Source organism: Elaeis guineensis, chromosome 8 (genome assembly GCF_000442705.2).
Source record: "Elaeis guineensis isolate ETL-2024a chromosome 8, EG11, whole genome shotgun sequence".
Taxonomy (NCBI): Eukaryota; Viridiplantae; Streptophyta; class Magnoliopsida; order Arecales; family Arecaceae; genus Elaeis; species Elaeis guineensis.
The window spans coordinates 103,176,804-103,320,982 of record NC_026000.2 but is presented as its reverse complement, the minus strand read 5'-3'; the positions used below and the strand labels follow the sequence as shown (position 1 = coordinate 103,320,982).

The window sequence follows — 144,179 nt, the reverse complement described above, 5'->3', positions numbered from 1 at the left end:
CAAATTCAATACAAAAATTGTAATTGAAAGATTCACTCAGTGTTAGTGAATTATAGGAGGATCAATTAGCAACTAGATTACTGTCTGGTTCAATCTAATTAAGCTATGAGATTCAAATCAAATCTAATTGAATTAGATTTAATTTAGATTAGTTCAGATTTGATTAGATCAAGCTTAATTGGTTTATGAGATAACCTAATTGCATAAGGAGAATAATTTCTACTTTGACTAGGATTTGATTGAATCAATTTTCTAATTTGATTAGGATTTAATCCAAATTTAATTGAGTTTCTAATTAGACTAAGAATTAACTTAATTTGGTTTCTAACTAATTCTAAATTGATTAAGATTAAATTAGATTTAAATCAGCAAATAAATAAATCCTAGTTGGACAAGGATTTCTCCTTGGTGCCATCTCTCTTTTTGTGCCACCTAAGCCCAACACCAAATCTGATTTGACATGTGGTTAGACCAATCTAAGCATCTCCACACCACCTCTCTTATGTCTATTTTTATTTGAAATTAAATTTGATTTGATCTGGCTTTGATTGGATCAAAACAGGACTCCCAGTTTGATTAGGTTTGATCCTATCAAACCTAGTCTTACACAATCTCTAGCCTTATCACCCTTGGACATCTTCTATTTAAATAGAGGGGCTTTGAAATGTAGAGAAGCATCTAAAAGCCTTCTTTTGGGTCTGGGTTCTCTTTGGGTGCATTGGAAAATTCTAAGGAGAAAGAGAGAAAGGTTCTCCCCTCTCCAAGTCTTCTTCCTCCTACACCTTATCTTCTTCTTTCTTGAGATTGTCTTAGAGATTGAAGGAGATCTTGTTCAACCATTAAGAAAGTATTCTCCACAAGAGAGCTAATACCTCTAGGAGGACAGAGCCTTTGATCAGATCAAACCTTATGTGGATACCCGTAGAGGCCAGACATGTGCGTGGCTACATCAAAATCTAAAGGCATTAACAGATCCTGATTTGAGGAGTTCTACTATTTAGATATGTGATTCCATCATAAATAAATTTTTAATCTCTAAAATTAGATACTTTATATCTTATTTATCATCATATGAACTAGATCAATAGATATAATATTTCGATCTATACATACATAAGATTAAAACTATTTTAATCTTGACTTCCAATGCTTAAATTTAAAATTATTTAAAATCTACATGCAAAATACCTAAAATTCATCCATGGTATCAGAGCCATGGGTTCATATGCATAAAAATAAGATGAGATCTAATTTCTACATTAGATCTAAAATTAATCTGATATAGATCCGACATCAATATGAAACAAGATTGTCCTGGCATAAGGTTTATCTCTTATGTTAAAAGGTTGTCCTATATCGATGTTGGATGTTTCAAAAAATATTTTTAAAATTTTAGATTTGATTTTATTCATGTATGAGTTGTATGAATATTTTTAGATCTGATATATCATGATTTGTTCGACATTGATATGAAACAAAACTATCTTAGCAAAGAGTTTACCTCTTATATTGAAAAGGTTGTCCTATATCAATGCTGAATATTTTTAGATCTAATTTTAAATTATGTATGAGATATATGATTGTCAAGTTAGATTTTAAAAAATTAATTTTTAAATCTGATTATTTATCATATATGAGATATATGAGTAGTGGCTTAGATCTGAAATTATTTCATACATCTAGAAATCAAAAACTATTTTCGATACCATAACATGCATGATTTGAAAAGGATTTTTAAAATCTAGTTTTTGATACATACATGAGATATATGGTTTTATGTTTAGATCTGAAAAGAGTTTCAAGATCTGAATTTGATTCATATATATATGATATATGAAAACATGCTTAGGTCTGAAATTAGTTTCTATGATTTGAATTTTATTCATACATGTGATATATGATTGTATGCATGATCTAATAATTATTTTGAGATCTAAAACTTTTCATGCAAAGAATTTAGATCTAAAAATTTAGATTTAAGATCTAAAATTTGTGCTTGTACATGAGGAATTGGTCATGGGTAGATCAAATTAGGTCATGTAATTGGATTACACCTAGGTTCTTTGATTTGAACATAATAAGTCTAAATCGATTTAGTAGTTGATCAAACTAAGTCAAATATTGAATAAGATTAGGTCAATAAAGCTTAAGATTATACAATCATTATTGATTGAATCGATTAATACTCATATATAGAATCAATTAACCTAAGGACCTAATTCGGTACTGTGACTCGAGTCTGATTCGCCTAAGCTAACATATTTGGACCAATTGACCAATTGGTATCTAAGCCAAGTAATTGAGAAGTGATTACTTAATTAGGACCCTGGATCTATCAAGGGGGAGCCTCCCATCGATTTCAACTTACCTGGCCAATTTGGAAGATTGAGTCTTGAATTTGGTTGCTTGATGGTTTGATTTAGTACATGCCAATTAGATTAGTCATATGATAACTGATTAGAAGAGATCTGAATCCATTCTTCTCATAAATATTAAGTCTAGTGGTCTTCTACCATTGTGGATATACATGCATGCTACTGATATTGATTGTTCTCAGCTAGTCATAATGGTTCAGTTGCATCGAAAACACGCAACCACTCTGTTAGTAAAGAGTTGCTTCGGGATAAAGATGGGATTAGATTCAATAACTGTTAGATGAGAGACCCAATGACAGCTTTGCATCTGCTTATGAACGGTGGGTCTGACTTAACTAAGGAGTGTGGTCAATAACTGTTAGGTGAGCCCATATAACTTAGAAATTAAGTCGCTGTAACATACTTAGAGAAGTATCTGGATAAAGAGTTGTCCATGCATCGATGTACGTGTTATCAATAACTGTTAGATAAAGTGCATGACATCGATGGGACCACAACACCCATTAGAAACCCAATTGTTGCATTAGAATTTTTGTTTCTCTATCGAAAAGTGTGAGAGATCCGAAAAAATAGTGGGAGCCTATTTACATCTAAAAATCTCTAAAGTAAATTAAAAATTAAATATAAATATCTAATTAGAATCTTTACTCTCTATGATTTATTGTGTCAACTTTCAATCCTCTAGCTCGAATTCTAGATATCAACCAGTTAATCAAAATCAATTACATAGACTAGCTCAGAAACCTAAGAATCATTCTTAGTTTTTAGAATATTAAACCATGTTCTCGATCAAGATATCCTTGTGTTATTAGCTTGTCCAATCCAAAGTCAATAAGCTATACTTGATAAGTGGATGGACAATGATAATAAAGGTAGGTGTTTTATGTTGGTGTCCATATCAGATAAACTCCAACACATGCATGAGGATATGTAAACTATCAAGGATATACTGACTCATCTACAAGTATTGTAAGATGATCAGAGTCGCATAATGCATAAGATACGTGATGGGCAGTCTGTCATGATCAATGTTTGATATGATTAAGGATATTGAGGAGCTTGAGAAGCTTGACATGACCATGCACAAGAAATTGCTAGTAGATTTGATTCTGCGATCACTTCTTAATTTATATAGATAGTTTATAGTAAACTACCATATGAATAACTTTTGTAGCACCTTATCTAAATTGATCAATACGTTGGTAATTATCATAGGGACCTTGAAAAGTTTAAGGGATACATACCTGGAGAGCCTAAAGGATGCACCTTGAGAAGGCATGTTGGAATTACTCAAAATTGATCTTATAGTTTTCTCTTCTCCCAGTTGAGTATTAGACTTTAATACCTATTTATATACTTCATTGAAGGGTCTAAGAAAAGGTAGAGGGCTGAGAGAAGGTGAATTAATCCTTCGAGTCGACAATAGGATAAGAATTATTATTGTGGTCGTGGGCATCTATCCTCTATGACTAACATCTAGATTTAGTTCTTAGAGATAGTCTCTATCATTTGCATAATGTGATGCATCTGTGAACTTATTTAAGCAAGTCGTGAATGCCATTGAGTCTGAGAGATCCAAAGTTAAGATAAACCTGAAGTATATGTGGCATCTTAGGCTAGATCATATCGGAGAAGAAATAATTAACAGACTGAAAAAATATGAGCTTTTGGGCTCATTGACTATTGAGTCATATCTAGTCTATATATGATCTCTTCGAAAAAAAATGATCAAGCTACTTTTGTGGGATAAGAAAAAAGAATCACTGATATACTTATTCTGGTACACATTTGATGTGTACGGTCCATTTGATGCATCAGTCAAGGAAGGTTGTCTATACTTCATTATCTTTATCTATGATTAGTCATGGTATAGATATGTGTATGAGATACAAATTTGAGATCTTTGAAAGTTCAAAGAATTCAAATATAAAGTAAAAAAGTATATCAAAAAAATCTTAAAGATACTTCGATCAGATCGAGGATGTAATACCAAAGTAAAAAATTTCTCGATTATCTCATGAAAAAGACATAGTGGACCCCTCCTAGTATCCCTCATCTCAATGGAGATCTAAGAGAAGGATTAGGATTGTATAAGATATGGATCGATCCATGATGAATTTTATTAATTTATCTTATTTCTTTGGGGACATACTTTATTTTTGAAATTTATTTATTGAATAAAATTTTCTCTAAATTTATTCCTATCATACTATATAAGATATGGAATAGTAAGAAATCGAGTCTTGATCATCTCAAGATTTGGAGATGTCCAATCTATATCAAGCGACAGTAAGTGGATATGTTAGAAGATAGATCTATGAGAGCTTATTTTATATGGTATCCTAAAGAGTTTGGGATACTACTTTTGTTGAAAATTATGTTCCAAAACCAATCATCAGTCTGTTGATGGTTGAACTTATTATTATAATTATATATAAATTATTAAATTAATAAATATTATTTAATTTTGATTACTATATATATCTTATTTTGAACTTCTATTATGTGATGAAGTCTTTAGGACTATTTGATTCGATATAAGAGGATATATCATTTAGTCCTTAAATCTTAAGTTCACGACCAAATGATATACTATATTAAGATGATAACTATATCAAGTATAGGACGTTGTATGCCATGTACGTTGGTTGTCCTCTTAACCAAGGAGTGTGGAGATATTGGCATGGCATGCAAGTGAGATGTAGCAGTACATCTCACTGAATGTGACTAACTGCTGAGCACTCTACTGTCAAAAGTAGCTCATGAAGGATATGGGTATAAGTATCCCTCCGATCTGAGATCACCACGGTGACTTGCAAGCAACTCACTGTGCTTTGGTGATGGACTATCTAAATTTTTAATTCAATGATGAAAGATTTTTAGACACAATCAAGTACTTGAGAAGTCGGTGTGTGAGTCAAGATAGAATTGACCTCTTTGAATAAGTAGGAGTTAATATATCAGTGTGTTTCAATTCAGTAAAATCTCAATCAAGATAATCTATGTGATGAATTTTGAAAATTAAAATATAATATGGATGATCATATCAGAATTGATAGTTAAATCCGAGATCACCTTGAGCATTTGGATCAAAAAGATAAATTATACGGTAACCATATGCCAATAGGTCTTGTTGGTGCAGAAATCTGTTCGCGCCGGGGAAGCTGGAGTCGGAGAAGCCGCGGTCGCCGCCGCCGGGACCTGCAAGGGAAGTCTAAACCGGAGGTGGGGTTGCTCCAGCAAGACCCTTCGACGCTCAAGTCAGTACTCTGCCTCAACAAGAATGGAGTGCTCAAACAGAGAATTTAGCAGAGTTTTGAGATAGAAAAGAGGGCTTAAGAATAACGTATCTGGATCCCCTTTTATAAGCAGAGAAGGCAACGGATTGATGGTGACACCTGCAACCGTCTGGTAGTGGGCCGCCCACGGTCAGGGAAATTAATTGCGGGGAGTGGTGGGGTAGACTCGTGGCTATTGTCATAGTCTGCCACGTATGGCCTGTTGCGGATAGTGGGGCGACGTCCGTTGCCGCTAGCTGTCAGCGAGTAGTGGGATCGTGCAGCACCTGCCGCAGGGAGCGGGACAGGATCGTGGCCGTTTGGTACAGCCTGTCAGGGAGTAATGGGTCCGCTGCTGGAGCCGCGCAGAATCCGCTGTAGGACCTGGAACAGGATCATGATTGTTGTCGCGACCTGCCGAGGGGGTGCGGATCTGTCGATTGAGGTTCGACCGCGGTTGGAGTCCGGCCGCCGTAGGAGCCCGGGCAGAACCGCTCTGATGTCGAAGGTGGAGCCCGGCTCTCGTAGGAGTCCGGGCGGAGCCGTTCTGATGGCGAAGGTGGAGCCCGGCTCCCGTAGGAGTCTGGGCGGAGCCATTCTGATGTCGGAGGTGGAGCCCGGCTCCCGTAGGAGTCCGGGCGGAGCCTTTCTGATGTCGGAGGTGGAGCCCGGCTCTCGTAGGAGTCCGGGCGGAGCCGTTCTGATGTCGAGGTGGAGCCCGGCTCTTGTAGGAGTCCGGGCGGAGCCGTTCTGATGTCGGAGGTGGAGCCCGGCTCCCGTAGGAGTCCGGGCAGAGCCTTTCTGATGTCGGAGGTGGAGCCCGGCTCCCGTAGGAGTCCGGGCGGAGCCGTTCTGATGTCGGAGGTGGAGCCTGGCTCCCGTAGGAGTCCGGGCGGAGCCGTTCTGATGGCGAAGGTGGAGCCCGGCTCCCGTAGGAGTTCGGGCGGAGCCGTTCTGATGTCGGAGGTGGAGCCCGGCTCCCGTAGGAGTCCGGGCGGAGCCTTTCTGATGTCGGAGGTGGAGCCCGGCTCTCGTAGGAGTCCGGGCGGAGCCGTTCTGATGTCGGAGGTGGAGCCCGGCTCCCGTAGGAGTCCGGGCGGAGCCATTCTGATGTCGGAGGTGGAGCCCGGCTCCCGTAGGAGTCTGGGCGGAGCCTTTCTGATGTCGGAGGTGGAGCCCGGCTCCCGTAGGAGTCCGGGCGGAGCCGTTCTGATGTCGGAGGTGGAGCCCGGCTCCCGTAGGAGTCCGGGCGGAGCCGTTCTGATGTCGGAGGTGGAGCCCGGCTCTCGTAGGAGTCCGGGCGGAGCCGTTCTGATGTCGGAGGTGGAGCCCGGCTCCCGTAGGAGTCCGGGCGGAGCCTTTCTGATGTCGGAGGTGGAGCCCGGCTCCCGTAGGAGTCCGGGCGGAGCCGTTCTGATGTCGGAGGTGGAGCCCGGCTCCCGTAGGAGTCCGGGCGGAGCCGTTCTGATGGCGAAGGTGGAGCCCGGCTCCCGTAGGAGTCCGGGCGGAGCCGTTCTGATGTCGGAGGTGGAGCCCGGCTCCCGTAGGAGTCCGGGCGGAGCCTTTCTGATGTCGGAGGTGGAGCCCGACTCTCGTAGGAGTCCGGGCGGAGCCGTTCTGATGTCGGAGGTGGAGCCCGGCTCCCGTAGGAGTCCGGGCGGAGCCGTTCTGATGTCAGAGGTGGAGCCCGGCTCCCGTAGGAGTCCGGGCGGAGCCGTTCTGATGGCGAAGGTGGAGCCCGGCTCCTGTAGGAGTCCGGGCGGAGCCGTTCTGATGGCGAAGGTGGAGCCCGACTCCCGTAGGAGTCCGGGCGGAGCCGTTCTGATGTCGGAGGTGGAGCCCGGCTCCCGTAGGAGTCCGGGCGGAGCCTTTCTGATGGGAATTTCGGCCGTGGGTATTTTATACCCAACACCAGTCCCCCTACTTCCAAGTTTGAATTTCAAGCGAAGGAAGTACACAGAGAGAGAGATGCGCAGCCAAAATTGCCCCCTCGATCCCTGTGCGCAGCTGCCCCCACTTGATGCGCGCGTGTCAGAATCCGTTTTTTGGCAAAGGCGACTTGAAAAGTCTTTTCGGAATCCCCGTTGAAATGCGATCCCAGGCGTCGCTCTGTGGAAATCTGTGAGCGGTCAACCCTCGATAGCAACGAAGCGGATAAGCGCGACACGCGGCACACGCCATCTGGCCCAGGAATTCTCGCCGTCATAACTGCGCCAGGATCCGCCGGCTATTTAAACCCTTCAACCCATTCACTATCTCATCCTGGCGCTCTTCTTTTCCCCTGAGAGTCTTGCTCCCCTCGCACCAATTCTTGCCGCCTTTCGCCATTCAATCCTTCTCTGAGGGTTTCCACACCATGTCCTCAACTCTGGAGGCTGTTCTTGAGGGGATTGTTAGGGCTCGGAGGAAGGTGAGGAGGAGGACGACGGTCGGTGAGAATCTCTGTCATCTCAGAGGGGGCCCAAGGAAGAATTCTTTCAGCAACAGGGGTTTAACATCGGGGGCTGTTGTAGAAGTTATTCTGCCTGCGAATTTCGGAGCAGTAAGGCGGGACAATACCGGTCAAGAGGGCAGAATAGACGTCACAAGTCATGACGGGATCCTTGACACCGTCGGGGCCAAGGGACCAGAGACGGTCGACGGTGGGGCAGTAGAACTTGTTGTGGAGACGGTGGAAGTAGCGCATGCCGACCTTGCCGGAGCGTCTCAGGTGGCGGCCGTCATGGCTACGGTTCTTCTTGAAACAGATCTTCGCTACTGCCGTCGTTACCCCCACCGCCTTCGGAGATCAATCCCACCCCTTTCTCGCTAAGGTCGGGACTTTGGGAACAGAATAAAGAGAGATAGGGCGAGAGCTGTTACACGCACTGGAGAACGCGACTGAGAAGAACAGAGACGGGAAGAGGAATTTGCAACTTGGATCGGCCTCCGGTTCATCCTGCCCGAACCGTGCTTTGCGAGACATGTATTTTCTTTTTCTCTTTTTCCTGACCCGCCGGATCCTATAACGTGTGCTTCTATCAAATAAAATAGTGATTTCAGTACCTTGTTTACCTCTCGTGTCGAATAATTGTCTGCCGAACTTCTTTCCTTCTCTTTGCCTGTGTCATGCCGTTCCAAGACCGTCGGCGACCTTTTCAGTTCATGTGTGGTCGTCCCTCGCCGGGCTTCTTTTCGGTTTTTCCTATCGTTAGGAGATATCCACTTGTTAGGTTTGCTGGGATCTTTTTCCGCTGGAATTGGGGCTAGGTTCGAAGAAGCTCCTGGAAGTTGAAGTAGCATAGTTTTCATAAGAAGTAGGGCAAAGTCTTTCTGTAATCAAAGTCATAAGTCCAGCTTCCGTAGAAGTTCGGGCGGAGCCGTTCTGATGTCGAAGGTGGAGCCCGGCTCCCGTAGGAGTCCGGGCGGGACAGTTCTGATGCCGGAGGTGGAGCCCGGCTCCCGTAAGAGTCCGGGCGGAGCCTTTCTGATGTCGGAGGTGGAGCCCGGCTCCCGTAGGAGTCCGGGCGGAGCCGCTCTGATGTTGGAGGTGGAGCCCGGCTCCCGTAGGAGTCCGGGCGGAGCCTTTCTGATGTCGGAGGTGGAGCCCGGCTCCCGTAGGAGTCCAGGCGGAGCCTTTCTGATGTCGGAGGTGGAGCCCGGCTCCCGTAGGAGTCCGGGCGGAGCCTTTTGTCGGTGGCGGTGTGGAACCCGGACCTCCCGTAGGAGTCCGGGCGAAACCTTTGGTGGCGGAACCCGCTCCCGTAGGAGTCCGGGCCTTACTCCCCGCTCATGTCAGGACGAGGTTCTCCTCCTGTTCCTGACAGGGCTGTGGGGGCACATATGGGCGTTGTGAGGCCTCTCCCCCCGTCCGGTCTAAAGGAACCGGGCCTTCGACTTTGCTCAAGTTAGGGCGAGGTTCTCCTCCTGTCCCTAACAGGGCTGTGGGGGCACATATGGGCGTTGTGAGGCCTCTCCCCCCGTCCGGTCTAAAGGAACCGGGCCTTCAACTTTGCTCAAGTTAGGGCGAGGTTCTCCTCCTGTCCCTAACAGGGCTGTGGGGGCACATATGGGCGTTGTGAGGCCTCTCCCCCCATCCGGTCTAAAGGAACCGGGCCTTCGACTTTGCTCAAGTTAGGGCGAGGTTCTCCTCCTGTCCCTAACAGGGCTGTGGGGGCACATATGGGCGTTGTGAGGCCTCTCCCCCCGTCCGGTCTAAAGGAACCGGGCCTTCGACTTTGCTCAAGTTAGGGCGAGGTTCTCCTCCTGTCCCTAACAGGGCTGTGGGGGCACATATGGGCGTTGTGAGGCCTCTCCCCCCGTCCGGTCTAAAGGAACCGGGCCTTCGACTTTTGTAAGATTGCGTTCTCGTTTTTGATACCGTCTGCTTGAATTGTCCCTATACAAGTGGGCACACATTTTTCGATTAGGATGAAATCACTGGTAGTATACCCGTAAGTTTTCTGAGTTCCATGGTCGCGGGAGGTCGGCCCCTCCGAGCTCCTTAAGATAATAAGTCCCAGGTCGGACTACTTCTTTGATCTCATAAGGTCCTTCCCAATTTGGGGCTAGCTTCCCCTGGGCCTGCGGCTGTGAGACAGCAGCTCGTCGGAGTACAAGATCCCCCGCTCTAAATGTCCTGTTCTTGACTCGGGCGTTATAATATCGGGCAACCTTCTGTCTGTAGGCCGCCATTCGGACTTGAGCGATCTCCCGCCTTTCTTCCAGTAGGTCGAGGTTGGCCCTGAGATTTTGTGCATTCTGGGGTTCATTGAACGCCACGACTCGTGCCGACGGGAGTTTAAGTTCGATCGGGATGACGGCTTCTGTACCAAAGGCTAGAGCAAAGGGAGTCTCTCCTGTAGGCAACCTCTGGGTAGTTCGGTACGCCCATAGCACATCGTAAAGCTCGTCCGCCCAAGTTCCTTTCGCTTTTTCAAGCCTTGTCTTGATTCCCTGCAAAAGGGTTCTGTTCGTTACCTCGGCTTCGCCGTTTGCCTGGGGATGGGCCACTGATGTGAACTTATGGGAGATGTTTAGGTCTTCACAGAATTCAGCAAATCTGGCTCCCGCGAATTGCCGTCCATTATCAGTGATCAGTGTTCGAGGTAAACCGAACCTGCACACTATTGATTTTCAGACGAAATCCTGTACTTTCGCTTCTGTGATTTTGGCTAGTGGTTCAGCCTCGACCCATTTGGTGAAGTAGTCGATTGCTACAAGGAGAAATTTCCTTTGACCGGACGCCATGGGAAAGGGGCCAAGAATATCCATCCTCCATTGTGCAAAAGGCCATGGGGCACTCAGGGGTGTGAGCTCGATAGCAGGTTGTCTCTGGACGTTGGCGTACCTTTGGCATCGATCGCATTTTTTGACATATTCGATTGAATCATGATGCATTGTTGGCCAGTAGTACCCTTGGCGGAGTAGTTTGTGGGATAGAGACCTGGCACCCAAATGGCTTCCGCAAACTCCCTCGTGCACTTCCCATAGAGCGTAGTCGGCTTCTGAGGGTCGGAGACATCTCAAGAGAGGCAAGGAGTACGATCTCTTGTACAATTTGCCCTCATAGAGGATGTACCGGGATGCTTGATTTCGGAGTTTTCGGGCCTCTTTCGCATCTTGGGGGAGAATCCCATCTCTAAGATAGGTTATCAGTGGGTCGACCCAGCTGGGCTCGTGGTCAATATCCATTACGAGCTGCGATTCTTCCGTACTTGGGTGTTTTAAAACTTCAAAGAGGATGCCTTTGGGCAATTCGACCGGAGCCGATGTTGCTAGCTTGGAGAGAAGATCGGCTCTGGCATTCTCCGATCTTGGAATTTGCTTGATGTCGAAATTGTTGAAGGCGGGGGTGAATTCCTTCACCTTCTCAAGATATTTGGCCATACTGTCCTCCCGCGCTTCAAAGCTCCCGCTGACTTGTCCCACTACAAGTTGGGAATCGCTGTGCACCCAGAGTTGGTCTATTCCAAGCTCCTTAGCGACCTTCAATCCTGCGATCAGAGCTTCATATTCTGCTCCATTGTTTGTTGCGGGGAATCGAAACGCAGAGCGTACTCCGCGACGACTCCCTCCGGGCTGGTCAAGATCAGGCCTGCACCAGCGCCCGTCATGTTGGAAGATCCGTCCACGTGGAGGGTCCAAAAGCCATCGAAGGAACTGGCTTCTTCGTCGGAGGAGTCCGGTTGAGTCTTCAGGTCGTCAATTTTGCTTTGCTCAGGTTCGGCCTCCTCAGGGACGGTGCATTCTACTATGAAATCCGCCAATACCTGGGCCTTTATTGCCGGCCTAGGATGGTAGTTGATGTCGAATTCTGTGAGCTCGATTGCCCATTTCGCCATTCTCCCAGAAATATCAGCTCGGTGCAAAACCGCTTTGATCGGTTGGTCAGTGAGCAACGTCACCGTGTGCCCTTGAAAGTAAGGCCGGAGTCTCCGAGCTGCAATCAACAAAGCGTAGGTCAGTTTCTCTAATTTAGTATACCTGGTCTCGGCGTCCCTCAGCACGCGGCTAATGTAGTAGACCGGCCGCTGGATTTTTATTTCTTCTTTGACAAGGACTGCCGCGAGGGATGTGGGAGAGACTGCCAGGTACAAAAATAACTCCTCCCCAGGTTCGGGCTTTGCCAGTAGTGGAGGTGAGCTAAGGTAGCTCCTTAATTCCTCGAATGCCTGTTGGCATTCAGGGGTCCAACAGAAGTTCTTCGGCTGTTTGAGGATTTGGAAGAAGGGCAAATATCGCTCAGCCGACCTCGCGACAAAGCGATTAAGAGCTGCAATCCTCCCAGTGAGGCACTGAACCTCCTTGATCGACCGCGGAGCGGCCATCTCCTGGATGGCACGAATTTTCTCTGGATTGGCCTCAATCCCACGCCCCGACACCATGAAGCCCAGGAACTTTCCTGAGGTTACCCCAAAAGCACATTTGGTCGGGTTCAGCTTCATTCTGTATTTTCGAAGAGCGCCAAAAGCTTCCTCGAGGTCGGCAACATGATTTTCGGAAGATCTACTTTTCACGAGCATATCGTCCACGTACACCTCCATGTTTCGACCGATTTGTTCTTTGAAGATTTTATTTACCAACCGCTAATAGGTTGCGCCTGCGTTCTTGAGGCCGAACGGCATAACCCTATAGCAGTAAAGGCCGCGATTAGTGATAAAAGCAGTCTTCTCTTCATCTTCCGATGCCATTCTAATCTGGTTATAGCCGGAGAACGCGTCCATAAAAGTGAGAAGCTCATGGCCCGAGGTAGCATCCACCAGTTGATCGATCCTGGGGAGGGGGTAACTGTCCTTTGGGCAAGCCTTATTTAGCTTTTTGAAATCGATACACATCCTCCACTTGCCGTTCGCTTTCTTGACCAAGACGACATTGGAGATCCATTCTGGATAATTGACCTCCTTGATAAATCCGGCCTCGAGAAGTTTATCCACTTCGTCGGCTATTGCCTTCTGCCTCTCCGGGGCATGACTACGGATTTTTTCTTTTGTTGGCCGATGTTTAGGGTCGACCGCCAGATGATGCTCCATGACTTTTGTGTCGATCCCCGGCATATCCGCCGGGACCCATGCGAAAATGTCCGCATTCCTTCGGAGGAAATCCACAAGACGCACCCGCACCCCCTCCTCCTGGTTGGAGCCGATTGACACAACATGCTCCACATTCCCATCGTTCAAAGGAATCGATATTAGATCTTCGATTGGACCACCCCTCTCTTCAGTAAGGTCATCGCGCGCGTCCAATCCGTCGACCGGACAGAGGTCCACTTGGCCGTTCTTTTGCAAGGCAATGTTGTAGCAATGCCTGGCCAGCGCTTGGTCTCCCCGAACTTCTCCAATCCCCTTGCCGGTGGGGAACTTCAACTTCAAATGGTAGGTTGAAACGACGGCCCTGAGGGCATTGAGGCCGGGACGGCCAAGAATTGCATTGTAGGCAGATGGCGCCTTTACCACCAGGAAATTCACCAGAGCCCTGGATTGCTTTGGATGCTGACCCACGGTCATAGTTAGAGCTATCGTTCCTTCCGTCAGAACGGCGTCACCAGTAAACCCTATCAAGGGGGAGCACATCGGCCTTAGATGATCGCCAAGAGTGGTCATTCTTGAAAAGGCGTTGTAGAACAAGATGTCAGCCGAACTTTCATTGTCGACGAGAACGCGACGGACATCATAATTTGCTATGTTCAAGGAAACTACGACCGCGTCGTTGTGAGGGAATTGGACTCCCTGGGCGTCTTCTTCAGTGAAGGCTATGGGTTCCTCAATTTTTTGTCGCTTGGGAGGTGCAGCTGATTTGCCGATCGCCTCCTGCTAGGATTCCCCCGAGATGACATTAACGGAATCCAGCGGAGACTGGTCGCCCGACCACCCTTTATCGGCGGTCATAGCCAGAGGTAGTTGTGCAGAAACCCCGCGAGAAGGCATCGGACAGGGAAAGGAGGCTTGGGTGCCGGAAAAGATGGCCGGAAGCGGATCCGTTGAGCGCTCTTTTAAGAACAAGGGTGCTGCGAAGATTCGCGCCCTTCCTCTAGCGCCAATCCTGTTGGTGCAGAAATCTGTTCGCGCCGGGGAAGCTGGAGTCGGAGAAGCCGCGGTCGCCGCCGCCGGGACCTGCAAGGGAAGTCTAAACCGGAGGTGGGGTTGCTCCAGCAAGACCCTTCGACGCTCAAGTCAGTACTCTGCCTCAACAAGAATGGAGTGCTCAAACAGAGAATTTAGCAGAGTTTTGAGATAGAAAAGAGGGCTTAGAGAATAACGTATCTGGATCCCCTTTTATAAGCAGAGAAGGCAACGGATTGATGGTGACACCTGCAACCGTCTGGTAGTGGGCCGCCCACGGTCAGGGAAATTAATTGCGGGGAGTGGTGGGGTAGACTCGTGGCTATTGTCATAGTCTGCCACGTATGGCCTGTTGCGGATAGTGGGGCGGCGTCCGTTGCCGCTAGCTGTCAGCGAGTAGTGGGATCGTGCAGCACCTGCCGCAGGGAGCGGGACAGGATCGTGGCCGTTTGGTACAGCCTGTCAGGGAGTAATGGGTCCGCTGCTGGAGCCGCGCAGAATCCGCTGTAGGACCTGGAACAGGATCATGATTGTTGTCGCGACCTGCCGAGGGGGTGCGGATCTGTCGATTGAGGTTCGACCGCGGTTGGAGTCCGGCTGCCGTAGGAGCCCGGGCAGAACCGCTCTGATGTCGAAGGTGGAGCCCGGCTCTCATAGGAGTCCGGGCGGAGCCGTTCTGATGGCGAAGGTGGAGCCCGGCTCCCGTAGGAGTCTGGGCGGAGCCATTCTGATGTCGGAGGTGGAGCCCGGCTCCCGTAGGAGTCCGGGCGGAGCCTTTCTGATGTCGGAGGTGGAGCCCGGCTCTCGTAGGAGTCCGGGCGGAGCCGTTCTGATGTCGGAGGTGGAGCCCGGCTCTCGTAGGAGTCCGGGCGGAGCCATTCTGATGTCGGAGGTGGAGCCCGGCTCCCGTAGGAGTCCGGGCGGAGCCTTTCTGATGTCGGAGGTGGAGCCCGGCTCCCGTAGGAGTCCGGGCGGAGCCGTTCTGATGTCGGAGGTGGAGCCCGGCTCCCGTAGGATTCGGGCGGAGCCGTTCTGATGGCGAAGGTGGAGCCTGGCTCCCGTAGGAGTCCGAGCGGAGCCATTCTGATGTCGGAGGTGGAGCCCGGCTCCCGTAGGAGTCCGGGCGGAGCCTTTCTGATGTCGGAGGTGGAGCCCGGCTCCCGTAGGAGTCCGGGCGGAGCCGTTCTGATGTCGGAGGTGGAGCCCGGCTCCGTAGGAGTCCGGGCGGAGCCTTTCTGATGTCGGAGGTGGAGCCCGGCTCCCGTAGGAGTCCGGGCGGAGCCGTTCTGATGTCGGAGGTGGAGCCCGGCTCCCGTAGGAGTCCGGGCGGAGCCGTTCTGATGTCGGAGGTGGAGCCCGACTCCCGTAGGAGTCCGGGCGGAGCCTTTCTGATGTCGGAGGTGGAGCCCGGCTCCCGTAGGAGTCCGGGCGGAGCCGTTCTGATGTCGGAGGTGGAGCCCGGCTCCCGTAGGAGACCGGGCGGAGCCGTTCTGATGGCGGAGGTGGAGCCCGGCTCCCGTAGGATCCGGGCGGAGCCGTTCTGATGTCGGAGGTGGAGCCCGGCTCCCGTAGGAGTCCGGGCGGAGCCTTTCTGATGTCGGAGGTGGAGCCCGGCTCCCGTAGGAGTCCGGGCGGAGCCTTTCTGATGTCGGAGGTGGAGCCCGGCTCTCGTAGGAGTCGGGCGGAGCCGTTCTGATGTCGGAGGTGGAGCCCGGCTCCCGTAGGAGTCCGGGCGGAGCCTTTCTGATGTCGGAGGTGGAGCCCGGCTCCCGTAGGAGTCCGGGCGGAGCCGTTCTGATGTCGGAGGTGGAGCCCGGCTCCCGTAGGAGTCCGGGCGGAGCCGTTCTGATGGCGAAGGTGGAGCCCGGCTCTCGTAGGAGTCCGGGCGGAGCCGTTCTGATGTCGGAGGTGGAGCCCGGCTCCCGTAGGAGTCCGGGCGGAGCCTTTCTGATGGGAATTTCGGCCGCGGGTATTTTATACCCAACAGGTCTTGAATGATGCTTCGCAATCTTTTGACCTATCTGGACATCGGGTATCATTGCTAGATGGTCACTTTAATTGATATAAAAAAAATATTTCTATACTATCTGCTTAGATTCGAATCTATAGGATCACACTCAAAAAAAAATTCTGACTGATCATATAGCTAATCGATGATTAAGAATCGTTCTAAGCTAAAGCAGTCAATTTGATTGATGATTAACCCTGTGCAAAAGTTACAATAAATCAATTAATTAATTATTGATAAATTATAAAAGAATTGATTAGTAATTAGATTATTAATTAGCTTAATTTGATTGAACATTAAAGTTTAGATTAAATCTAATTAAATTAGATTCAATTTGGTTTGATCCAATTAGGTTATGAGATGACCTAATCGCTAAGGATGTTCGATTCTTGATTTGATCAGAACTTGAGCTCGATTAATTTTTAATTTTATTAAAATTTAATTGAAGTTATTTACTATCTAATGAAATTAGCTTTAGTGATCCAATTGTATCTAACCTAATTTTATTGGGTTAAGAATCTAATTGGATAAGAAAATAATTCAAATTCAAATCCCTTGCGCCTCCTTTATCTATGCCCTCCTATTCTTCATGCAAGAAAAATTTTTTATATTTTCTCATACCCAGAAGCTTTTTCACATCTACATCTAATTTTTTTTGAATTAAAAATTGGTTGGTTTAAACTTGAGTTCAAATGGATTTGAATTTGAATGAAAACCTAGAGTCTAAATTGAGTTGGACTCTTCTCTTCATGCCATCACCTTTCTCCATGCATAAAGTACTTTTACGTGAGATTTTTTGATCAATCTGATGTTGATCAATCTCTATCTGAGTTCATAAGATGAGGATAAAGTTTAGTTCAAAATTTAATTCAAATTTAATTTAAATTAGTGATAAGGATCAACCAACATTTGAAATTGAACCAAAACTATCTTTTCCTTATCCTTATCTTTCATGGGATGCCATCCTTAAGAAGGATTAGTTTTGTGTGAGACTAAAAGTGATTTTTGATATGAGAAATCTGAGAGTTGGGGTGTGAAAAGTTGAGAGTGGGTTGGGCTTCCGTGCGTGAGAAACAGAGGAAGTGTTCTTCCTCTCGGGCATGAAGTGTAGGGTCTAGGGTTTCAACTTTAGATTTTGTGAGAAGAAAAATACAAGAGTGAGTCTTGTTCAATCTTCCACACTATCACCTCCTTGTAAATCTTTATCTTCTAATCTAGAGAAGTCTAGAAGATCTGAAGAAAGGAGCTTGGATCATCTAGACCTTCGATGCGAGTTAGCACTCCTGCGAAGGAATATCTGATCAGAGCTTCGAGTGGATAATCTGTAGAGGTCAGATGACCTGTGTGGCTATTTGACATCAACGAGAGCTTTATACCATACCTACCAATACTGAAGATCATCGATGTATGAAAAGGTGATGAGTTCTAAACTCAACCAATGTGATCTAAAGGTTAAATCAGATTTAGGGCATCGATGTGATTGATGTACTTTTCTATTTTATTTCAGATTTTATATGTAATTTTTTTATATCATAGATTCTTAATTGATAGTTTAGATCTAATCCAAGGCATATTTAGAAGATTAAAGTATTTAATCTTTTATTTTTTACTGTAAAATTTTAAAAATATATGCTTTAAACTATCCATTTTTCCTTCAATTGGTATCAAAGCGTGGTTTCTTATGACATGAATTTTTTTACATATAACTTGATATTACATGTATTTAGATCTATAATTTAAATTAAATTAAATTTGATATATTGTATTTAGATCTAAAATTAATTATAGATCTGATCATACAAACTAATATAAGGTTGTCCTACTGTAAGGTTTACCCCTTACAGTGCAAAGGTTGTCCTAGTTTGTATTGATCTTTATAAAATCTGATTTTAATTATTTAGATTAAATTAAATAATTAGTTTAAAATTTGAGTAGTATAATAATCTGATTGGATAGATCCTCATAGCAATCTGATCATAAGAGAAATCAAGATTTTACAACTCTATTTACCCATTCGATGAGATCTCCTATGGCGTGTAGGGATGCTGTGCGATCTTTTCCATGATAATGAACCATGAAAAAAATTTTAAAATTTTATTTTAAATTTAAAATAATATATATTAGATCTAAAATTAGTATTTTGATCATTAGATGATTGATTATAAAAATATTTTATAAAAATTAAAAATTATTTTCAAACATCGAACCCGAACCTATGTCAGTCCAAAACATAATTGAGAATTAAGCGATCTAGATTTGAGAATCAAAGATCTAAGGTATTAATTTCACAATTCATGGGTTAATAGGTTAGCTCAAGTCAACTCCATTTAACTGGGTTAGATCTAGGATTAGAAATCATTGATAATGGACCATGTTAGTAATTGATCAAATCTAATTAAAAGTTAATTCTGATTGGGTTAATTTTTTTTCTTGATCAATTTCAATAGTTGTAGTTGATCGAGTTCGTATTTTTGATTAGACCAATATGTACTTTGATCGTAGCTCTGTGGTTGAATCCAAATCTATAAGTTGATCAAATTAAAAATGACAACCTGTTGGTGTCTAAGATAAGTATAGCAGTTTTGATCGATGGTCATTAATTGAGAGCTATTCGCATAGATTGAATCTATATTGAGTTAATGGCATATTCCTCCCATCGATCTCACTTATCTGGTCAATATGGTGAATCATATTTTGATTAGATCACTTAATGATTGGGGTTGATCCATGCTAACTAGAAATCAGTATGACTGATTTAAGTGCCCCTAGTTCAACTTATCTTGAGTCCTCTTTATGACCTGGTGAAGTCAGTGGGAGGATTCATGACTGATTGGCTGGATCAGTTTATGCTTGATCTTCTTTAATCTGACTCGATGAAGTTAGTGGGAGGATTAAGATTAACTAGTCAAGTCTTTTTTCATCTCTCAATTCAACTAATTAAATCTTCTAAAATTTATAGGTCCCTAAAATAAATAGTTATGGTGATAACTAGATCATAGCCTCCCATTAAGTTGGATAATAATGAGTCCAACAGTTTAGATATTCGTTGGAGGCGCCACACGCCTGGTGTTCATCTGACTGTCGAAATTATCATTCATAATATGTTGATTTAGTTGTATCTTTCTAATGATGGTCAGATTGGTCGAGCCACACTCGAACCTAGTCACTCATTTGTCAGATGCACTAAATTCTGACATATTAATGGTTAGACCTAACCAAAACTTTCAATTAAGGTGCCACACGTCTGTTGAAGAGGTGTCTGGGGTAAAATTGAATGCTAAAAATTATTTGATGAAATAATTGGTTAAGAACCTACCCATGGGTGACAGGAGTTGGCTGAGCCACACTCGGAACCATGTACAGTCCATACGGATTCTAGTACCCATTAAGAAATTCGTGTAATTTCTTGAATTAGAGGTAGAGGCTATCAATTCGAATAAAATAGTGGAAGAATTTTTAGACTAAAATCCATATCTTTAGGCTTAATCAACTCATATACTAATTAAATTTTAATTTTTCTTTTACAGTTATGACCACCACCTTATCACTCCAATCACTATTAGATAGTGATAAATTGATGGGATCAAATTTTGATGGCTGGTTTCGAAAGCTCAAAATTATTCTAGAGCACAAACGGATCTTGTATGTATTGACGCATCCAGTATCTTAGGAGCCAGCTCCGAACGTGCATAGCACGATCAGAGATACTTATTAGAAGTGGCTCAATGATCGAACTACGGTTCATTGTATTATGCTGGCGACAATGAATGATGATTTTAGCCATCATTTCGAGAATGCTCAGCCACAGGACATGTTGCAAATATTGAACGAATCCTTTGGCACATCCGATGATGTTGAAAGGTACAAGATTTGTGCCATCATCAATGCTCAAATGAGGGAAGGAGAGTTAGTCACCGACATGTACTGTACATGATCGAGATGATTGAGTATTTAAGCAAGCTTGGCTTTCCCTTACATGAGCAGCTGGAGAAATATGCCATTCTAAACTCTCTACCCAAGTCCTACCTCTCTTTTCTTACTCATTTTCAAATGACAAAGCCTGCAGTCAATGACCATGATTTACTGAGGTTGCTACAGAACTTTGAGAAGGATCACTAGTTCCAAAGGGAGTTAGTGAATATTGTGGGAGGATCTTCTTCTAGACATTGATCTTTTAAGAAAGAAAAGAAGAACAAGAAGAATGAGAAAAGGGTGCAAAGTGCTGGGGCATCCAAACCCAGTCAGACCAAAAAACTCAAGTTCGATCAGAGTCAAGTGGAATACTTCTGCTGCAAGAAGTAGGGATACTGAAAGTGAAATTATCCTCAGTACATTGCCTCCTTGGATCCAAACGGATCGAGAAAGAAGCAAGTTATTGCTGGACAAGATAATTATATGATAATACCTTATAATTTCTCAATTTATGATTCTACTATCTGGGTATTAGATACCGAAAGTCTTTTTTAATATTTATAATTCGTTGCAGGGTCTGCAAGTCAGTAGGAGACTTGAAGAAGGCAAAAGATTTCTTAATGTTGGAGATGAAAGATCAGTTTCAGTTCTAACATTAGGGACTGTTAAGTTTGTATTCAAGTCTAATATAATTATTCTTTGTGAATGTCACTTTTGTCCTTCCTTTTTATGGAACATTATTTCTGTAGGCCTTTTGACCATGTATGGTTATAAAATTTTAATAAAAAAATAATTTTAATATCATTATGAATGGTGTTAATATGATGAATAGACAGCTGAACAATAGTATTTACATATTGTCGTAACCTGTTAGTATAATGTACACATCCAGCAAACGTCCTAAAATTAGTGATGTCTCTGATATCTACCGTTGGCACTGTAGGTTAGTCATGATAACAAGAACAGAATAAACAAATTGACATAGGAAGAAATCCTCAAAATTAGTGATTATAAATTACTTCCAATCTGTGAGTCATGTCTTCTTGAAAAAATGACCAAGTCATCTTTTACTGAAAAAGGTGAGTGAGCTAGTGAAGTTCTAGGTCTGATACATACTGATGTATATGGACCGATGAACACCAGTACTAAAGGTAGATATTATTATTCCATTATATTTACAAATAACCTATCGAGATATGGGCACGTCTACTTAATGACTCAGAAGTCAGAATCATTTGAAATGTTCAAACGATGCTAAATGAAGTAGAAAAATAAACTGAAAAGAGTATTAAAACTCTTCGATCTAATCGAGAAAGAAAATACTTCTCCAATGAGTTTCTCACATAATTAGAAGAAAATGAGATTCTCTCACAATGAACCCCTCTTGGAACACTACAACATAACAATATATCGAAAAGAAGGAATTGAACCCTGTTAGACATAGTTCAATCTATGATGGGCTTTGCAAGTCTATCGATCTCCTTTTTAGGATATGCACTCGAGTCGGCTTATTATTTTTTAAATAAAGTTCTCAATAAGCCTGTAAGTAAAACACCATATGAGATGTGGACAGGACATAAGCCAGCACTATCTCACTTTAGGGTTTGGGGATGTCTGGCTTATGTTAAACATTTAAAAACTAACAAGCTTGAACCTAGGTCTAACAAATATTTATTTGTAGGCTATCCAAAAGAGACCAAGGGGTATTACTTCTACCTTGCTGACGAACAGAAGGTATTCGTCAGTAATAGGACAGTCTTTCTAAAAAAGGAGTTTCTTGAAAATGAAACTAATGCCTCAAAGATTGAATTTGATGAAGTTCAATTGGTAGAAGAACTGACACAATCTAGTAAACCCATAGAGTTGGACTTGATTAGATCAAATTCAGAATCTATTATAGAAATATCTTTAAGAAGATCTGGTAGTGTACCACATCAACTGGATAGATACTACGATTTCTTGATCCAGGATGGTGATCTAGTTGAATTCGATGAAAACAATAAGAATCTGATCACCTATATGGATGTGATGTAGAGGTCTGACTCCGATAAGTGACTGAAAGTCATAAAATCTAAAATAGAGTCCATAAAAGTCAACAATGTATGGACATTGGTTGATCCACCTGAAGGGGTAAAACCCCTAGGGTATAAGTGGATCTTCAAAAGGAAGAGTGCAGACAGAAAGGTGGAGACCTATAAAGCTCGTCTAGTTGCCAAGAATTACCGTCAGCATTATGGTATTGACTATAATAAGATATTTTCTCCTGTGATAATGCTCAAGTCCATTCATGTTTGCGATAGCAACACATCTGGACTATGAAATCTGATAAATAGATGTGAAAACAGCTTTCCTAAATAGAGAACTGGAAGAAGAGATGTATATGATACAATCTGAAAGTTTCATATCCATAGATGAGTCTAAGGTATGCAAACTTCAGAGGTCTATTTATAGACTTAAGCAGGCATCTCAGAATTGGAATATGCATTTTGATAAAGTTATCAGAATATATGACTTCATTAAGAATGGAGAGGAACTCTGCATATATAAGTGGGTTAATAACTCGGTTATAGTATTTTTTATTTTGTATATGGATGATATTCTCTTAATTGAGAATGATATCTCTGCATTACAGAGAATAAAAATTTAATTATCATCACAGTTCTCCATGAAGGATTTGAGAGAAGTATTCTTCATCCTTAGGATGAAGATCTATAGAGATAGATCTAAAAGATTGCTTGGATTATCCCAGTCGATGTACATTGATACTATGCTGAAAAGATTCAGCATGGAGAATTTCAAGAAAGGCTATCTTCTGATAAGCTAAAAAAAAATTTTCTCAAAGAGTGATTATCCGACAACTCCTCAAGAGAGAGAGCATATGAGTAGAATTTCATATGCTTCGACAGTAAGATCTATTATGTACGCCATGATATGTATGCGATCAGATGTGGCATACTCACTAGGGGTAGTGAGCAGATACCAGTCCGATCCAACTGAGAACCACTGGAAGGTCATAAAAATCATCCTTAAGTATTTGAGAAATACTAAGGATCAGCGACTTATCTATGGAGAATCTGACTTAAAACTTATGGGATTTACTGACTTCAGTTTTCAGTCGGATCATGACGACAGCAAGAGCATGTCGAGATATATTTATATCTTGACTGATGGATCAATCTACTGGAAGAGTTCTAAATAGTATACTATGGCCGAGTTTACTTGCGAGATGGAATATATCGCGACATCCAAAGCTGCGAAGAAAGTTATGTGGTTACGAAAATTTATCAACGAGCTCGGAGTGACACCCTTCCTTGATGGCCCCATCTTGTTGTACTACGACAACACTGGCGCCATTGCTTAAGCAAAGGAACCGAAGTCATATCAATAGATCAAGCACATTCTATGCTGCTACCTCTTAGTCTGGGAGATCGTAGATCGAGGTGACGTCGAGCTTCAGAAGATCAATGGAAAGGAGAACCTGATCGATTCATTTATTAAAGCCCTTGGTGTCAAGAAGTTCGAAGACTATAAATCAAATATGGGTATATGATACTATACCGATTGGCTTTAGTCTAAATAAGAGTTGTTGAAAATTATGTCCCAAAACCAATCGTCATCTGTTGACGGTTAAGCTTATTATTGTAGTTGTATATGAATTATTGAATTAATAAATATTATTTAATTTTTTCACCACTATGTACATCTTATTTTGAACTCCAATTATGTGATAGTCTTTAGAACTATTTGATTCGATATAGGAGGATCTATCGTTTAAATCTTAAACCTTAAGTTCATGATCAAATAATATGCTATTATTAGGATGATAACTATATCAAGTATAGATCATTGTGTGTCATGTACGTTGGTTGTCTTCTTAATCAAGGAGTGTGGAGACATTGGCATGACATGCATGTGAGATGTAGGAGTACTCTCACTGAACGTGACCAACTGTTGAGCACTCTACCGTCAAGAGTAGCTCACGAAGGATATGGATATAAGTGTCCCTCCGATGTAAGATCACTACGGTGACTTGCAAGCAACTTACTATGCTTTGGTGCTAGACTATTTAAATTTTTAATTCAGTGATGAAAGATTTTTTGACACAGTCAAGTACTTGAGAAGTTGGTGAGTGAGTCAAGATGGAATTGACCTCTCTGAATAAATAGAAGTTAATGTATCAATATGTTTCAATTTAGTAAAATCTCGATCGGAGTAATCTATATGATAGATTTTAAAAATTAAAATATAATATGGATGACCATATCAGGGTTGACAGTTAAACCCTAGGTCATCTTGAGCATTTAGGTCAAAGAGATGAATTATACAATAACTATATGCCAATAGGTTCTTGAATGATGCTTTGCAATCTTTTGACCTATCCGGACGTCGTGTATCATTACTAGATAGTCACTTTGATTGGTATAGAAAGATTGTTCCTATACTACTGGCTTGGGTTTGAATCTATAGGGTCATACTTAAAAGAAATTTTTGACTGATCGTATGGCTGATCGATGATTAAGAATAGTTCTAAGATAAAATAGTTAATTTTATTGATGATTAACCCCATGCAAAAATTATGATAAATCAATTTGCTAATTGTTAGTGCATTATAAGAAGATTGACTAGTAATTATATTACTAATTATCTTAATTTGATTAAATATTAAGTTTTAGATTAAATCTAATTGAATTAAATTTAATTTGATTTGATCCGATTAGGTTATGAGATGACCTAATTGCTAAGGATGTTCGATTCCTGATTTGATCAAGACTTGAGCTTGATTAATTTTTGATTTAATTAAGATTTAATTGAAGATATTTATTATCTATTTAAATTAGATTTAGTGGTCCAATTAGATCTAACCTAATTTGGTTGCATTAAGAATCTAATTGGACGAGAAAACAATTCGAATTCAAATCTCTTGCGCCTCTTTTATCTGCGCCCTCTTATTCTTCACGCGAAAAAAAAAATTACCTAAATTTTTTTCATGCCCAAAAGATTTTTTACATCTACATCTGATTTTTTTAAATTAAAAATTAGTTGGTTTAAATTTGAGTTCAAATGAGTTTGAATTTGAATGAAAATCTAGAGTCCAAATTGAGTTGGACTCTTCTCTTCATGCCGTCACCTTTCTCCATGCATAAAGTATTTTTGCATGAAATTTTTTGTACTAATCTAATGTTGGTCGACCCCTCTCTGAGTTCACAAGATAAGAATAAAGTTTGGTTCAAAATTTAATTCAAAATTTATTTGAATTGGTGATAAGGATCAACCAATATTTGAAATTGAACTGAAACTACCTTTTCCTTATCTTTATCTTCCATGGGACGTCACCCTTAAGAAGGAATTAGTTTTGTTTAAGATTAGAAGTGATTTTTGGTGTGAGAAACTTGAGAGTTGGGGTATGAAAAGTTGAGAGTGGGTTGGGCTTCCATGCGTAAGAAACAGAGGAAGTGTTCTTCCTCTCGGGCGTGAGGTGTAGGGTCTAGGATTTTAATTCTAGATTTTGTGAGAAGAAAAATATAAGAGTGATTCTTATTCAATATCCCACACCACTACCTCCTTGTAAAGTTTTATCTTCTAATCTAGAGAAGTCCGGAAGATCCGAAGAAAGGAGCTTGGATCAGCTATCTAGAGTCTTCGATGCGAGCTAGCACTCCTACGAAGGAAGATTTGAACAAAGCTTTGAGTGGGTGATCTGTAGAGGTCGGATGATTTGTGTGACTGCTCGACATCAGTGAGAGCTTCATACCATACCTACCAATAGTAGAGATCATCAACCCATGAAAAGGTGATAAGTTCTAAACTCAACCGATGTGATCCAAAGGTTAGATCAGATTCAGGACATCGATGTGATCGATGTAATTTTTTATTTTATATCAGATTTTATATGTAAATTTTTTATATCATAGATCTTTAATTGGTAGTGTAGATCTGATCTAAGATATGTTTAGAAGATTAAAGTATTTAATATTTTATTTTTACTGTAAAATTTTAAAAATACATGCTTTGAACTATCCATTTTTTCTTCAACTTTCTCTTCCCAATGGATCACAATGTAATTGTGAGCCATCATGCTATCTTCTTAAAAATTAGTTTATCCAAGATGAGACAGTAAAAGAAAAGTTGAGCTCGAAGAGAGAGTCTCTGAAGAGAAATAAGTCATAGGACCTATAGAACCTATTCATAATGAGCCAGTACATATAGTAACTCTTCCACCTTGAAGATCTAGTAGGATCTCCCATGCTCTTCAAAGATACTTAGGTATGTTTATAAAGGATGCAGAGAAAGTATTTCTCATGGGAGATAGAAAATATAAAGATGATCTCAAAATCTACAACGAGATGATATTGGACATCGACTCCAAGAAAGGAATGTGAAATAGCTTCCTGATTGGATATCTTGAGAAGATATCTGTATGGACTAGCTTATGGACTTCACTTTTTATGATGAAGATCACAACATCTTCAAGTATCTCAGAGTTAGAATACTCATTTCAATGATGTGATTAAATTGATTGATTTCATCAAGAATGAGGAGAAATTATGTGTTTACATAAAGATCAGTACGAGTGCTATCATGTTTCCCATAATGTACGTAGATGATATCCTCCTGATTAGGAGTGTCATATACTGACATCAGTTAAAATGTGGTGTATATAAAATTTTTCATGAAAGACCTAGGGCAAGCATCACATATTCTAGAAATATAAAGGTCTATAGAGATAGATCCAAGTGGATGCTTAGCTTTACACAAAAAAGTATATAGAGAAGATGTTAAAAGAGTTTAGCATATAAAACTCTAAGAGTGGTCTGCTACCTCTTAAGTATAGGAGTATGTCATGCTATGTACTCGATCTGATATAGCTATTGTTGTAAATATCATGAGTAGATATCAGTCGAATCCAGGCTAAGAGTGTTGGATTGCTATGAAAACATCCTTAATACTTGAGAAGGAGCACGAATTTATTCCTAATCTTTGGAGAAGGATCAGAGCTAGAAGTGGGAGGATACACAGATGCTAATATTAGAATATCTACATCAAGATGTATTTTTGTGCAATGATTAGTTCAGTATGTTGGAAGGGTTCCATGTAAATCAATCAATAGAAGCTGAGTATACTGTAGATGTGTAGAATGCATTCTAGTTCTAATGTTAGTTACAGACCTGATATCATACTATCAGATGTCATGACACAATACTGCAAAGACAATGGCACCACAATCCTTGCCAAGGAGCCAAGGTCTCACTAGAAGTCCAAGCATATAGAGTGACTGTATATGCGACTACCTTGAGCAGAAATACATAGAGGTGTAGAGAGTAGACTCCACATGGGATGTGATACATCCACTGGTTAAATCACTTGTCAGCCGAAGATCCAAGCATGTCTTGAGAAGATGGGGCTTAGATATATAGCAGATTGGCTTTAGTGCAAATGAAAGATTATTGAATGTATACCCTAGAAATCAATCTTGGCTGACCCATATTATATTTTTAGGACATGATTTTGTACTTGATGGGTAGTTTATTTTTATTCATATTATATATTTATCCATAAATCATCCAAGAGATTAACAAGATGATGACACATATTTTCAAAGAGTTAAGAATTTGAGGTATGTGTCATTAGTGGTTAATTTTTAAATTACTTCCATCATAGGATCATCACGAGGATGATGATTGATCTGGATAGACTAGTGCATAGATCACTTTCTTTGGATAGATGAGTCTCGAGTCTACAGTGTAAAAATACTGGAGTGAGAGTGTAGGTGGTTGTTAGAGAACAACTACTACTAAACATGACCAATATGAAAAGTCACATGGATGTCTGCTAATTTGTTAGTGACTTTTTTGATACTGCAGTTGTGTGAATAGTCTTTTAACCTACGGTGCCATAACTGCTCATAGTGAGGCTGTTGAAATTTGATTACACAGAAATATTACCTCAATGAGTCTTTGTAGTGGATGTTGATGATAGTTGGTCCATTGTAGGAGCAGGATATGTATCTAGATGGGATCTATCGATCTTAGTAGAAAGAAATAGTCATATGGGATTTGAGAGACTGAGTTCTTAAGTCTATGGCTATAGCAGTGTGATTGATGGAAAAAATTTTTATGAGAATCACAATTAGACTCGAGTTAATTAAATCTATCATATGACTAATGTTGAGATTTGATGAATTATCTATGACCTACCATCTAATCGAAACTCATGATAGAGAGACCGAATCACATGGTAACTGTACCTAAAAGTTTATCACTTTTATTCTACTAGGTTGTCACTATATACTGCTAGATATCACTTGTAGATTATGAGAGCTCACTAGGATTGTTCTAGATCAACAATCCTTGATGGGTGAGAATGGAATCATTCTGATACATTAAAAAGAGTTTTAATGGTACTATGATAGAGATCATGATATATCTCACTACTTGACAGAATAGAATCTATGAGATCACATACAACAAAGATTTCTGACTGATAAGATGGTTGAGTTGTGATTATAAATCATAATAGGATCTAATTATCAATGCGATTGATGATTAATCTAATACAAAAGTTGCAATTGAAAGATTCACTAAGTGTTAGTGAATTATAAGAGGATCAATTAGCAATTAAATTACTGTCTAGCTCAATCTAATTAAGCTATGGGATTCAAATCAAATCTAATTAAACTAGATTCAATTTAGATTGTTTGAATTTAATTAGATTAAGCCTAATTAGTTTATGAGATAACTCAATTGCTTAAGGAGAATGATTCGATCCTACTTTGACTAGGACTTGATTGAATCAATTTTTTAATTAGATTAGGATTTAATCTAAATTTAATTGAGTTTCTAATTAAACTAAAAATTAACTTAATTTGGTTGCTAACTAATCTTAAATTGGTTAAGATTAAATCAGATTTAAATTGAATTTAAATCAACAAATAAATGAATCCTAGTTGGACTAGGATTTCTCTTTAGTGCCACCTCTCTTTTTGCACCACCTAAGCCCAATGCTAAATCTGATTTGGTGTGTGGTTGGACCAGCCCAAGCATCTCTACAATACCTCTCTTATGTCTATTTTTATTTGAGATCAAATCTGATTTGATCTGATTTTGGTTGGATCAAAATAGGACTCCCAGTTTGATTGGGTTTGATCCTGTCAAACCTAGCCTTACACAAACTCTAGCCTTATCACCCTTGGATGCCTTCTATTTAAATAGAGGGGCTTTGGGACATGGAGAAGTATTTGAAAGCTTTCTTTTAGGCATGGGTTCTCTTTGGGCATGTGGAAAAATTCTAGGAAAAAAGAGAGAAAGGTTCTCTCCTCTCCAAATCTTCTTCCTCCTACACCTTATCTTCTCTTTCTTAAGATTGTCATTCTCTATAAGGGAGCACACACCTTGGGAAGAATATAGAGCCTCTGATCATATCAGACCTCATGTGGATATTTGTAGAGGCTAGACATGTATGCGGCTACATCAAAACCTGAAGGCATTCACAGATCCAAATTTGAGAAAGAGTTCTGTGATTTTGGTATGTAATTTGATCATAAATAAATTTTTAATCTCTGAAATCAAATACTTTATGTCTTATTTATCATCATATGAACTAGATCAATAGATATAAGATTTTATTCTATACATGCGTAGGATTAAAACTATTTTAATCTTGACTTCCACTGCTTAAATTTAAAATTATTTTAAAATCTATATGTGAAATACCTAAAATTCATCAAATTATGCATTGGCACTCTAATTGAGCTCGCTGTTTCTATTCTGATCTCATCACAAGGTATAAGTATAGTCATAGTTAAGACTATTGAGTTATATGTTGTTTGATTTGAATCAGATTTATGATTGTGTACGCATATGAATATTTAAAAATATTTGATTTACTTAAATTAGCATAAATATATTCTCTTGTTCATTCATAAAACTTATTTTTGAACATCATATCTTATGATAATATCTGAAATATCTAGTTGAGATATTTATTACTTACTAGACTATTGAGATAATTACCTCTCCTTTCTTTTCAGATTCAAATTCTTAATTATGAATGTCGGTATTGCTTAGAGTGAGTTTAGAGATGAGAGTTGATAGTAACAATCAAATTTACACATAAGTTTATTATTATATTTTATAAGAATATTATTTAAGATTTAATTGATATAAAATTTTTTTAATATTATTAAAATTTTATGAGAGATTAAAGTTGATTTTAGTTAGTTAAATTTTAGACATAATTTATTATTAATCTACTGTAATATATTGATATCATATTTAAAATGCCTTGCATACCTGTGGAGAGAGTTTTTCATGAGTATGTAGCAGTTGCCATGACCCTTAGAGTCAAGATATAAGGTGGGGGTGTGATAATTATATGATATTAGAGGATAAGTGGATAAACTTTAACATGTAGAATTAGATGTTGAATGAGTGTAGATGGATAGACACTAACGATATTGGAGCATCAACCTGAGTTGATTATAGTATAATTATCATAATGAATTTTTTAATTTTGTGATTATATATGAAAAGATCACTAAGGCATTATGATAACATTGATTCATAGGATTTAAAATGTGATGGAAGGCTGAAAAATTTATGGAATCATGTTATGATTGTTGGGAGATGTCTGGCCAGGACACTACCTCCCAAGATCTTTTTGGTACTACACGCTGCAGCAGAAAAAAAGAAGAAATAAATAGAAAATAATCAAATATGTGGATCAGCCAAAAAAAGACTCGTCTTCATGGGGCATGCAAATTTTACTATGAAAAAAAAATATTACGAGAGGAGATCTCACCCTCAACCTTCGTACATCCAATTTCTCTCACACAGAAAATTCTCCCTCACAAAAGCTCTCTCTCTAGGAAGACCTCCCTAAACTTCTGAAGTGACCTCTATCCGTGGTCCAGGAGCCTCCCTACTCCTCCTCTCAGTGTCACGCATCTCTCTCCCTTTCTCCATGGATTCGGGCTCTTCTTTGCTGAAGCCAGTGCATGCCACACACAAAAAACCAAGCCACCGTCTCTTCTCTGTTAAGCATCAGGCCTTTTAAAGGCCTTAAACCAAGTTAGATCATGATTAGGACTCCTAATCAGACTTAAATCAAGTCCAAAAAATCTCCAAAGCTGTTGGATCAATACCAGGATTAACCCAAGCCCTCCGATTATGCACCGATCCATGGAATAGTGCCGTGGACCGCATGAAATATGTGGGAAATGTCCATGCAGTCCATGTGCCCGACTATGGACCGCCTAATCCACCGCAGACTAGGAGAAACGGGTTCCCAGTGGCGCCTAGGCCTAGGCCGGCCTGTGCGTGGGCTTGGGTCGCACCCGTGCGGCACGTCTGGGCCTGGGCCGCGTGCCCAAGCCTAGGCCGAGCCCGCCCGCTGGGCCGCGCCTTGCACGCATCCAGCCCGCATGCTGGCCGTGCCTAGGCCATGCACCACTGTGCGTGGCCACACCACCACCGCTCTGCCGGCCCACCATCGGCCGCCGACAGTCCTTCGCTACTTCAATTTTTATGTCGATTTCAATCGCATGTATCTTCTCCGTCCGATCTTCGTTTGAGGTGATCTTAGTCCCGTTGGACTCTATTTTTCATCATGAACCTCGTTGTAGACTCAATATGAATCAAATCTTGAGGTATCAAATCCTAACAATTTTCACTTTGACTCGATATTCGGCCTCCTTCTAACTCTGAGAGCTTCTGGATCTCCTCGCTCCCATATCCTGGGGCAATCACCTGCTAATCATGGATGGACAAACATGCTCGATCTCATCCCCATCATATGCTGTGCTCCTCCTAACCTAAGACCTGTTTGGGGTATCATCCTGCGATAATAAGAATCTCACCTTGCGACGTCGCCTCTCGTCCTCCTGAGTCTCCTGTCTCGTGCCTAATCCACCTTCACCTGGAGCTCCACCTCACTCTGGGCTCCACCTAGCTCCAAAACTCTACCTCGCACTAGGCTCTCCATCAGGAATAATGTCCTCTCCTTCTCTTCTTCCCCTCCAGAGCAATCCTATCGCCGTATAGTACCTTCAAGATTTCTCCATCAGCTACCATCCTATAACCTCTCGAATCCAGTCTGCTCAGTGAGATAAAATTTTACCTAAAATCAGGTATGTATTGGACCTCCTCCAATTTTTTCTCTGCACCATCATGTATCCTCCAGCTGACTGTCCCGATATCTCTAATCGTACAACTCGATCCATCCGATAGATAAATAGTGCCCTCACTATTCTTCAGGGAGTCAAACTACTCCTCTCTACAATATACATGATGGATGCATGCAGAATCTAAAATTCATTATTGGGAAGAAGTAGATACCTCATCAAATATCTCCAAGATATCTCCCTTTGAATCACTACTACCTGTCGCCACAGCAGCCATCATTCGATTTATGAGTTGAGGGCAATTTCTGGCTAGATGTCCCAACTTGTCACACCGGTAACACCTGATCTTGCTCAAGTCCCTCCTGGACTTGGACCATCCTCATCGCGATCTCCTGTTGCCCTACTCCTTCAAAAGCCATCAAAACTGAGCTACCGCCACCTAAGCTCGAAGTCAAATTCTCCCTCCTGAGAACCTCGTTCTGGAGTATCGCTGTGGTGATCTCGTCCATCTTGATGGTGCTTTTTCTCACTAGAAGAGCAGTCACCAAGGACTCGTACGAAGGTAGAAATAATGCTAGCAAAACCAGCATCCTGGTCTTCTCCTCAACATTCTCGCCAACGCTAAGGATGAAGGAGAAAAATCGCTTTTCCTCGTAGGATCTTCCAGATTTCATCAAATCTGGGGCAGAATAAATTTAAATTTTTTTTATCCTACATGTATTTCAGATCTAAATCTCTAGATCTAATCTTATTATCTGATATTTCAAATCTAAAATTAAATCTAAAACTATGATGAAAGAAGAAATACCTCAAGGGTAATCTGATTACCCTGTAGATGATCTCTGCACAGCCCAAGGTTCTGATGTAGCCATACAAGCACCTGGCCTCTATCGGTATCCACTCAGGCAGGACCTGGAATGTTTTCTCCTCATGAATCTATGCTCCAAAAATTAGATCTAAATCTGATTAGGAAGATCTTCAAAAGTCTTCCTGAAGTTGGAGCAACAGCCTGTCGAAGAAGTCCTGTAGCCTTCTGTTCCAGGCATCACCACGCCTTGGATCTTTGCCAGATGGACGTCCAACTCTTTGGACATGAAGAGGGGAAGAAGGAGAGCAGGGAGGACATGGAGAAGAGGGGAGGGGGCAGTAGCTATTGGGTTTTGTGCATAAATCAATTTCTTCCATGAAACCCTAGGCACAGCAATGTTTATATAGACCCTGTATGCTGCGCAGTGCCACATCATTCAACCAATCAAAAAATTCTAATAAATTTTAGAAAAATTTTGATTGATGGAGTGATGTCATCTGATCACATCAGATAAGAACCCCACCCTCTCTCCTAAGTTGGCACCAACATTGGATAAGCACAAATAGAGGTGGTGCCAAAGAATCCATGTTTATCATGACTCTTTGGTTCTTATCCATTTGGGGTGCCCACTTTAATCCAATTGGGCTCATGCCATAATCTGATTATGGCACCTAATTCAATTGAGTTTTGGCATGTGGACACTCCACATAAATCCTCCAATAAGCTCTCTTCAGTTTAAGACCCATATGTCAACATTTGACAGATGTCCTAAAATGAAATTGATAGATGACAGAAATTAGTAGGTGCTTGTCTTAAATTCATCTTATGAATTAAGACAAACTTTTTCTGAGCTAGACAAGCTTCATTTAGACTGAGAGAAGCCTTATCAAGGTTCTCTGAGTGAGTCAAATCATATTTGACTCAGTAGAGATAGAAAAGATTATACGAGGAGAAAGTTAGACTCAATCGTGTGCTAGCACAATTTTCTTGAACCTAATTGGATCTTATCCAAATCAATTGGGTTAGCCTAATTGATAACATCCAGATCCTAACCCTTATTTGTGTGACCTAGTTAGGTTCAATTCTGTATGGTAATGAGACATGTCGTGATCTCATCATCGACATCATCGAAACTCCTTTCGATGGATCAAAACTCTTCTGATTCAGACAATTAGAATGATCGATCATCAATATCATTTTAATTGCTCTCAAAATCCATCAGTAATACCTAGCAATATGTGGTGGCAACCCATCAGAACTGAAGACGAACCTCTCGGTGCAGCTACCTGTGTGATTGAGTTCCTCTATCATGAGTCCCGACTGAATTAGGGTTAAGGTGAACTCGTCAAACCCAACATCAGTCATATGAATCAATCGATCGATCCGAGTCCGATGTGAAACCTTAATGGAAAACTCTTTTCCATTATTTCACTCTGCCATGGCCATGGGCTTAAGGACTCGATCTTTCAATTATCATAGGACTACTTCTCTCATCTACCAAGGTTGATAGATCCCATCTTGGTGCGACCTAGTTCCTACAATAAATATGCTATAGCCAACATACACCTCAGGGTTTCAAATGGCTAGGAGATCGAATTATGGTGTAGTCAAACTATAACACACTCAAGGTCAACTGTCGATACACCTCAGGTCAAAGAACTAGACACACAACTGCAGCATCGAGCTAGTCATTGACGAGAAGGTAGACTTCCTTATGACTGCTCGAAGTGGTCACGCTCAGTACTCTCGTTCTCAATGAATACCTGTACTCTCACTCCGGTGTCTCCATACCATAGACTCAAGATACATCTACTCTAAGGAAGCGATCATACACCAACCTTCCGGATCGATCACCATCCTCGTGATGATCTTATGGTTAGGAGCTGTTTATGAGTTAGTTATGTAAATTCATGCCTTAAATTTTTAACTCTTGAAAATATGAATTTACATTCCTACTAACTCAAAGGATGTATCACAAACACAATGTACATAATGTGATAGAAGAATAATCTTTTTATTCATTTATAGTCAAAATTATAATTTTTTCCTTAGATCTGTACAGGAATATGTCAGTCGATCTGGCATCTAGGGCACACATCTAATAGAGGAGTCGGTGAGGATCTTCTGGAAGTGACTGAGATACTCCTACATACTCTATCCCTCAGTCATCCGCAGTTGGTAAAACTGCCTCTAGAGAAAAAGAGTTTGGTGAGAGATTTTACCATGTACAACTCCTCAAGCTTCGACCACAGTACCGTCAGAGAAGTCTCGCTAAGCATATGGATCACCACTTCATCTGCTAAGTACATACGGATGGTACTCACTGCCTGCATCTATAGTCATTTTCAATCCCGCACCTCTATGGTGCTCGGCTTCTCCTCGCACAAGAGAGCATCAATCAACTCTTGTTGGATGAGTACATCCTTCATCCTTGTCTGCTACAAAAAAAAAATTACTCTTTTCATCAAACTTGTTGATCTCCATCTTGATTGATCCTATTTTTTTCATCTTCAATCTTACTCACTATCACTATAATCTGCATCCTTGTATCGCCTCACTCTGATACCATTTGTTAGATGGATGTCTGACCAGGATGGCCAGACATCCACCTCCCAAGATATTTTCGGTACTGCACGATGCAGTAAGAAGAAAGAAAAAATAAATAAAAAAAATCAAATATGTGGATCAACCAAAAAAGAGCTCATCTCCACGGGGCATGCAAACTTTACTATGAAAAAGAAATATTACAAGAAGAGATCTCACCCTCAACCCTCGTACATCCAATTTCTCTCTCACAGAAAGTTCTCCCTCACAAAAGCTCTCTCTCTAGGAAGACCCTCCTGAACCCAAGAAGTGACCACTGTCCGCTATCCAGGAGCCTCCCTGTTCCTTCTCCTCTCAGCGTCACGCATCTCTCTCCCTTTCTCCATGGGTTCGGGCTCTTCTCTACTGAAGCCAGTGCACGTCGTACACAAAAAACCAAACCATCGTCCCTTCTCTATTGAGCATCAGGCCTTTTAAAGGCCTTAAACCAAGTTAGATCACGATTAGGACTCCTAATCAGACTTAAATCAAGTCCAGAAAATCTCCCAAGCCATTGGATCAACATCAAGATTAACCCAACCCCTCCGATCGCACGCTAGTCCATGGAATGGTGTCGTGAACCGTACGAAATGCTTGAGAAATGCCCATGCAGTCCATGTGCCTAGCTGTGGACCGTCCGATCCACCATGGACCAGGAGAAACGGGCTCCCGCAGCGCCTAGGCCTAGGCCTGGGCGCTCCCGCGCAGCGTGCCTGGTCCTGGGCCACGCCCCCCGCACCTGGGCCTGGGCCGAGCCCGCCCGTTGGGCCATGCCTAGCCCACATGCTGGCCACACCTGGGCCGCACACCGATGTGCGCAGTCGCACCGCCGCTGCTCCGTCGGTCAGCCATCGCTTCGATTTCCGTATCGACTTCAATCGCGCGTATCTTCTCCATCTGAGCTCCGTTTGAAGTGATCTTGATTTCATTGGACTCTATTTTTTATCGCAAACCTCATTGTGGACTCAATATGGATCGAATCTCGAGGCATCAAATCCTAACAATGATAGTTGGTTTTTGATCTAAATTAAGTGCAGAAGGATTGACAATGAAATATTACTATGCAATGTGATTATGTGTTCATTAGTTATTTAAGTTGATTTGGAAGCCAAATTTGATATGGAAGTAATACTATGATATTACTCCTAATTTTAAAATTAATTATTTAGTGGTAATATAAATGTTCATTCTTTAAAAGTTATTTATAGTTTGGACTAAGAAAAGAAAAGTCTATTATGATATCTTATTAGAATACTTTTTAAGGTTGAACTTGGTATATGAGTCTTATATTAGACTAACATGTATGAGGATGAAAACAGTTGAGAATATTACAAATAAGTGTGTTTCTAATGGAAGAAATAAATTTTGTTTTGAGATACAAAGTTTTCATCTTGATGGAATCATTAATAGTTTTAATTAAAATCTTTGGATCTAAGTGATAGATCTTATTTTTATGTCTTTCAAAGACTATATGGTATATATTAAACTTCAATTTAAAGATTGCATATCTAAATTGATCAAGGAATCTTCTGCTATTATTGTTGAAGTTGCTAGTAAAATCCTTGATTTCTAACTTTAGATCAAGATGAAAGATACTATTTATATCTATTTGAGATTTTGGGATGCATGTGAAATTGTAATTCCAAATTTTAGGTTAGAAATTGACCTAAAGTTTTTTTTCCATTATTATTGAGGTCAGTATTAAAATCTTGTATGGCATGAAGAATTTCATTTGGAAAGGCTTGTATGATTATTGTTAAAAGTATTCGATGGATATTAAAAATTCCTATGAAAGAAACTTTAGAAAACATGATTGAGTTGATTTTAATTATATATGATAATTTAATCCCTTCTAATTTATGGATCATTGAGAAATTTTTTATATTACTTTTATTCATAAGAGTTTGATTTGGAGTCATCTAATTGAATTGACAGGAAAATCAAGATTTAATTCATGTTTGAACTACAATAACTTGCTTATATGATGGTTTTGAATATATCAATTAACTTAAAATTTGATTTAGATGGATGTGCTCGATATGTATATCGGAGATGAGAATTAAAAATTTATTTTTAACTTAGAATTTAAATTCTAAATATTTTCAATATCTTATCCGAAAAAGATGACCGAAGGTGCAGCCTATAGCATGCAGCTATGGCTTACTGATTCGGTGCTCGACGACGAAGGATGGCACCAGTAACTAAGGTGATACGGATGGCAAAAATAGGGCAACCCACTTCCCAACTAAATCCGGCAATTTATTGGCGGGAACCTATACTCCAAAATGCATAAAAAATAGGGAGCAATGTTAATCAACAAGAGCCAACCTCATACCTAATTTTTCAGTGGCTTTTGGGATGAAATCCGGCAAACTTGGTGAAAAGGAATATAGCTTCTTTCCGATGATAATTGGGACTGGCAGTGGGGTATTTCACAAGGGATTTGGCCTCTTTAAAGAGAGATGAAGAGATTCTCTAAATAATGTAGGAGACGGCGTCGAGAGTCTTTGGCATCAAATTCCTCCGATGAAATGGGAAGAAGAAGACTCCAATTGGAAGTCTTCCTCTTCCAACTTTTTGGTTCATATTCTAAAAGCCGTACTGCTCTTTTGGGCCATCTTTTAGTGGCTGATTTTTTTATTTGGGCTAGTCAAAAGGACCAAGCCCATGCTTCATTTTGATCCATTAGGATGGGATATCACAGATGCCGAGGCCCATACCAGTAGAAGACAGGAGAGATATGGCATGGGTCCATACTATACCACGCCAGAACAAACTACTCTCTCCCCCATTTCCTCCCTCTCCCTCTCTGTTTTCTCCTCTCTCTCCCTTTTTCTTATATTTTTTGTATAGAGGAGTAGATACTGGTTCACCCTCGATATAGTTTGACATTCTCCAACTCGAGCAGTTTAGGGTGGTATGGCGAATGCTTGGAAGTGCCGTTGAGCCTCTAGTACTAAAGAGACCAAAGAATAAAATTGAAGCTAGCTCAATGACTTCTAGAGATTCTCCTATTTTGCTCCTTCCCAATGTTCCAACATGTAACTATCACCATTTGATCTCATACTCTCCTCAATCTGCTAGCAAAACGGTTCCTTCTCCAACTAGTCCAGAGATCCAGAAACGTAGAAACTAGTCCTCCGATTCCCAGTTCACATCCAAGAGAGCTCCAGATATATTTGCATTTGAGAAAGCATAGTAGCGGTGGTTTCATCCGGGTAATCATAAAAACATCCCCTAAGAAGCAGCTAACCCTTTTAGAGAGGAGTACCTGCTTTCCAAGAGCAGAATCAGAAGACAAAGGATCCCTGCACTATTAATTGATGAACCGATATGGAGAGTTGACCAGGAAAGACCTTGAGGGCTCCAATCTCCAAACCGCATCATTAACTTCTTTTGGAGTGAACGTATAAAAGAATTTAGCATCAGTAGTTCGGCAGATACTCATTTCCATTTGACAAATTTAAAACTTCCACATAGTCGCCATGATCAACCAGAAGTTCTAATCTACATTTCTTAATCTCTGCAACACCGAGCTCCCCAGAAGTCGAGCTTTTGGAGAAAGCAAGTTCCTGGAAATTCAAAAAATAGCACTTAAAAGTCATCGCAAGTCCCAAGTGGTAATGTTGGTCGAACATCAGAGGGATTAGCACAAGTTGCCTGGCCAAACATAACATTCCCATTTTGCGCACTACTCGCGTAAGAATGCACATGATTGATGAACGAAGACATGACAATTGAGCAAACCAAGTTTACAGCTTTTTCAATTACTCCACTAAATTATTTCTACATTCGGACCACTGTATGAGTATACTAGGGCAATGAATCATCTACAGCATAAATTGTAAAAAAAATTCCTACAATCTGCGACATGGAGGGTTTTGATTGGCTACACAGCAAGATCTAATGAAATTCTCTATGGAAATAAAGATCCACGAGACATGACTCTATTACAAATTAGTATCTTTTGCAATTTTATTCAAAATGCTCCAGCATTCGTCATCCAAATAAACTTCCTTTGAAAATAAAAAAATAAATAGACTTATTGATTGTTGACAAGATCATACAATTCACCGATACTGCAGTTAAAGCCAAAGTTTAGAACTCTTCCCACCACCTCTACACTGTAGCTAACTGGTACTGGAGGATTTAAAACATAAATGGATGCCAATGATTTAAGACAAGGAAAATAACAAGGATTTGCCATTAACATACTAGAATAAAAGGCCTGTACATTTTTTGTTTTTCAAGGGTAAAAGGAAAATGACCGGTTACCCTCAAGGTTAAACAGAAGAAGAAAAACTAAAAACTAACAAAAAAGAAAAAGAACACAGGTTACATGGCCACTGATCGCTACTAACATTGATACACTGAAAATACCTTGTTCTTCCATATGGAACTCAGGGTCCGCCCAAGCTTCTTCGACCTTGATTTACATGATGGTTTCAACTCCATAACTCCCCCATTGCTAGCAGAATGCTCCACCAGCTGCTGCTGCCTCACAGGTGAAGGCTCTCGCTGCCGTTGCTCCCGGAAAAGCTTTAGTAGCTTCTGTGCCTTCTCCTTCCCTCTTGCTGTCCCACAAACTGATAAGGAAACTAACGATGGTATTACCCCTTCTTGCAACACCATATGGCTACATCGCTCATCACCATTGCACAGTATAAGAAGGCATGAAACAGCATGCTCTCGCTCTGCTGGCTCACCAACATCCAAGATGGCTGTGAGCCCGCCAATTAAACCAGGGGTCGAAATTATTTCTTTTTTTCCTGCTTGGCTTGTTGCCAGGTTTATAAAGACAGCAAGGGCCTTCTCCACCCAAGTGAGGCCTTCGGGTCTCCCACAGGCTGTGAGAAGATTGTGAAGCCCATCAACAATACTGGATGATAGGAGGAAAGGAACGTTGAGTGGGTGGGACGAAAGGTTGCACAGGGCGTCAAGGGCATCATGCTTGCAGGAACTGCTTTCATTGTCTTCAGCTTGTAGGAGCTGGACCAAGAACAGGACTACCTGGCTCGAGCCAACCAAGGGCTTGGCCTCATCGAGACAGGAAACGTTAAGGCAGAGGGCAGTGGCTGCTTCCCGTGTCTCTGAGTTTGAGATCATTTGCTCCAGTAGAGGGAACACCCCACCAGATAACAGCATACTCTTGTTCCTGATTCAAGTACACGACAGGAGTTTTCAGAAAAGGTACAATCATGAAGGGCCCACTACCCCTACACACACACACACACACAAAAAAAATAAAATAAAATAAAAAATAAAAAAATAGAGGAAGGGCAAATCAAGTTTAATATGACACCATGGGCAAAATAACTCATACTCCAATTATGTCTTTAATTTCTCTGTCAACTGAATCAAGATAATTCTTTCAGCTAACAAAAGGAGAGGAGTAAGCTCATTGCTTCCTCCTTTTACACTCCAAAAAAAAAAAAAGTAGGTAGTGCATGCGTTCCATTTTGTACAGGTTGCATGAAAGTGACATTCGTGGCCCCAAAAGGATTATAAAAGCGCCATTTCAATAGTGCAAAGGGAAGTGGCAAGATACAGCACTAGATCCAAAAGAGAATTAACAATATTCAGTTGGATGATACAACACTTGATAAAGCGAAATGGGAGAAGGTGCAATCATGCGGGCTACTACAGTGAATTTATATGATAAAAGAAACAGATGCAAATGAGATGTTAAATGAAAGGTTCTAAGGGTCACAATTTACTCATTTGATATGAAACTTGTCCCAGCAAGACAAATCATCATTGTCTTGAGGACCATATTATTATAATTTGCCCACACTAACATACAATTTATAGTATGGCAAGTCACTAATTTCTAACAAAGATATCTGACTAGAAACTTTGAGAATGCATCAACCACAATACCTGTTATTGTTAACTGCAAGGTTGGAAAGAGCCATGGCTCCAACCTCTTGAGCCTTCCTATCTCCATCATTGACAGCAAATTTTAGAAACTGAAGGAGTGGCTCAACAGCACCATTTGCACCCATAAAGATCCTTGCTTCCTCATCATTCTTCAGCAGATACCTTATCCGCTCCACGGCTCTGCATTTTTTTCCCATACTGTTGCTTTCACACAGCACAGCTAGCAAACTCTTGTATCCTTCAAGCTCATCCACTTCTCCATCCTGACAGAAACTGCTGTCTAAAGTACAAGCATCAATCCCCTGGAATGTCTCTGTGACACTGCTATATTCCAATGGGACCACCTTGACACCCTGAAGCTTGCAAGAGTCAATACTCCCCATGGATCTGGAATCCATGGCCTCACATTCTGAGAAAGCCAGCCTCCAATAGTTGGCATCAAGGGGTTCTGCGGGACCATCAGGCAGAGGAACACCATTTTGTTCACACCAACTTGCTATGAGTCCTTTAACACAATAGTTTGGAGTTATACAGAGATGCGCAAGGTGTTGCTGAGTTTTAGGGCATGTACCATGCCCATCACTAAACCATTTCTCAATGCAAATACGTTCATATGTCTGCCCTGAAGAAATAATGACTGGGTCGTACATGAGTTGCAAGGAGATAGGGCATCTGAGTTCTTCAGGAGGAAGTGGCACTTTTCCTGATATTATCCCATATTTCCTGGAATTGAAAGGGCGAAGTTTTGATAGATGTCTTTCAAAGGCAAGACCATTTCCATCGGAGGCAGAGACCTCTTCAAAGCTGAGTACTGTAGGGGAACAAGGAGCTGAACCTTGAGAGTCAGTATCATCTGCAACCTCACATCTGAAAAGCTTCGAGTATTTTCTCATGAGATGATATAAGTAAGATAAAATGGATTCCTTCCGTTTATCTTCCTCTGCATGAGCCCTTTCAATTAGATTCTTGAGAGCTCTTCTCTCAGTGAGTGCTGCTCTGGAAGATGTAATGCCTAGCCTAGAAGCAGCTTGGTGGAAGACTTCAAGTTCTTCGCTATCATTGGGAATACTACTACATCGCCTATCTTTCTGAAGCAAAGCAATCACTTCATCACCAGCCAGCTTCTCTGACTGATCCAATATAAAGATGGTTCCTTCCAGCTCACCAACAATCTCTATAACCTGAGATGAAACCAGGCAAGTCCAACCATTCAGCAAAAAGGCACGGAAAGAAGGCCATGGACAAATAAAGGCTTAGCAAAACAGATCTGCTAACTGGTAGAATAATCCAAAGGAATTTCCATGAATTACTTTTGGCTATGTGTTTAGTTCTCTTGCCACGTAGGTAGAAGTTGAAGGAAAAACCGCATTTTTCCTGTGTAGAATCTTCCAGATTTCATCAAATCTGGGATGGAATAAATTAAAAATTTTTTATCCTACGCTATTTCAGATCTAATGTCTATTAAATCTAATTTTATTATCTGATATTTAAAATCTAAAATTAAATCTAAAAGTATGAAAAATATAGACATACCTCAAGGGTAATCTAATTACCCTGTAGATGATCGCAGCACTGCCTGAGGTTCTGATGTAGCCACGCAAGAGTCTGTCATCTACCAGTATCCACTCAGATAGGATCTGGAATGTCTTCTTGCGATTCTACGCTCCAAAAATCATATCAATATCTGATTTGGAAGTACTTCAGAACTCCTTCTGAAGTTGGAGCAGCAGCCTGTCGAAGATGTCCTGCAGCCTTTTATTCCAGGCGTCACCATGCCTTGTACCTTTGCCAGATGAATGTCCAACTTCTTGGACGTGAAGAGGGGAGAAAGGAGAGCAAGAAGGACGTGGAGAAGAGGGGAGGAGGGGCAGCTAATGGGTTTTTTGCATAAAACAAATTCTCACTCGAAACCCTAGGTGCAGCAGGGTTTATATAGACCCTGTATGCTGCGCAGTGCCACATCATTCGACCAATCAGAAAATTTCAATAAATTTTGAAAAAATTCTGATTGGTGGAGTGATGTCATCTGATCACATCAGATAAGAATCCCCATGCTCTCTCCTATGTTGGCGCCAACATTGGATAAGCACAAATAAGGTGGCGCCAAAGAGTCCAAGTTTATCAGGACTCTTTGGTTCTTATCCATTTGGGGCGCCCACTTAAATCCAATTGAGCTCACGCCATAGATTATGGCACCCAATTTGAAGTGGTTTAGACATGTGGACACTCCACAAAAATTCTTCAATGAATCCTCTTCAATTTAAGACCCATATGTCAACTTTTGACAGATGTCCTAAAATGAAATTGGCAGGTGTTAGAAATTAGCAGGTGTTGTCTTAAATTCATCTCATGAATTAAGACAAGTTTTCTGAGCTGGACAAACTTCAATTAGACTGAGAGAAATCTTTCCAAGGTTCTCTGGATGAACCAGATCACATTTGGCTCAGTAGAGATAGAAAAGATTACACGAGGAGAAAGTTAGGCTCAATCAAGTGCTAGCACGATTTCCTTGAACCTAATTGGATCTTATCCAAATCAATTGGGGTAGCCCAATTGATGACATCCAGATCCTAACCCTTGTTTGTGTGATCCAGTTAGGTTCAATTCTGTATGGTAATGAGACATGTCGTGATCTCATCATCGACATCATCGAAACTCCTTTCGATGGACCAGAACTCTTCTGATTCAGATAATTAGAATGATCGATCATTAAAATCATTCTAATTGCTCCCAAAATCCACCAGTGACACCTAGCAGTATGTGGTGGCAACCCATTAGAACTAAAGACGAACCTCTTGGTGCAGCTATCTGTGTGATTGAGTTTCTCTATCATGAGTCCCGACTGAATTAGGGTTAAGGTGAACTCGTCAAACCCAACATCAGTCATATGAATCAATCGATCGATCCCAGTCCGATGTGAAACCCAATGAAAAACTCTTTTCCATTATTTCACTTTGCCATAGCCATGGGCTTAAGGACTCGATCTTTCAATCATCATAGGACTACTCTCATCTACCGAAGTTGATAGATCCCATCTTGATGCGATCTGGTTCCTACAATGGATATGCTACAGCCAACATACACCTCAGGGTTCCGAATGGCTAGGAGACCGAGTTATGGTGTAGTCAAACTATAACACACTCAAGGTGAACCGTCGATGCACCTCAGATCAAAGAACTAGACACACAACTGCAGCATCGAGCTAGTCATCGACGAGAAGGTAGACTTCCTTATGACTGCTCGAGGTGGTCACGCTCAGTACTCTCGTTCTCAATGAATACCTGTACTCTCGCTCCGGTGTCTCCACACCGTAGACTCAAGACTCATCTACCCTAAAGAAGCGATCGTACACCAACCTTCCAGATTGATCACCATCCTCGTGATGATCCTATGGTCAGGAGCAGTTTATGAGTTAGTTATGTAAATTCATACCTTAAATTTTCAACTCTTGAAAATATGAATTTACATTCCCACTAACTCAAAGGATGTATCACAGACACAATGTAAACAATATGATAGAAGAATAATCCTTTTATTCATTTATAGTCAAAATTATAAATTTGCCCTTAGTTCTGTACAGGAATGTATCAACCGATCTGGCATCTAGAGCACACATCTAACAAACTCCCACTTGACCTAATGCCAATTGGCTACATATCTAAGTCCCATCTTCTCAAGGTGGGCTTCGATCTTCTGTTGGCCCAATGGCTTAGTCAGCGGGTCTGCCACATTGTTTGTGGAGTCGACTCTCTTGACCTCGACATAACCTTTTTCAAGATAATCACGGATCAGATGGAGTCACCGCTCGATGTGCTTGGACTTCTGTGAGATCTTGGCTCCTTAGCTAGGGCTATGGCGCCATTATTGTCGCAGTAAAGAGGGATGGCATCCGATGACATCACTCCAAGCTCTGCGGCAAACTTCTTGTACCAGAATGCCTCCTTTGCAGCTTCCAATGCAGCAATATACTCTACCTCCATGGTGGAATCTGTAATTACCGTTTGCTTGAAACTCTTTCAGCTAACTGCACCATCATTGCAAATGAACAGACTCTCAGATGTCGACTTTCGATCATCTATATCAGACATAAAGTCTGAGTCTGTAAATCCCTGAATCTGAAGTTCTCCATTCCCAAAGACTAGAAACATATCCTTAGTCCTTCTCAAGTACTTAAGGATACATTTCACAGAAGTCCAGTGCTCTTCACCTAGATTCGACTGATATCTGCTTGTGACACTTACAGCATGGGCTATATCAGATCATGTACATAGCATGGCATACATGAAGCTCCCTATTGCCGAAGCATAAGGGATCTTGCTCATGCGTTCAATCTCCTTAGGTGTGCTAGGGCACATCTTCTTGGAGAGATGAATGCCATGTCTAAAAGGCAATAAACCTCTTTTGGAGTTATCCATGCTAAACCTTTTTAGCACCTCCTCTATGTACATCTTCTATGAAGTCCCAGCATCCTATTTGGTCTATCTCTATAGACTTTAATACCCAGTATAAAGGATGCCACTCCTAGATCTTTCATAGAGAACTCCTTAGACAACCATACTTTGACTGAGGTCAACATGGGAATGTCATTCCCAATTAGGAGGATGTCATCCACGTACAATACGAGGAAGACAACTGCGCTCTCACTGACCTTTTTGAACATACATGGTTCCTCCTCGTTCTTGATGAAACCAAACGTTTTGATCACATCATTAAAACGAGTATTCCAACTCCGAGATGCTTGCTTAAGTCTATAAATGGACCTTTGCAGTTTGCAGACTTTGTGATCATCATCACTGGATGTGAAACCAAGCAGCTGTTCCAAATAGATATCTTCCTCAAGATATCCATTTAAGAACGCCGTTTTCACGTCCATCTGCCATATTTCATAATCGAAATAGGCTGCAACAGCAAGCAATGTGCAGATGAATTTTAGCATGGCTACGGGCAAGAAGATATCCTGATAGTCAATGCCTTCGCGCTGACTATAACCTTTCGCTACGAGCCTAGCCTTGAATGTCTCCACATTCCCATCTGCACCTATCTTTCTCTTGAACATCCATTTATACCCAATAGGTACAATACCTTCAGGTGGATCTACCAAGGTCCAGACTTGGTTTGAGTGCATTGAGTCAATTTCTGATCTCATTGCCTCTAACCATTTCTCGGAGTCGATATCTGATATCGCCTCGTCATAGGTCTTGAGATCATCACCATGAACCCCATTCCGTGAGGAACATTTCCTCTACATCCTCTTGTATGGTACCTAAGTACCTTTCAGGAAGACAGGAAACCCTAGTTGATCTACGAGGTGGAAGAGGTTGTGTTAGGACTGGTTCTGATTGATTAGGTTCCTCAGGTTCTTTAGCTCGTTGCTCTTGGGAGACATTCTCCTTGAGCTTAATTATTCTTAAAATGCCACCATCTTGAATAAACTGTTTTTCAAAAAAAATAGCATTTCGACTCACAATCACATTGTGGTCTTCCGGAATATAAAAATAATATCCTAATGACTCTTTAAGATATCCTATGAACCGAGCTCTAAAAGACCTGAACTCTAACTTGTCTGTCTGCTGTCTTTTGACATGAGCCGGACAACCCCAAATTCTGAGATGATTCAGACTTGGCTTCTTACCATGCCATATCTCATACGGTGTGGTAGGAACGGTTTTAGAGGGAACCCTATTCAATACATAAATTGCTGTCATGAGACAATGTCTCCAAAAAAATTCTGGGAGGTCTGTGAAGCTCATCATGGAACGGACCATATCTAATAGGATCCGTTTCTCCGTTCTGAAATCCCGTTGAGTTGAGGCATTCCAGGTGGAGTCCATTGAGAGACTATACCATTGTCCTTAAGATAGTTTAGAAATTTCCGACTAAAGTATTCACCTCCTCGATCTGATCGAAGAACCATAATGGACTTTCCTATTTGTTTTTCTACCTCATGTCTGAATTCTTTGAACCTTTCAAAGGCTTCAGACTTGTGTTTCATTAGAAACACATATCCGTACCTAGACATATCGATAAAGATAATGAAGTAGACAAAGTTACCTCTAACCGGCACATCAAATAGGCCGCACACATCCGTATGTACTAGGGCAAGTAGGTCTGTGGCCCTTTCCCCATGTCCCACAAAAGGGAGCTTGGTCATTTTGCCTTGAAAGTATGATTCACAAACTGGATATGACTCGGAAGTCAACGGACTCAGTAGCCCAGATTTTTCCAATTTGTTAACCCTGTCTTCCGCTATATGACCTAGCCTTAGGTGCCACAGATACTTATCATTTAGATTATCTCTAGGCCTTTTAATTCCTATGGCATTCACATTTTGCTCAATATTAAAAACAGATACATCAACATGTAACTGATAGAGACCATTAATAACAAAACCATTTGCAACTTTATTATTTTCATAAAATATGTTACAATGATCCTTATGAAAGCTAATCACATAGCCTTCTTATGCTAAACATGAAACAGAAATCAAATTCCTGATTGCTGCAGGCATATAATAACAGTCTCTTAAAACTAAATCTAATCCTAACGGTAATCGCAAAGGGTAGGTTCCTATAGCCACAGCAGCAACTCTTGCTCCATTTCCGACACGTAGGATCATCTCCCCATCCCTCAGCCTCCTGCTCTCCTCAAGACTCTGCATAGAAGTGCACAAATGAGCACTAAAACCAGAGTCAAGCACCCAACTGGATGCAGAAGAAACCGTAAGATTAGATTCGATAATGAGCATACCTCCAGAAGGACCATCTTTCTTGTTCTTTAGGGTGGCCAGGTACTGAGGACAGTTCCGCTTCCAATGGCCTTCTGACTGACAGTGGAAACACTTTCCCTTTTCAGAAGCCTTCTTCTTCGGTCTTGTCTTCTTGTTCTTGCCATCCACCTTCTGCTTCTTTACGGACTTCTTTTTCTTTCCAAAAGACTTTCTCTTGGAAGAAATCCGCTTCACAGTAAGAACTGAGCCTTTTGAACTTTTCATTGAAAGCTCAGCCGTAACCAACATATTCATTAACTCGGCCAAGGTACATTGCATCTTATGCATATGAAAGTTCATGATGAACTGACCATATGCATCGGACAAGGACTGAAGGATCACATCAATCTGAAAATCCTTATCTAAGATGATACCGAGCTTCTCAAGCTCCTCAAGATCCTTGATCATTGTCAAACAATGATCTTGGACTGACTGCCCATCACGCATCTTGGCCTTAAAAAGTTTTGACAGACTTGATACTTGGCCGCGCGACTCTGTTCACCAAACAACTCTTGTAGGTGAGCCAATATTTGGCGGGTAGTTAAAATATTTTCATGTTGGCGCTGCAAATCATCAGACATTGCACCCAACATGTAGTACCTGACTTTGTTATCATCATCCATCCACTTTTCTAGAGATGCTCTCTGTTTAGCAGTCGGACGTGCTGGCATGGCAGGTGGGTCCTAGTCCAAGACATGAGTCAATTTTTCGGAACCCAGAACAATTCTATAGTTCCTCAATCAGTCCTTAAAATTTGGTCCAGTCAGTCTACGAGTGTCTAGAATTTTGATCAGGGAATTTGAGGCAGACATGTTTCCTGTAGAGAGTCAAAAGTTTCTAGTTAGATTTTGTAATCAGACTCAACCAATTTATTTAGGATTTTCATTTTTAAACAAATTAGGCTCCTACTATTTTCTCAGATCCCTACACTCCCTTGGTAGAGATGTGAAAATCTCCATGATTAGTGATTTCTAGTGGGTGGTGGAGTCTCACCGACTGGCTCATCACCTCACCTAACAGTTATTGGTGATGGGTCAACCGATGAGTGGACAACTCTTGTCCAATGATTCTCTAATCATGGTACACCCAAAACTTGGTCTCTAATTCATGAAGCTCACCGTATCTGGGATATTGCTCCAATCCTTAGTTAAGCCAAACCCACCATTTGCACGAACTAGATTCCTGATTGGGTCCCTCACCGTATCCGGAATATTGAGCCCAACCCATCCTCTAATCCGTAGCATCCAATGCCTAATGGACATGGTTGCGTCTTCTCGGTGCAACTGAGCCACTATAACCAGCCGAGAACAATCAACCCCGGGAAGGGCCCGCACATCCACAATAGTGGAAGACCTAGACTTAATATTTTCTTAGGAAGATTTGATTTAGGTCTCTTTAAATTTGACTTGGCATAGTCATAACAATTATGACTAACCTAGTGGCATGGGTCAGCTCGAGTTGTTAGCCACCTCAAATCAGAACTGGGTCGACACATATGGTCAGGTAAGTGAGACCGATGGGAGGGATATACCATTAACTCGACAAGAACACATTTGAGTCGAATAACTCCCAATTAAAAACCAGTCGGTCGCATCTGCCCAACTTACCTTAGACACCAAATTGTCGAACCAGAACTAATTGAGTTAGTCTACAATCCAGGCTCCACTGAGCCAAATTAGGTCTTAACTTGATCGAGTCACATCTAAATGTGATTCGACCTTGACCCAGACTTAATCCTATTAGGCTGGTCAATTATTAGCTTTCATGATCCCACCTAACCAACTCTTGATTCGGTTTGATCAACCACTAGACTTAATTGAGCTATCCAAGCCCGAACCCAATCTTATGAAAATGTCTTAGATCTGAAATTCTCAATTTTAGACCTAACTTAATTTCATAAGCTCAATATATTAATTAAGTTTGGGTTCATAAACAAAGCATGTAAAATAAATCCTAGGTTTCAGGATCTAGGGTTTTGCAGAAAAGTAAGTTTTGATTTCTGATTAAGGATGAACGCGCGGCACCCCTACACGTCATATGAACACCCCATTGAATGAGAAGAGAGGGTCTTAAAATCCTACTTTGTTCTTATGACCGGACGGCCATGAGGAATACCTTAATCAAAAATATAAATTTAACTACAAATCTAGTTAGATCTAAATTAACATATCACATATACAATTTAAGATCTAACTAATACATGCTTTGCATACATCTCATGTATCAAAAATCAATCTAATTAACATGCTTTCAGATCTGATACATCACATGTAATATCTGAAAAATAGAATTTAAATTGAACTATTCAAAATAAAAACTATTCTAGACAAGTTACTAAAACAATTCTACAACGAGTCTAGGCATGCAACAGATCAATTTTATGAAATAATTAAAATTTTATTTTCTATTTTCTGATCTGATTATAACAATTATAACATCAGAAAAAACAGAGAATAAATTATATTTAATTCATATTTTAATCTCATTAAAATATAAAACTTAAGACTATTCATGGATTCAATTAATCCTAGTCTAGTTATGCATCTCATGCATGTTAGATCTTCTTAGATTTAATTTTAAATATTTTGATTTCAGATCCTATCACATCTGATGTGACATCTGAAATCATTTAATATCAGATAAATTAAAATTAAAATCAGATCTAAAATAGATCTGAAATAGAGCCAACAACCCGGCTCTGAAACCACTTGAAGGAAAAACCGCCTTTTTCCTGTGTAGGATCTTTCAGATTTCATCAAATCTGGGACGGAATAAATTAAAAATTTTTTATCCTATGCTATTTCAGATCTAATATCTATTAGATCTAATTTTATTATCTGATATTTAAAATCTAAAATTAAATTTAAAAGTATGAGAAATATAGACATACCTCAAGGATAATCTAATTACCCTGTAGATGATCGCAGCACTGCCTGAGGTTCTGATATAGCCACGCAAGCGCCTGGCCTCTACCAGTATCCACTCAGGTAGGATCTAGAATGTCTTCTCCTTGCGATTCTACGCTCCAAAAATCAGATCAATATCTGATTTAGAAGTACTTCAGAACTCCTTCTGAAGTTGGAGCAGCAGCCTGTCGAAGATGTCCTGCAGCCTTCTATTTCAGGCGTCACCACGCCTTGTACCTTTGTCAGATGAACGTCCAACTTTTTGGACGTGAAGAGGGGAGAAAGGAGAGCAGGGAGGACGTGGAGAAGAGGGGAGGAGGCAGCAGCTAATGGATTTTTTGCATAAAACAAGTTCTCACTCGAAACCCTAGGTGCAGCAGGGTTTATATAGACCCTGTATGCTGCGCAGTGCCACATCATTCGACCAATCAGAAAATTCCAATAAATTCTGAAAAAATTCTGATTGGTGGAGTGATGTCATCTGATCACATCAGAAAAGAATCCCCATGCTCTCTCCTATGTTGACGCCAACATTGGATAAGTACAAATAAGGTGGCGCCAAAGAGTCCAAGTTTATCAGGACTCTTTGGTTCTTATCCATTTGGGGTGCCCACTTAAATCCAATTGAGCTCACGCCATAATCTAATTATGGCGCCCAATTTGAAGTGGTTTGGACATGTGGACACTCCACAAAAATCCTCCAATGAATCCTCTTCAGTTTAAGACCCATATGTCAACTTTTGACAAATGTCCTAAAATAAAATTGGCAGGTGCTAGAAATTAGCAGGTGTTGTCTTAAATTCATCTCATGAATTAAGACAAGCCTTTTCTGAACTGGACAAGCTTCAATTAGACTGAGAGAAACCTTCTCAAGGTTCTCTGGATGAGCCAGATCACATTTGGCTCAGTACAGACAGAAAAGATTACACGAGGAGAAAGTTAGGCTCAATCGAGTGCTAGCACGATTTTCTTGAACCTAATTGGATCTTATCAAAATCAATTGGGGTAGCCCAATTGATGACATCCAAACCCTAACCCTTGTTTGTGTGATCCAGTTAGGTTCAATTCTGTATTGGTATGAGACATGTCGTGATCTCATCATCGAAACTCCTTTCGATGGACCAGAACTCTTCTGATTCAGACAATTAGAATGATCGATCATCAAAATCATTCTAATTGCTCCCAAAATCCACCAGTGACACCTAACAGTATGTGGTGGCAACCCATCAGAACTGAAGACGAACCTCTTGGTGCAGCTATCTATGTGATTGAGTTCTTCTATCATGAGTTCCAACTGAAATAGGGTTAAGGTGAACTCGTCAAACCCAACATCAGTCATATGAATCAATCGATCGATCCGAGTCCGATGTGAAATCTAATGGAAAACTCTTTTCCATTATTTCACTATGCCATGGCCATGGGCTTAAGGACTCGATCTTTTGATCATCATAGGACTACTCCTCTCATCTACCGAGGTTGATAGATCCCATCTTGGTGCGATCTAGTTTCTACAATGGATATGCTACAGCCAACATACACCTCAGGATTCCGAATGGCTAAGAGATCGAGTTATGGCGTAGTCAAACTATAACACACTCAAGGTGAACCATCGATGCACCTCAGGTCAAAGAACTAGACACAACTGCAGCATCGAGCTAGTCATCGACGAGAAGGTAGACTTCCTTATGACTGCTCGAGGTGATCACGCTCAGTACTCTCATTCTCAACGAATACCTGTACTCTCACTCCGGTGTCTCCACACCGTAAACTCAAGACTCATCTACCCTAAGGAAGCGATCGTACACCAACCTTCCAGATCGATCACCATCCTCGTGATGATTCTATGGTCAGGAGCAGTTTATGAGTTAGTTATGTAAATTCATGCCTTAAATTTTCAACTCTTGAAAATATGAATTTACATTCCCACTAACTCAAAGGATGTATCACAGACATAATATACACAATGTGATAGAAGAATAACCCTTTTATTCATTTATAGTCAAAATTATAAATTTGTCCTTAGTTCTGTATAGGAATGTGTCAGTCGATTTGGCATCTAGGGCACACATCTAACAAAAGTTTCACTCAAAACTATCAATCAAAAACTATGTGGCATTTATGCTGCTTTTAGAGTTTCAATGAAAGCTCGTAGCCTATTTGGTATGGGTTCCATTTTCTGCTTTATAATGAGTTGTAATAGAAAACATGTATGATTAACCCTATTGTATCTTGTTATTGTCTGTAAAATCTTTAAAGCATTTGGTAGCAAAGATTCATTGCTTTAGAAAAGAGTGAAAACGAAAGCAATAAATAGTAGAAGTTTTGTGCAGATGTTATCTTCAACATCTATCTGTCGGGAATAGTGTCCCAAAGCCAATCGTCAGCATGTTGACGGTTGTGCTCCTTTTGTATTAGTACATAAATTATAAATAAATAAAAGTTATTTTGGTATTTTTTCATCACAAATGTTTTATCTTCTAATGAACTCCTGTGTTGTGGTGAAGTCCTTAGGACTATTTAGACTCGACAAAGGAGGATTTGTCGCTTAGTCCTTAAACATGTTCGCGACCAAATGATACGTTGTTACCAAGGACGACAACGTTTATCGAGCATAAGTCGTTGTGTGCCAAATGGGTTGGTTGTCCTCATAACCAAAGAGTGTGGAGACACTGGTATGGCATACAGGTGAGATGTAATGGTACATCTGCACTGAACGTGACCAACTCCGGAGCTATTTCTGCTGTCAAGATTTGCTCCGATGGGATATGGGTATAAATGTCCCTCCGACCTGAGACCGCCACGGTGACTTGCAAGCAACTCACTGCACTTAGGCACTGGACTACCTGAATTTCTAATTCAATGACGGAAGGCTGCTGGGTGTAGTCAAGTACTTGACTTGTCGGTGTGTGTGTCAAGATGGGATTGACCACTCCAGTTTAGGAGCTGTGTACAGTCGTGTTTCAATTTAGCAAAATTTTGGCCAGGGTAGTCCTAGTGAGGAGTCACAGGACTAATTGAGTTGAGCATGATTCGGATGATATCATCAGGGTTGACAGTTTAACCCCGAGTCGTCCTAAACACAGGGGTCAAAAGGGATGAATTATACGGTAACCATATTCACGTAGGTTCTGAATGTTGCGATTGCGATTATTCGACCTATCCGATCGTCGGGTACCATTGCTAGATGGTCACTTCGATTAGTACAGGAATTGGTTCCTGTGCTACCGGCTTAGGTTTGAACCTGCGGGGTCACACACATTAGTGGTTCCTTTCTGATCAGATGGCTGATTATGAGTCTTATGTGTCTGGGACTCTATGATTGAGAATTAGGATTCTCTGATCATGAGTTCCACACATTTTGGGTACCGGGGTCAAAATTTTGAATTTTAAATTTTGAATTTGAAATTTGAACTCTTTGATCAGGGTTTCATATCGATGGTCTCTGATGCCTGATTGCCCATCGGATTTGGACTCAATATTTATGAGAGGTTTAATTAGTGATTTGATCGCTAATTAACTCAATTTGATTGAGTAATTATTTTTGGATCAAGTCCAATTGAATTGGATTCAGTTTGGATTGACCCGATTAGGTTAAATGTTGACCTAATCGCTAAGGTGGTTTAGTCCCTGATTTGATCAGGGTTAGGTTTAGTTAATTCCTGATTTGATTAGGATTTTATTGAGCCTAATTAAGCCTAATTAAGTTGGATTTAATTTATTCTAATTGTGCTTAACCTATTTAGATTAGGTTGGCTCAATTAGGTTCAAACCACCTTGACTTTTCTCCCTGGCCACCTCACTTCTTCTGTGCATATTTAAATTCACGAGAAGCAACTTCTCGTGAATTTTCTCCACGCAGAAGCCATCCCACGCCCACCCTTGTGCGCCAAATATCTGGATAAAAATAAATTGGTTGGCCATTCAAATTCAAAAGAAAGTTTGAATTTGAATGAGCAACCAACTAATCCATGCGCCATGGTCTTATCTTGTGCGCCCCATATTTTACACGAGAAAATGTTTCTCGTGTAAACTCTCCATGCACAAATCAACTCACGCCCCTTCTCTTCTCACGCACAAGTGGATAGGGATGAGTTGGTTTTGCATTTGAATTCAAATTTGATTTGAATTCAAATGTGCAACCACTTATCTTTATCCTCTCACGCGGATAAGACACGTTCGACGTTGTTTTAAAAAGAGAAGAAAGATGGGACGTGCGTAGAAATTTTAGGAGAGAAACTTTGGGGCGTGAGGAAAGTTTGTGCGCAAGGTGAAGGTCCAAAACCTTCCGAGAGAAAAAGAAAGAAAAGAAAGAAAATTGAGCGCAGGGTTTCTAGTGTGTACCCTAGGGTTTCAACCTAGGGTTTGGGAAGTGAGATTAGTGTGCCACGAGTGTCGTGAGTCCACCAAATTTCAGAGAGAGATCCATCAGCCTCTCAAGCAACCGTGCAAACGATCCGGAGCGTCCGAGGAGTCGGCACACATTGATCGAAGGAGTTCGATCAACATCTGCCATCAAAAGGGTGAAATCACGAACTAGCATTCGTGAGGAGCTGATCAGACGAGAACTTCGTGTGGACGATCCGCAGAGGCCAGACATTTGTGTGGCTGCGACGTGACGATCAGAGCCCTCCGACGGTGATCAGATTGCGGTGATCGACTACCCGCAAAAGGTGATGTGTTCTGAACACAGTACTGTAAAAGGTTTACTGATTCAAATTTGAATTTCAAATTTAAATGCATGCTGTTGTATCATATTTAGATCCTAGTATAGGGTTAATTAGTATTAATTAATGAGATTAATTAATAATTCCGCTGTAAAATAGTAATTTTGAAAAAATTTTAAAATTATCATTTTGCCCCTGCACTAAACTTCTAACAAATGGTATCAAAGCCAGGTTCTAGAATATGATATACATATGCATGCGTAGATTAAGGTGTAATCTATATGTTTAAATTTGAAATTCAAAATTCAAAATTCGAAATTCAAAAAAAAATTTAAATTTGAAATTTGAAATTTGTTAGAAGTTTCAAATTTGAAATTCAAAATTTGAAATTTAAAATTTGGTTGAAATCTCAAATTTGAAATTTGAAATTTGAAATTCGAAATTTGAAATTTGAAATTCAAAATTCAAAATTCAAAGATTGGAAATTCGAAATTTGAAATTTGGTTGAAATCTCAAATTTGAAATTTAAAATTTAAAATTTGAAATTTAAAATTTGAAATTCAAAATTTAAAATTTGAAATTGGTATATTTAGATATACTTGATCCAAGTAGCAAGTAATCTAATTGGGTTGGTTGCCATGGCCGTCCGGTCAAAGGAGAAAAGTAGGGTTTAAAAGGCCCTCTCTTCCCATTCGATGGGGTCTCCTATGGCGGTAGGGGTGCCGATGCAATTATATCCCATGCCGATGAAGCAGCGAAAGGACTTAATTATAAAATTTATCATGAATGTGTTAGATTAGATCTAAAAGAAAATTTATGATTTATTTTGAGTTATTTTCTGTTATAAAATGTGCAATAGGATTGCTGTTTATGAATTGTGCTGACCCGTTTGTGAAATGAGTCAACACATTTGGTGAACAGAAAATAAAATCTTTCAAAATTTGAAAATTTATTTTCGAAATGCCAAACCCTGACCCATCAGCCCAAGTACTTAATTAAAAGAATTAAGTGATGTCTAGTAGGTCTAGAATTGTGAATTAAGACCTAAGACAATCGCATAAACTTGTGGGTCAATATGTTAGATGAATTAGGTCCATAATTGGGTTAGACCTAAGGTTAGCTTAAAAAATGGACTAAATGGAGTAATTGGTCAAATCTAATCAAAAGTTGAATTAGATTAGATCAAGGATACTCTAGACTCAACTTCAATAGTTGTAGTTGAATGGGTCCATGTCTTTAACTAGACCAAGATGGACTTAATTCATGGCTACGCGGTGGAGCCCTATTTACTAAGTTGATCAAAATTAAAACTAATGAACCGGTTGGTGTCTAAGGTAAGTTCGGCAGTTTTGACCAGTGGTTCTTAAGCGGAAGCTACTCGCATTGATTCGATCATTAACGAGTTAATGGCAAATCCCCACCACTGATCTCACTTACCTGGCCAATTTGGTAAGTTAGATTTTGATTAGATCACTTGGTGATTAGAGCTCACCCATGTCATTAGGTAAATCAGTGTGACTGATTTAGGTGCTCCTAATGCCAGCTTTAATTAAATCCTTTTTAATCTGACTTGGTGAAGTCAGTGGGAGGATTGAAATTGGCTGGATGATTTCTTCTCTACTATTCTTTAATAAAATCCTCAAAATTATTAGGTCCCTAAAATGATTAAGTATAATGATAACTAAGTCATAGCCTCCCATTAAGTGAGTGATAATGAGTCCATTAGTTCAATGATCATTGGAGGCCCAAAGGCCTGGTGCTCATTGGCTAATGAAATTATTATCCATAATATGATAATTTGATTGAGTCTTTCTGATGGTGGTTAGGTTGGCCGGCCAAAGTCGGGCCTGATCATTTATTGGTCCGATTCACTAAATTAAGTCATGTTAATGGTTGGACCTAACCAGATCTTTTCAGTGGAGGCCAAAGCCTACTGATTAGGTTCTGGGGCAAAATCAATTACTAGAAGTTGTTTAGAGAAACAACTGGTTAAGAACCTACCCATAGATGCACATGGGTTGACCAACCAAAGTTGGGCTCGTGTGTAGTCTGTGTGGATTCTAGTACCCATTAAGGAATTAAAGTAATTCCTCGAATTGGAGGATGAGGTTACCAGTTCGTAAAAATATTGAGAAAAACTTTAGACTAAAGTCCAAGTCTTTAGTATTAATTTATGTACTAATAGAGGTCTCGTTTTCCTTTATGCAGCTATGGCCACTACCCTGTCGCTCCGGTCATTATTAGATAATGACAAGTTCATGAGACCCAATTTCGATAGCTGGTATCGAAAATTGAAAATCGTCCTTGAGCATGAACGGATCCTTTATGTAGTAACGGATCCAGCACCTGAGGAGCCAGCTCCGAACGCTAGTAAGGCGATCCGAGACACTTACTTGAAGTGGCTCAATGACCGCACCACCGTTCGATGTATTATGCTGGCAGCAATGAATGACGAGTTCAGCCGAAGGTTTGAGAACGCCCAGCCACAGGAGATGCTTCAAATGTTGAACGACTCCTTTGGCACGCCTGACGACGTTGAAAGGCACAAAACTAGTTGTGCCATTTTCAATGCTCGGATGAGGGATGGGGCCTCAGTCACTGATCATGTACTGTACATGATCGAGATGATTGAGCGCCTAAGCAAATTGGGCTTTCCTCTGCACGAGCAGCTCGGTAAGGATGCGATCCTTAATTCCTTGCCCAAGTCCTTCCTCCCATTCCTTACTCATTTTCGAATGACAAAGCCTGCAGTAAACTACCACGGATTGTTGGGGTTGCTGCAGAACTTTGAGAAGGATCACCAACTCCATAAGGAGTCGGTGAATGTAGTGGGAGGGTCTTCTTCTCGTCGTCAACCCTTTGGGAAGGGGAAGAAGAACAAGAAGAAGAAAAATAAGAAGGTGCAATCTCATGCTGGGACAGTAGCACAGGGTCAGACCAAGAAGCGCAAGCACGACCAGAGCCAGGCGGAGTGCTTCTTTTGCAAGAAGCAGGGGCATTAGAAGAGGAACTGTCCTCAATACATTGCCTCCCTGGACCCGAACAGGCCAAAGAAGAAGCAAGGTAATTATATGATAACTCCTTGCAACTTTTCGATTTGTGATACTACTGCCTGGGTATTGGATACCGGAAGCCCTTATCATATTTGTAATTCGATGCAGGGTCTGCAGGTCAATAGGAGATTTGATGAAGGCGAGAGGTTCCTGAACATTGGAGATGGAAGCAAAGTTCCAGTTCTAGCTTTAGGAATCATGAGTCTTGTAATCAATTCTCGTAATGTAATTCTGAGTGAATGTCACTATTATCCAAGTTTTTTATTAAATATTATTTCTGTAGGCCTTTTGGCCATGTACGGTTATGATTTTTTAATAAAAGAAAATATTTGCAATATCATTTTGAATGGTGTTACAATATTTGTTGGACAATTAAATAATGAAATTTACTTACTATCACAGCCTGTTAATGTGGTTCAAAACTTCGGTAAACGCTCTAGAATAGATAATGTGTCAGAAGTCTACCTTTGGCACTGTAGGCTAGGTCATATCAATAAGAACAGGATAAATAGGTTGGCTCAAGAAGGAATTCTTGAAGTTAGTGATTGTGAATCACTTCCAACCTGTGAGTCCTGTCTTCTTGGGAAGATGACCAAGTCACCTTTTACTGGAAAAGGTGAGCGAGCCAGTGAACTCTTAGGTCTGGTACATTCTGATGTATGTGGACCCATGAGCTCAAGTGCAAGAGGTGGATTTTTCTACTTCATAACCTTCACAGACGACCTATCTAGGTATGGGTATGTCTATTTAATGAAGCATAAGTCGGAATCATTTGAAATGTTCAAACTATTCCGAAATGAGGTAGAAAAACAAACTGGGAAGTGTATTAAAACTCTTCGATCTGATCGAGGAGGTGAATACCTTTCCAATGAGTTTCTGACGTATCTAGGAGAGAATGGGATTCTCTCTCAGTGGACTCCTCCTGGAACACCACAGCATAATGGTGTGTCTGAAAGGAGGAATCGGACCCTGTTAGACATAGTTCGATCCATGATGGGATTTGCTAGTCTGTCGATCTCCTTCTGGGGATATGCACTCGAATCGGCTTGTTACCTTCTAAATAGAGTTTCGAGTAAGTCTGTAGCCAAAACGCCATATGAGATATGGATAGGACGTAAGCCAGTACTCTCGCACCTTAGGGTTTGGGGGTGTCCGACTTATGTTAAACGTTTAATTACAGACAAGCTTGGACTTAGGTCTGACAAGTGTAATTTTATTGGGTACCCAAAAGAGACCAAAGGGTATTATTTCTACCTTGCTGATGAGCAAAAGGTGTTTGTCAGCCTTAAGGCAATTTTTTTTGAAAAGGAGTTCCTTAGTGAAAAAACTGTTGCCTCTAAGGTCGAACTTGACGAAGTTCGACAGGTGGAAAAACCGACACATGTTACTGAACCTGAACCGGATTTGATTAGATCAGATCCGGAGCCCATTGATTATGCACCCTTAAGGCGGTCTGGTAGAGTACCACATCAACCGGACAGATACTACGGTTTCTTGGTCTGGGATGGTGATCCTGTCGAACTTGATGAAACGATGAGGATCCGATCACCTACATGGATGCAATGCAGAGACCTGACTCTGAGAAATGGCTAGAGGCCATGAAATCCGAAATGGAGTCCATGAAGGTCAACAATGTGTGGACATTGGTTGACCCACCCGAAGGAGTAAAACCCATAGGGTGTAAGTGGGTCTTCAAAAGGAAGAGGGGCGCAAACGGAAAGGTGGAGACCTATAAAGCCCGTCTGGTTGCCAAGGGATATCGTCAACGTTATGGTATAGACTATGACGAGACGTTTTCTCCTGTAGCAATGCTCAAATCCATTCGGATTATGCTTGCGATAGCTGCCCATCTGGACTATGAAATCTGACAGATTGATGTGAAGACAGCTTTCCTAAATGGAGAGCTGGACGAAGAGGTGTATATGATACAACCTGAAGGGTTCACATCCACAGATGAGTCTAAGGTGTGCAAGCTACAGAGGTCCATTTATGGACTTAAGCAGGCATCTCGGAGTTGGAACATACGTTTTGATAGGACGATCAAAACGTATGGCTTCGTTAAGAACGGAGAAGAGCCCTGCATTTATAAGTGGGCTAATGGTCCAGTAGTAGTATTTCTTGTATTGTATGTGGATGACATTCTCTTAATCGGGAATGATGTTCCTGCATTACAGGGAATAAAGATTTGGCTATCATCACAGTTCTCCATGAAGGATCTGGGAGAAGCTTCCTACATCCTAGGGATGAGGATCTATAGGGATAGATCCAAAAAGTTGCTTGGCTTATCCCAGTCCACGTACATTGATACTATGCTGAAAAGGTTCAGCATGGAAAATTCCAAGAAAGGCTATCTACCGATAGGCCATGGAATTTCTCTCTCGAAGAGGGATTGTCCGACAACACCTCAAGAGAGAGAGCGTATGGGTAGGATTCCATATGCTTCGGCAGTGGGATCTATCATGTATGCCATGACATGTACACGACCAGATGTGGCATACTCACTAGGGGTAGTGAGTAGATACCAATCTGATCCAGGAGAGAATCACTGGAAGGTTGTTAAAACCATCCTGAAGTATTTAAGAAATACTAAGGACCAGTGGCTTATATATGGTGAATCGGACTTGAGACTTATAGGGTTTACAGACTCTAGTTTCCAGTCTGATCGCGATGATAGCAAGAGTGTGTCAGGATTTATTTTTACCCTTAATGGTGGGGCTGTCTGCTGGAAGAGTTTCAGGCAGCACACTGTGGCTGATTCAGTATGCGAGGCGGAGTATATTGCTGCATCAGATGCTGCCCAAGAAGCGGTGTGGCTGAGAAAATTAATCACCGAGCTCGGAGTAGCACCCTCCCTTGTTGGTCCAGTTCTGCTCTACTGCGACAGCTCTGGAGCCATTGCTCAGGTGAAGGAACCAAAGGCACACCAGCGGATGAAGCATATTCTGCGCCGCTACCATCTCATCCGGGAGATCGTGGATCGAGGTGACGTCGACCATCAGAAGATCGACGGAAAGGAGAACCTGGCCGACCCATTCACTAAAGCCATTGCGGTGAAGGAGTTCAACGACTACAAGTCGAAGATGGGTATTAGATACTGCACCGATAGACTTTAGGCCAAGTGGGAGATTGTTGGGAATAGTGTCCCAAAGCCAATCGTCAGCATGTTGACGGTTGTGCTCCTTTTGTATTAGTACATAAATTATAAATAAATAAAAGTTATTTTGGTATTTTTTCATCACAAATGTTTCATCTTCTAATGAACTCCTGTGTTGTGGTGAAGTCCTTAGGACTATTTAGACTCGACAAAGGAGGATTTGTCGCTTAGTCCTTAAACATGTTCGCGACCAAATGATACGTTGTTACCAAGGACGACAACGTTTATCGAGCATAGGTCGTTGTGTGCCATATGGGTTGGTTGTCCTCATAACCAAAGAGTGTGGAGACACTGGTATGGCATACAGGTGAGATGTAATGGTACATCTGCACTGAACGTGACCAACTCCGGAGCTATTTCTGCTGTCAAGATTTGCTCCGATGGGATATGGGTATAAATGTCCCTCCGACCTGAGACCGCCACGGTGACTTGCAAGCAACTCACTGCACTTAGGCACTGGACTACCTGAATTTCTAATTCAATGACGGAAGGCTACTGGGTGTAGTCAAGTACTTGACTTGTCGGTGCGTGTGTCAAGATGGGATTGACCACTCCAGTTTAGGAGCTGTGTACAGTCGTGTTTCAATTTAGCAAAACCTTGACCAAGGTAGTCCTAATGAGGAGTCACAGGACTAATTGAGTTGAGCACGATTCGGATGATATCATCAGGGTTGACAGTTTAACCCTGAGTCGTCCTAAACACAGGGGTCAAAAGGGATGAATTATACGGTAACCATATTCACGTAGGTTCTGAATGTTGCGATTGCGATTATTCGACCTATCCGATCGTCGGATACCATTGCTAGATGGTCACTTCGATTAGTACAAGAATTGGTTCCTGTACTATCGGCTTAGGTTCGAACCTGCGGGGTCACACACATTAGTGATTCCTTTCTGATCAGATGGCTGATTATGAGTCTTATGTGTCTGGGACTCTATGATTGAGAATTAGGATTCTCTGATCATGAGTTCCACACATTTTGGGTACCGGGGTCAAAATTTTGAATTTTAAATTTTGAATTTGAAATTTGAACTCTTTGATCAGGATTTCATATTGATGGTCTCTGATGCCTGATTGCCCATCGGATTTGGACTCAATATTTATGAGAGATTTAATTAGTGATTTGATCGCTAATTAACTCAATTTGATTGAGTAATTATTTTTGGATCAAGTCCAATTGAATTGGATTCAGTTTGGATTGACCCGATTAGGTTAAATGTTGACCTAATCGCTAAGGCGGTTTAGTCCCTGATTTGATCAGGGGTTAAGTTTAGTTAATTCCTGATTTGATTAGGATTTTATTGAGCCTAATTAAACCTAATTAAGTTGGATTTAATTTATTCTAATTGTGCTTAACCTATTTAGATTAGGTTGGCTCAATTAGGTTCAAACCACCTTGACTTTTCTCCCTGTGCCACCTCACTTCTTCTGTGCATATTTAAATTCACGAGAAGCAACTTCTCGTGAATTTTCTCCACGCAGAAGCCATCCCACGCCCACCCTTGTGCGCCAAATATCTGGATAAAAATAAGTTGGTTGGCCATTCAAATTCAAAAGAAAGTTTGAATTTGAATGAGCAACCAACTAATCCATGCGCCATGGTCTTATCTTGTGCGCCCCATATTTTACACGAGAAAATGTTTCTCGTGTAAACTCTCCACGCACAAATCAACTCACGCCCCTTCTCTTCTCACGCACAAGTGGATAGGGATGAGTTGGTTTTGAATTTGAATTCAAATTTGATTTGAATTCAAATGTGCAACCACTTATCTTTATCCTCTCACGCGGATAAGACACGTTCGACGTTGTTTTAAAAAGAGGAGAAAGATGGGACGTGCGTAGAAATTTTAGGAGAGAAACTTTGGGGCGTGAGGAAAGTTTGTGCGCAAGGTGAAGGTCCAAAACCTTCCGAGAGAAAAAGAAAGAAAAGAAAGAAAATTGAGCGCAGGGTTTCTAGTATGTACCCTAGGGTTTCAACCTAGGGTTTGGGAAGTGAGATTGGTGTGCCACGAGTGTCGTGAATCCACCAAATTTCAGGGAGAGATCCATCAGCCTCTCAAGCAACCGTGCAAATGATCCGGAGCGTCCGAGGAGTCGGCACACATTGATCGAAGGAGTTCGATCAACATCTGCCATCAAAAGGGTGAAATCACGAACTAGCATTCGTGAGGAGCTGATCAGACGGGAGCTTCGTGTGGACGATCCGCAGAGGCCAGACATTTGTGTGGCTGCGACGTGACGATCAGAGCCCCCCGACGGTGATCAGATTGCGGTGATCGACTACCCGCAAAAGGTGATGTGTTCTGAACACAGTACTGTAAAAGGTTTATTGATTCAAATTTGAATTTCAAATTTAAATGCATGCTGTTGTATCATATTTAGATCCTAATATAGGGTTAATTAGTATTAATTAATGAGATTAATTAATAATTCCGCTGTAAAATAGTAATTTTAAAAAAGTTTTAAAATTACCATTTTGCCCCTGCACTAAACTTCTAACACTATCTCCATGTGGTATTTTGCTAATTTGTAGAGAAGCAAAATCACAAAAATAGAAAAAAATGAGAAACATGCCCTAAATTATCTAGCAAAATTCTTTATATGTAGTCATGCTTTTCTTGTTTTCCATTTCCTTATTACTTTAACTCTAAGAAAATTTTCATCTGGAGTGGACGTATATTTTAAAGGTTTTAGAATATTTGGAAGCATTGAAACATTATGTTCCAAAGATATTGGAAGTAAGTTTTGACATGGGCTCAGCTATCTTACAAACATTGAGATTCTTGTATGTTAGACTGTTTTTAAATGATGCTGTTGGTGCAAAAATCCGCTTGCACCGGAGAAGCTGGAGTCGCGGTCGCCGCCGGGACCTGCAAAAGAAGTCTAAACCAGAGGTCGGGTTGCTCCGGCAAGACCCTCCGACGCTCAAGTCAGTTCTCTGCCTCAACAAGAATGGAGTGCTCGAACGGAGATTTTAGCAGAGTTTCTAAGTAAAAATAAGAGCATAGAGAATAACGTATCTAGGGTCCCCCTTTTATAGGCGGAGGGGGCAACAAATTGATAGCGATGTTTGTAACCGTCTAGCAGTGGGCCGCCCAGAGTCAGAAGGAGTTTGTTGCGGAGAGTGTGGAGTGGACCCGTGGCTATCACCGGAGCGTGCCACGTGGAGTCCGCCGCGGGGAGCGAAGCGGCGTCCGTTGTCGCGATTCGCCAGAGAATGGAAGAATCGCGCGGTATCCATCGCAGGAAGTGGAGCAGGATTGTGGCCATTATCATGGCCTGCCAGGGAGTGATGGAGCCGCGTGAAATCTGTCGCAGGAGGTGGAGCAGAGTTGTGGCTGTTGCTGCGGCCTGCCAGGGGGTGATGGAGCCGTGTGGAATCCGTCGCAGGAAGTGGAGCAGGATTGTGGCCATTATTATGGCCTGCCAGGGAGTGATGGTCCATCGGCCGGAGTTCAGCTGGGGTGTCTGGCGGAGAGAGGTGGCTAGCCACCCGTCTGAGAGGAGCTTGGAGTCCGACTCTCGCAGGAGCCCGGACGGAGTCTTCTTTCGGTTAAAGTCGGGGACGGAGTCTGGCTCCCACAGGAGTCCGGACGGAGTCTTCCCGCAGCTGGGGCTGGAGACGAAGTCTGGCTCCCGTAGGAGTTCGGGCGAAGTCTACCAGCAACTGGAGTTGTGGCGGGGTCCGGCTCCCGTAGAAGTCCGGACGGAGTCTGCCTGCAATTGGAGTTGGAAGTGAAGTCCGGCTCCCGTAGGAGTCCGGACGAGGTTTACCTGCAATCGGAGTCAGGGACGAAGTCCGGCTCCCGTAGGAGTCCAGACGAAGTTTGCCTGCAATTGGAGTTGGAAGTGAAGTCCGGCTCCCGTAGGAGTCCGGACGAGGTTTACCTGCAATCAGAGTCAGGGACGAAGTCCGGCTCCCGTAGGAGCCCGGACGAAGTTTACCTGCAGCTGGAGTCGTAGGCGGAGTCCGGCTCCCATAGGAGTCCGGACGGAGTCTGCCTGTAATTGGAGTTGGAAGTGAAGTCCGGCTCCCGTAGGAGTCCGGACGAGATTTACCTGCAATCGAAGTCAGGAACGAAGTCCGGCTCCCGTAGGAGTCCGGACGAAGTTTGCCTGCAATTGGAGTTGGAAATGAAGTCCGGCTCCCGTAGGAGTCCAGACGAGGTTTACCTGCAATCAGAGTCAGGGACGAAGTCCGGCTCTCGTAGGAGTCCGGACGAAGTTTACCTGCAGCTGGAGTTGTGGGCGGAGTCCGGCTCCCGTAGAAGTCCGGACGGAGTCTGCAGGTGAAGTCGTAGGCGAGGTCCGGCTCCCGTAGGAGTCCGGACGGAGTCTTCCAGCACCTGGGGCTGGAGACGAAGTCTGGCTCCCATAGGAGTTCGGGCGAAATCTACCTGCAATTGGAGTCGGAGGTGAAGTCCGGCTCCCGTAGGAGTCCGGACGAAGTTTACCTGCAATCAGAGTCAGAGACGAAGTCCGGCTCCCGTAGGAGTCCGGACGAAGTTTACCTGCAGCTGGAGTTGTGGGCGGAGTCCGGCTCCCGTAGGAGTCCGGGCGGAGTCTGCAGGTGAAGTCGTGGGCGAGGACCGGCTCCCGTAGGAGTCCGGACGGAGTCTTCCCGCAGCTGGGGCTGGAGACGAAGTCTGACTCCCGTAGGAGTTCGGGCGAAGTCTACCTGCAATTGGAGTCGGAGGTGAAATCCGGCTCTCGTAGAAGTCCGGACGAAGTTTACCTGCAATCAGATTCAGGGATGAAGTCCGGCTCCCTTAGGAGTCCGGACGAGATTTACCTGTAAGCGAAGTCGTGGGTGGAGCCCGGCTCCCGTAGGAGTCCGGGCGAAGTCCTTGTGCAGCAGGAATTGGGAACGAGACCCGGCTCCCATAGGAGTCCAGGCAAAGCCTTCCCGTAGCTGGAGCTGGAGACGAGATCTGGCTCCCGTAGGAGCCCGACCGAGGTCCACCTGCAATCAAAGTCAGGGGCGAAGTCCGGCTCCCGTAGGAGTCCGGACGAAGTTTACCAGCAATCGGGGTCGAGGACGGAGCCCGGCTCCCGTAGGAGTCCGGGCGCAGCCTTTCCGCAGTCGAGGTCGGGGACGAGATCCGGCTTCCGTAGGAGTCTGGGGAGATACCATCTGCGGTCGAAAGCCGGAGGAGTCTTGGGAGGGTCAATCCTGTTAAAAACTTCGGCTGAGGGTATTTTATACCCAACACCAGTCCCCCTACTTCCGAGCTCGAATTTCGAATGAAGGAAGTACAGAAAGATTGTCACAGCCGAAGTACCTCTCTCGATGTCCGCGCGCGATCGTCCTCAGATATTTTGGCATTTAATGTGTGCAAGCTGGAGCCTTTTTCCGATTAGGGCGACCCGAAGAGTCTTTTTTCGGAACTCCCACCAGGACGTGATCCCAAGCGTCACGCCATGAAAGTCCGCGAACGGTCAACCTTAGGTCGCGGTGAGTGGGACACGCGGTGGGCACTGGTTGGCCTAGGGACACCTGCCACCATAACTACGCCAGGCTCCGTTGCCTATTTAAGCCCCCACCTTTCCTCCAGGGGCTTCACTTCGCCTGAGGGCCGACATCCTTCTTTCGCTTGAGAACTTAGCCACTCAGCCACTCCATCGGTGCCCCTTCCGACTCCGAGCGTCTTTCGCGCCGGTCTTTGCCATCTCCGCCGGCTCTCCGCCGTCTCCAGTCCCCCGAGTCTTTCTAAGGGGTTCCCCCGCCGGGGCCTCCGCCCCGGAGGCCAATCTCAAGAGGATGCCACGGACTAAGAAGAGTGCAAGGAGGAGAACAGCAGTCTGCGAGTTCTCCGGTGGTCAAACTGCCGCTGAGGGTTCCCGTCGCCTTGAAGGGGGCTCGAGGGAGAATTCCTTCAACAACAGGGGTTTAACAACGGGGACAACCAGTGAAGGCGTTCCGCCTGAGAATTTTGGAGTAGCTGAACGGGGCGACACCGGTCAAGGGGCAGAGCTGTCGTCACAAGCCGTGGCGGAATCCTTGATGTCGTCGGGGCTGAGGGACCAGAAGCGGTCGGCGCCGACGGTGGGGCAGTAAAACTTGTTGCGGGGACGGTAGGAGTAGCGCATGCCGACCTTGCCGAAACACCTAGGACGGTGGTTGTCATGGAGCACCCGATGGTGGCGCATATCTCCAGCGCCATCGCTGCCTCCGGGGTAACCCCGGTTCTTCTTGAAACAGGTCGTCGTCGCCGCTGCCGTTGCCTTTGCTGCCCCCTGAATTCTATCCCATTCTTTTTCCCCTAGGGTTGGGATTTCGGAGATGGAGCGGAACGAGACGGGGGGAGAGAGCCGAGAGGTTTATCACACGCACTGAAAAATATGGCTGGGAAGGACAGAACCGGGAAGAGAAGTCTACAGCTTGAAGTGGCCTCCGGTGTATCCCTTTCGAGTCTTGTAATAATATTTTTTTTTTCTCTGGCCCTCCGGGTCTTGTAACGTCATCTTGTTAATCGAAAAATGGGAAGAAGATTTTGTTACTTCGTCCGCACTTTGTATCGAATTGTTTTCTGCCGAACTTCTTTCCTTTACCATTGTTATTGCAGTATTCCTTTCTCTCTATTTCTCTTCTTTTCTTCTTTTCCTCCTTTTCTCTCTTCTTCCCTTTTTTTTTTTTTTTTTGACGTCGTCCGTAGGTTGCCGGTAGTTGTCACGTCGGCTCGCCTTTCAGTTATCCTTCTCCCTCGACCTTAATGGCTCTATAATGTATATTTGACGAATAATATGAGAAGAAAATTTTCTGCTACCTCTTTTACTCATGTGTTGAATTGTCGTTTGTCGAGCTTCTTTTCGGCCTTTGCGTCGTTCGGAGGTACCCAATTGCCATCGTATCGACTAGTCTTTTTCGTCCGTGGCCGCAGATTCGTTTGGGGCCGCTCGGGTTCGGCGCCCCCCATCAGGGCTCGAGCTCGGAGGTCTGAGCTTTCGTCATCCTGAGAAAGTCATCTCATCTTGGGCTTGCGTTGAAAGTTTCCTTGAAGGCTGGGGTTCTTGATAAGAACCCGACCCTCACTGAGACGGGGTTCTCCGCATCTTTGACGCTGTTTGTTTTCCATTCGTCGCTAACGTAGTCCATCGCTTTCCCTTTTAACTTCTCTCCCCTTTTTCTTTTTCGAGTGGGATTTTTTCCTCCGCTCTTGGTGGGGCTGCGGGAGTCCGACTTCCGCAGGTGAAGTCGGGGCGAGGTCCGGCTCCCGTGGGAGTCCGAACGGGATCTACCTGCAATTGAAGTCAGGTAAAATTTGGCTCCCGTAGGAGTCCGGGCGGAGCTTGCCAGCAGTCGAAGTCGAGGATGAAGTCCGGCTCCCGCAGGAGTCCGGACGAAGTTTACCTGTAGTTGAAGTTGGAGACGGAGTCCGGCTCCCGTAGGAGTTCGGATGAAGCTTGTCTACAGTCGAAGTCGGAGACGGAGTCTTTCTTCAATCAAAGTCGACGGCGAAGTCCGGCTCCCGTAAGAGTCCGGACGAAGTTTTATCACGAAGGGGCCGCTGGGGGAGGTCTCCCTTTTTCTCATCTGGTCTTGAATGACCAGACCTTAATTGATGTCGGGGCGAGGTTCTTTCCCTATTTCTGTCGTAACAGGTTTCAGCTCTGGTTAGGACGAGGTTCGCCTCTTGTCTCTAACGCGGCCGTAGGGGCACATATGGGCGTTGCTGAGCCCTTCCCCCTGTCCGATCTAAAGAGAACCGGGCCTTCGACTTTACTCAAGTTAGGGCGAAGTTCTCCTCCTGTCCCTAACAGGGCTGTGGGGGCGCGTATAGGCGTTGCAAGGCCTCTCCCCCCATCCGGTCTAGAGAGAACCGGACCTTCGACTTTGCTCAAGTTAGGGCGAGGTTCTCCTCCTGTCCCTAACAGGGCTGTGGGGACGTATATGGGCGTTGCAAGGCCTCTCCCCCCATCCGGTCTAGAGAGAACCGAGCCTTCGACTTTGCTCAAGTTAGGGCGAGGTTCTTCTCCTGTCCCAAATAGGGCTGTGGGGGCACATATGGGTGTTGCAAGGCCTCTCCCCCCATCCGGTCTAAAGAGAACCGGGCCTTCGACTTTGCTCAAGTTAGGGTGAGGTTCTCCTCCTGTCCGTAACAGGGCTGTGGGGGCGCATATGGGCGTTGCGAGGCCTCTCCCCCCATCCGGTCTAAAGAGAACCGGGGCTTCGACTTTGTCGAGACGAAGTTCCCCTCCTGCTCCCGACATAGTTTGTTTTGACTGCCCTGTCGATATAAGCTTTTCAAGATATTTAGCCATTTTGTCCTCCCGCACTTCGTAGTTTTCGTTGACTTGTCCCACTACTAGTTGAGAGTCGCTGTGGACCTAGAGCCAATCTATCCCCAGCTCTTTGGCGATCCTCAGTCCTGCGATCAGAGCTTCATATTCCGCTCCGTTGTTCGTTGCGGGGAACTCGAAGCGCAGAGCGTACTCCGCGACGATTCCCTCTGGACTGATCAAGATCAGGCCCGCACCTATGCCTGACATGTTGGAAGACCCGTCCACGTAGAGGGCCCAAAAGCAAACAGAGGGATCTGCTTCTTCTTTGGGGGAGTTCGGTCGGGGCTTCAGGCCGTAAATTTCGCCTTGTTCAGGTTCGACCTCCTCTGGGATAGTACACTCCACTATGAAAACCGCCAATATCTGGGCCTTCACTACTGGCCTGGGTCGATAGTTGATGTCGAATTCTGTGAGCTCGATTGCCCATTTTGCCATCCTCCCGGAGGCATCCGCACGGTGTAGAATCGCCTTGATCGGTTGGTCGGTGAGCAGCGTTATGGTGTGCCCTTGAAAGTAGGGTCGGAGCCTTCGGGCTGCAATCAACAGGGCGTAAGTCAGCTTTTTTAATTTAGTATACCTGGTCTTGACGTCTCTCAACGCGCGACTGACGTAGTAGATTGGCCGTTGGACTTTCGCTTCTTCTTTGACAAGGACTGCCGCGAGAGCCATGGGAGAGACCGCCAGGTATAAAAACAGTTCCTCTCCAGGCTCTGGCTTCGCCAATAGCGGAGGTGAGCCGAGGTAGCTCCTTAGTTCTTCGAATGCTTGTTGGCACTCAGGGGTCCAACAGAAGTTCTTCGGCTGCTTGAGGGTTTGAAAGAAGGGTAAGCACCGTTCGACCGACCTCACGACGAAGCGATTCAGGGCTGCTACCCTCCCTGTAAGGCGCTGAACCTCTTTTATCGACTTCGGGGCGGCCATCTCCTAGATGGCACGAATTTTTTCCGGATTGGCCTCAATCCCGCGTCCCGACACCATGAAGCCTAGGAACCTTCCCGAGGTCCACTGAAAGCGCATTTAGTCGGGTTCAGCTTCATTTTATATTTCTGGAGGGCGTCGAAGGTCTCCTCGAGGTCGGCGACGTGGTCCATGGAAGATTTGCTTTTTACAAGCATGTCGTCCACGTAGACCTCCATATTGCGGCCGATCTGCTCCTTGAAGATTTTGTTCACCAACCGTTGGTAGGTTGCGCCTGCATTTTTTAGGCCGAAAGGCATGACCCTGTAACAGTAAAGGCCACGATTAGTAATGAAAGCGGTCTTTTCTTCGTCTTCCGGCGCCATCCTGATTTGATTATAGCCGGAGAATGCATCCATGAAGGTGAGGAGCTCATGGCCCGAGGTTGCGTCCACCAGTTGATCGATTCTGGGAAAGAGGTAGCTGTCCTTTGGGCAGGCTTTATTCAGCTTTTTGAAGTCTATGCACATCCTCCACCTGCCGTTTGCCTTTTTGACTAGGACAACATTAGAAATCCAATCAGGATAATTGACCTCTCTAATGAATCCGGCTTTCAGGAGTTTGTCCACTTCCTCGGCTATCGCCTTCTGCCTCTCTGGTGCATGACCTCGGATTTTTTCCTTCGTCGGTCGATGCTTTGGATCGACGGCCAGACGGTGCTCCATGACTTCCGTGTCAATCCCCGGCATGTCCGCTGGAACCCAAGCGAAAACGTCTGCATTCTTTCGTAGAAAATCGATGAGACGCGTCCGCACCTCCTCCCCCAGGTTGAAGCCGATCATCGCCACATGCTCCGCGTTCCCGTCGTTTAGAGGGATCGGTACCAGATCTTCGATTGGGCCGCCCCTCTCTTCAGTGAGATCGTCGCGAGCATCCAGCCCATCAACTGGACAGGGGTCGGACTGGTCGCCTCTTTGCAAGGCTATGTTGTAGCAGTGTCTGGCCAGGGCTTGATCTCCTCTGACCTCTCCGATCCCCTGGTTGGTAGGGAATTTCAACTTTAAATGGTAGGTTGACACGACGGCTCGGAGAGCATTGAGGCCAGGTCGGCCGAGGATTGCGTTGTAGGCTGACGGCGCCTTCACCACCAGAAAATTCACCAAAGCCCTGGTTTGCCTTGGATATCGACCTGCAGCCACAGTCAAAGTTATCATTCCCTCCACCGGAACAGCGTCGCCGGTAAACCCTACTAGAGGGAAGCTAATCGGTCTCAAATGGCCGTCAAGGATGGACATTCTTGAGAAGGCGTCGCAGAACAAAATGTCGGCCGAACTTCCATTGTCGACGAGAATACGGCGGACGTCGTAATTTGCTATATTCAAGGAAACTACAACCGCGTCGTTATGAGGGAATTGGACCCCCTGAGCGTCTTCTTCAGTAAAAGTTATGGGCTCCTCAATCTTTTGTCGCTTGGGGGGTACAGCTAGTACGTTGGTTGCTTCCTGTCGGGATCCTCCCGAGATGGTGTTGGCGAAATCCGTCGGAGGCCGATTGTCCGACCGCTTCATGCCGTCCACCGTTGCCGGAGGGTGCGGGGCCTGGGAAACTGGAGGCGAGACCGGAGCCTGAGATTCGGCCGCGGAGGCCGTGGGTCGCCGTGTGGATGCTTCGCGAGAAGGCATCGGGCGAGGACCAAATGGAGGAAGGAGGGGAGGGCGCCGGAAAAGATGCCCGGGGGCAATCCCGTTGAGCGCTCCTTTAAGAACAAGGGTACTGCGAAGGTTCAGGCCCCTTCCTCTAGCGCCAATCCTGTTGGTGCAAAAATCCGCTTGCGCCGGAGAAGCTGGAGTCGCGGTCGCCGCCGGGACCTGCAAAAGAAGTCTAAACCGGAGGTGCGGTTGCTCCGGCAAGACCCTCCGACGCTCAAGTCAGTTCTCTGCCTCAACAAGAATGGAGTGCTCGAACGGAGATTTTAGCAGAATTTCTAAGTAAAAATAAGAGCTTAGAGAATAACGTATCTGGGATCCCCTTTTTATAGGCGGAGGGGGCAACAAATTTATAGCGATGTGTGTAACCGTCTGGCAGTGGGCCGCCCAGAGTCAGGAAGAGTTTGTTGCGGAGAGTAGTGGAGTGGACCCGTGGCTATCACCGGGGCGTGCCACGTGGAGTCCGTCGCGGGGAGCGGAGCGGCGTCCGTTGTCGCGATTCGCCAGAGAATGGAAGAATCGCGCGGTATCCGTCGCAGGAAGTGGAGCAGGATTGTGGCCATTATCATGGCCTGCCAGGAAGTGATGGAGCCGCGTGGAATCTGTCGTAGGAGGTGGAGCAGAGTTGTGGCTGTTGCTGCGGCCTGCCAGGGGGTGATGGAGCCGCGTGGAATCCGTCGCAGGAAGTGGAGCAGGATTGTGGCCATTATTATGGCCTGTCAGGGAGTGATGGTCCATCGGCCGGTGTTCAGCTGGGGTGTCTGGCGGAGAGAGGTGGCTAGCCACCCGTCTGAGAGGAGCTTGGAGTCCGGCTCTCGCAGGAGCCCGGACGGAGTCTTCTTTCGGTTGAAGTCGAGGACGAAGTCTGGCTCCCATAGAAGTCCGGACGGAGTCTTCCCGCAGCTGGGACTGGAGACGAAGTCTGGCTCCCGTAGGAGTTCGGGCGAAGTCTACCTGCAACTGGAGTTGTGGGCGGGGTCCGGCTCCCGTAGGAGTCCGGACGGAGTCTGCCTGCAATTGGAGTTGGAAGTGAAGTCCGGCTCCCGTAGGAGTCCGGACGAGGTTTACCTGCAATCGGAGTCAGGGACGAAGTTCGGCTCCCGTAGGAGTCCAGACGAAGTTCGCCTGCAATTGGAGTTGGAAGTGAAGTCCGGCTCCCGTAGGAGTCCGGACGAGGTTTACCTGCAATCAGAGTCAGGGACGAAGTCTGGCTCCCGTAGGAGCCCGGACGAAGTTTACCTGCAGCTGGAGTCGTAGGCGGAGTCCGGCTCCCATAGGAGTCCGGACGGAGCCTGCCTGCAATTGGAGTTGGAAGTGAAGTCCGGCTCCCGTAGGAGTCCGGACGAGATTTACCTGCAATCGGAGTCAGGGACGAAGTCTGGCTCCCGTAGGAGTCCGGACGAAGTTTGCCTGCAATTGGAGTTGGAAGTGAAGTCCGGCTCCCGTAGGAGTCCGGACGAGGTTTACCTGCAATCAGAGTCAGGAATGAAGTCCGGCTCCTGTAGGAGTCCGGACGAAGTTTACCTGCAGCTGGAGTTGTAGGCGGAGTCCGGCTCCTGTAGGAGTCCGGACGAAGTCTGCAGGTGAAGTCGTGGGCGAGGTCCGGCTCCCGTAGGAGTCCGGACGGAGTCTTCCCGCAGCTGGGGCTGGAGACAAAGTCTGGCTCCCGTAAGAGTTCGGACGAAGTCTACCTGCAATTGGAGTCGGAGGTGAAGTCCGGCTCCCGTAGGAGTCCGGACGAACTTTACCTGTAATCATAGTCAGAGACGAAATCCGGCTCCCGTAGGAGTCCGGACGAAGTTTACCTGCAGCTGGAGTTGTGGGCGGAGTCCGGCTCCCGTAGGAGTCCGGGCAGAGTCTGCAGGTGAAGTCGTGGGCGAGGTCCGGCTCCCGTAGGAGTCCGGACGGAGTCTTCCCGCAATTGGGGCTGGAGACGAAGTCTGGCTCCCGTAGGAGTTCGGGCGAAGTCTACTTGCAATTGGAGTCGGAGGTGAAGTCCGGCTCCCGTAGGAGTCCGGACGAAGTTGATCTGCAATCAGAGTCAGGGATGAAGTCCGGCTCCCTTAGGAGTCCGGACGAGATTTACCTGTAAGCGAAGTCGTGGGTGGAGCCCGGCTCCCGTAGGAGTCCGGGCGAAGTCCTTGTGCAGCAGGAATTGGGAACGAGGCCCGGCTCCCGTAGGAGTCCTGGCAGAGCCTTCCCGCAGCTGGAGCTGGAGACGAGATCTGGCTCCCGTAGGAGCCCGGGCGAGGTCCACCTGCAATCAAAGTCAGGGGCGAAGTCCGGCTCCCGTAGGAGTCCGGACGAAGTTTACCAGCAATCGGGGTCGAGACGGAGCCCGGCTCCCGTAGGAGTCCGGGCGAAGCCTTTGCGCAGTCGAGGTCGGGGACGAGATCCGGCTCCCGTAGAAGTCTGGGGAGATACCATCTGCGGTCGAAAGCCGGAGGAGTCTTGGGAGGGTCAATCCTGTTAAGAACTTCGGCTGAGGGTATTTTATACCCAACACCAGTCCCCCTACTTTCGAGCTCGAATTTCGAATGAAATACAGAAAGATTGTCACAGCCAAAGTTCCTCCTTCGATGTCCGCGCGCGATCGTCCTCAGATATTTTGGCATTTAATGCGCGCATACTGGAGCCTTTTTCCGATTAGGGCGACCCGAAGAGTCTTTTCGGAACTCCCACCAGGACCTGATCCTAAGCGTCACGCCATGAAAGTCCGCGAACGGTCAACCCTAGGTCGCGGTGAGTGGGACACGCGGTGGGCACTGGTTGGCCTAGGGACACCTGCCACCATAACTGCGCCAGGCTTCGTTGCCTATTTAAGCCCCCACCTTTCCTCCAGGGGCTTCACTTCGCCTGAGGGCCAACATCCTTCTTTCGCCTGAGAACTTAGCCACTCAGCCACTCCATCGGTGCCCCTTCCGACTCCGAGCGTCTTTCGCGCCGGTCTTTGCCATCTCCACCGGCTCTCCGCCGTCTCCAGTCCCCCGAGTCTTTCTAAGGGGTTCCCCCGCCGGGGCCTCTGCCCCGGAGCCAATCTCAAGAGGATGCCACGGACTAAGAAGAGTGCAAGGAGAAGAACAGCAGTCTGCGAGTTCTCCGGTTGTCAAACTGCCGCTGAGGGTTCCCGTCGCCTTGAAGGGGGCTCGAGGGAGAATTCCTTCAACAACAGGGGTTTAACAACGGGGACAACCGGTGAAGGCGTTCCGCCTGAGAATTTCGGAGTAGCTGAACGGAGCGACACCGGTCAAGGGGGCAGAGCTGTCGTCACAAGCCGTGGCGGAATCCTTGATGTCATCGGGGCTGAGAGATCAGAAGCGATCGACGCCGACGGTGGGGCAATAAAACTTGTTGCGGGGACGGTGGGAGTAGCGCATGCCGACCTTGCCAGAACACCTAGGACGGCGGTTGTCATGGAGCACCCGATGGTGGCGCATATCTTCGGCGCCATCGCTGCCTCCGAGGTAACCTCGATTCTTCTTGAAACAGGTCGTCGTCGCCGCTGTCGTTGCCTTTGCTGCCCCCTAAATTCTATCCCATCCTTTTCCCCCTAGGGTTGGGATTTCGGAGATGGAGCGGAACGAGGTGGGGGAGAGAGCCAAGAGGTTTATCACACGCACTGGAAAATGCGGCTGGGAAGGACAGAACCAGGAAGAGAGTCTACAGCTTGAAGTGGCCTCCGGTGTATCCCTTTCGAGTCTTGTAATAATTTTTTTTTTTTTCTCTGGCCCTCCGGGTCTTGTAACGTACATCTTATTAATCGGAAAATGGGAAGAAGATTTTGTTACTTCGTCCGCACTTTGTGTCGAATTGTTTTCTGCCAAACTTCTTTCCTTTACCATTGTTATTGCGGTATTCCTTTCTCTCTATTTCTCTTCTTTTCCTCATTTTCTCTCTTCTTCTCTTTTTTTTTTTTTGACGTCGTCCGTAGGTTGCCGGTAGTTGTCACGTCGGCTCGCCTTTCAGTTATCCTTCTCCCTCGACCTTAATGGCTCTATAATGTATATTTGACGAATAATATGAGAAGGGAATTTTCTGCTACCTCTTTTACTCATGTGTTGAATTGTCGTTTGCCGAGCTTCTTTTCGGCCTTTGCATCGTTCGGAGGTACCCAGTTGCCATCGTATCGACTAGTCTTTTTCGTCCGTGGCCGCAGATTCATTTGGGGCCGCTCGGGTTCGGCGCCCCCCATCAGGACTCGAGCTCGGAGGTCTGAGCTTTCGTCATCCTGAGGAAGTCATCTCATCTTGGGCTTGCGTTGAAAGTTTCCTTGAAGGCTGGGGTTCTTGATAAAAACCCCGACCCTCGCTGAGACGGAGTTCTCCGCATCTTTGACGCTGTTTGTTTTCCATTCGTCGCTGACGTAGTCCATCGCTTTCCCTTTTAACTTCTCTCCCCTTTTTCTTTTTCGAGTGGGATTTTTTCCTCCGCTCTTCGTGGGGCTGCGAGAGTCTGGCTTCCGCATGTGAAGTCGGGGCGAGGTCCGGCTCCCGTGGGAGTCCGAACGGGGTCTACCTGCAATTGAAGTCAGGTAAAATTTGGCTCTCGTAGGAGTCCGAGCGGAGCTTGCCAGCAGTCGAAGTCGGGGATGAAGTCCGGCTCCCGCAGGAGTCCGGACGAAGTTTACCTGTAGTTGAAGTTGGAGACGAAGTCCGGCTCCCGTAGGAGTCCAGATGAAGCTTGTCTGCAGCCGAAGTCGGAGACGGAGTCTTCCTTCGATCAAAGTTGAGGGCGAAGTCCGGCTCCCGTAAGAGTTCGGACGAAGTTTTATCGCGAAGGGGCCACTGGGGGAGGTCTCCCTTTTTCTCATCTGGTCTTGAATGACCAGACCTTGATTGATGTCGGAGCGAGGTTCTTTCCCTATTTCTATCGTAACAGGTTTCAGCTCTAGTTAGGACGAGGTTCGCCTCTTGTCTCTAACGCAGCCGTAGGGACACATATGGGCGTTGCTAAGCCCTTCCCCCTGTCCGATCTAAAGAGAACCGGACCTTCGACTTTGCTCAAGTTAGGACGAGGTTCTCCTCCTGTCCCTAACAGGGCTGTGGGGGCGCGTATGGGCGTTGCAAGGCCTCTCCCCCCATCCAGTCTAGAGAAAACCGGGCCTTCGACTTTGCTCAAGTTAGGGCGAGGTTCTCCTCCTGTCCCTAACAGGGCTGTGGAGGCGCATATGGGCGTTGCAAGGCCTCTCCCCCCATCCGGTCTAGAGAGAACCGGGCCTTCGACTTTGCTCAAGTTAGGACGAGGTTCTCCTCCTGTCCCTAACAGGGCTGTGGGGGCGCATATGGGCGTTGCAAGGCCTCTCCCCCCATCCGGTCTAAAGAGAACCGGGCCTTCGACTTTGCTCAAGTTAGGGTGAGGTTCTCCTCCTGTCCCTAACAGGGCTGTGGAGGCGCATATGGGCGTTGCGAGGCCTCTCCCCCCATCCGGTCTAAAGAGAACCGGGCCTTCGACTTTGTCGAGACGAAGTTCCCCTCTTGCTCCCGACATAGTTTGTTTTGACTGCCCTGTCGATATAAGCTTTTCAAGATATTTAGCCATGTTGTCCTCCCGCGCTTCGTAGTTTCCGTTGACTTGTCCCACTACTAGTTGAGAGTCGCTGTGGACCTGGAGCCAATCTATCCCCAGCTCTTTGGCGATCCTCAGTCCTGCGATCAGAGCTTCATATTCCGCTCCGTTGTTCGTTGCGAGGAACTCGAAGCGCAGAGCGTACTCCGCGACGATTCTCTCTGGACTGATCAAGATCAGGCCCGCACCTGCACCTGACATGTTGGAAGACCCGTCCACGTAGAGGGCCCAAAAGCAAACAGAGGGATCTGCTTCTTCTTTGGGGGAGTTCGGTCGGGGCTTCAGGCCGTCAATTTCGCCTTGTTCAGGTTCGACCTCCTCTGGGATAGTACACTCTACTATGAAATCCGCCAATATCTGGGCCTTCACTGCTGGCCTGAATCGATAGTTGATGTCGAATTCTGTGAGCTCGATTGCCCATTTTGCCATCCTCCCGGAGGCATCCGCCCGGTGTAGAATCGCCTTGATCGGTTGGTCGGTGAGCAGCGTTATGGTGTGCCCTTGAAAGTAGGGTCGGAGCCTTCGGACTGCAATCAACAGGACGTAAGTCAGTTTTTCTAATTTAGTATACCTGGTCTCGGCGTCTCTCAACGCGCGACTGACGTAGTAGATTGGCCGTTGGACTTTCGCTTCTTCTTTGACAAGGACTGCCACGAGAGCCATGGGAGAGACCGCCAGGTATAAAAATAGTTCCTCTCCAGGCTCTGGTTTCGCCAACAGCGGAGGTGAGCCGAGGTAGCTCCTTAGTTCTTCGAATGCTTGTTGGCACTCAGGGGTCCAACTGAAGTTCTTCGGCTGCTTGAGGGTTTGGAAGAAGGGTAAGCACCGTTCGGCCGACCTCGCGACGAAGCGATTCAGGGCTGCTACCCTCCCTGTAAGGCGCTGAACCTCTTTTATCGACTTCGGGGCGGCCATCTCCTGGATGGCACGAATTTTTTTCGGATTGGCCTCAATCCCGCGCCCCGACACCATGAAGCCCAGGAACCTTCCCGAGATCACTCCAAAAGTGCATTTAGTCGAGTTCAGCTTCATTTTATATTTCCGGAGGGCGTCGAAGGTCTCCTCGAGGTCGGCGACGTGGTCCATGGAAGATTTGCTTTTTACAAGCATGTCGTCCACGTAGACCTCCATATTGCGGCCGATCTGCTCCTTGAAGATTTTGTTCATCAACCGTTGGTAGGTTGCGCCTGCATTTTTGAGGCCGAAAGGCATGACCCTGTAACAGTAAAGGCCACGGTTAGTAATGAAAGCGGTCTTTTCTTCGTCTTCCGGCGCCATCCTGATTTAATTATAGCCGGAGAATGCATCCATGAAGGTAAGGAGCTCATGGCCCGAGGTCGCGTCCACCAGTTAATCGATTCTGGGAAGGGGTTAGCTATCCTTTAGGCAGGCTTTATTCAGCTTTTTGAAGTCTATGCACATCCTCCACCTGCCGTTTGCCTTTTTGACTAGGACAACAATAGAAATCCAATCAGGATAATTGACCTCTCTAATGAATCTGGCTTTCAGGAGTTTGTCCACTTCCTCGGCTATCGCCTTCTGCCTCTCTGGTGCATGACCTCGGATTTTTTTCTTCGTCGGTCGATGCTTTGGATCGACGGCCAGACGGTGCTCCATGACTTCCGTGTCAATCCCTGGCATGTCCGCTGGAACCCAAGCGAAAATGTCCGCATTCTTTCGTAGAAAATCGATGAGACGCGTCCGCACCTCCTCCCCCAGGTTGGAGCCGATCATCGCCACATGCTCCGCGTTCCCGTCGTTCAGAGGGATCGGTACCAGATCTTCGATTGGGCCGCCCCTCTCTTCAGTCAGGTCGTCGCGGGCATCCAGCCCATCAACTGGACAGGGGTCGGACTGGTCGCCTCTTTGCAAGGCTATGTTGTAGCAGTGTCTGGCCAAGGCTTGATCTCCTCTGACCTCTCCGATCCCCTGGTTGGTAGGGAATTTCAACTTCAAATGGTAGGTTGACACGACGGCTCGGAGAGCATTGAGACCAGGTCGGCCGAGGATTGCGTTGTAGGCTGACGGCGCCTTCACCACCAGAAAATTCACCAGAGCCCTGGTTTGCCTTGGATATCAACCTGCAGCCACAGTCAAAGTTATCATTCCCTCCACCGGAACAGCATCGCCGGTAAACCCTACTAGAGGGGAGCTAATCGGTCTCAAATGGCCATCAAGGATGGACATTCTTGAGAAGGCGTCGTAGAACAAAATGTCGGCCGAACTTCTGTTGTCGACGAGAATGCGGCGGACGTCGTAATTTGCTATATTCAAGGAAACTACAACCGCATCGTTATGAGGGAATTGGATCCCCTAAGCGTCTTCTTCAGTAAAGGTTATGGGCTCCTCAATCTTTTGTCGCTTGGGGGTACGGCTAATACGTTGGTTGCTTCCTGCCGGGATCCTCCCGAGATGGTGTTGGCGAAATCTGTCGGAGGCCGATTGTCCGACAGCTTCATGCCGGCCACCGTTGCCGGAGGGTGCGGGGCCTGGAAAACTGGAGGCGAGGCCGGAGCCTGAGATTCGGCCGCGGAGGCCGTGGGTCGCCGTGTGGATGCTTCGCGAGAAGGCATCGGGCGAGAACCAAGTGGAGGAAGGAGGGGAGGGCGCCGGAAAAGATGCCCGGGGGCAATCTCGTTGAGCGCTCCTTTAAGAACAAGGGTGCTGCGAAGGTTCAGGTCCCTTCCTCTAGCGCCAATCCTGTTGGTGCAAAAATCCGCTTGCGCCGGAGAAGCTGGAGTCGCGGTCGCCGCCGGGACCTGCAAAAGAAGTCTAAACCGAAGGTGCGGTTGCTCCGGGAAGACCCTCCGACGCTCAAGTCAGTTCTCTGCCTCAACAAGAATGGAGTGCTCGAACGGAGATTTTAGCAGAGTTTCTAGGTAAAAATAAGAGCTTAGAGAATAACGTATCTGGGGTCCCCCTTTTATAGGCGGAGGGGGCAATAAATTTATAGCGATGTTTGTAACCGTCTGGCAGTGGGCCGCCCAGAGTCAGGAGGAGTTTGTTGCGGAGAGTAGTGGAGTGAACTCGTGGCTATCACCGGGGCGTGCCACGTGGAGTCCGCCGCGGGGAGCGGAGCGGCGTCCGTTGTCGCGATTCGCCAGAGAATGGAAGAATCGCGCGGTATCCGTCGCAGGAAGTGGAGCAGGATTGTGGCCATTATCATGGCCTGCCAGGGAGTGATGGAGCCGCGTGGAATCTGTCACAAGAGGTGGAGCAGAGTTGTGGCTGTTGCTGCGGCCTGCCAGGGGGTGATGGAGCCGCATGGAATCCGTCGCAGGAAGTGGAGCAGGATTGTGGCTATTATTATGGCCTGCCAGGGAGTGATGGTCCATCGGTCGGAGTTCAGCTGGGGTGTCTGGCGGAGAGAGGTGGCTAGCCACCCGTCTGAGAGGAGCTTGGAGTCCGGCTCTCGCAGGAGCCCGGACGGAGTCTTCTTTCGGTTGAAGTCGGGGACGGAGTCTGGCTCCCACAAGAGTCCGGACGGAGTCTTCCCGCAGCTGGGGCTGGAGACGAAGTCTGGCTCCCGTAGGAGTTCGGGCGAAGTCTACCTGCAGCTGGAGTTGTGGGCGGGGTCCGGCTCCCGTAGGAGTCCGGACGGAGTCTACCTGCAATTGAAGTTGGAAGTGAAGTCCGGCTCCCGTAGGAGTCCGGACGAGGTTTACCTGCAATCGGAGTCAAGGACGAAGTCCGGCTCCCGTAGGAGTCCGGACGAAGTTTGCCTACAATTGGAGTTGGAAGTGAAGTCCGGCTCCCGTAGGAGTCCGGACGAGGTTTACCTGCAATCAGAGTCAGGGACGAAGTCCGGCTCCCGTAGGAGCCCGGACGAAGTTTACCTGCAGCTGGAGTCGTGGGCGGAGTCCGGCTCCCATAGGAGTCCGGACGGAGTCTGCCTGCAATTGGAGTTGGAAGTGAGGTCCGGCTCCCGTAGGAGTCCGGACGAGGTTTACCTGCAATCGGAGTCAGGGACGAAGTCCGGCTCCCGTAGGAGTCCGGACGAAGTTTGCCTGCAATAGGAGTTGGAAGTGAAGTCCGGCTCCCGTAGGAGTCCGGACGAGGTTTACCTGCAATCAGAGTCAGGGACGAAGTCCGGCTCCCGTAGGAGTCCGGATGGAGTCTTCCCGCAGCTGGGGCTGGAGACGAAGTCTGGCTCCCGTAGGAGTTCGGGCGAAGTCTACCTGCAATTGGAGTCGGAGGTGAAATCCGGCTCCCGTAGGAGTCCGGACGAAGTTTACCTGCAATCAGAGTCAGAGACGAAGTCCGGCTCCCATAAGAGTCCGGACGAAGTTTACCTGCAGCTGGAGTTGTGGGCGGAGTCCGGCTCTCGTAGGAGTCCCGGCGGAGTCTGCAGGTGAAGTCGTGGGCGAGGTCCGGCTCCCGTAGGAGTCCGGACGGAGTCTTCCCGCAGTTGGGGCTGGAGACGAAGTCTGGCTCCCGTAGGAGTTCGGGCGAAGTCTACCTGCAATTGGAGTCGGAGGTAAAGTTCGGCTCCCGTAGGAGTCCGGACGAAGTTTACCTGCAATCAGAGTCAGGGATGAAGTCCGGCTCCCTTAGGAGTCCGGACGAGATTTACCTGTAAGCGAAGTCGTGGGTGGAGCCCGGCTCCCGTAGGAGTCCGGGCGAAGTCCTTGTGCAGCAGGAATTGGGAACGAGGCCCGACTCCCGTAGGAGTCCGGGCAGAGCCTTCCCGCAGCTAGAGCTGGAGACGAGATCTGGCTCTCGTAGGAGCTCGGGCGAGGTCCACCTGCAATCAAAGTCAGGGGCGAAGTCCGGCTCCCGTAGGAGTCCGGACGAAGTTTACCAGCAATCGGGGTCGAGGACGGAGCCCGACTCCCGTAGGAGTCCGGGCAAAGCCTTTCCACAGTCGAGGTCGGGGATGAGATCTGGCTCCCGTAGGAGTTCGGGGAGATACCATCTGCGGTCGAAAGCCGGAGGAGTCTTGGGAGGGTCAATCCTGTTAAGAACTTCGGCCGAGGGTATTTTATACCCAACAGATACCATGACACATGACACTCCAAATATGATTTTTAAACATCAAAAAGTATTCTTGGAATAAGTTTTAAACTGTCTCAATGTGAAACTATCAAAAGTCATCTCAAACACTATAATTTAATTTCCATTTTTTTTTTATTCACTTATTTTTATTTTCTTCATCATTTCTGATTTTTCCTAGTTATAGTTAGTATTTTTGATTCATTATAGTTTTTAAATGAAAATAATTGAAAATAGATATAAAGTTATTCAAACTTGCAAAATTGACACTCATTTGCTTCAGCTGAAACTATAATCAAAATCATGTATTGATCCTAGAGACCACCATTGAAACTAGCAATCCTATAGATTATCCACAACCAAAAATGTTAGGCACCAATATGTCAATGTCCATATGATGAATATTACTGAAAATAGTTGAGTCGTAAAGATGAAATATAGACTTTTAATTAATATCTTGAGATAATTGACATGGACTGACCTCTTTTTGAAGTCAGATATTGCATCAACAGTTTAACAACAAGTTGATTGTGCATCAAACCCCATCTTACACAAAAAGTTAATAAATATATAAAATTTTTACAAACACTTAAAAAAACTTCCACAAAAGAGAAAAATACGTCAAGTCCAAATGAACCAAGATTGATTCCCATTCCCATATTAGTTCCAGCCTCCAAGCCAACATAATTGTTTTAGTAATTTTGTGCATATATGTTCAAAAATCATCAAGCGCTACTTAGGAAACTCCCATCCAATAGCCTATTTGTTGCTCACGGCTATTAATATTCTTTAAAATATGTGTGGAACAAACCTCTTAGCTTCCTTCTCTAATCTGGAAAGGCAATATTCAAATACTAATGGCACATTTGGTGTTGCTTCAAAATAGTCCGTTGACCGAGGACTAATTTGAATAATGCCAAAATACTTAATTACAATTGTTACTAATGCAAGCTTTAGAGACTGGTTGTAGGATTTCCTATCATGCACAAAGGTTACACATAAAATCAGGAAGAAGTCCTCTCTGAACTATATAAACATGAAGTTTCTCAAAGATTTTGATAAATGAAGGAGGAGAAGAGTTGACTCCTAGTCTATAGGAGCCAACCTCTAAACAACGATAGGCTAAAACAGAAAGCATTCAATCTTCTGAAAGTTCCAGAGTCGACCCCAAGCCATTAAGAGTCGACCTCGGTAAACTTGCAGAAGACTGGCACTTTCCACGTATCGACCCCAAAATAGTCTCAGGATAGAGACAAAGCTATGAAATTAGGGCATTTTATAAGTCGACCCTAGAAAATCATGGGTCGACCCCAGCAAAGTAGGAGCCAAGGCTAGCAAAACACGAGTCAACCCCAGAATAGTCTCAAATAGTAAAAAATGGTCTGTTATTGAGTCGACCTGAACTTAAGGATGAGTCAACCTCTATTTCAACCAAGTCGACCCCTAAATGACCATGGTTAAAAAACAGAGAGCTATCCTAAGACATATGCTTTACGAGTTGACCCCTGAAGGACTAAGTCGATCCTTAACTAAGACGAGTCAACCCATGGATGACCTCTATGTTTGATGGCCCAACAACAAGTTTTACTAAACATCTCCAATAGGTAGGAAAAGTTTCCAACAGCAAGTTTGAGCTCTTCAATGGTCATGTTGTCTCTTCCGATCATTTTTGGATATATTTAAATAAGAAATTTAATTGGAGAACTAATCTAAGCACAAGAAGTGAATACACAAGCCAAAAAGGAACACTTAAAAAGCATTCAAGTCCAACCTTCTTGCATTCAATTCAATCAAAAGATAGGAAAACAAGCATTGAACAAGCCTGAGCTATCCATTAAGAAATCAATCAAGCATCCTTACAATTATCTCTCTAGCAATTAAGGAGGAAGTCAAAGCATTCAAGAAGCTTCTTCAATGACTCCCACGAGCTTTGAAGAGCTTTATGTTTTAGCTTTAAATTTATTTATCCATTATATTAATAGTGTTGTAACAAGTTTTTTTAGCATAGAAACTTGGGATTAAGACCGGTCCAAGCCCGTAATTGGACATATGTAGCTGACTAAGTCTTGGGGACTTCGTTGAGAAGATTGTGGTTGGTGAGTCTGAATAAAATCAAGTCGATTTATTGAGTCGTATAACAATCGGACTACAATCAAAGAGTGATTATAGTTGAAATTCTCAGGCACGAGATCTTAGGGAATGGATATAGGTACTAAATTTGACATCAAACCACTATAAATTTGTTGGATTTGTGATTATGTGGTTATTTTATATCTACTTTTCGCTACTAATTTTATCTTTGTCCAAACACTTCACAAGCACATTTGTAATTTGCTTTTAGAGCATATTTGGTTTAAATTTTTAAAGAACCCAATTCATCCCAGCCCCCCTCTTGGATTGCTATCTTTAGGGTCCCTTTACAATTTCTAAAATAAAAAAAATGCTTACTGAAAAAATAAATATTTGGTATCTTCATTTAAGAAGTTCTTTTGAAAAGATATAGGTTAAAGAATGTCTTTTAGGAAAATCTAATTAAACTATCTTGTGGCTTATGCACTTGGAAGTTTGTTTCTTATCATTCAAATCTAGTAAGTCCATCCATAATGACTCCTAATATAGCTTGGATTTGCCATCCTAAAATTCTCACCTAACATCTTTGCTCGCCCAACTAAATAGTAATATATATCCTGTGAAATCAGCAATCAATCAAATCTCCGATTTATCAACAAACTGTTAAAGTCCGCCGTGATCTCAATCAGCTCAGAAAAGATATATCTTCATCGATGAGTTAGATAAAGTAAGCACTCAAATTATAGCATGCCCAATATGGCATATTTTCACCAATTTGATCAATTGATATAAAAAAAAAAAGCTCAATTGCTCGTCTACTAATCTTGTGATCTCAATCACGAAGATTCTCACACTCACGTCTATAAATACCAGATGCAAGGGCAGGACTCAGGAGAAAACCCTATACTTCTTCTCTATCATATCTCCTATTTTCTTTCGAAACTCTACCTAACTTAAACATCGAATGGTCTTCGTCGGATATATTTGACGAACCTTTGACGTTTCTTAGTGGTTACAGATCAACTCAGTGCCAAGCCAATCTTCCTCATCATTACTAGGCGGAGCAGCTTATCTATCCACTTAGCCATATGGGATTTTGAGCAACAATAGATTGGCGTTAGAAGAAGGATACCTTCATCTTTTGAGGATCCTTTAGAGATTTGAGAGAGAGAGATGAAGTCCCAATGCAACGATCATCACTCCACCAATCAAGCTTAATAGGACTCCCACAATTATCCATGACAGTCTTTAACTTTGCAACTGGCTTCCGAGATAGTGATGATCGAGCAGTTTAATCTATTCATCCAACAAATACAGAATCTGATAGAGATTGTTTGGGAGATGCGACATCCAGACCTACAGACAACTGCTGTGCAATTAGATCGACATGACAACCCAATACTGAATACTAACCACTATGGCAAAGATTTACGATGACATCGAAAAGATGATTTCCATGGCACCCATTCCGAGATGGGCTTTAGCTTGAATGGCTCGTAATCCCTCTAGCCCAAAAGGTTCTCCAGGCAAGAAGCCAATCTCGATCAATATATTAAAGAAATAAATCTAAAGATCGAAGCTTTGAGGAGGCAGCCTGACCAGGGAAAAGATTTGGAGATCACCATCGACCCACCTTTTTCCAAGACAACCATGGATAAGTCACTAACAAAAAGGTTCAGAGTGCCTTAACTAGAGGTGCATGATGGCACCTCGGATCCTATGGATCATTTTGAGAGTTTTAGGACTTTCATGATGTTGCAAGGGGCATTTGATGCTATTCTATGTCGAGGTTTTTCGGGTACCTTGAGGAAAACAAGGCATCTTTGGTTCTTTAGTCTCTAGTCAAAATCCATGCACTCTTTTGATCAACTCAACTAACAATTTATGGCTCACTTTGTGAGCAGCCAGAGGCATAATGACTCTATTAGCCTATTTGCCATGAAGCAAAGGAAACATGAATCCCTCTGGAGTTTCATTAACCATTTCAATAGGGGGATGTTAGAAATTTATGATTTGGATAAGACCGGGGCATCGATTATCAAGTGTGGATTGAAGTCTTGCAGCCTTTACTTCTTTTTAGAAAAGAGAAACCTTAAAGATCTAGCCAAGTAGCTGTCCCGAGTTGACAAATACATCAAAACTGAAGAGGCCATGGTGACTCAGCGAGAGGAAACCAGAGGTAGAAGAGTTTGAGAGAGAGATAGAAAAAACTGAGAAGAACCTATGAAGAGGCTTAGACAAGAAGAAGACAATCGTTGGTGCCTGAGGAGTCCACCATCGAAGTTCAACCATTATATGCCTCTAAATACTCCAAGGATCCAAATCCTAATGGAGATAGAGCATCGAGAATACCTTCTGTTGGGTACAAAATACCCACAGCCGAAGTTCTCGGCAGGATTAGCCCTTGCGAGCCCAGCCCGGACTCCTACGGGAGCCGGGCTCCGTCCTCAACATTAGCTGCCGGTAAGCCTTGTCCGGACTCCTACAGGAGCCGGACTTCGCCTTTAACTTTAATTGCAGGAAGACTCCGCACGGACTCCTACGGGAGTCGGGCTTCATCCTTGACTCCAACGGCTGCAGACAAACTTCGTCCGGACTCCTACGGGAGCCGGACTCCGCCAACAACTTCAACCGCAAGTAGACTCCGCCCGGACTCCTACGGGAGCCGAGCTCCGTCCTCAACATTAGCTGCCGGTAAGCCTTGTCCGGACTCCTACGGGAGCCGGACTTCGCCTTTAACTTTAATTGCAGGAAGACTCCGCCCGGACTCCTACGGGAGCCGGGCTTCATCCTCGACTCCAACGGCTGCAGACAAACTTCGTCCGGACTCCTACGGGAGTCGGACTCCGCCAACAACTTCAACCGCAAGTAGACTCCGCCCGGACTCCTACGGGAGCCGGGCTCCGTCCTCAACATTAACTGCCGGTAAGCCTTGTCCGGACTCCTACGGGAGCCGGACTTCGCCTTTAACTTTAATTGCAAGAAGACTCCGCCCGGACTTCTACGGGAGCCGGGCTTCATCCTCGACTCCAACGGCTGCAGACAAACTTCGTCCGGACTCCTACGGGAGCCGGACTCCGCCAACAACTTCAACCGCAAGTAGACTCCGCCCGGACTCCTACGGGAGCCGGGCTCCGTCCTCAACATTAGCTGCCGGTAAGTCTTGTCCGGACTCCTACGGGAGCCGGACTTCGCCTTTAACTTTAATTGCAGGAAGACTCCGCCCGGACTCCTACGGGAGCCGGGCTCCGTCCGCGACTCCAACGGCTGCAGACAAACTTCGTCCGGACTCCTACAGGAGCCGGACTCCGCCAACAACTTCAACCGCAAGTAGACTCCGCCCGGACTCCTACGGGAGCCGGGCTCCGTCCTCAACATCAGCTGCCAGTAAGCCTTGTCCGGACTCCTACGGGAGCAGGACTTCGCCTTTAACTTTAACTGCAAGTAGACTTCGTCCGGACTCCTACGGAAGCCAGACTCCGTCTTCTATTCCGACTGCGGGAAGACCTCGCCCAAACTCCTACGGACACCGGACCTCGCTACCGACTCCAACCGAACTTCGACCGACAAGTCTGGACCCCCTGGCAGGCCACAGTAACGGACAACACTGCTCCACTCCCTGCGGCGGACCCTACGCAACTCCATTACTCCCTGACAGGCCGTATTAACAGCCACGATTCTGCTCCACTCTCCGCGACGGATCCTGTGCGATCCCACCGCTCCATGACGAGTCACGACAGCGAACGCCGCTCCACTCCCCGTAACTGACTCCACGTGGCACACCCCGGTGATAGCCACGGGTCCACTCCACTACTCTTCGCAGCAAACTCCGCCTGACCCTGGGCAGCTCACTGCCAGACGGTTACAGATGTCGCTATCAGACTACTGCCCCTCCGCCTATAAAAGGGGACCCCAGATACGTTATTCTATAAGCTCTCATCTTTTATCTAAAAACTCTGCTAAATTCTCTGTTCGAGCACTCCATTCTTGTTGAGGCAGAGAACTGACTTGAGCGTCGGAGGGTCTTGCCGGAGCAACCCCACCTCCGGTTTAGACTTCCTTTGCAAGTCCCGGCGGCGACCGCGACTTCCTCGACTCCAGCTTCTCCGGCGCAAGCGGATTTTTGCACCAACACCTTCAATGGCCGAAGAAAATGAAAACTTCCTTGAATGTCAGGAATCATGGAAGTACTATCACTTCCATGAAGATCAAGGCCCCGACACCAAGGAATGCGTCAAACTAAAGGATGAGATTGAAGCTCTTATTTGCCAAGGATACCTTGGTTATTACGTGCACGATCGATGCTGAGAAGAGGAAGGGAGATGAGGTAGATGCTCGTCCAAGAAATTGGAACATCACCAACCTACAACCAGAGTTATCAACATAATCTCGAGAGGACCCATAATGGGAGGATCAAGCTCTTCAACTTGGAAGAATACTTGAGCAGCTCTAATGCGGGTTTCATCCCCAAAAGGGTCGAGATCCAAGAAGTCATATCTTTCTCAACTGCCGACTTAGAGAGGGTACAGACCCCCATGATGATACAATTGTTATTTCACTTACTGTTGCTAATTATGATGTACAAAAGGTTTTGCTAGATAATGAAAGTTCTATCAATATTTTATTTTAGAAAGCTTTTCAAAAGATGAATCTACTAATAGATTGGCTTCAGAAACTTGATTCCCCATTAGTTGGTTTCTTCGGAGACCCTATACCAATTGAAGGGGTAATCACTCTTCCCATCATGATCAACAAGAAATCTCGATAGACCACAATTATGTTAGATTTTCTAGTCATAAAGTTTCCCTCAGCATACAACACCATCCTTGCTCTGCCTGATTGTATACTACGTGAGCCGTAGTGTCCACATACCACTATTGATAAGGTTCCCTACAAATAATAGGGTTAGAAGTTCTTTTTTTATTTTATAACTTCTATTTAAGTATATTTTGAAAATGACTTTTAAAACTAAAGTGATGTTTGTGCCTAGAAAAATAAAGTACAAAAAAGGTCAAAGACACCTTGAACCCTTTTTTCAGACATAAGTTGAGTTATGACTCTTTTCCTTTCCTATTTTTTAACCTAACCAAAACTAACTTATTCACTTTTTTGCTTCAATCCCTCTTTATCTACCCGTAGTATGTTATCTATCTCCTCCAACCATCACAATAACCTAGTCTAAGAATTGTAAGCAAGATCCCATTTGATTGACAAGAACTCCATGGCCATCAGCTAGTGGCCCTTGGTGCAGATGAGATAGCAAATGTCAACAGACCTGTGCAACAATGATTAGTTTCTAGGTGCCAAGAATGGGTCCTCCATCAGGATGCTTAGGGGGTGGGCTTTAGGGTTAGTGATGGAGAAAAGGCTACAGTAATGGTTTGTTGATGTTAAGATATAGGTAAATCATATTTCTTTAAGAGATTATGGCCTGTTCAAGCAGTCAACCAAGCAGGTTTCAATGATCAAACTGCTTGGATTAGCGGCTCAAACAGGTTTTTGACATGCCATGTTTGGATTTGACCCTACCAAATTAGGTTGCAAATAACAAGTTGGCCAGGTCTACTAGGTTTCAAGGAATTGCTTTCAGTAGATTTCAAGCAGCTATAAAACAAGGGATTGAAGGAAATCAATGTTACCCAAACACTTTTATTAGTTTAAAGTACCTGCACTTAATTGTTAAACACAAACAATGGTATAACAATCAGATACAGCCCCATGAGAAGATATTCTTAGGTATTGAAAGGATATGATGCCTAGACAAGCATCCACACCCAATAGATGAACCCAACTCCACATAAGGTAGATGGAATTACAGACTGAAGCCCCAAGAAAGAAAAAAGGAATCGAGTCCTCACAGTTTTCCAATCTTAGGATTGTCCTAGAACTAGTTGGTGTAATTATAATTCTGAGTCACCTTAAAATGAGAACCACAGATGGCATGTGTTTATGAACTAAGATGAATATAAGCACACAAGGAGTACTCAAAATAGTTGAAGGAATCCTAATAAAATAGGTCAAAGTATATGTTTTTCATATAGACTTCAATTGGAGAAATGCATTCGGCTGTATCTTTTTAGCTTGTTTGTTTCAGGTTTGTTATTAACTTATAATCAACACTATTAAGATGAATTGGGTTAATAAGCACCAGTTGGTTCTCTGCTTTAATCTATATTTGTTTATTAAAGTTTGTTGATCTTTTTATTCATGACAGTAATAAGTCAAGTAATTTTCAACTATATCAAACATGAAAAGTGCTGAAATTACAGGCTTATTACATGGAAGAATTTTAAATAGATGTGGTCTGGTCACGATATTTCATCAGTATGGAGAAAAATTCAATTGTGAATAGTTCTGCTTTGTATAAGTTATAATTCAACTGTAATTAGCAAAAATGGTCAGGCAATGAGTTATTCCAACTAAAGTGAGGGGGCGCAAAAGTAAGAAATTCTGACATTTACGAAATAGCCACCCAAGCTCTTGATAACTATAGGTTTATCCAAACCTCAACCTCTGCAAGTTCAGGGAATACAAAATCATTGTTACATGCATAGGTATCCTTTATAATGAAACACAACCCACCAACCATCCTCTACTAAGGACTGGAATCGACATGGACTGGTGCAAATGGATTGCTGAATTTAACAAACTATCCTTTCTTTTTTATCATTCAATAAGTAGGATTCACAATTCCAATAGGGAACACCACCGTTACTCTTCTTTTGCATCCATAACTTGGTTTAACTTCATCTCAGGGGCAATGGTTTGATTAGAGTCAAAGTTGTACACCTGCATTAAGGCAGAGGTAACATTGCAAAATTTGCGTGCAGTTCCATTTGGAGTTAATAGAGAATTATCTTGGAGGCATTTGAAGGAAACCTCTATGGTGAATTCATAGAGAACCAAAAGGCTCCACAATGCATGCCCACCATTCCAGTTAATTATAGATACTAATTAGAGAGGATTTTCTCAGGCTCCTCGGTGGTGGACAAATATGAGGCTAGTCAGAATGTCTGTAGCACCAGTGACGACACTGGGCAAAGGAAAAGAAACACAAAAGAGAAGACACTATCCTTAAGGATGAAAAATTGGATCTTAAAATCATTTGGATTCACAGGGAAAGCAAAGCACCTACAGTCCATAAGCAAGGCAAGAATCAGTTACGACATGAAAACAACTAGAAGGAATGGAAAAGGGAGCTTCCCTCAGGGAAAACTATAGACTGAAGCACTAGATGCTCAACCAGATAGATAAAGAAGAAGCAGTGGACAAAACAAGAGCATGAAGCTTGGCATTAAGTTCTATACAAAAGCAATCTGAAGCTACTATCAGGTTTCAGATTTTCAGCCAAAAAAGAATTATGGGGCTAATGTATTATATCTGTGGGTCATTTTTTGTTAATATTTTGTCATTTTCAATTTTCTTCAATTCCAGGAATCATTTTTGTCAAAATCAAATGAGAATTTAACAAGATTTGACCATGGGACTTGAGTCTGCTGATTGCTGCCTCTAACCTCGGTGCATGTGCTGAGAAGAGGTTCCACGTTCAAACCTAGAAGGTAGCATTCCCACCACATTTCTTGAAAGGCAAAAAAAATTGAGAATCTAGACATGTTTTTATATTGGATTCAAAAGAAACCTAGAGATAATTTGCTAATGGATTTAACCATCTTAGAGCCTAAATATCATGAACATTTAGGTTGTCATATGCTAGATCATCACCATCCGTTATGTTACAGAACACTCAAAAGTCCAAACTATGCAAAACTTGATTTTTACCTAATTTGATCCAAAAAAATTAGACTATTTCAACAGGCAATTATTATACAACATATTTAAAGATAATGTCCCATATATTTCCTTGCTGGTGTTTTCTAAATATACAACTTAAAACTATCTGAGAGCTTATTGCATTTACCAGGAAAGGAAAAGCATTCATGTACCATGAGACAATCAAACATCCACAAAAGCAGGAAAGAAGAATGCAGTTGCTTATACGTTTAAGAAAACAGAATAGTAGGAGTTTATTTATAACATCAATGGAGGTGGCATGCACCCACAATTGTCTGTGCACCAACATATGGAGTGCATAAGCAGTTTCAAGCAATGTGCAAACATGGTAGCAAATTTGGCACCAGCTTAGGTTGAAGATTTGGTAGTTTCAGTTCAAGTAATGGTATTTTCAGTCCTAGAATAAGCATATGAAAATTTTACAAGCAGCTATCAACCTCACTTTAAACTCTTATAAGTTGGTGTCTGGTTCAAATGAGGAATTCACCAAAAACCTAAAATTTAGTTGGTGTGCACACAGCTTGTTGGCTAAAACACTCGCAGATAGAACATATGAGCATAGATCCTTTTGTAAATTACAACAAAGGCATCATAAAACTCTATATTTAACAGCACTGGTGCAGAAGTAATTATAAAGGCCAAGCAAATAAAACATTGTTATGTACTGAAACATGATGTCAAATAATGCAGCAAATATTTGAGTAGTTTGATCTCTATAATATACCTGACAACCAATAGCTTGTGGGACTATGTCTTCAACACGCCTAAGACTTTCTTCAAGAGAGCATCTTGCCTTCTCAAACTTCATAAGGATGGAATCTGCAGTTATAGCCTGCAACTCAATAAATGCAGATAAGACCCCCAAAATGAAAAAGATTATCAAGCAGAAGTTACATCATTCAGCACATCTGGATAACAATTCTATTGACATTAGTGCTGTATGCAAAGATTGCACCATCAGACAAGAAAACTAACTTCTCCAAAAACTAGAAATTACTTTCAGTCTAATCATGAAGCAGGCTAGTAGACACCAATTAAAATTTGTCCAAACATGTGGGTCTAAAGCAGAAAGATTCACATAAAAGACGGATTGCATTATCACAGTGAATGCATATCTGAAGAAAGATTTTGCATCTATAACAGCTATAATAGCTTCGAATTTTCTAGAGAATCTAACTGTCATAGTCGCAGGTTTGCAAGTTCCAATATCATTACCAACAACAATATGTAGCTGAAGTAAGAAGCTGAATATCTAGGAAGAGCAGATCAGTGTAAATTGGGATGTCCAACCTACATGTTTCACAAGACAAAAATCCTTTTCCATCAAAAACTTCCCCAGATTATTTCATTAAACATAGCTCATTATTCTACAATTGGTAAAAAAGTACAGTTATTAAAAAATCTTTTTTCCATTAGCACATAGGAAAAAACAAACAAATAAAAGAAACAAAAAATCTTTCAGGGAATATCCATTAGTTTAGTGCAACACAGCCTACAGAACCAGATCATACAGAAGTCAATTTTTTGCATTCTGAATGCAAATGATTTACCAAGTAAAGCTTGCTGCAATCTGAGCAATGTCGAAGAAGACCTTTAGCTCTGTCAAGGGCCACATGCAATGCACAAAGTGCCTGTATTCCAGACTTGGTTCTGGGTCTTGCTGCTTCTACTAACGGAAAGATCTCCAGCACTCTACAAACGATTGTTGAAAGTATTCTATACATTCCCCCATGCAACTGCACACGCACATCATAAGTTCCTGGATCATTTAATCCAGCGAGGGAGACAAACTTATAATATGAACATTCCATTGCAATAAGCTATGATGATCACCTTCGCCAAAAGCAGGATCACAGAAATATAGATTTATCAAACCCTTTTCAATCAATCACTTAATTAAGCCAATGTTCCAATATGGACACAAATTAGGTTTAGAAGAGTAAATCTACTATCTGCTTTACATGATTAGGCTGAGAAGCAGGAATCTTTTAGCTCAAGAAAATATCAAACCAGATGAATAGAAAATTTATGATGAAAAAAATATGAAGATACTTTTGGTGTGGTTTTCTTTACCAGGACCGAATGTGATAGAAAACTGGCTTAAGATGACACAACTACGTAAATAGTGTCACGTATTTTCCACAAGAACACTATTATGTCACAAGTGAGCAAAAAGAACGTCTTGACACAGTAAAAAAGTTAATGCATCTTGTGGGACATATAATGATGATTGCATTATTTCATCAATTAATAATCATTAACCAATTTAGATGAACACTGCAGTCAACTTATTTCAGAAAAAGATAAGCATGATACCTTCGCATCGCGCGCCACAAACAGATTCTCTTCAATCTCGGCAGCATCCATAACTATCCGTCAATGAGGTTCAATCATCTGATACAGAATAATTAAAAGATCAAAAGGTTACTACATTACAAAGAAGCAGAATAATGATGTGAACGAAAACTAGAAAATGCCCGGTTGATCACTCTGACACATCCTTCCCAAACTTAAAAATAACAACAAAACAAAATCCCAGGAAAAATCGTAAACGAATTCGAAATCCTGCTGAAAGAACGGATCACTAGCTTAATCACGATCTCAGAAAAATCAATTCGAAAAAAAAAAAAAAAAAAAGCTTAGATCACCGTACTTACAAGGTTCAAAAGAGACGGCACATTCTAAATTGGGATCAGAAATTTCATCAGATTTAACTCCCAACAAAGTTTATTTTTGAAATAAGATGCAACAGAGCTCAAAATCCCGCAGCTCAAAATCCACTAGATGCGATAGAAACCGCAAGAACGCATCAAAATCTTTCAAACTCAGTAAAATCTCCACAGTTTCCCATTTCAATACCTACAAAAAAATCGTCCCGTTCGATCTCATTTGTCTCTACTGCGATATCTAGGTTTTCTCTTTGGGTCGGGAGTGCGGCCGGGGGCGGAGGTGTGATCGAGAGCGAGAGAGAGAGAGAGAGGGAGAGAACGAAGAATGAGAACGAAGAATGCGAGCTACGAAAGGGTCTCTTGATTTGTTCAATGAAATACTAAAGTAGTATATCTGACGATTAAAATTATCATTTTGTTGTTAATCATTGGTCGTTTGAAGATAATGACGGGATGGCTGCCGCCTGCGGTCGGCGATGTACAAATATTGGCTGTACAGGCTATCCCAACTGTTCGTTGGATGAATCCTGTCGTCCGCAAATCAAACGGTACGGAATAGCCAATTAATTAATAAATTAATGATAGAACCGCTTGACGACGATTGGAAATTTATAACCGTTGGTTCGATTCCATGCATCTGCTTTTTTTGTCTCTGGTTTATCAGCTTGCCGACCTCCGTCGGTTACTAGATCCGTCTCCATTACACTATTGTATGCCAAAAATTACCTTGTTTAAGTCTAAAAATCATGAAAATTGCCCTGCCGGTTCAGAGTGGGCTGCAAATAGATTGGATCACTAGCGGCCCCAATCCATCTTAATTTGATGTTCAGATCTTAAATTGGATCCAGATCCGATCGACTAGAAGATCAGATTAGATTAAATTGGACCCACAACCAAAATTTTCGATTTGATGGATTATTTGGATCAAATCAAATACATATACAATTCAATCCCAATCCAAAAAAATTGAGATCCGGATTGTGTTCTCATAGCCACCTACAATTTAATTACCATATAACCAACTATTATTAACTACATAAAATAGATAATAAATAATATTAATTTTAAAATAAATAAATATATAAAAATAATTTTAAATTTATTTTTATATTAAATATATTGGTCATAAAAATCTTAAAACATATAATTTAGAGATTCCACCGAGTTCAGATTCTAATGGTATACTAAATTCAGATTGAGCTGGATCCGAATTCAATATATCGAGATTTGAACAATTTTAATTTTAAAATTTGATAAATCTTATAAATTTTTAAAATGGATCGGATCAAATGTAAATAGATCAGGGCAATTTGTGTCAAGGCTCAATTCGAAATAGTTCAGATTCTTTGGTTGTACGGATCGATATTTCTTCAAAATAGTTGAATTTTCCTGTATAGCTGGTGATTGTTTCTATGCAGGAGCACAGAGGCTGAAGTGCGTTATCTAAATAATTTATAAAAAAAAATTATTTATAAAAATAATCTAATTTTTAGTTTATTTATCAAAGTGATGCAAATCGTATAAAATGTCATTCAAAATGGCGTTTTATGATGGCCACATTACCACCTTTTTTCATCCATTTTTCACGTAAACGACGAAAAAAATTGCCACTTCAAATGATATTTTTTAAAACACCGCCAAAAAAAAAAAAAAATAGAAAAAAATAAAAATTATAATTTTAAATTTTTAAAAAAATAAAAATTATAATTTTGATTCAAATAAAAATTATTATTTCAAATTATTATCCCCATTTCAAATTATCTTTTTAAAAAAATATCTGAAAAAAAATTGATGTAAAAAAAAATAAAAAATATCATAAAAAAAGAATTGAAAAAAAATAGAAATTATAATTCTAAATTTTAAAAAAATAAAAATTTTAATTTTAATTCAAATAAAAAACATCATTTCAAATTACAATCTCCTTTTCAAATTAATTTTTTTAAAAAAATACCATAGAAGAAGAAAAAATGAGAAAAAAATAAAAAAATAAAAATTATAATTTTAAATTTAAAAAAAATAAAAATTTTAATTTTAATTCAAATAAAAAACATCATTTCAAATTATTTTTTTCATTTAAAATTATTTTTTTTAAAAAAAATATCCCAAAAAATCTTAAAAAATTAAAAAAAGAAAAAATACCATAAAAAAGAAAAAAATGAGAAAGAAATAAGAAAAAAATAAAAATTATAATATTAAATTTAAAAAAATAAAAATTTTAATTTTAATTCAAATAAAAAATATCATTTCAAATTCAAATTCTAATCATTTCAAATAAAATTATTTTTTGGTTGGTCCGTCGGTGGGGATATTAAAATAATATTTGAAATGATATTTTTTATTTCAATTAAAATTAAAATTTTTATTTTTTAAATTTAAAATTATAATTTTTATTGTTTTTACGTTTCTTTCTCATTTATTCTTTTTTATGATATTTTTTTTAATTTTTAAGATTTTTTTGGGATATTTTTTTAAAAAAATTAATTTTAAATGGAGAAAATAATTTTAAATGATATTTTTTATTTGAATTAAAATTAAAATTTTTATTTTTTTAAATTTAAAATTATAATTTTATTTTTTTCTCATTTTTTTTCTTTTTTATGATATTTTTTAAAAAAATTAATTTAAAAAGGGGATTGCAATTTGAAATGATGATTTTTATTTGAATTAAAATTAAAATTTTTTATTTTCTTAAAATTTAAAATTATAATTTTTTTTAATTTTTTATGGTATTTTTTATTTTTTTTGCACCAATTTTTTCAGATATTTTTTAAAAAGATAATTTAAAATGAGGATACTAATTTGAAATGATGATTTTTATTTGAATCAAAATTATAATTTTTATTTTTTAAAATTTTAAAATTATAATTTTTTTATTTTTTTTGAAGTATTAATAATTAAACTCATCATTTAAAATGATGTTTCCAAAAATACCATTCCAAATGGCATATTAAAAAATATCATTTGAAGTGATGATTTTATTTTTTTTCGTCATCCATATAAAAAATAGATGGAAAAGAATGATGATGTGGCCATCATAAAATATTATTTTGAATGATGTTTTATATAATTTACATCATTTTGATAAATAAATTAAAAATTAAATTATTTTTATAAATAATTTTTTTTTTAATTATTTAGATAAAACACTCGCGAAGGCTGTCACCAACCACCGGTCTGCCGGGCTTTCATTATTTGGGTTCGAAAATCTCGCGGCCTTAAACGTGGCTGATTCGTCGCCGCGGGTTCTGCCGGTAGTGAGTTCGCTGTGTTTAATCCCGAAATTCACTGTAACGGAGACACGTGTGAGTCAGTTAGTGGATTTCGAAAGAAGACCTACACGTGATCACCAAGGCAGAGGCATCAGATCGTCAGCATATCACGAGCGTTCATGTACCACGTGGCCGCAAGACAATGCGTTCTATGTACGGGGGTTGCCCTGATGGCAAGGAAGAGACACGTGAGCTGAAAAGACGCCGGAGAGAAGCAAGGTAAAACGAAAAGCGGAAAATTACACGCGAGGCTTACCGGTACCGGCATATATGCTGTTAATGGAAAACTACTATTAAAAGTAAATTATTTAATCTCTTCAGTAACAGACAAACAATGTATAAGAATAATATAGTATGTTATCTCAATCTGACAACGAGACGCTCTTTTAAAGTAAACCTTAGTTGCCGAGATTGGATCTACATCCCCATCTTGACCGGATTATTTTTTTATTTTTTTAAATATTATTGTTGATGTAAAAATTCATCTACATCGAAAAAGTTGGAGTGGAGAAAATGTTGAAAAATATGTCCCAAAAAGCCAATCGTCAAGCTGTTAACGATTGAGCAACTAAGTATTGTAATTGATTTGTTAATAAATAAAATATATTTGGTATTTTCATCATAAGCTTTCATCTTCTAATGAACTCCGTTGTTATGATGAAGTCCTTAGGACTATTTAGATTCGATAAAGAGAGGATTTATCGATTAGTCCTTAAAACTGTTCACGACCAAATGATAGGCTGTTAACAAGGACAACAGCTTCTATCGAGCATAGGTCGCTGTAGGCCATATAGGTTGGTTGTCCTCTTAACCAAGGAGTGTGGAGACACTGGTATGACATACAGGTGAGATGTAAGGGTACATCATCATTGAACGTGACCAACTCCAGAGTATTCTGCTGTCGAGAATGTCTCTGATGGGATATAGGTATAAGTGTCCCTTAGACCTGAGATCGCCTCAGTGACTTGCAAGTAACTCACTGTGCTTTGGTACTGGACTAACTAAATTTCTAATTCAAGGATGGAAGGCTTCTGGGCACAGTCAAGTACTTGCGAAGTCAGAGTGTGATCGAGATGGGATTGACCACTCCAAGAGTTGGAGAAGAATGAGTCGCTGTATTTCAATTTAGCAAAACCTTGGTCAGGGTAATCCATCAGATAGATTTGATATTTTGAAATACAATGTGGACAACCTGATCAGAGTTGACAGTTAAACTTTGGGGTGTCCTATGATCATTTTGGTCAAGGGGATGAATTATATGAAAACTATATCCGCATGGGTTCTAAGGATGTTGTTCACACATTCGACCTATCCGGTCGTCGGGTACCGTTGCTAGATGGTCACTTCGATTGGTATAGGAATTTGTTCCTATGCTATCGGCTTAGGTTCGAACCTATGAGGTCACACACATTAGAGTTCATGATCCGATCAGATGGTTGATCAACGATTAAGAATCGTTCTAGGGTTAAATGATCAATACGATTGACATTTAACCCAGTGCAAGTGTTGCAGGAGGATCTATTAGCAATTCGATTGCTGATTGACTTAATTTGATTAAGCCAATGGAATGAGATTAAGTCTAATTAAATATAATTTAATTAGATTTGGTTTGGGCTTGATTGGATCAAGTCCAATTGGTTTATTGGATAAGCCAAGTGCAAGAAAAAACTAGTCCTAGTTCAACTAGGACTTGGGTCAATCTAATTTCTAATTTGATTAGAAAATTAAATCAAATTTAAATCTAATTTAATCTGATTAAATTAGATTATTAATTGGGTTAAGACCTATTTTAATTGGGTTGATCTAATTTTGATTTGATTTGGTTTGGGAAACCAAATTAAAACAAGTCATAAAACAGAATCCTAGTAAGACTAGGATTCCACCTTGCGCCACATAATCCTTCTCCACGCCTCTCTCTTATTCAACGCCAATCTCCACTTATTTTATGCGACAAAAGTCCTCTCCCAGATCTCTCCCACGTTCACAAAAGGTCTCCTCTCTTCTTTCTTACATGGAAGGTGGTTTGGATCAAATCTAAAAGGAATAAGTTTGGATTTCGAATTCTATGAGATAGAGTTTTAGAAATCCAAAATTCTTTCAATTTTGCATCGAATTTATCCAAATTTTTTTTAGAATTTTTGTGGCTTTTAGGGTATACATTGTGCACCCTTTTCTGGTGATCCATGTACGAAAATATGAAGGAGGTGCTCAAGAGTTGGGCGTCCCTTAACTTGCCATGTTTGGATAAGCCTTGACTAGGTGTTTGACCTAGATAAGGACTCTATCATATCTCTCTATATAAGATGAGTTTCTTTATGAAATTTTAGGAGAAGTCAGAGATTTGAGAGACCTTTGTACCATCCAAAAATTAGAGAGAAATACCTTTGGGTCGTGGAGATATAAAAGATGCAAATTTGGATGTCTAGAGAGAAAAACGTGAAGAAGAAGAGGGTCTTCTTCTAGGGTTTTTGTTTTCATATCTTTCCTCCCTCCATCTTGAGTTTTCTGAGAGCATCTCAGATCTGAAACTCCTCCTTCTACTTTCCATCTTTGGAAGAGTCCAAATCAAGAAGAAGGAGGCACCTGATCAACCATCAAAGAAGGATCAGCGCAGTATAGCATACTGTGCTGATTTCCTGAAGCAGGACTTCTGATCGAGATTCGTGGGCTCGTGTGGACGACTCCTAAAGGCTGGACGCGTGTGCGGCTTGCAACATCATCCTCAAGCCCAGATCAACAAGGTTAGAATGTCTAACTTGCAAGGTAATAGATCTGATCTATTGTTTAATACATACATTAGATGTAGTATAGAAACATGTTGATATGATCAACATGTAGTTCATGCTATATTTATATATTTTAATTTCTGATTTAATGCTATGTAATAATCATGTAATAGGATCTTAGATCTAGAAATTTTCTGATTTTAGAAAATAAATTTTGATTTATTTTAGTCTTCCGCTGTATGATCTTGAAAAAGTTTCAAGATCTAACCCTGAAACCCTAGATAAGGTTCCTACAGGAAGTAGCGGTCACCACCGGAACCTGCAAAAGAAGTCTAAATCGAAGTTGGGGTTACTCCGATAAGACCCTCCGATGCTCAAGTCAGTTCTCTGTCTCAACAAGAATGGAGTGCTCGAACAAAAATTTTAGCAAAGTTTTTGGAAGAGAAATTAGAGCTTAGAGAATAACGTATCTGGGGTCCCCTTTTTATAGACGGAGGGTGCGATAGATGATAGCGACGTTTGTAACCATCTGGCAGTGGACCGTTCGGAGCCAGGAGGAGTCTGTTATGGAGGGTAGTGGAGTGGAATCGTGGCCATCACTGTGACCTGCCACGTGGAGTCTGTCATGGAGAGTGGAGCAACGTCCGTTGTCGTGACTTACCAGAGGGTGGAGGATCCATGCGGTATCAGTTGCAGGAAGTGGAGCAGAGTCGTGGTCATTACTATGGCCTGCCAGGGAGTGATGGAGCCGCGCGGAATCCATCGCAGGAAGTGGAGCAGAGTCGTGGCCTTCACTGTGGCCTGCCAGAGGGTCCAGGCCTGTCGGCAATAGAAATCTAAAAGGAATTCGCCCTCAACGAAAGCTCGGCCAAAGGCTTACGGTGGGAATTCGACGCGGACCGCTCGTGGCAGGAATTTGAGGTAGATCGTTTGTAACAGAAACTCAGAGGGGATCGCTTGCGGTAGGAGCTCGAAGTCCGGCCCATGTAGGAGTTTGGGGTGAGGTCCACCTGCAATAGGAGTTCAGGACGAAGTCCGGCTCCCGTAGGAGTCCGGATGAAGTCTTCCTGTAGTTGAAGTCGGGGATGAAGTCCGGCTCCCGTAGGAGTCCGGATGAAGTCTACCTGCGCAGTTGAAGTCGGGGATGAAGCCTGGCTCTCGTAGGAGTCCGGATGAAGTCCACCTACAGTCAAAGTTGGGGATGAAGTCCGGCTCCCGTAGGAGTCCGGATGAAGTCCACCTGCAGCTGAAGTTAGGGACGAAGTCCGACTCCAGTAGGAGTCCGGATGAAGTCTACCTGTAGTCGAAGTCGGGGGCGAAATCCGGCACCCGTGGGAGTCCGGATGGAGTCTTCCTGTAGTTGAAGTCGGAGATGGAGTCCGGCTCCTGTAGGAGTTCGGATGAAGTCTACCTGCGCAGTTGAAGTCAGGGACGAAGTCCGGCTCTCGTAGGAGTCCGGATGAAGTCCACCTACAATCGAAGTTGGGGACGAAGTCCGGCTCCCGTAGGAGTCCGGATGAAGTCCACCTGCAGCTGAAGTTAGGGACGAAGTCCAGCTCCCGTAGGAGTCCGAATGAAGTCTACCTGTAGTCGAAGTCGGGGGCGAAATCCAACTCCCATGGGAGTTCGGATGGAGTCTTCCTGTAGTTGAAGTCGGGGATGGAGTTCGGCTCCCATAGGAGTCCGGATGAAGTCTACCTGCGCAGTTGAAGTCGGGGACAAAGTCCAGCTCTCGTAGGAGTCCGGATGAAGTCCACCTGCAGTCAAGTTGGGGATGAAGTCCGGCTCCCGTAGGAGTCCGGATGAAGTCTACCTGTAGTCGAAATCGGGGGCGAAATCCAGCTCCCGTGGGAGTCCAGATGGAGTATTCCTGTAGTTGAAGTTGGGGATGGAGTCCGGCTCCCGTAGGAGTCCGGATGAAGTCTACCTGCGCAGTTGAAGTTGGGGACGAAGTCCGACTCTCGTAGGAGTCCGGATGAAGTCCACCTGCAGTCGAAGTTGGGGATGAAGTCCGGCTCCCATAGGAGTCCGGATGAAGTCCACCTACAGTCGAAGTTAGGGACGAAGTCCGGCTCCCGTAGGAGTCCAGATGAATTCTTCCTTCAGTTGAAGTCGGGGACGAAGTCCGGCTCCCATAGGAGTCCGGATGAAGTCCACCTGCAGTTAAAGTTGGGGACGAGGTCCGACTCCCGTAGGAGCCCAGATGAAGTCTTCCTTCAGTTGAAGTCGGGGATGAAGTCTGGCTCCCGTAGGAGTCCGGATGAAGTCCACCTACAGTTGAAGTTGGGGACGAGATCCGGCTCCCGTAGGAGTCTGGATAAAGTCTTCCTTCAGTTGAATTCGGGGATGAAGTTTGGCTCTCGTAGGAGTCCGGATGAAGTCCACCTGCAGTCAAAGTTGGGGACGAAGTCCAGCTCCCATAGGAGTCCGGATGAAGTCTACCTGTAGTCGAAGTCGAAGGCAAAATCCGGCTCCCATGGGAGTCCGGATGGAGTCTTCCTGTAGTTGAAGTCGGGGTTGGAGTCCGGCTCCCGTAGGAGTCCGGATGAAGTCTACCTGCGTAGTTGAAGTCGGAGATAAAGTCCAACTCTCGTAGGAGTCTGGATGAAGTCCACCTGCAGTCGAAGTTGGGGATGAAGTCCGGCTCCCGTAGGAGTCCGGATGAAGTCTTCTTTCAGTTGAAGTCGGGGACGAAGTCCGGCTCCCGTAGGAGTCCGGATGAAGTCTTCGAGGTGGTCGACCACTGCCGGGGCTTAGGCGAAGCCCGCCTGTCGTGAAGAATCCGGCCTACACTGGTGGCCGTTTATCCATCGGTAGAACTCGGGAACGTTATGGAGGCTCGACCGCCGGAGAGGCTCAGGAAGATGCCGCCGAAGGTCGGATGTCGGTAGAACCCCCGGAGGGTCACTCCTAGCGCGAACTTCGGCTGAGGGGGTATCTTATACCCAACACCAGTCCCCCTACTTCCGAGTTCGAGTTTCGAATGAAGGAAGTACAGAGAAATTTCACAGCCGAAGTTGTCCTCTTGAATCCTGTGCATGACCGCCCTCAGATATTTTGGCATTTAATGCACGCGTGCAGGAGTCTTTTTCCGATTAGGATGATCCGAAGAGTCCTTTCGGGATCCCCCCCGGAGTGCAGTCCCAAGCGCCACACCATAATGGTTCCGCCAGCGGTCAGCTCCATGCCGCAGTGAGTGGGACACGTGGCAGGCACCGGTTGACCTAGGGATATCTGCCATCATAACTATGCCAGGCCCCGTCGCCTATTTAAGCCCCCTCCTTCCCTCCAGGGGCTTCACTTCACCTAAGAGTTTTGTCACTCAAGCGGCGCCCTTTTTGACTCTAAGCACTCTTCGCACCAGTCTTCGCCATCTCCACCGGCTCCCCGTCGCCTTCAAACTTCCGAGCCCTCTCGAGGGGTTCTCCCGTCGGGCCTTCTGCCCCGGTGGCCAACCTCGAGAGGATGCCACGGACCAAGAGGAGTAGGAGGGGGAAAACAGTGGCCTGCGAATTCTTCGGCTGTCGAACTGTCACTGAGGGTTCCCACCGCCTCAAAGGGGGCTCGAGGGAGAATTCCTTCAACAACAGGGATTTAATAACGGAAACAACCGATGAGCGCGTTCCACCCGAGAATTTTGGAGTAGTTGAACGGGGTGACACCGGTCGAGGGGGTAGAGCTATCATCATAAGCTGTGGTGGGTCTCTTGACGTCGTCGGGGCCGAGGGATCAGAGGCGATCGACACTGACGGCCGGGCAGTAGAACTTGTTGCGGGGATGGTGGAAGTAGCGCATGCCGACCTTGTCGAAGTACCCAGGATGGTGGTCGTCGCGGAGCACACGGTGGTGGTGCATGCCTCCGGCATCGTTGCGGCCTCCGAGGTACTTCCGATTCTTCTTGATGCAGGTCGTCGTCGCCGCTGCCGTTGCCGTCGCCGTCCTTTGAATTCTATCCCCCCTTTTCCCCCTAGGGTTGGGGTTTCGGCAATGGAGCGGAACGAGGTGGGGGGTAAGAGCAGAGGGGTTTATCACACACACTGAAAAATATCGTTGAAAAGGACGGAACTGGAAGAAGGAATCGAGAGCTTGAAGTGGTCCCTAACGTGTTCCTTTCGAGTCCTGTAGTAATGTTCTTTTTCCTCGGCCCCCAGGGTCTTGTAACGTACATCTTCTTAATCGAGAATGAGAAGGAGATTTTGTTATTTTGTCTGCACTTTGTGTCAAATTATCGCCTGCCGAACTTCTTTCATTCACTATTGTTATTGTTGTATTCCTCTCCCATTTCCTCTTCTTCTTTTTTTTTTTTTTTTTTTTTGACGTCGTCTGGAGGTTACTGGTCGTTGCCACGTCGGCTCGCTCTTCCGGTCATCCTTCTTCTTCAGCCCTAAGGGCTCTGTAATGCATATTTAATAAATAACATGAGAAGGGAATTTTTCGCTACCTCTTTTACTCATGTGTTGAATTGTCGTTTGCCTTGCACGAAATCGATGCCGTTCGGGGGCACCCGATTGCCGTCACATTGACCCATCCTTTCATCCACAGTCGCAAATTTGTCCGGGGTCGCTCGGGTATGACGCCCCCCTTCAGAGTTCGAGCTCAGAGGTTTGAGCTTCTCGTCACCCTGAGGAAGCCGTCTTATCTCTGGCTTGTGTGGAGAGCTTTTTTGAAGATCGGAGATTTTGATGAGAACCCCAATCCTCGCTGAGATGAGGTTCCCTGCATCTTTGATGCTGTTTGTTTTTCATTCGTCGCTGACGCAGTCCGTCTCTTTCCTTTTTAACTTCCCTCTCCTTTTTCCTTTTTCTTTTTCCGAGTGAGGGTTTTCCCTCTGCTCTTGGTGGGGTCGCGGGAGCGCGAAGGGGCCACTGAGGAGGTCCCCCTTTTCTGATCTGGTCTTGGATGACCAGACCTTAATTGGTGTCAGGATGGGGTTCTTTCCCTATTCCTGACGTAATCGATTTTAGCTCAGGTTAGGACGAGGTCCTCCTCTTATCTCTAACAGGGTTATGGGGGCACATATGGGCATTGCGGGGCCTCTCCCCCCATCCGGTCTAAAGAGAACCGGGCCTTCGACTTTGCTCAAGTTAGGGCGAGGTCCTCGTCCTATCCCTAACAGGGCTGTGGGGGCACATATGGACATTACGGGGCCTCTCCACCCATCCGATCTAAGGAGAATCGGGCCTTCGACTTTGCTCAAGTTAAGGCGAGGTCCTCCTCCTGTCCCTAACAGGGCTGTGGGGGCACATATGGGCGTTGCAGGGCCTCTCCCCCCATCCGGTCTAAGGAGAACCGGGCCTTCGACTTTGCTCAAGTTAAGGTGAGGTCCTCCTCCTGTCCCTAACAGGGCTGTGGGGGCACATATGGGCATTGCAGGGTCTCTCCCCCCATCCGATCTAAGGAGAACTGGGCCTTCGATTTTATCGAGATGAAGTTCTCCTCCTGCTCTTGACGTGGTTTGTTTTGACTGTCCTGTCAATATAGGCTCGTGCCAAGAGAGAAGACATGCGGATATAAAATTTTTATTTAAAATAAAGTTATTGGTAATACATTCGTAAGTTTTTCGAGCTCCATGGCCGCGGGAGGTCTGCTCCTCCGAGCTCCTTGAGGTAATAAGTTCTGGGTCGGACTACTTCTTTGACTTCTTATGGGCCTTCCCAATTTGGGGCTAGCTTTCCCCGATCCTGAGATTACGAGATGGCGGCTCGTCGAAGCACTAGATCTCCTACTCTAAAGACTGTATTCTTGACCCGAGAATTATAATAGCGGGCGACTTTCTGTCTGTAGGCTACCATCCAGACTTGAGCTACCTCCCACTTTTCTTCCAGCAAGTCGAGGTTGGCTTGAAGACCTTGCAAATTGTGATGTTCGTTGAATGCCACGACTTGTGCCGACGGGAGCTTGAGCTCAATTGGGATAACAGCCTCCGTTTCGAAGGCTAGAGCGAAGGGGGTCTCTCCCGTGGGCAGCCTTTGGGTAGTTGGTACGCCCACAACACATGATAAAGTTCGTCTGCCCAAGTTCCCTTCACTTTTTCGAGCCTTATCTTGATCCCTTGCAGCAGAGTTCTGTTGGTCACTTCAGCTTCGCCGTTCGCCTGAGGATGGGCCACTGATGTGAAGTTGTGGGAGATGTTTAGGTCTTCACAAAATTCGGCGAATCTCGCTCCCGCAAATTATCGCCCATTATCAGTAATTAGGGTTCTTGGCAGGCCGAACCTGCAAACGATTGATTTTCAGATGAAGTCTTGCACTTTAGCTTCTGTGATTTTCGCCAGTGGCTCGGCTTCAACCCACTTGGTGAAATAGTCAATCGCTACCAGGAGGAACTTCCTCTGCCCCGACGTCACGGGAAAGGGTCCAAGGATATCCATCCCCCATTGCACAAACAGCCATGGGGCACTCAAGGGTGTAAGCTCGGTGGCGGGCTGTCTTTGGATGTTGGCATATCTCTGACATCGGTCACACTTTCTGACGTATTCAATTGAGTCACGATGCATTATCGCCAGTAATATCCTTGGCGGAGCAGCTTGTGGGATAAGGATCTAGCCCCCAGATGGCTTCCGCAGATTCCTTCATGTACCTCCCACAAGGTGTAGTCAGCTTTTGAAGGCCGGAGACATTTTAAAAGGGGCAAAGAGTATGATCTCTTGTACAACTTGTCCTTATAAAGGATGTATCGGGAGGCTTGATTTCTGAGCTTTCGAGCTTCTTTTGCATCATGAGGGAGAACCCCATCTCTGAGATATGCCACCAGAGGGTCGATCCAACTGGGCTCATGGTCAATTTTCATCACGGGCCGTGATTCTTCCGTACTTGGGCATTTCAGAACTTCAAAAAGTTCAGCCGGAGCCAGCGTAGCCAGCTTAGAGAGAAGATCGGCCATGGTATTTTTTGTCCTTGAAATCTGCCTGATGCTGAAGCTACTAAAGGCGGGGACGAGCTCCTTTATCTTTTCGAGATACTTGGCCATACTGTCCTCCCACGCTTCGTAGTTTCCACTGACCTGCCCCACTACCAGTTGGGAGTCACTGTGAACTTGGAGCCGGTCTGCTCCCAACTCTCTGGCGATCTTCAATCCTGCGATCAAAGCTTCATATTCTGCTCCATTGTTTATTGCGGGGAACTCGAAGTGCAGAGCGTACTCCATGATGATTCCCTCTGGACTGATTAAGATCAGGCCCACGCCTGCGCCCAACATGTTGGAAGATCCGTCCACGTAGAGGGCCCAAAAGCAACTAGGGGGGTCTGCTTCTTCTTCGGGGGAGTTCGGTTGGGGCTCTAGGCCGTCAATTTTGCCAAATTCAGGTTCGGGCTCCTCCGGGATAGTGCACTCCACTATAAAATCTGCCAATATCTGGGCTTTCACTGCTGGTCTGGGTCGATAGTTGATGTCAAATTCTGTGAGCTCGATCACCCATTTCGCCATCCTCCCGAAGGCATCTGTCCGGTGCAGAATCGCCTTATCGGTTGGTCGGTGAGCAACATTACGGTGTGCCCTTGAAAGTAGGGTCGGAGCCTCCGGGCTGCAACCAACAGGACATAAGTTAGTTTCTCTAGTTTAGTATACCTGGTTTCGGCGTCTCTCAATGCGCAGCTGATGTAGTAGATCGACCGTTGAATTTTCGCCTCTTCCTTGACAAGGACTGCTGCGAGAGCCATAGGGGAGACCGCAGGTACAAAAACAGCTCCTCTCCAGGCTCGGGCTTCGCCAACAACGAAGGTGAGCCGAGGTAGCTCCTCAGCTCTTCGAACGCCTGTTGGCACTCAGCGGTCCAACAGAAGTTCTTCGGTCGCTTGAGGGTTTGGAAGAAGGGTAAGCACCATTCGGCCGACCTCGCTACGAAACGATTCAGGGCTGCTACCCTCCCTGTAAGGCGCTGAACCTTTTTTATCGACTTCGAGGCGGCCATCTCCTGGATGGCATGAATTTTCTCTGGATTAGCTTCAATTCCACGCCATGATACCATGAAGCCCAGAACTTCCCCGAGGTCACTCTGAAAGCACATTTAGTCGGGTTCAGCTTCATCTTATATTTTCGAAGGGCACCGAAGGTCTCCTCGAGGTCGACGACGTGGTTCACAGAAGATTTGCTTTTCACTAGCATGTCGTCCACGTAGACCTTCATGTTGCGGCCGATCTGCTCCTTGAAGATTTTGTTCACCAGCCGCTGATAGGTCGCACCTGCATTTTTGTGGCCGAAAGGCATGACCCTGTAACAGTAAAGGCCACAGTTAGTAATGAAAGCAGTCTTTTCTTCATCTTTCGGTGCCATCCTGATTTGATTATAGCCAGAGAATGCATCCATAAAGGTGAGAAACTCATGGCCCGAGGTTGCATCCACCAGTTGATCAATTTTGGGCAGAGGGTAGCTATTCTTTGGGCAGGCTTTATTCAGCTTTTTGAAGTCTATACACATCCTCCACTTGCTGTTTGCCTTTTTGACTAGGACGACGTTGGAAATCCAATCGGGATAATTGACTTCTCTAATGAATCCGGCTTTCAGGAGTTTGTCCACTTCTTCGGCTATCACTTTCTGTCTCTCCGGTGCATGACCTCGGATTTTTTCTTTCGTCGGCTGATGCTTTAGATCGACGGCCAGATGGTGTTCCATGACTTCTGTGTCAATCCCTGGCATGTCTGTTGGAACCCAAGCAAAAACATCCGCATTCTTTCGTAGGAAATCAATGAGATGCATCTGCACCTCTTCCCCCAGGTTGGAGCCGATCTTCACCACATGCTCCGCATTCCCGTCGTTCAAAGGGATCGAAACCAGATCTTTGATTGGGCCGCCCCTCTCCTCAGCGAGGTCGTCGCGGGCATCCAGCCCATCAACTGGACAGAGGTCAGATTGGTCACCTCTTTGTAAGACTATGTTTTAGCAGTGTCTGGCCAGGGCTTGGTCTCCCCTGACTTCTCCGACCCCCTAGTTGGTAGGGAATTTTAATTTCAAATGGTAGGTTGACACTACGGCCCAGAGAGCGTTGAGGTCAGGTCGGCCGAGGATTGCATTGTAGGCTGACGGTGCCTTCACCACCAGAAAATTCACCAGAGCCTTGGATTGTCTTGGATATCGACCCGCAGCTACAGTCAAAGTTATTACTCCCTCCACCAAGACAGCATCGCCGGTAAACCCTACCAGAGGGGAACTAATCGGCCCCAAACAGCCATCAAGGATGGACATTCTTGAGAAGGCATCATAGAACAAAATATCGGCCGAACTTCCATTGTCGACAAGAATGCAGCGGACATCATAATTAGCTAAATTCAAGAAAACTACAACTGCGTCGTTATGAGGAAATTGAACTCTCCGAGCATCTTTTTCAGTGAAAGTTATGGATTTCTCAATCTTTTGCTGCTTGGGAGGTCCGGCCAATACGCCGGTCGCTCCCGATCGGGATTCTTCCGAGATGGTGTTGGCGAAATCCATCAGAGGCCGATTGTCTGACCGCTCCATGTCGGCGGCCGTTGCCGAAGGAGGGGGAGCCTGGGAAATTGGAGGTGAAGCCGGAGCCTGAGATCTGGCCGCGGAGGCCATGGATCACTGTGTGGATGCTTTGCGGGGAGGCATCGGGCGAAGATCTAGTGGGGGAGGGAGGAGAGGTCGTCAGAAAAGATGACCGGAGGTGGTCTCGTTGAGCGCTCCTTTAAAAGTAAGGGTACTGCAAAGACACAGCCACCCTCCTTCTAGCGCCAATCCTGTTGGTGCAAAAATCTGCCTGCGTCGGAGAAGCTAGAGTCGAGGGAGTCACGGTCGCCGTCGGGACCTGCAAAAGAAGTCTAAACCGGAGTTGGGGTTGCTCCGGCAAGACCCTCCGACGCTCAAGTCAGTTCTCTGCCTTAACAAGAATGGAGTGCTCGAACGAAAATTTTAGCAAAGTTTTTGGGAGAGAAATTAGAGCTTAGAGAATAACGTATCTGGGGTCTCCTTTTTATAGGCGGAGGGTGCGATAGATGATAGCGACGTTTGTAACCATCTGGCAGTGGGCCGTTCGAAGCCAAGAGGAGTCTATTATGGAGGGTACTGGAGTGGAATCATGGCCATCACTGTGACCTACCACGTGGAGTCTGTCATGGGGAGTGGAGCGGCGTCCATTATCGCGACTTGCCAGAGGGTGGAGGATCCGTGCGGTATTAGTTGCAGGAAGTGGAGCAGAGTCGTGGTCATTACTGTGGCCTGCCAGGGAGTGATGGAGCCACGCAGAATCTGTCGCAGGAAGTGGAGCAGAGTCGTGGTCGTCATTGTGGCCTGCCAGGGGGTCCAGGCCTGTCGGCAATAGAAATTCGAAAGGAATTTGCCCTCAACGGAAGCTCGGCCAAAGGCTTACGGTGGGAATCCAGCGCGGACTGCTCGTGGCAGGAATTTGAGGTAGATCGTTTGTAGCAGAAACTCGAAGGGGATCGCTTGCGGTAGGAGCTCGAAGTCCGGCCCTTGTAGGAGTTCGGGGTGAGGTCCACCTACAATAGGAGTTCAGGACGAAGTCTGACTCCCGTAGGAGTCTGGATGAAGTCTTCCTGTAGTTGAAGTCGGGGATGAAGTCTGGCTCCCGTAGGAGTCCGGATGAAGTCTACCTGTGCAGTTGAAGTCGGGGATGAAGTCCGGCTCTCGTAGGAGTCCGGATGAAGTCCACCTGCAGTCAAAGTTGGGGACGAAGTCCAGCTCCCGTAGGAGTCCGGATGACGTCCACCTGCAGCTGAAGTTAGAGACGAAGTCCGGCTCCCGTAGGAGTCCGGATGAAGTCTACCTGTAGTCAAAGTCGGGGGCAAAATCCGGCTCCCGTGGGAGTCCGGATGGAGTCTTCCTGTAGTTGAAGTCGGGGACGGAGTCCGGCTCCCGTAGGAGTCCGGATGAAGTCTACCTGCACAGTTGAAGTCGGGGATGAAGTCCGGCTCTCGTAGGAGTCCGGATGAAGTCCACCTGCAGTCGAAGTTGGGGACGAAGTCTGGCTCCCATAGGAGTCCGGATGAAGTCCACCTACAGCTGAAGTTAGGGACGAAGTCCGGCTCCCGTAGGAGTCCGGATGAAGTCTACTTGTAGTCGAAGTCGAAGGCAAAATCTGACACCCGTGGGAGTCCGGATGGAGTCTTCCTATAGTTGAAGTCGGGGACGGAGTCCGACTCCCGTAGGAGTCCGGATGAAGTGTAACTACGCAGTTGAAGTCGGGGACAAAGTTCGACTCTCGTAGGAGTCCGGATGAAGTCCACCTGTAGTCGAAGTTGGGGATGAAGTCTGGCTCCCATAGGAGTCCGGATGAAGTCTACCTGTAGTCAAAATCGGGGGCGAAATCCGACTCCCGTGGGAGTCCGGATGGAGTCTTCCTGTAGTTGAAGTCGGGGATGGAGTTCGACTCCCGTAGGAGTCCGGATGAAGTCTACCTGCGCAGTTGAAGTCGGAAACAAAGTCTGGCTCTCGGAGGAGTCCGGATGAAGTCCACCTGCAGTCGAAGTTGGAGACGAAGTCTGACTCCCATAGGAGTCTGAATGAAGTCTATCTGCAGTCGAAGTTAGGGATGAAGTCCGGCTCCCGTAGGAGTCCGGATGAAGTCTTCCTTCAGTTGAAGTCGGAGATGAAGTCCGGCTCCCGTAGGAGTCTGGATGAAGTCCACCTGCAGTTGAAGTTGGGGACGAGGTCCAGCTCCCGTAGGAGTCCGGATGAAATCTTCCTTCAGTTGAAGTCGGGGACGAAGTTCGGCTCCCGTAGGAGTCCGGATGAAGTCCACCTGCAGTTGAAGTCGGGGATGAGATCCGGCTCCCGTAGGAGTCCGGATGAAGTCTTCCTTCTGTTGAAGTCGGGGATGAAGTCCGGCTCCCATAGGAGTTCGGATGAAGTCCACCTACAGTCGAAGTTGGGGACGAAGTCCGGCTCCCGTAGGAGTCTGGATGAAGTCTACCTGTAGTAGAAGTCGGGGGCGAAATCCGGCTTTCGTGGGAGTCCGGATGGAGTCTTCCTGTAGTTGAAGTCGGGGACAAAGTCCGACTCCCGTAGGAGTCCGGATGAAGTCTACCTGCGCAGTTGAAGTCGGGGATGAAGTCCGGCTCTTGTAGGAGTCCGGATGAAGTCCACCTGTAGTCGAAGTTGGGGACGAAGTCCGGCTCCCGTAGGAGTCCAGATGAAGTCTTCCTTCAGTTGAAGTCGGGGACGAAGTCCGGCTCCCGTAGGAGTCCGGATGAAGTCTTCGAGGTGGTCTACCACTGCCGGGGCTTGGGCGAAGCCCGCCCGTCGTGAAGAATCCGGCCTACACTGGTGGCCGTTTATCCGTCGGCAGAACTCGGGAACGTTACGGAGGCTCGACCACCGGAGAGGCTCAAGAAGATGCCGCCGAAGGTCGGATGTCGGTAGAACCCCCGGAGGGTCACTCCTGGCGCGAACTTCGACTGAGGGGGTATCTTATACCCAACAATTATTAACCAATCATTCATAAGGATGTGTGCCTGAGAGCAAAACAATAATTTACTTTATATTCTATGTGTCATGAGGATTAAGCTCTCCACCTTTGAACGAAGCCAATCACCTATTAATGGTCCGATAAGATCGGACTCCCTCTTGAGATAAGGCGGCACTAGGAGATCAGTCTCCATCTAACCTTCACCTCTATCGATTATCGATCTTCAAATCGAAATCTAGCCAATAACATACAGGTGGAACCTCATCTTAAGTTTTTAGTCTACTTGGCTATGCAGACTATCTTTAATATTTTTCAACAACCTTCAGATTGTGGATACAATCCATGATCAACATCCACGACTAACAACGCCGATCACGAGATAGTGGACAAATCTCAATGGTATGTCAATTCGTGGCTTCATTATTGAAATTTCATGTAGGGTGCATGTATGTGTATTTTAAAATTTTTTTCTAACTAATGTAACGGAATTAAGATTAAAATATCTTTTAATCTAGTTCATGCATGCATAAAACAAAGAACATAAGGATCTACTTCATATGCTAAAATTGAATACATGTTGAATTTTATGCTGAAATTAAATATGTGATCGAATCACATATATGTTTCATTTTTTTTTAAAATCTGGATCTAAAAGAGCATAGGTTCTTCCTTAGCCGCGCAAGTGCCCAACCTCTACAGGTATCCACTCAGGATCAGTCTAGAACAGCCCTTTATAGTGTTGATCTTTTTCCTCTAAGAATGATCATCCTGTGAATCTGAACGAAGCCTGGATCGTGATCAACTCTTTGATCTTTTCTTGATCTTTTTCTTCTCTTCTTTTCTTGATCTCCTTCCCTTGATTTTGCAGCAACCAAGGTCTAGAGATCAGCAACCAAGAGGAGGACGCCCAAGGTTCTTGGGCATTTGAAGATGGGGATGCCCAACACCTTTGGGCGTTGGAACCAAGAGAGAGAAGACAGGGAGGTGTGGGGAGGCTTTTGGAGGCTTGAAGCTTGCTAAAATTTAGATGCTAAGACCCTTAGAGAAGGGCCTTTTAAATAGAGAAAAAGTTTGAATTCTATTCAAAACTAAACAGCCCCTTAATATGAGTTCTACTCGCATTAAGAATCCTTGTTGCTCCATTTCTTTAACCACGCCAAGGAGAACCATAGTGTTGGTGCCCTCTAGCCCCTTTCTCTCACACGCCAACTAAAGATATGGGACGCCCCTAGCTAGTCCTTCACATCATCTTCATATGGGCACATCCCAACTTGATCAAATCAAGTGGCGCCCCATGCAATTTAATTAAGAAATTGATTAGAGGTTTGAACCCCTAATGTATATGATCCAAAATCCAATGCACCCAACAATTGAAGCCCAATGAATCTAATTCATTTAGATTATTAGTAGATAATTAACTAGAATTAATCTTATCAAATAAATAATTTAAATACAAAGAGAAAATTGGGTTCAACCTTATATTAGCAAGGTTATCCTGAACCCAATAGGATTTCTCTAAATCCAATTGAGACTTTATAAGCTCAATTGCTTATTTCATACCTAATTTTTTTGTTGTATGATCCTATAGGTTCAATTCTGTCTAATAGTGAGATATAGCATGATCTCTATCATAGTATCATTGAAACTCTTTTTAATGGATCGAAATGATTCTACTCTAACTCAACAAGGATCGTTGATTCTGAATAATCTTAGTAAGCTCTCACAATTCACTAGTGACACTTAGCAATATATAGTGACAATCCAACAGAATCGACAAAAAATCTCAAGATGTAGTTTACATATGATTCAATCTCTCTATCGTGACTCCCAACTAGATAGTAGGTTATGGATAAATCATCAAATCTCATTATCAGTCATATGATAGATTCAATTAGCTCAAGTCCAATTATGATCTTATAAAAATCTTTTTCCATCAATCACACTGCTGTGGCCACAGACTTATGGACTTAGTCTCTCAAATTTCATAGGACTATCTCTTTCTATTAAGATCGATAGATTCTATCTAGATGCACATCCTACTCCTACAGTGGACCAACTATCGTCAACATCTATTGCAAGGACTCAATGAAGTCATGTTTATATATCAGTCAAAATTCAGCAGTCATATTATGAGCAATCATACCATCACAGATCAAAGATCATTCACACAACTACAGCATCAAAATGATCACTGATGTTTGAGTAGAAATACAAGTGATCTCTCATATGGTCATGCTCAATATTAGTTGTTCTCTAACAACTACCCACACTTGTCGCTCAGTGTTTCTATACTATAGATTAAAGACTCATCTATCTCGAAAGAAGTGATTTATGTGCTAGTCTATTCAGATCAATCACCATTTTTATGATGATATTATGATCAAGAGTAATTTAAAAATTAATTATACATGCTTCTAATTCTCATCATCTTGAGAATATGTATCGAAAGTATTAATTTTATGGACGATTCAAGGACACATTACACTTGAATGAAAATAAAACTTATCTTTTTATTGATCAAATTAATATTTTAAATATAAAATTATATCTGAGTGTTATTACAATATGTCAGTCATATTGATTTGCAGGACATACATCCAACAATCTCCCACTTGGACTAAGGCTAATTGGCCATTAATATAGGTCTCATCTTCTCAAGATGGACTTCCATCTTTGGCTGGCTCAAAGCCACATTATCTGTGGAGTCTACTCTTCGCACCTCGACATATTTCTTTTCAAGATAGTCATATATGATATGAAACTGCCGCTCAATGTGCTTTAATTTTTTATGAGACCTCGAATATAGTGGTATAGCATCTGATGTCATTACCCCAAGCTCTGTGATGAACTTTTTGAACCAGAAACCTTCCTTTACAGCATCTGAAGTAGTGACATACTTAGCTTCTATCGTCAAATCCGCTATGATGGATTACTTGAAACTCTTCTAGCTAACTGTGCCATCATTGCATATAAATACATATCCTGATGTGGATTTTCTATTATCAGGATCAGACATAAAGTTTGAATCAGTTAACCCTCGACTCACAACTTAGATCCTCCTCCAAAGATCAAGAATAAATTCTTAATTATTCTCAAGTACTTAAGGATATTCTTTATAGCTATCTAGTGCTCCTTGCCTAGATTCGCCTAATACCTGCTTGTGACACTCATAGCAAGGGTAATATCAGGTCGAGCACACAGCATGGTATACATGAGACTCCCTATGGTCGAGATATAGAGAATCCTACTAATGTGCTAAAATTTCTCAGATGTGATCGGACACATCATCTTGGAAAGATGAATATCATGTCTAAGAGATAGAAAACCTCTTTTAGAATTTTTTATGCTGAACCTTTTCAGCACTTTCTTTAGTACAGCTTTTGTGACAGGTCTAGCATCCTTTTAGATCTATCCCTATAGACCTTTATTTCGAGAATATAAGATGCTTTTCCTAGATCTTTCATGGAGAATTCTTTGGACAACCATCTTTTGACCAAAGTCAGTATGTGAATATCATTTTTAATGAGGAGAATATCATCACGTACAATACAAAGAATGTTATTATGCTCCTACTGAGCTTTTTGTATACATAGAATTCTTCCTTATTTTTGATGAAATCAAATGATTTGATTGCATCATTAAAATGAAGATTCCAATTTTGAGAAGCTTGCTTTAATTCGTATATGAATCTTTGCAACTTACAGACTTGATGCACTATCACCAAATGTGAAACTAAAGGCTGCTCCATATAGATATTTTCTTCAAGATATCCATTCAGGAAGATAGTTTTTACATCCATCTATCAGATTTCATAATCATAATAAGCTACAACAGTAAGTAGAGTATGAATAAATTTTAGTATGATTACGGATGAGAAGATTTTCTGATAGTCAATATCTTCGTGCTGACTATAATCTTTTGCCATGAGCCTAACTTTATAGGTCTCTACCTTACTATCGATACGTATTTTTCTTTTATAGATCCATTTACATCCAATGGATACTATATCCTCAGGTGGATCCATTAAGATCCATATTTAGTTTGAGTGCATTGAGTTAATTTTTGACTTCATTACATCTAACTATTTTTTGAAATTGATGTCAGACATTGCCTCATCAAAGATATTAGGATCATCTTCATGATCCTTATCTCTCAAAAAAAATATTTTCTCTACTTTCTCTATAAGCAAACCCATGTACCTTTCAAAAGGACAGGAGACTCTACTAGATTTGTGAAGTGGTGGAGGAACATCAACTACTGGCTCATTAATAATAATTTTTTGAAGATCTATAGCTCGTTCCTCTTCAGAGATCTTCTCTTTAAGCTCAATTAAACTCCTACTACTTTCTTTCTCAATAAACTAATTTTTTAAAAATTTAGCATGATGACTCACAATCACATTATAATCTTGTGAAAGATAAAAGTAGTATCCTATGGTTCTTTTAGATACCCTATAAAATGAGCTATAATAGATCTATCCTTTAATTTATCAGCATCTATTTCTAACATAGGCTGGACATCTCTAGATCTTTAAATAACTTAGACTTGGCTTCTTATCATGCCATATCTTATATGGTGTCGTAGGAACGAATTTTGATGGAACCCTATTCAATAAATATATTGCAGTTATAAGGTATGTCCTCAAAGATATTAGGATAAATTAGTGAAGCTCATCATGGACGTGACCATATCTAATAGGATCCTATTTTTTCTTTCGGATATCCTGTTAAGCTGAGGTGTTCTTAGAAGAGTCCATTGAGAGACTATATTGTTGTCCTTAAGATATTTCAAAAATTTCTAACTAAGATATTCATCTCTTCGATTAGATCAAAGAATTTTAATAGATTTATCTATTTATTTTTCTACTTCATTTTTAAATTTTTTAAACCTTTTAAAGACTTCAAATTTGTGTCTCATCAAAAATATATATCCGTACTATGATAGATCATCTTTAAAAATGATGAAGTAGCTGTAACCATCCTTGGCCTGCACATCAAATGAGCTACACATATCGATATGTACCAGGACAAGTAGCTCAGTGGCCCTTTCTCCATGTCTTATAAAGGGTAATTTGGCTATTTTTCTTCGAAGACAAGATTTATAAGTTGGATACGACTCAAAGCCAAAAAAGTCAAGGATCCCATCTTTTTTCAATTTGTTTATCTTATCCTCTTCAATATGGCCTAGTCTATGATACCATAAGTACTTCTAGTTAATTTTATCTTTAGATCTCTTTTGACCTATGGTACTCACTACTTGCTCATTTATATTCACATTCGTATCAACATGCAAGTGATAAACATCATTAATCAGAAGATCATGTGCAATCAATTTATTTCATAAATAAATAAAGCAAAAAATTTTATTAAAATTAAAATCAAAATCATCCTGTGCTAGTACAGATACGAAAATTAAATTTTGACTAACTACAGGTACAAAATAATAGTCTTTTAAATTTAATCTAAATCTTGACAATAATTGAAGAGAATAAGTACAACGGCTTCTACAGTAACTTTTACTCCATTATCGATTCGAAGAGTTATATCACCTTCTCTCAATCTCTTATTTTTTTATTAGACTCTGCATTGAAGTACATATATGAGCACTAGAATTGGAGTCCAATATCCAACTAGAAGTAGAAGAAATTATTAGGTTAGATTCAATTACGAGCATATATACCTTCCAAAGGTGTATCGCCCTTCTTGATCTTCAGGCTCTCTAGGTAGAGTGGACAGTTCCTTCTCCAATGGCCATCAACATCATAGTGGAAATACTTTTCCTTCACTAGAGGCTTCTTCGAAATATCCTTCTTTGGCTTACTATCCTTCTTCTGCTTCTTCGTGGGTTTGTTCTTCTTCTTCCAACTTGACTTTCTCTTGGATGAAGAAGATCGCTCGACAGCAAGAACAGTGCTCCTTGAACTTTTTAAGATTCTCTCAGCAGTGATCAACATGTTGATCAATTTGGATATAGTATAATTTAATTTATTCATATAAAAGTTTATAATAAATTAACTATATGAACTTATAAGGGATTGGAGGATCAAATCCACTTGTAATTTTCTTTGCATATTAAGTCCGAGCTTCTTAAGCTCCTCAAGGTCCTTGATTATTGTCATACAATGCTCATGGACTGACTACCCTTCATACATCTTCATATTAAAGAGTCTCTTGGATATTCGAAGTATGCAGTTCAGCTCTGCTCACTATACAACTCTTATAGGTGAGTGATCATGGCTCTGACAGTGGGCATATGCTTAGCTGGCTCTACAGCTTATTTGACATGAAAACCAATATATAACACTTAACCCGACTATTTTCATCCGTCTATTTATCAAATACTTTTCTCTGCTTAGCACTAGGATGGTTTGGTAATACTGGAGGATCCTGGTGAAGTATATGTCTTAATTTTTTAAAGATCAAAACAATCTTAAAGTTTTTTAGCCAATCTGTAAAGTTGGTTCCTATCAAACGATTAGATTCAAGAATGCCAGCTAGAGGATTTGAAGCTGACATGATTTAACTGTGAGAGTAAAGATTTAAGTTAGATTTTTATACTTTAAATTTTATATTTACTCTAAAAATATTATGAAGCAATCAAAACTCTCACTATTTTTTGGATCCTTATACTCTCCGGGTGGGAAGCGAAAATCCTAATGCGATAACTGGATCTCTAGTGGGTGCTATAGTCCCACCGATGTCATGCATCTCACCTGACAGATATTGATAACACGCACATCGATGCATGAACAACTTCTTGTCTAGATGCTTTTCGATGCATGTTGTAGCTATTTGGTCTCTAAGTCATGTGGGCTCATCTGACAGATATTGACCATACTCCTTAGTTAAGCTTGATCCACCATTCACAAGTAGGTACAAAATCATCATTGGATCTCTCACCTGATAGATATTGGATCCAACTCTATCTTTGCTCTAGAGCAACTCTTTGCTAATAGTGTGGTTGTGTATTCCCAGTGCAACTGAACCATTATGATCAATCATGAACAATCAACACCAGTAGCATGTCCATACATTTATAATGGTGGAAGACCTCTAGACTTAATATTTATGGAGAGATTTAAGATTTAGATTTCATCTAATCAATTATAATATGACCGATCTAATTGGCATAGGCTAAATTAGACCGTCAAGCAACCATATTCAAGACTTCATCTTCTAAATTGATCAGGTAAGTAGAGATCGATGGGGGTCCTCTTGTTGCTTTTCTTAAACATTAATAAATTAGTCAGATCAGCGAATAAAACTAATTAAATAACCATCTCTCAATTACTTATCTTAGACACCAATAGGTCAATTGATCCAAATAGGTTAGCTTAAGCGAATCAGAGTCAACCCATGGAGTTGAATTAGGTTTTTAGGTTAATAGACTCTACATATAGATTTTAATCGATTTGATCAATAACAATTGCATAATCTAAGATTTAATTGATCTAATTCTAATCAACACTTAACTCGATTTGATCAATTACTTAATCGAATTAGATCCATTATGACTAAATCAAAAATTCTAAATGTAATCTAATTATTTCACCTAATTTTTGATTTACCCATGACCAAAATCTTTATGCACAAATACAAATTTTAGATCATAAATCTAATTTTCATATCTAAATTTTTTACATAAAAGATAAGTTTTAAATTATAAAATTAATTTTTAGATCTTAATATGCAATCATATATCTCATATATGATATATAAATGAGGTTTAATTAATTTTTAGATTTAAATAAAAAAACATGCATCGCATATACATGCTAGAAATCAATCCAAAGTAATTTTTGATTTATACATGCCTTCACATATCACATATATGAACTGAAAAGTAAGATCTAAAATAAATTTTAGATTTAAATTAAACATCCATATATCTCATGTATTAATTAAAATCAGATTTTAAAATTTTTTTCAAAAATATATATGTTAATTTCATGCATACAAAATTCATGGCTCTGATACCACTATTAAAATTTCATGTAAGATGCATTATGTGTGTTTTAATTTTTTTTCTAAATAATATAATAGAATTAAGATTAAAATATCTTTTAATCTAGTTCACGCATACATAAAATAAAGAACATAAGGATCTACTTTATATATTGAAATTGAACATATACTGAATTTTATGCTGAAATTAAATATGCGATTAAATTACATACCTGTTTCACTTTTTTTTTCTTCAAATCTAGATTTGAAAAAAAGTAGATTCTTTTTTAGCCACGTAAGTATCCGATCTCTATGGGTATCTGTTAGAAAATGTATCTTAAAGTCAATCATTTGGATGATTGTACTCTTTATTTTTTATATATGAATTATGAAATAATAAAAATTATTTGACATATTCATCACAAGATTACATCTTTCTTGATTGAACTCTAATATTGTGATGAAGTCTTTAGAACTATATGACAATCGATAAAAGATAATTTATCAAATAGTTTTTAAACATATTCACGATCAAATGATACGTCATTAAACGATGATGATGTTTATCAAATGTAGGTCATTGTATGCCATATAGATTGATTATCTTTTTAATCAAGAAGTGTGAAGACACTGATGTGATATACAAGTGAGATGTAGGAGTACATCATCACTTAACAAGTAACTCATCTGTGGAGCACTCTGTTGTCAAAAGTGGCTTACAATGAATATGGGTATAAGTGTCCCTTAAATCTGAGATCACCACGGTGACTTGCAAGTAACTTACTATGCTTTGATGTCGGACTATCTGAATTTCTAATTCAGTGATGAAAAATTTTTGGGTACAGTCAAGTACTTATGGTAGTCGGTGTGTGGATCAACATAGGATTGACCCCTCCGTATTTCAGAAGTATATGCATCACTGTATTTCAATTGAGTAAGACCTCAGTCGGGGCAATCTATGTGATATGTCATAGGATTTGAAAAAGATTGAAATACAATATAGATAATTAATTTAGGATTGACAGTTAAACCCTAGATCGTCTTGAGTATTTAGAGTCTAAGAGATAAATTATGCAGTAACCATATTCTTAGATTTTTAAGTGTTGTCTTGTAAATATTTGATCTATCCGAGCATCGAGAATCATTGCTAGATGGTAACTTCAATTAGTACAAAAAGTAGTTTCTACGTTATTAGCTTAGTGTTTGAATCTATGGAGTCACGCACAAAAGTTAGACAAAGTAAGAAAAAATTAACCTAAGTCTATGTGTTCAATTTGGAAGTATGTAACTTAATTGAATAAATAGATTAGCTTAATTGAGAATTAAGTTAGAGGTCATACAGGATTAAAGAGTTGTCTATGTTTAGCTAGCACTAGACATGAGGTACAGATTTAATTTCGAAGATGATAACGATTGGATCAATGATCCAAGAGATTTATGAGAGATTGAATTTATGTCCTAATTAATTTCAAATTAGATCTGATTTAATTAAGGCTTAATTAGGTTAAAAAATTAAGTTAGACTTAGACCAAAATTCTAATTAGATTAGGATTGATAGCTTCTTCAAGTTTGATTCAAATTAGGTTTGAATTGGACTCAATTTGGATCCAAATTGGATTAGATCCATAGAGTCCCAAGTACTTGGGACTCTCTCTCATGGGAGCCGACCATAAGGAGGAAAGGCACTAGTTTATTCTGCCCTTTTGTGCATGCATGAATATAGTTCACGCCAAGAGTAGCGCTCTCCTTTTCTCTTCTAGTTTCCTTAATAGATAAGGTTGTAACTAATTCAATTTGGATTGAATTACATATCCTAAATTGGTTAGGACTTGATCACACATGGGGCGTCAATCTATTTAAGGAGTGGGCCTAAACTACTGGTTGGTAGATTCAAGTTTTGTGCGACAAAACATAAGAGACCACCGAAAGGAAAAATAAGGAGTGGATGCTAATTTCTTTTGGGCATGGAGACTCTTTAGGCATCTTTCTTCTTAGCATGAAGGTTCTTGTCCAAGGTTCCTTTCAATTGTGAGATAAGATCTCATTCCATCCCTTGCTTCCCTTCTAAGGATTAATGCCCCAAAGAAAATCATCCCTCTTTCCTATGGAGCTTAGCATGTGCGCGAAGTAGAGGGTCTGTATATTCAGACCTCGCGAGGCATCGAATTCAAGTTTTTTTAGAGATTTTGATTCTTATTCCACTGTGAACAAAGTAATCCATAATTATTATATAATCCTTAGAATAAAATTTTTTTTCAGATACACCTTGACAATCCGATCAGATTGGAGAATTTTTTCTTCAACTGATATCAGAGCCAGATTGATATATGGATGTATTGATTATTTTTTTAATATTTTTATATGAAATATATAATCAAATTTTTATGGTAGATAATAAATTTGAATTAGACCTATTGTTTAAGAATTATTTGATCTGGTTTTGACTAGATTTCAAGAACCTAATCAATGGTTGATTGAAGGTTGTTATAAATACGTTATAACAAAATTTTTTTGATGCAGATTTTTGTTAGATTAACAATCTGATTACATAACTATTTTAAATTAGTTTTAATAAAATTTTTTATGAAGTATTTTGGATTGGATGTTAGATATAATTAAGATCTAAATTGAATATATTTTGATAGATTTTTAGATCTAATTTCAAATAAAATTTTGTATAATGCAAAATCAAGTCTAACCAGAAATTTTATTTCTATGCATTCATGTGTATATTAGAATTATTTTTCTATGTGATTTGTTGGATTTTGGTCGCATAATAGAATATGATTTTCAAAATTTTTACATATATTTTACTATTGAAAATAAGTTTTAACAATTAAAACATGACTACCAGAACACAAACCTTAGGAACTCCTTGATGATTACAATCAAATAATTCTAGCATACATATTAATGAGAGATTAGAAGTCATATACCAAATATGAAGATGAGGATCTGATAATAGAATAATCTCCACAAGGCTCCAAAGTAGAAGTCCTCTAATAGTGATCCACATGGGACAGATTAGGAACCTTCCCAATACGATATAGTACTGCAGCCATCTTTACAAGTCCACTGTCGATCGCCCTTCTCAAAAATGGATTGCACCACTGTCTGTATGCCTTTGAATCCTCCATTAGGACTACACTAGGAACCATTCCTGATAATAACTCACCACCTAAATTAGGTTTAGAACTCCAACACTTAAAAAATCCAAACCCTAAGACAAGCAACCCTTTGCTTTCTATTTCTCTCTTACCTTTCTTTCTATTTTTCTCTTTCTCTTTTTCTTATTTTTTTCTCTAATTTTTTTTTTAATCTTTTTCTCTTCATTCTCATGCCTAACAACCAACAAAACCATTGTCTTATCATATAAGGGGCATCCCTTTTATAAGGAATAAAAGGGTGCCTCCAAGGGATGCCAATAATTGGCATCCCATTGGTTTCATTGGTGAAATAAATTCAATTAAGAGAGTTTGTGTTGAGATTTGACGCCTCGAGATTCAGTCTACATTGAGCTCACAATGAGATCTAGGATGATGAACAGAGTCCAATGAGCCCAAAAATTATTGAATTTTGATCACACAGCAAAAATTAAATTTTAAAATTTTTAAAATAAATAAATCAATAGCTTGAACAATTAAAACTATCGAGTTGAAACCCAAACCCTAGAATCACCTTGCTGATGTCGATCAAAACAAAAATAAGCATGCAAAGGGATAGAATTTTATACTTTCATAAAAAATAATAGGTATGATGGTAATCTCTATGAGACTCCAAAGTAGAAGTTCTCCAATGGTGATCCATATGGAAGTTGGCCAAGGTCCTAACTAACTGGTGTGCTGCAGCAGCTTTGTCTTCTTAAGAATGCTACCGACTTTGAACTCGAAGTATGATTACACCAAAGCCCAGTTGCCTTTGATCTTACTACCAAAATTATATCAAGAAGATACTCTTCAGATATCTCATAACTTAGGATTTGATTTTGGACTCCAACATATGAAAAAAATCAAATCCTAGGGCATACTAGCAACACTTGCTAATTTTTCACCACCCTTCTTACAACTTTTTCCTCTCAATTTTTTCTTTGCCTTTTTCTCAATTTTTTTTTAGATTTTTTTTTACTTTTTTACATGCCATTTATCTCTATTTTTCACCTAAAATCAAGCACCAAGTCCATATGGGATGCCCCATATAAATAGGTGACCATAGGACATGAGGAAGGACCAAGGGGTGCCAACCTTTGGTGCTCCACTTTCTCACATAGTGAATTAAATCACTGTATATTATTTTTGGCACAAGAGACCCTTCACACAGAAGGACTCCTTCTCTTCTATGCCTCATAAATTCTTCAAGAAAAAATGGCATGAAATCATAAAGGATCTGGATGAGAATACAAGACGATAGGATAAGATAAGAGCTTTCATTAAGAAGGACTTTTCATCTTCCCACATTAATTAAGAGGGGGTGGCACTTTTTATTTTGGTGTGAAATCTGGTGGGCATAGAGGAGTCCTTCCACACTTAAAACTATTCCAAGTTGGATAAGAACCCAATTAAAATGGATCCAATGCTATTAGGTCAAAGATAACTGGTCTAGTTTAGCTCAAACACTTTAAACTAAATCAATTTAAGAATATGGGTTAAGACAATATGCTAACATATCAAATTAATTCTTAAAATTTATATTAAATTTTAATAAAATTAAATCAAGATTAAATTTCAAAATATGTGATACATTAGATTTTAAATTTAGCTAGCAGTGGATCCAGACTCTCGATGTAATCCAAATCCGATCAGATTAGGTTAGTCAAAGAGTCCCAATCAATTAGGACTCTTCCTAATTAATTTTTGAATTAAACTCTTTTAATTTTGATGAGTTCATAAGTCAAGATTGATATCTAGTAATATGTCATGACTACCTGAAGATTTAAAATTTTGATAAAAAATTATTAAAATATCCTTTAGTGACAAGTTACCATATAATTCAATCCTTCAGTCAAACAACATTCAAATGAGCTGTGGGTATGAAAATATGTTAAATCTAATTGCTTATCTATATATATCTTGATCAGAAGATGATGATTCAGTTGATGATACATTAAATTTTTTTTTTAATTATCATCCTATTTTGAATAAAGACTTCCAGAATCACCGACTTATGAGATCACATAGGATGTTCTCTCTCCTTATTAGGAGTGACTGATCCCTTATTGATCACTCACAATCTCCATACATATTTCACCACATCCACAACATCCCATACAAGGATCAGAGAATCAAGTTAGGAAGTGAACCAAAATATGGATTCATGTACACAAGGTACCATGGCGATCTCAAGTCAAAAGATCACTTACACAACTCTCACTAGAGAATCATCAGCTGACATATAAATAAAACTCTATCAAATATTCTCTCATAGGTCTATTCAGTGAACTCATTCTCTAATGAGCATCCATATCCTTGTATTAGTATCACCGCACAAGTGGTTATGAGATCAACCACCCTCATTTCTGAGCATACATTGAACATACCAATCTTACGGATATCATTGATCCCTAACTCAATGAACCAATGACTGAAAATATTTTAGGTCATGGCTATTAAGATTTTAGGTCTCACTGACGTGATCTCATCATGACCCTAAAATCATTGTCTAGATCTATGAGGTTCATTATAATCTTAAAACATATAAGATGCAGTATATAATGAAATAAAAATATCTATTTTATTAATAATAATAATATCAATTATATGAGTTTGGAAGATAAATTATAGAAAATATCCTCTCGCATCCTGTATACGGTTGGCTTGTAGGGTATTATTTTTTTAATCTCCCACTTGCACTAAAGCCAATCATCCTTATATTTGATGTCCATGCAATCAAGGTAATGATCAAATTGCTGCATTGATAAGACCTTAGTGAACGGGTCTGCTATATTTTCTTGGTATCAACTCACTCTATGATCATATCGCATTTTTCGACTATCTTCTGAATGAGATGGAACCGTCTTAGGATGTGCTTGAATTTATGATGAGACCTCAATTTTTTGGCTTGAGCAACTGTCTTAGTATTATCACAATAAAGAGACACTGGTTGTTCAATCCCTAGAACCACACCCAATTCTAAAATAAATTTTTTCATCCAGACGATCTCTTTAGTAGCATAACTAGCAACAATATACTTAGTCTCAGTGATCGAGTCAGCAACAGTTTGCTATTTGGAACTCTTCCAACTTACTACCCCACCATACATGGTGAACATATATCCAAATATTGATTTGCTATTATCCGAATCAGATTAAAAACTAGAATTAGTATAATCTTTCAGTTTTAGATCAAATCCACTATATATTAGAAAAACATCTCTAGTTTTTTTCAAGTACTTGAGTATATTTTTCACAGCTTTTCAATAATCCTCTTCGGGATCAGTCTGAAATCTGCTTATAATGTCCAAGGCATAAGCCATATTAGACCTGGTATATAACATAGCATACATAATTGATCTTACAGTCGAAGCATAAGGAATAGAACTCATTCTATTTCTCTCTTCAAGTGTCTTAGGAGACATCTTTTTAGAGAGTTGTATGCCATGTCCTATGGGCAAGTAACCTCTTTTATTTTCCTCCATATTGAACCTTTTCAACACAAGGTCTGTGTACCTAGACTGGGATAAGCCTAGCATCTTTTTTGATCTATCTCTATAGATCTTTATACCAAGTATATAGGATGCTTCACTCAAGTTTTTCATACAAAATTTTTATGATAGCCATGTCTTGACCAATTGCAACATCGAGATATCATTTTCAATGAGCAGTATATCATCTACATACAAGACCAAGAAGATAACAGCACTCCTACTAGTCTTCTTGTAAACACAAAGTTCATCCATATTTTTGATAAAGCTAAACGATTTGACTGTCTCATCAAAATGGATGTTCCAGCTCCTCGATGCTTATTTTAATCTATAAATAGATCTATTCAGCTTGCATACCTGATTTACTCTCCCACTAAAGATAAATCCCTCTAGCTGAGTCATATAGACTTCTTCCTCAAGATTTTCATTGAGGAAGGTAGTCTTGACATCCATTTGCCAGATTTCATAATCATGATATGCAGCAATAGCAAGCATTATCCAAATAGACTTGAGCATGGCTACCGGTGAAAAGATTTCTTCATACTCAATCCCTTATTTTTGTCTGAAACCTTTTGCCACCAGCCTGATCTTATAGGTCTCTACCTGGCCACCTACTCCAATCTTCCTTTTGAAGACCCTTTTGTAGCCAATTGGGGTCACACCCTCAAGTGCATCAACCAAAGTCCAAACTTGGTTGATATACATGGAGTCTATTTCAAATTTCATGATATTGAGCTATTTGTCAGAGTCACTACTCATGATAGCTTGTGAATAGGTCGTGGGATCATTATTCTCAATAATGTGGGATGTGTTGTCATTCTTAATAATAAATCCATACCTAAATGGTACATTATGCACTTTATTTGATCTTCGAAGAAAAGGTGTGTGTAGTGGCTGTACCTCAACAATGAGCACATCTGGTTGAGAATCATTTTGTGAATTCTGGATGGGTTGTAGGTTTTAAACTTTTTCAAGTTTAATAGACCTCCCACTGCCCCCTTCTTGGATAAACTCCTTCAAGAAAATGACATGCCTACCAATAAACACCTTTTATTGAGTAGGGTGGGAGAAGTAGTATCCTATACTCTCCTTGAGATAATCCATAAACCTGTATTTTTCTAATCTAGCATCCAGCTTATGTCCATCGATATTTTTCAAATAAATCGGACAAGCTTAAATCTTAAAATGTTTAAGACTGGATCTTTTTCCTTTTCATATCTCATATGGAGTGTTAGAAACAGATTTGAAAGGCACTTTGTTTAAAACATACGCTGTGGCCTCGAGAGCCTATCCCCAAAAGGATATCAAAAGATCCGTGAAATACATCATGGATCGCACCATATCTATTAAGGTGCGATTCCTCCTTTCCATAATTTTATTTAATTATGGAGTGTAAGAAGGTATCCACTAAGAGAGTATATCATTTTATTTTAAATAATCAAGGAACTCACTAGTCAAGTATTCTCCTCCTCAATTAGATCGAAGAGCTTTAATACTTTTACCAGTTTATTTCTCAACTATTTTTTGATACTCTTTAAATTTATCAAAGGCTTCAGATTTGTATTTCATTAAATATACATATCCAAACCTAGACATATCATCAGTAAATATGATGAAGTAAGAGTATCCACCTCTGACTTGAGTCGATATTGGACCACAAACATCAGTATGTACAAGGTCCAAAATATCACTCATCCTTTCTCCATATTTAGTAAATGGAGTCTTGGTCATTTTACCTATAAGACAAGATTTATAAGTTTCATATGATTCAAAATCATAAGGATAAAAAAATTTATCTTTGTATAACTTGTTAATTCTTGATTCATTTATATGATCTAATCGGCAGTGCCAGAGATATGTGATATTCACATCCTCTCTCTTTCTTTTTTTCATATTATCAACATGAAGTACATTATCATTAAGTGATAGAAATAAAAGATCATTATCAATATAAGTATTTTCATAAAATTTATTAGAAAAATATATAGATAACCATTATTCTTTGCTTTTATTTCAAAATCTTGTTCCAATAATAATGGTACAAAAATAATATTTCTAATGATATTAAAAATATAATAATAGGTCTTCAATTTCAAAAGTTTGCCTAAAGGCAATTTCAAAATCCTGATTCCCACAGCTTCGATTTGAATGGACTCTCCACTAGTACCGAGTAGCTCAAAGTCATCTTTATTTAGACTCTTTATTTCCTACAGAACCTGCAATGATTTGCAAAGGTGTGAGCTACAGGCGGTATCCAATACCCAAGAATATGAAATTGAAGTACTTAATGATTAGTTAGTTTGTATCATATACAAACTTTTAGCAATATTTACTGGTTTCACAGTTGTAAGGTATTCTTTACAATTCTTCTTCCAGTGGCCCTTTTTGCCATAGTGATAGCAAGTACCTTTGGCAGAGATCTTCTTCGCCTTCTTCTTGGAGATGCCAGCCTTAGGGTTTAGCTTTTTCTTGGAACCCTTCTTGCCTTTCTTCTTGTTGATCTTATCGACAAGAAGAACCAGAGTCTTTTCACCCTTGAAATGGCTCTTTGCTGTTTTCAACATATTCAGCAGCTCAGGCAGGCTGATGTTTAGTTTGTTCATATGATAATTTATGACAAATTGAGAGGAGTCAGAGAAAGACTGCAGGATCAAATTTTGGCTAAATTCACCATCCATGGTGAAACTCAATTATCCCAGATGAGTGATCAAATCAATCATTTTCAAGATATGTATTTGTATAGAGGTGCCTTCAGTCATGCAGGCATGGAACAACTGCTTAGATATCTCATATCTAGTAGTTCGACTTTGTTCCCCATTAACTCCTTAAAATTAAGGAGTATAGAGAGAACATCCATATCCTCATGCTGCCTCTGAAGCTCATTACCCATCAAGGCAAGTATGATACATTTGACAGTTATACTGTCATCTTTTCACATCTTATATGTGGCTCTTTCCTCCTCGAAGCATCTTCTTCGATCGAATCAGGTGCAGGTATATCCAGTACATAGGAGATTTTCTCCTAAGTGAGAACTATTCTCAGATTTCTTAACCAGTCCATGTAGTTTGATCCAATCAATTTATTTGCATCTAGTATGCCTCTAAGTGATAGTGAGGATGCCATATGTAAAGTTAATCTACAATAACAAGAACACAATATAAGTGGATAACTCATGATGATATGCACAACTAGATTAGGATTTTTGTCTAATTGTGTCTTCCACTATTTTAATAAATTTCATAGCCTTCAAATATGAAAAATGAAAGACATCGTTATATTTCTTAGTGGAGTTGAAATTCCTATTCCTCACAAACACCTTGTGGATAGCACAATAAGCATTCATGAGTTCAAGAGTAGGTAACTCTTTATCAATTGTACTTTACACAATTCTCAATATTTTTCTCTTACCTTTAGATCACTTATAGTCTTATAGATAGCACAACAAACTATAGTGTTCTAGTTAAGTTAACCCTTCAATTCCATATGGTCATACTTAAACAATGTTGCCTTTGTGGATAGCACAACAAAGCAATACTATTCAAATATGTCATAAGTATCAATATGCATTTAGTCAACATTATATCAATTTCTATAGTAATTCTTGTGGATAGCACAACAAGCTTACTAAGATCTTGACATACTCTATTGATCAAGTTTGAAGGAAGACCCTTGTGATGTCTACATTACTAATCAATCTAAGTTCGAAATTCAATAAGATCAAATTGATCAGGTCAGTAGGTGGCAGGCTCCCCGTAGCTTTTCTTAGACACCAACAAAGTTGGCTAGACCAGCATACGGATCTAATTAGAAAATCATCTTTCATACTTTTTTCGACACCAATTGATCAAATAAATTCGATATTTGAATTGAAAGTAAATCCTGACATGACAACTTAATATAATTTTAAGAGGGTCTTTGAATTGGTCTCGACACATCCTAACTACAACTACATAAAATGTGCTAAACATATTATGCAATTCGGTATGCTTTTACAATTCATAACAACTATCATATAATTATGCCAAAAATCATATAAGGGTGCTTAAAATAACTTAACATATGTCAAGCATATCAAATAAGGAAGCAAATCCTAATCAAATTAGGCATGCATAACCCCCTTAACCATAAATCGATTTAAGCATCTAGCAATCATAAAATAATAAATTTTAAATTATCATAAATTCATAATTTTAATAGCTAAAATTTAAATCCATAGTTCATATAAAGTCAAAAAATAAATTTTTTTTATTTTAAAAATGATGCTAAAAATCGATGCAATATTTTGGGCAATATATGAACAAGAACAATTCTATACTATAACTTTGCACTTGTTTGATCGAATCTAACAAATTTGACTTTGATACCACTATTGAATTTTGATCATGCAGTGAAAATTAAATTTTAAAATTTTTAAAATGAACAAATCAATAGCTTTAACAATTAAAACTATCGAGCCGAAATCCAAACCATAGAATCACCTTGTCGATGTTGATCAAAACAAAAACAACCATGCAAAGAGATAGAATTTTATACTTTCACTAAAAATAATATGGCATGATAGTGATCTCCACAAGACTTCAAAGTAAAAATCCTCCAATAGTGATCCACACAGAAGTTGGCCAAGGTCTTTCCTAATCGATGTGCTGCCACAACCTTGTCTTCTTAAGAATGCTGCTGGCTTCGAACTCGAAGTACGATCACATCAAAGCCTAGTCACCTTCGATCTTGCCATTAAAATTATGCCAAGAAGACACTCTTTAGATATCTCATAACCTAAGATTTGATTTTGAGCTCCAACATATGAAAAAATCAAACTCTAGGGTACACTAGCAATACTTGCCAATTCTCTCACTACCCTTCTTACAACTTTTGCCTCTCAATTTTTCCTTTGTCTTTTTCTCAATTTTTTTTTTAGAATTTTCTCTCTCTTTTACATGCCACTTATCTCTAATTTTCACCCAAAATCAGGCACTAGGTCCATATGGGATGCCCTATATAAATAGGTGACTATGGGACGTGAGGAAGGACCAAGGGGCACCAACCTTTGGTGCTCCACTTTCTCACATGGTGAATTAAATCATCCTGTATTATTTTTGATGCAAGAGACCCTTCACATAGAAGGAATCCTCCTCTTCTATGCCTCATAAATTTCTTAAGAAAAAATGGTATGAAATCATGAAGGATCTGGATGAGAATACAAGGTGATAGGATAAGATAAGAGCCTTCATTAAGAAGGACTCTTCATCTTCCCACATTAATTAAGAGGGGGCGGCACTTTTATTTTGACATGAAACTTGGTGGGTGTAGAGGAGTCCTTCCACACTTGAAATTATTCCAAATTGGATAAAAACCCAATTAAAATGGATCCAATCCCATTAGGTCAAAGACAACTGGTCTAGTTTAGCTTAAACACTTTGAACTAAACCAATTTAGGAACTTGGGTTAATACAATGTGCTAGCATATCAAATTAACCCTTAAAATTTATATTAAATCTTAATTTAATTAGATCAAAATTAAATTCTAAAGTGTGTGACCCATTGGATTCTAAATCTAGCCAGTAGTGGATCCAGACTCTCGACGTAACCCAAATCCGATCAGATTAAGTCAGCCGAAGAGTCTCAATCAACTAGAACTCTTTCTAGTTGATTTCTGAATTAAACTCTTTTAATTCTGATGAGTCCACAAGTTAAGATTGATATCTAGCAACAGATCATGACTATCCAAAAGATTTAAAACTTTAATAAAAAATTATCAAAATATCCTTTAGTGGTAAGTTACCGTGTAATTCAATCCTTCAGTTAAACAACATCCCAGATGAGCTGTGAGTATGAAAATATGTCAAACCCAATTGCTTATCTATATGTATCTCGATCAAAAGATGATGATTCAGTTGATGGTATATTAAAATTTCTTTCTAATTATCATCCTACTTTGACTAAAGACTTCCAGAATCACCGACTTATGAGATCACATAGGATGTTTTCTCTCCTTATTAGGAGTGACTGATCTCTTATTAATCACTCACAATCTCTATGCACACTTCACCACATCCAGAACACCCTATATAAGGATCAGAGAACTAAATTAGAAAGTAAACCAAAATATGGATTCATGTACATAAGGTACTATGGCGATCTCAGGTCAAAGGATCACTTACACAACTCCCACTAGAGAATCATCAGCTGACATGTAAATAAGACTCCATCAGATATTCTCTCATAGATTTATTCAGTGAACTCATTCTCTAATGAGTATCCATATCTTTGTGTTAGTGTCACCACACAAGTAGTTGTGAGATCAACCACCCTCATTTCTGAGCATACATTGGATATGCTAATTTTATCGGTATCATTGATCTCTGACTCAATGAACCAATGACTGTGAATATTTTAGATCATGGCTATCAAGATTTTAGGTTTCACTGGCGTGATCTCATCACGATCCTAAAACCATTGCCTAGACCTATGGGATTCATTATAATTTTGAAACATATAAAATACAGCATATAATAAAATAAAAATATCTATTTTATTAATGATAATAATATCAATTACATGAGTCTGGAAGATAAATTATAGAAAACATTCTCTCACATCTCATATGCGATTGGCTTGTAGGGTATTATTCTTTCAAGAACAGTTCAAATGGAGTGCAGATAGCGAAGATACATGCGAAAGAAGCATGAAGTTGGTGGTGCACTGCATGAGGCGATGGAGGCTGGCGGCGGCACAACTGGGCCCAGCAAATGTGCACGCACAGGACGTGCGCGGCCCAGCACGTGGGCAGGCCCAGTGCAGGTGCACACGCGGCTGGCCCACCATGCATGCAGGTGCCTAGGCCCAGTGCCCTACATGGTCCACCATGGACCATCGGATGCTGGGCGGTCCATGGAAGCCACGTGGACTGATCAAGCGATCCATGCACGATCAAGGGGCTTTTGTGCGCTATCTGACGGTTCAGATCGCATGCGGTTGCATTCAGATGGTTGAAACTCAATTCGATCATGATCAGGTATGATCAGAGGCTATAGTACATGATCGGACAGCTCTGGAGTGAGCTGGTCATGATCGGATGGTCACAGATGGTTTTAGAGTTGATTGAGACTCAATATTCCTAGTATAACAGTATTTTTGAGATTCTGAAGCCTCTATAGCTCTGATTGATGAGCCTTTTGTTGTGTTGGATAGCTGGTAACATTGTGGAGGTGTAGAAAGGCTTTAAGAGAAGTTTCAAAGAGCTTGTGTAAGGATTTTGAAATTTTTTACTGAGAGAGTCTTGTACAAAGATTGAGTGGTGAGTTTCTCTTGTATTGATTATATTTTATTCTCTCATATGAAGCTTGCACGCCCTGTGGAGATAGGCTTGAGGTCGATTTATATATTTATATTATATTTTTTATTTTATTTCTTTTTTCTCACCACACCATGTAGTATTGGATCCTGCACAACAAATGGTATCAGAGCAAGGTGGTACCAGAGCATAGATTGTGATGATGGTGATCGAGATAGAAGATGGAGAAGACAAGTACAATCAAGGTGGAGATCAATAGGTTTGATGGAAAGAGTAATTTCTTCTTGTGGCAGGCAAGGGTGAAGGATATGCTTATCCAGGCAAGGGTGATCGAGATAGAAGATGGAGAAGACAAGCACAATCAAGGTGGAGATCAACAGGTTTGATGGAAAGAGTAATTTCTTCTTGTGGCAGGCAAGGGTGAAGGATATGCTTATCCAGCAAGGATTGATAGATGCTCTCTTATGTGAGGAGAAGCCGACTATCATGGAGGTGCAAGATTGGTGGTGAGTACGATCTGCTTGTACTTAGTAGATGAGGTGGTGATCCATGTGCTTGGTGAGATTTTTTCGATGATGCCGTGGTCGAAGCTCGAAGAATTATGCATGGTGAAATCTCTTACTAACACTCTCTTCCTCTGAAGGCAGTTCTACCAACTGCAGATGATTGAGGGACAGAGCACGCAGAAGCATCTCAGCTACTTTCAAAAGATCCTCACCTACATTCTCAGCATTGGCGAGAAAGTTGAGGAGAAGATCAGAATGCTGGACTTGCTAGCATCACTTTCTTTTTCATATGAGTTCTTGGTGACTGCTCTTCTAATGGGAAAGAGCACCATCAAGATAGATGAGGTTACCATGGTGATTTTCCAAAATGAGGTTCTCAAGAGAAAGAACCCAGCTTTGAGCTCAGGTAGTGGTAGCTCAATTTTTATGATTTCTGAAGAAGCAAGAGGCAACAGCTAGAGTGATAAGAGATCACGACGAAGGTGGTCCAAGTCTAGGATGAGAGACTTGAGCAAGATCAGATGTTACCGATATGATGAGTTGGGATATCTAGCCAGAGATTACCCTCAACTCAGAGATCGAATGAGGCTTACTGCAGCGACGGCCAGTAGCAAGTCAGAGGATGATGTTCTAGAGATATCTGATGAGATATCTACTTTTTTCAGTAGTAAATTTTAGATTCTTCATGCACCTATCATGTATGTTGCAGAGAGAAGCAGTTTGACACCCTAGAGAGTAGTGAGGGCACTGTTTATCTGTCAGATAGATCGAGCTGTACAATCAGAGGCATCAAGAGGATAGCTAGAGGATACATGATGGTGTAGTGAGGAGATTAGGGGAGGTTCGATACATATCTAATTTCAGATGGAATCTTATTTTACTAAGCAGACTAGATTCGAGAGGCTACAGGATGGTAGCTAGTGAAGGAATCTTGAAGGTGTTGCACGGTAATAGGGTTATTCTAGAGGAGAAGAAGCAGATGAGAGGATATTACTACCTGACAGAGAGCCCAATATGAGGTAGAGCTTCAGGAGCCAGGTGGAGGTGGATCGAGCACCAAATAGGAGACTCAAAAGGATGAGAGGCGACGTCGTAAAGTAAAGTTTCTATTATCGTAGGAAACTTTCTCAAGTAGGTCTTTGGTCAAAGTGGACACAGCTCATAATGGAGGTGGAATCGAGTGGTCTGGCTTGACTCCCATATTTGCCCATCCATGAGATAGCAGGCATGTCCTAGGGTGTGGGGGTGAGATGGATCACAGGCTCTCAGAGACAGATGAAGGTTGAATATCGAGTCGATGTAGAGATTGTTGAGATTTGATGTCTTAAGATTCGATCCATATTGAGCTCACAGTGAGGTCCAAGATGATGAACGAAGTTTAATGAGTCCAAGAGCAGCCCAAATGGAGTTCAGATGGTGAAGATACGCATGAAAGAAGTTTGAAATAGGTGGTATGATGCATAAGATAGTGAAGGTCGGCAGTGGCACAGTTGGGCCCGACAAACATGCGCGCATGCAGGCACGTACGGCCTAGCTGAGAGAAAAATGCCCTACAAGCCAATTGCATATGGGATGTGATAAGGTGTTTATTGTAATTTATCTTCCAGACTCATATAATTGATATTTATATTATTAATAAAATAGATATTTTTGATTCATTATATGCTGCATCTTATTATCTTTATGATTATAATGAACCCATAGGTCCGAATAATGATTTTAGGATCATGATGAGATCATGTCAGTGAGACCTAATCTTTGATAGTCATGATCTAAAATATTCTTAGTCATTGGTACATTGAGTCAGAGATCAATGATACCGGTAAAACTAGCATATCTTATGTATGCTTAGAAATGAGAGTGGTTGATCTCATAACTACTTATGTGGTGACACTAATACAAGGATATGGATGCTTATTAGAGAATGAGTTCACTGAATTGACCTATGAGAGAATATTAGATGGAGTCTTATTTACATGACAACTGATGATTCTCTAGTGGGAGTTGTGTAAGTGATCTTTTGACCTGAGATCACCATGGTACCTTGTGTGCTTAGATCCATATTTTAGTCCACTTCCTAACTTGGTTCTTTGATCCTTATGTGGGGTATTCTGGATATGGTAAAGAGTACATGGAGGTTGTGAGTGATCAATAAGGGATCAGTCACTCCTAATAAGGAGAGCGAACATCTTATGTGATCTCATAGGTCGTTGATTCGAAAATCTTTTGTCAAAGCAGGATGATGATTAGAAAAGGGTTACTAATATATCATCAACTGAATCATCACTTTTAGATTGAGACACATAATGATAAGTGATTGGGTTTGATATTTTTTCATGCTCACAGCTCATCTGAAATATTGTTTGACTGAAAGATTGAATTATACAGTAATTTACCACTGAAGGATATTTTGATAATTTTTTATCAAAATTTTAAATCTTTTGGATAGTCATGACATATTGCTAGACATCAATCTTGACTTATAGATTTATTAGAATTAAAAGAGTTTAATTTTAAAATCAATTTGGAAGAGTCTAAGTTGATTGGGACTCTTCAAGTGACCTAATCTTATCAGATTAGGATTACGTCGAAAGTCTTGGTCCACTGCTGGCTAGATTTGGAACCCAATGGGTCACACACTTTAAGATTTGACCTTGATCTAATTTAATTAAAGTTTAGTATAAATTTTATAGGTTAATTTGATATGCTAGCACATTATATTAGCCCAAGTTCCTAAATTGATTTAGATCAAAGTGTTTGAGCTAACCTAGACCAGTTGTCTTTGACCTAATGAGATTGGGTCAATTTAAATTGTTCTTTAGCCAACTTGAAATAGTTTTAAGTGGAGAAGGACTCCTCTATACTCACTAGAAGCCATGCCAAAAAATAAATGCCGCCCACCTTACATTAGCATATGAAGTTGGAGAGTCCTTCTTCATGAAGGCTCTTAACTATACGCATTGCCTTAAATGATAAACCAGAAGTCCTTTGATTTGTCACCAAAATTAAATAAGATTTTTATGGCACATAGAAGAAGAAGATTCCTTCTGTGAGAAGTCTCTCATGCACCAAAAATTTCACACAGTGAATTTATTCACTATGTGAGAAGATGGAGCACCAAAGGTTGGTGCCCCTTGGTCCCATGACATGTCTCTTGGTCCCTTATTTAAAGGGGACATCCCACATAGCTTTGCTACTGTGTTTTTGGATTGAAACTAGAGAGAAGGGATGGAGAAATTATAAAAGAAATTTTGGAAAAAATTTGAGAAAAAGGCAAGGGAAAATTGAGTGGCAAAAGTTGCAAGAAGGGTGGTGAGATTTTTAACAAGTGTTACTTATGTGTCCTAGGATTTGGTTTTTTTATGTGTTGGAGCCAAAAATCAAATCTTAGATTGTGAGATATCTAAAGAGTTCTTCTTGGTGTCATTCTGGTGGCAAGTTCGGAAGCAATTGAGCTTTGACGTGATTGTACCATGAGTTTGAAGCCGATAGTGTTCTTGAGAAGACAAGATTGTGGTGGCGCACCGGTTAGGAAGGATCTTGGCCAACTTTCATGTAGATCACCATAGGAGGACTTCTACTTTGGAGTCTTATGGAGAACACTAACGTACCAATTTATCCTTTTTGATGAAAGTAAAAATTTTATCTCTTTTACATGCTTGTTTTTGTTTTATCGATATCAGTAAGGTGATTCTAGGATTTGAATTCTGGCTTGATAGTTTTATTTGATAAAGCTATTAATTTATTTATTTTTAAAATTTTTAAAATTATTTTTTACTGTGTGGTTAGAATGCAATAGTGGTATCAGAGCCATCCTAGTTTGATTCGATCAAATAAGTATAAAATTATTGCATAGAATTGTTATTGATCATATATTCTGCCAAAAATATTGCAATGATTTTTAGCATCGATCTTTAATCTCAAAAAATATTTTTAACTTTATTTCTACCAGATGTTAAATTTTAATTATTAAAATTATAAATTTATGATAATTTAAAATTTTTATTATCATGGTAGCATGATGCTTAAATCGATGTATGGTTAAGGGTGTTATGCATGCCTAATAATATTAGGATTTGTTATATTATTTGAATTTGCTTGTCATGTGTTATGACTTCAAATTGCACCCTTGTTTATTTTTTGGTATGATTATATATTTACTATTATATTTTGTGATTACATGCTAAATTGCATAATTTATAATATATATTTTATGTAGTCGTAGTTAGGATGTGTCGAGACCAGTTCAAAGATCTTCTTAAAAATAATATTAAGTTGTAATGTTGGGAGTTACTTTCAATTCAAAAGTTGAATTCTTTAGATCAATTAGTGTTGAAAAAAGTATGAAAGATAATTTTCTAATTAGATCTATATGCTGGCCTGGCCAACTCTATTGGTGTCTAAGAAAAGTTACGGGGAGCCTCCCACCTACTGACCTGGCCAATTTGATCTTGTTGAATTTTGGACTTAAATTGATTAGTGACGTTGATATTACAAGAGTCTTTTTTCGAACTTGATCGATAGAGTATGTCAAGATCTTAGTGAGATTGTTGTGCTATCCATAAGGCTTACTATAGAAATTGATATGATGTTGATCAAGTGCATATCGATGCTTATGGCATATTTTGAATAGTATTGCTTTGTTGTGCTATCCACAAGGGCAGCATTGTTTGGGTATGACCATATAAGATTGAAGGGTCAACTTAACTAGAACACTATAGTTTGTTGTACTATCCACAAGACTATATGTGATCTAGAGGTCAGAAAGAAAGATATTGAGAATTGTAGAGGTAACAATTGGTAAAGAGTTACCTACTCTTGAACTCATGAATACTTGTTATGCTATCCATTAGGTGTTTGTGAGGAATAAAAATCTCAACCCCACTAAGAGACATTAGTATGTTTCTTGATTTTCATATTTGAGGGGTATGAAGTTCGATAAAATAGTGAGAGACACAATTAGATAAAAATTCTAGTCTAGTTGTGCATGTCATCATGAGTTGTCCGCTTATGTTATGTTCTTGTTGTTGTAGATTAACTACACATATGACATTCTCACTTTCACTTAGAGATATCCTAGATGCAAATAAGTTGACTGGATCCAACTATATCGATTGGTTAAGAAACTTGAGAATTATTCTTACTCAAGAAAAAGTCTCCTATATTCTGGATACACCTGCTCCAGATTCTCTTGGAAAAGTGCTTTCGAGGAGAAAAGAGCTACATATAAGATGTGAAAAGATGACAGTGTGACTGTCAAATGCATCATGCTTGCCTCCATGAGCAACGAGCTTTAGAGGCAGCATGAGGAAATGGATGTTCCCTCTATTCTCTTTAATCTTAAGAAGTTATTTGGGAACAAAGTTGAACTGCTCGATATGAGATATCAAAGCCATTGTTCCATGCTCGCTTGATTGAAGGCACCTCCATGCAAATGCATGTCCTAAAGATGATTGATTTGATCCTACAATTGGATTTTGCTATGGATGGTGAACTGAGCCAGGATTTGATCCTACAGTCTCTCTCTGACTCCTTCTCTCAATTTGTTATAAATTATCATATGAACAAACTGAATATAAGCTTGTCTGAATTGCTGAATATGTTGAAAATAACAGAGAACCATTTCAAGGATAAAAAGGCTCAGGTCTTTTATGTTGATAAGATCAGCAAGAAGAAGGCAAAGAAGGGTTTTAAGAAAAAGATGAACCCTAAGGCTGGCATCTCCAAGAAGAAGGTGTAGAAGGTCTTTGCCAAAGGTACTTGTTATCAATGTGGTAAGGAGGGCCACTGGAAGAGGAATTGCAAGGAGTATCTTGCAACCTTGCAAGGAGATTGAAGGATCAACTTAACTAGAACACTATAGTTTGTTGTGCTATCTACAAGGCTATATGTGATCTAGAGCCCATAGAGAAAAATATTGAGAATTGTAGAGATATAATTGGTAAAGAGTTACCTACTCTTGAACTCATGAATACTTATTGTGCTATCCACAAGGTATTTGTGAGGAATAGGGATCTCAACCCCAATAAGAAATATTAGTATATTTCTTAATTTTTATATTTGAAGACTATGAAGTTCGATAAAATAGTGGAAGACATAATTAAATAAAAGTCCTAGTCTAGTTGTGAATGTCATTATAAGTCGTCTACTTACATTGTGCTCTTGTTATTGTAGATTAACTACACACATGGCATCCTCATTGTCACTTAGAGGCATCCTAGATGCAAACAAATTGATCAGACCTAACTACGTGGACTGATTAAAAAACTTGAGAATTATTCTCACTCAGAAGAAAGTCTCCTATATTCTGGACACACCTACATCAGATTTCATTAGGGAAGATGCTTTCGAGGAGGAAAGGGCCACATATAAGATATGAAAAGAGGACAGTATGACTGTCAAATGCATCATGCTTGCCTCCATGAGCAATGAGCTTCAGAGGCAGCATGAGGACATGGATGTTCTCTCTATTCTCCTTAATCTTAAGGAGTTATATGGGGAACAAAGTAGAATTGCTGGATATGAGATATCAAAGCAGTTGTTCCGTATGAAGGAGGATGATCGCTTTTCCTCGTAGGATCTTTCAGATTTCATCAAATCTGGGGTGGAATAATTTGTTTTAAAAAAATTTATCCTATATATTTTAGATCTAATTTTTTAGATCTAATTTCATTATCTGATATTAAAAATCTAAAATCAAATCTAAAACTATGATGAAAGAAGAAATACCTCAAGGGTAATCTGATTACCCTGTAGATGATCTCTGCACAGCCCGAGGTTCTGATGTAGCCACGTAAGTGCCTGGCCTCTACTGATATCCACTCAGGTAGGATCTGGAACATCTTCTCCTCATGAATCTATGCTCCAAAAATTAGATCTAAATCTGATTAGAAAGATCTTCAAAAGTCTTCCTAAAGTTGGAGCAGCAGCCTGTCGAAAAAGTCCTGCAGCCTACTGTTCCAGGCATCACCACGCCTTGGATCTTTGCCAGATGGACGTCCAACTCTTTGGACATGAAGAGGGGAGGAAGGAGAGCAGGAAAGACATAGAGAAGAGGGGAGGGGATAGTATCTATTGAGTTTTGTGCATAAAATAATTTCTTCCACGAAACCCTAGGCGCAGCAGGGTTTATATAGACCCTGTATGCTGCACAGTGCCACATCATTCAACCAATCAAAAAATTCCAATAAATTTTGGAAAAATTTTGATTGATGGAGTGATGTCATTTGATTACATCAAATAAGAACCCCACCCTCTCTCCTAAGTTGGCACCAATATTGGATAAGCTCAATCAAGGTGGCGCCAAAGAGTCCATGTTTATCAGGACTCTTTGGTTTTTATCCATTTGGGGTGCCCACTTAAATCCAATTGGGCTCATGCCATAATCTAATTATGGCACCCAATTCA

At 42.1% G+C, this 144,179-nt stretch overlaps 1 protein-coding gene across 4 annotated transcripts; it reads right to left on the bottom strand.

Moving 5' to 3' along the window:
- Nucleotides 1-39,770: 39,770 nt before the first annotated feature.
- Nucleotides 39,771-96,412, bottom strand: LOC105035958 (U-box domain-containing protein 45). 4 transcript variants are annotated; one of them, XM_073242451.1, is made up of 6 exons: nucleotides 96,210-96,412; nucleotides 95,667-95,744; nucleotides 94,901-95,086; nucleotides 94,075-94,182; nucleotides 41,503-42,683; nucleotides 39,771-40,777 (listed from the first exon to the last, which is right to left on the bottom strand). In XM_073242451.1, exons 2-6 carry the CDS (start codon nucleotides 95,715-95,717, stop codon nucleotides 39,979-39,981), a joined length of 2,325 nt encoding a protein of 774 aa, XP_073098552.1. In that variant the 5' UTR covers nucleotides 95,718-95,744; nucleotides 96,210-96,412; the 3' UTR covers nucleotides 39,771-39,978. The 4 variants fall into 4 exon arrangements, with proteins under 4 accessions (XP_073098552.1, XP_073098553.1, XP_073098554.1 ...); XM_073242452.1 differs by having other exon boundaries at nucleotides 96,214-96,412; XM_073242453.1 differs by lacking the exon at nucleotides 96,210-96,412 and having other exon boundaries at nucleotides 94,901-95,109.
- Nucleotides 96,413-144,179: the final 47,767 nt, after the last annotated feature.

Coding starts and splice junctions, on each gene's coding strand:
- LOC105035958 (XM_073242451.1), bottom strand. CDS start 95,717: ATGGATGCTGCCGAGATTGAAGAGAATCTGTTTGTGGCGCGCGATGCG. Junction 95,087..95,666: donor TTGTGGCGCGCGATGCGAAG/GTATCATGCTTA, acceptor GTGCGTGTGCAG/TTGCATGGGGGAATGTATAG. Junction 40,778..41,502: donor CTTGCAGTTAACAATAACAG/GTATTGTGGTTG, acceptor TACTTGAATCAG/GAACAAGAGTATGCTGTTAT.